This window comes from Arachis stenosperma, chromosome 9 (assembly GCF_014773155.1).
Source record: "Arachis stenosperma cultivar V10309 chromosome 9, arast.V10309.gnm1.PFL2, whole genome shotgun sequence".
NCBI classification, from domain to species: Eukaryota; Viridiplantae; Streptophyta; class Magnoliopsida; order Fabales; family Fabaceae; genus Arachis; species Arachis stenosperma.
The window spans coordinates 96496557-96640735 of NC_080385.1; the positions used below are offsets into that span (position 1 = coordinate 96496557).

At 39.0% G+C, this 144179-nt stretch overlaps 2 protein-coding genes and 2 non-coding genes across 4 annotated transcripts; 3 read left to right on the plus strand and 1 right to left on the minus strand.

The window, feature by feature from the left end:
- The first annotated feature begins 15031 nt into the window (after positions 1 to 15031).
- On the plus strand, positions 15032 to 15139 carry LOC130952398 (small nucleolar RNA R71). The gene has a single exon (XR_009074579.1). It is a non-coding gene; the product is annotated as a small nucleolar RNA R71 (small nucleolar RNA).
- A 14757-nt stretch (positions 15140 to 29896) lies between these two features.
- On the minus strand, positions 29897 to 32800 carry LOC130948823 (putative F-box protein PP2-B12). The gene is made up of 3 exons (XM_057877696.1): positions 32187 to 32800; positions 31193 to 31311; positions 29897 to 30679 (listed from the first exon to the last, which is right to left on the minus strand). Exons 1-3 carry the CDS (start codon positions 32469 to 32471, stop codon positions 30157 to 30159), a joined length of 927 nt encoding a protein of 308 aa, XP_057733679.1. The 5' UTR covers positions 32472 to 32800; the 3' UTR covers positions 29897 to 30156.
- An 11128-nt stretch (positions 32801 to 43928) lies between these two features.
- LOC130949758 (uncharacterized) lies at positions 43929 to 44783 on the plus strand. Its single transcript, XM_057878397.1, has one exon. It carries the CDS (start codon positions 43929 to 43931, stop codon positions 44781 to 44783), a length of 855 nt encoding a protein of 284 aa, XP_057734380.1.
- A 23960-nt stretch (positions 44784 to 68743) lies between these two features.
- Positions 68744 to 68851, plus strand: LOC130953444 (small nucleolar RNA R71). Its single transcript, XR_009075613.1, has one exon. It is a non-coding gene; the product is annotated as a small nucleolar RNA R71 (small nucleolar RNA).
- Positions 68852 to 144179: the final 75328 nt, after the last annotated feature.

Consider the following 144179-nt stretch of genomic DNA (forward strand, 5'->3'; position numbering starts at 1 on the left):
GGCTTCTATTCTCCGCAGTTTTTCTTCTAATTCTCTGCGCTTGCGAGCCTCCCTTCTCAGATCTTGTTCAGTTTCCTTCTGCTTTTTATGTCCTCTTCGAGTCGTTTCAGCCGGTCTTGTTGTGCCCGAACTGTTTCCAGAATCTCCGAACTCTTTTCTTTTTCGGGATTTTGTGGATCTTTGTCTAGGAGTGATGCCTTTGGGCGATTCTGTTTGTTTCCCCCTGGAGTGCGTGGTGATAGAGGGCTGTCCGGCCGTTCTCCGGTGTCAACTTCCTCTTCTTGTTCTGATGTAGCGTGGTTATTGTTGGGAGGGTCGTCCGCCATGGATGACTTCCAGGTTCCCCGGCAACGGCGCCAATGTTCCGAGGGTTACCTGAAACGTGCAGCTCGGTCGTCTGGCAAGGCCCGAGGTGGGGGTCTGTGACCCGAGCTTGGTGTGCTGAACGGCGGGGGGTTGTACCTGCAATGACACTCCGATGCTTAAGTTAGCATGGGTCCAAGCAGATATCAAGTAGAATTAGAGTATGAGTTATACCTGGGTGCTCCAGTGTATTTATAGTAGTTGGCTGTGATCATCCCTGGATAAGATATTCTTATCTTATCTTATCTTTTGGGAGTTTTATCTTTATCTCTGTGGAACCGCCTTTCCTAGGCCTTTTCGGCCTTTAGGTTTTGGGCTTCGCTCCTCTTGATGGGCCTTTTCCCTCTATTTGGTCCGAGGTCCGACCTTAGGTGTGGGCCTTTAGGACGAGGTCGGACCTTTGGTGGGGTGGCCGAGTTTAGGAGAGCTCGGTCAGGGTATGAACACTTTTCTTTTGGTCAAAAATTTAATAATACCTCTTTAAGCCTCATGCTCATAAGGAATCATCCTTCATTTTCATACAAGAACATCAACCCTTTTAGCTCAATCAATGATCATTACACTTAATGCACCACCATTTATCATCAGAGGACTTTTATTTTGTTAAATCTAACTTTGCTTCATCTAAGCAACTCTTTTTCATGTGATTAAAGTGCTTAGAGGACTTCACAAGTAGTAAGTTCAGCAAGCATGACAAGATAAGAAAGCATGAAAAATGGAACAACAAGATAGGAAGCAAATAAAGGAATTGAAAGCTAGAAACTTAAAGGAAATGATACCACCTTAATCATCATTGTTTCCTTCATCTTCTCTAAGGCTATGTAGAGCATAGACTCCAACACCAAACTTAGAATGGTTACTGGTCCTCAAGCAACAAAGAAAAAAATAGTGATGATGGAAATAGGGATAAACATGATGATCAAGTGAAGACAATCAAGTAATGTAAAAGCTTAATCAAATAAAATAAACCAAATTAAAATAACACTAAATGAAAGCTAAAGCAAAGTAAAATAACTAGGTTGCTAATGTGCTTGCATGGGGAGGCGGACCTTGCATAGGTGAAGTGTGGTAACACCAAACTTAGTGTGACACAATCAATATGAAACTAGGCCAAGTACCCAGTGAAATGGAAACATCCTGTTGGTGTGGCACACCAAACTTAATCCATGAAACACATAGCAACCTTAAATAAAGCAAAAAGACGAATGAAAAGAAAATACCAAACATTGTGTTACCTCCCAACAAGCACTTCTTTAACATCACTAGCTTGACGGTTGGTTCTTGAATTTTCTTCCTTTTCTTCCAGTTGGTTAAGAGAAAATGACTTTAAGGCAGAAAAGGAGAACATTGGAGTCCCTAGATTTGATTTTCTCCTAACAAGCTTTCTTTTATTGTTATTAGCTTGATTCACCTTGCTTGTTGGGGTAAGGGTTAGATTGCTTTTTGTTGACCTTCTCTTTTTCATGGATATTGTCTTTTGTTTATTGGTCACAATCCTTCCTTGAGTGCTTTCCTTGCTTTCCTTCACCTCCTTAGTTTCAGGACTTGGGTATTGTGTAATGGTTAGAGTGTCCCCTTCATCAAGAACTTCTTGCATTGATGGTTCAATTAAATCAATCACCCTACACTTCCTTGATTCATTGGAGTGTGGGCTCATTTGGTTGCTTTTCTCCTTTTCTTTTGCATGATTTTCCATTGCCTCTTTTTGGAGGGATTTTTCCTGTTCTTTTGCCACTTCTTGTGGCCTTTGTGGATATGCAATTCTAGGTTCGTATGCCTCCACAACCTCCTTCTTCATTGGAATTTCACTTGGTACAGGGGCCTCTTTGTCTAGTTTTTGTTCTTCTAACTCCTCCTTTGTAGCCTCTATTTGATCATCATTCTCTTTTCTAAGCACTGCTCCACTCTTCAAGCTTATGGCCTTACATTCTTCCCTTAGCCTAGGAAAGACATTGATATGTTTCTTAACAAGATGTTGGACCATTTGTCACATTTGCACGTCTAAGTTCCTTTTTGAGCCTTCTTGTTTTTTTCTATTTGCTCTAGACTATTAAATGAAGCTATCGGTGCCTTGGGCAAGTTATTCTAAAGCAAGCTCTAGAGAAGATTTTAGGAGATTTTGTGGGTTTTGAAAGGATTTTTATGCCGAGACATATTCAAGTGGTGAAGGATTTTAATTTAAAAAATTAGGAGGTGAGGTTGAACAATTTTGCATAAATGCATCAACTGTTTGTTGTAGGTTGTCCAAGGTACTATCAAAAGATGATGGCTCTTGATGAATGGGATATAGAGTATTAAATTGTCTATGATTTTGACCTTCCCAACCATAATTTGAATAGTTGCTTAACTTATAGGAATGTGAATCATGTTGTGGCCCTGGATAGTATCCTATATGGTTTACTTGCTCATACTCCCTCACTTTTTGTTCTGAACATTTCCAACCACAATTAGGATAGTAACATGAATCATTTTTTGGTGGTGGGAAGTATCCCATACAATTTGCTTGACCAAAGGGTGATGTAAACTCCATTCTTCTTTAAAAAAACTCTGTAGAAACACAATCATCAAGAAAAAAAATGAGAATTCCTCTTGTCACAATTGAGGAAATTTCTATGAGGTGGTAACACAAGCAGTTAACTAACAAAAGGAAATAAAGAACTAAAAGCAATTAAATAAATATAACAAAAGGAAAAAGTGTCTAATCTAGGTAATCAACTAACCGGTAGTTTGTTAATCAGAATTAATCCCTGGCAATACCGCCAAAAGCTTGATATGAATTATACACCTGAATACTACCGGCAAGTGCACCAGTTCGTATCAAGTAATAAACTCACAGTGAGTAAGTGTCGACCCCACCCCACGAGGATTAACGGATTAAGAAACCAAAGGACAATCAATTAATCTAGTCAAACAATCAAAATTAGGTTTTTGAAAAGCTTGAACATAACCAGCAATGTAACAAAAGCAAATAGTGAGTGTTGAAAGGTAATGTGATTAAAAGAGCTAAAGTTTTAGAGATGTTGAGACGTCCAGATTAATAATTTTTACTTTCCACCTTGATCATGTAAAGATATTTCCATGGTAAATCATTAGTAATTAAATCCCAATTCCTTGGTAATTCGATTTCTCTTTAACCTAATTAATCGCTAATTTATTAGTCAATTACTTAAGAAAAGAGTTAAGTACATTCACTGATTCATAAGCTATACAATTCATAATAATCTCCCATAGTTGATTCAATGTCACTTATCAAGCCTAGTTTCAAAACTTAAGAGTTGTGAGAATTGGTTTTCAAGCTTAATTCAATTAATCAACTTTTTCAAGAAGTTAAAAGAATTCATGTTAGAGAAGAATTATTCCCCAACACATTCAAATCCTTTAGAATGAGGAACGAACACCTTTTCTTAAGAAAGTATCAATGCATTAATCAAAGGTATGAAAAGTTAGAATATTAGTCCATAGGAATCAACAGAGCTCCTAACCTTAACCAACAGAGCTCCAAGAATTATGAAAATTAAAATGCCGAAGAACAGAAGAGCCAATTAATGTTTTCCTCCAACCAAGCTTTCAATCTTTTCCTCTTGTAAATCCTCAATTAATGCTGTGATTAGTGGGCTTAAGTTGAGCCTTTGATTGACCACATGAATGATGAAGAATTGAAGACTTAGTAGCTTAGTTTGAGTCCCCTGGAGAGTGTCCATAATCCTACGTCTCACGTGAAGGATTTATGTCCAACGTGAAACTAAATCTTGATTCAAATTGTTCTCTGTCTCCTCCACATCGCACGTGAACAAACCCACATTGAACGTGACCTTTATTTCCTTCAATTGTTGCCTCTGTTTGCTCCATTGCGTTGTACATGAGAAAACTCACGTCCCATGTGAAAGTGTAATCGTGCGAACGCATGATAACTCAAAATCTTCTTGTTATGCGTACACTTGGGTTATGCATACACACTATAGCCAATGTCTCACGTGAAGGCACGTCCCATGTCTTTTCTGTTACGTACGACGCTGAAATGAGGGTCATGGGTATATATAAGTCATGCGTACGCATGAATGAGCATATTCTGCCACTTGTGCGTACGCATGGGTCATTGGTGTGCGAAATTGTGATCACTACTTTTCACAACTCAAATAATCCCTAGTAATGGCCCCAAGAACTTGGTGCTCAATACCATGGCATAAACACAACTTTGCACAACTAACCAGCAAGTGCACTGGGTCATCCAAGTAATAAACCTTACGCGAGTAAGGGTCGATCCCACGGAGATTGTTGGTATGAAGCAAGCTATGGTCACCTTGTAAATCTTAGTCAGGCAGACTCAAATGGGTATAGTGATATACGAATAAAGCATAAAGATAAAGATAGAGGTACTTATGTAATTCATTGGTAGGAACTTCAGATAAGCGTATGAAGATGCCTTCCCTTCCGTCTCTCTGCTTTCCTACTGTCTTCATCCAATCCTTCTTACTCCTTTCCATGGCAAGCTGTATGTAGGGTTTCACCGTTGTCAGTGGCTACCTCCCATCCTCTCAGTGAAAACGTTCCTATGCTCTGTCACAGCATAGGCTAATCATCTGTCGGTTCTCGGTCAGGCCAGAATAGAATCCATTGATTCTTTTGCGTCTGTCACTAACGCCCCGCCTGCTAGGAGTTTGAAGCACGTCACAGTCATTCAATCATTGAATCCTACTCAGAATACCACAGACAAGGTTTAGACCTTCCGGATTCTCTTGAATGCCGCCATCAGTTCTAGCTTATACCACGAAGATTCCAGTTAAAGAATCCAAGAGATAGACATTAGAGCCTCGTTTGCTTGTAGAACAAGAGTGGTTGTCAGTCACTTTGTTCATAAGTGAGAATGATGATGAGCGTCACATAATCATCACATTCATCATGTTCTTGGGTGTAAATGAATATCTTGGACAAAGAACAAGCGGAATTGAATAGAAGAACAATAGTAATTGCATTAATACTCGAGGTACAGCAGAGCTCCACACCTTAATCTATGGTGTGTAGAAACTCCACCGTTGAAAATACATAAGAACAAGAGTGATCATTGGTTTCGGCCCCAGAGAGGGAACCAGAAGAACCAAGATGAAAATACAATAGTAAAAGGTCCTATATATAGAGAACTAGTAGCCTAGGGTGTACAGAGATGAGTAAATGACATAAAAATCCACTTCCGGGCCCACTTGATGTGTGCTTGGGCTGAGCAATGAAGCATTTTCGTGTAGAGACTCTTCTTGGAGTTAAACGCCAGCTTTTATGCCAGTTTGGGCGTTTAACTCCCATTTTGGTGCCAGTTCCGGCGTTTAACGCTGGGAATTCTGAGGGTGACTTTGAACGCCGGTTTGGGCCATCAAAACTTGGGCAAAGTATGGACTATCATATATTGCTGGAAAGCCCAGGATGTCTACTTTCCAACGCCGTTGAGAGCGCGCCAATTGGGCTTCTGTAGCTCCAGAAAATCCACTTCGAGTGCAGGGAGGTCAGAATCCAACAGCATCTGCAGTCCTTTTCAGTCTCTGGATCAGATTTTTGCTCAGGTCCCTCAATTTCAGCCAGAAAATACCTGAAATCACAGAAAAACACACAAACTCATAGTAAAGTCTAGAAAAGTGAATTTTAACTAAAAAATAATAAAAATATACTAAAAACTAAACCAAATATACTAAAAACATACTAAAAACAATGCCAAAAAGCGTACAAATTATCCGCTCATCAGTCATGCATACGCACGGCTTCCGTTTTGGCATTGGATGCCAATGCTCCTACGTTGCACATTGAGGAGGTTAGTGCCCCTGGGAGGGTATAATTGATTGGCGTGGCACGCTGCTCTCTCCCACGTTGCACATGAAGCTTGATTTCCATACAAGAAACTCTTTGTTTTGTCTAGAAAGCTTTCGGTTTGCTTCTCGCTTCTTACTCTTTCTTGCTCAAAGTGATTTCTGGCCTCTTTTTCTTTTTAATCTTTGCCAATTCTCTTTCAAATTCTTTGAAATCAATGAATGCACACTAATTCAAAGTATTGCTCAATTTGCCATGAAATAATTCTTTAACTTGCAATAATTCTTAGTTTATTGAATTGAAATTCTAAGAGAAAAATACTAAAAATGTGAAAGTATCACTTAGATAAGCGGGATTTAACCACCGTCCATACCTATAGGTTCCATAAACAAGCGGGATTACACCGCCATCCTTGCTCAGAACACGCAAGCGGGATGCATGCACCGTCCTTTAATGCATGAGCATCTTAACCACTTTTCATTAGCATTTCTTATAGAAAAGTTGTGGCTTTTGGTTAATAATTATATGATTTTCAAGGCTATTCTATTAGTACTTTGATTTTCTTGGTTTTATGATTCTTGTAGGAAATGTTAGGAAAAGAGAAGCAAAAGAACAAGGAGGAACCAAGAATTGAAGACAAGTGCAAAGAGAATTCGTGGATGTTGTCAACTCTGACCTCTTCACACTCCAACAAGCATAACTTGAGTTATAAAGGTCCAATTGATGCGGTTCTAGTGGCATTAGAAAACCAATTCTAGAGCTTTGCAGCGATATATTATTGTATACTTTTTCTCTGGATTCCCAATGCTAAATGGTACTCCTCCACCATTTAACGCCAGACAAGCAGCAAGGAATTGTAGAATTGCGTAAAAAGCAGCACCAAATGCCACCAAAGTGGCGCCGAATGCCTACAACAACTCCGGACCCGAGAAATCTTTGTAATTAATGAAGATTTGAAGAAACCAAGCTTAAATTACGAGGAAGATCATTAGTTAGTCAAAAAGTCATTAAGAAAAGATTTGATTTGATTAAATTTTATTTTGTTTTGATTTAGTTTGAATTTGAATTCTAGGAGTTTTTAAGGAGTCTTAGTCCACGGACATCAAAGGGGGAGAACTCATTCTCTCTTCTGTCTTTCATTCTTCATTAGTTTTAGGTTTTACATTAGATTAGGATTTGAAATTTTCTACAATATGGGCAACTAATCCTCTATTGTTAAGGTTAGGAGCTCTATTTACTTTGATGGATTAATAATGATTTGTTCTTCTAATCTTGATTAATGCAATGATTTATGTTTAAGAATTAGTTTCGTTCTTCATCCTACATATTAGTGATTATTGGAAAATAACTCTAATTCAACTTGAATTCTATTTGAGTCTTGAAAAAGATATATCATTAGAATTATAGTTTGAAACCAATCTCTCATAATTCCCAATTATCTGGACTTAATGTGGTACGTGACATATAACTGCAATATGCTTTTGGGTTCTTAGGAATTAACGGTTGGTTGTATTAGAGGAGATTGGATTGCCTAGGAATAGAAATTTAATCAGTTGGGATTTTCCATAAACATAATCTTTGCATGATCAAGGTAGTTGACATTGAATGTTAAATCCAAAAATTTAAATATCTCTAACACCTTAACTATCTTTATCATATTATTTTTCGAACCAATTTTAGTTTGCTTTTATTTAATTCTTTGTTTTTATGTTATGTGCTATTGAAACTCTAAATTTTGATTGTCTAACTAGAATAATCAATTGACTATTTTTTGCTTAATCCCTTAATCCTTGTGGGATCGATACTCACTCACCTGAGTTTATTACTTGGTACGACTCAGTGCACTTGCCGGTAAGTTGTGGATTGTAAATTCTGCACCAAGTTTTTGGCCACTGTAAGTGGGATTTAACTACTGTCCTTACCGGGTACCTCAAACAAGCGGGATTACACTGCTATCCTTGTTCGGATTTCAGTCAAAAGTCAACCTACAAGTGGGATTATACCACTTTCCTTGCTAAACATAATCCAATATGCAAGTGGGATTACACCACTATCCTTGCTACACAATACTTGAGAAGGATAAAACCTCCATCCTCACTGCAGACAGGATAAAACCACCATCCCTGCATAATGATTTTTGCACTAAGCAAGTGAGACGATACCACTGCTCTTGCCATGCATGAATTCAATCCCATATTCCAAACCAAATTTATGATTTCACTTAAATTCCTCCTCAATCTTACTTCACTTCATTCCTAGTCATAATCATCATCAACCAGTATCATCTCTCTCAATGTCATGGTTATCCTCATCATACTTAAATCATAAACAATCATCATCATTTTTCATCATCCTAATACCCTCATCATATCTCAAGTCATAGTCAATCATCATTATTTCTTAATATCATAGTAACCTTCATCCTACTCCAATCATAATTGTTTGTCATCATACATCTCATTACATTTAATCCATCTTTGTTCGATTCAATGTCTCAACACATTAGTTCTCATTCCTAACTCCTCTACCCTCTATTACACTGGCTCTAGACTCATAACAGAAATTACCCCCTTTTAGTTCTCCTAAAGCATTCTCGCTCGTCCCAAAGCCTAAACACTAGCTAGGGGATCTTAAAAAAGCATTACTAAGGATAAGAAAGCTAGAGGAACATTTAAATACACAAAAAATACAATTCCTGTAAAATAGGGTGAACATGCGTATAAATGCCTTCCACGTACGCATGATCTTCAAAATTGCCAGGCTCGCGTACACGAGCCACCTTCTGCATACACGGACATATTCAACATAGTGGGAAGCTCGCCTCGCGTGCCACCTACCGCGTACCCGAGAGTCCAAAATTTTCTATTTTTGCGTACGCATGCCCTCTGCGTACGCGTGAGTATTGGACAGAGCCATTTTCTCACGTACGCATTGCCTTTCCGTACGCATGAATGTGGATTTTTCCAAAAAGCTGCTAACTGCAGAAAATTTAGTTTTTTACACAAACCTTTAGCACATAACCTTTTCTTTAGAAATCATTTTCCGTCCATTCTTCAGACGTCATAAACTATACAGATCCAACTCTTTTAAGACAAGTTTCACAAAATTTGAGGGTCCGAATATCAAGTTATGACCCGTCGAAGTTTGTTAAAAATTAGATTTTACCAAAATCCTCTAGTTTCAAAATTATCTTTTCAAACCAAACCAACCACACCCAATTTAAAACCAAATATTCCGACACATTATCAAATACTCCTCAATTACTTCTCAATCATCCCAACACCTAAATTATTCAATTTCCATTTCAATCAAAACAAAATCACTCACTCCAAACCATCTAAATTCAAAGGTTCAAATCCAACAACATTCCCCATCTCGACCACCCATTCCAATATTACCATCAAAATTACACTCATACCAAATATTCCATTTCATCAACTTACCCGGTCATGGCCTCCGGCCCAACCTTTCCCATCAATAATCAATTTCAATATCAAACATTATCAAAAACCAATAATTATCATTCATTCCATAGCATCACAACATAGCTCATTCATATAACTCATACAAATCTTCATCCAATTACCCACATATCAAAAACCTTAAAATCAACAACATATACAATTTAAACCTATCTTAAGGCAACTAGCCCTAAGTTTCACAAAACATTATATATTACCTAGCAGAAACCAAAACCATACTTTGGCTGATTTTCTCCAAGCACAAAACACCACAAAACCTTCTTTTCCACAAGCTTCTCAAGTCTCCAACCAATTCCAACAAGCTCCAGCCACCAATGCTTAAACCCAAGTACTCTGGTGCGCGAAATTGTGATCACTACAACTTCGCACAACTAACCAGCAAGTGCACTGGGTCGTCCAAGTAATAAACCTTACACGAGTAAGGGTCGATCCCACGGAGATTGTTGGTATGAAGCAAGCTATGGTCACCTTGTAAATCTTAGTCAGGCAAACTCAAATGGGTATGGTGATGAACGAATAAAACATAAAGATAAAGATAGAGATACTTATGTAATTCATTGGTAGGAACTTCAGACAAGCGTATGAAGATGCCTTCCCTTCCGTCTCTCTGCTTTCCTACTGTCTTCATCCAATCCTTCCTACTCCTTTCCATGGCAAGCTTATGCAAGGGTTTCACCGTTGTCAGTGGCTACCTCCCATCCTCTCAGTGGAAATGTTCAACGCACCCTGTCACGGCACGGCTATCCATCTGTCGGTTCTCGGTCAGGCCGGAATAGAATCCATTGATTCTTTTGCGTCTGTCACTAACGCCCCGCCTGCTAGGAGTTTGAAGCACGTCACAGTCATCCAATCATTGAATCCTACTCAGAATACCACAGACAAGGTTAGACCTTCCGGATTCTCTTGAATGCCGCCATCAGTTCTTGCCTATACCACGAAGATTCCGGTTAAAGAATCCAAGAGATATTCACCCAATCTAAGGTAGAACGGAGGTGGTTGTCAGTCACACGTTCATAGGTGAGAATGATGATGAGTGTCACGGATTATCACATTCATCAAGTTGAAGAACAAGTGATATCTTGGACAAAGAACAAGCGGAATTGAATAGAAGAACAATAGTAATTGCATTAATACTCGAGGTACAGCAGAGCTCCACACCTTAATCTATGGTGTGTAGAAACTCCACCGTTGAAAATACATAAGAACAAAAGTGATCATTGGTTTTGGCCCCAGAGAGGGAACCAGAAGAACCAAGATGAAAATACAATAGTAAAAGGTCCTATATATAGAGAACTAGTAGCCTAGGGTGTACAGAGATGAGTAAATGACATAAAAATCCACTTCTGGGCCCACTTGGTGTGTGCTTGGGCTGAGCAATGAAGCATTTTCATGTAGAGACTCTTCTTGGAGTTAAACGCTGGCTTTTGTGCCAGTTTGGGCGTTTAACTCCCACTTTGGTGCCAGTTCCGGCGTTTAACGCTGGAATTCCTGAGGGTGACTTTGTACGCCGGTTTGGGCCATCAAATCTTGGGCAAAGTATGGACTATCATATATTTCTGGAAAGCCCAGGATGTCTACTTTCCAACGCCGTTGAGAGCGCGCCATTTGGGCTTCTGTAGCTCCTGAAAATCTACTTCGAGTGCAGGGAGGTCAGAATCCAACAGCATCTGCAGTCCTTTTCAGTCTCTGAATCAGATTTTTGCTCAGGTCCCTCAATTTCAGCCAGAAAATACCTGAAATCACAGAAAAACACAAAACTCATAGTAAAGTCCAGAAAAGTGAATTTTAACTAAAAACTAATAAAAAGTATACTAAAAACTAACTAAATCCTACTAAAAACATACTAAAAACAATGCCAAAAAGCGTATAAATTATCCGCTCATCACAACACCAAACTTAAATTGTTGCTTGTCCCCAAGCAACTGAAAATCAAATAAGATAAAAAGAAGAGAATATACTATAGACTCCAAATTATCAATGAAACTTAGCTCCAAATTAGATGAGCGGGACTAGTAGCTTTTTGCCTCCGAACAGTTTTAGCATCTCACTTTATCCTTTGAAATTCAGAATGATTGGCTTCTTTAGGAACTCAGAATCCAGATAGTGTTATTGATTCTCCTAGTTAAGTATGATGATTCTTGAACACAGCTACTTATTGAGTCTTGGCCGTGGCCCAAAGCACTCTGTCTTCCAGTATTACCACCGGATACATACATGCCACAGACACATAATTGGGTGAACCTTTTCGGATTGTGACTCAGCTTTGCTAGAGTCCCCAATTAGAGGTGTCCAGGGTTCTTAAGCACACTCTTTTTGCCTTGGATCATAACTTTATTTCTTTCTTTTTCTTTCTTTTTCTCTTTTTTTTTCGTTTTTCTCCTTCTCTCTTTTTTTTTTGTATTCACTGCTTTTTCTTGCTTCAAGAATCATTTTTATGATTTTTCAGATCCTCAGTAACATGTCTCCTTTTTCATCATTCTTTCAAGAGCCAACAATTTTAACATTCATGAACCACAAATTCAAAAGACATATGCACTGTTCACGCATACATTCAGAAAACAAAAAGTATTGTCACCACATCAAACTAATTAAGCTAGTTTTAAAGATGAATTTGAAATCCTGTACTTCTTGTTCTTTTGTGATTAAAAACAGTTTTCATTTAAGAAAGGTGATGGATTCATAGGACATTCATAGCTTTAAGGCATAGACACTAAGACACTAATGATCATAAGACACAAACATAGTCAAACATAAGCATGAAAATTTCGAAAAACAGGAAAATAAAGAACAAGGAGATTAAAGAACGGGTCCACCTCAGTGATGGCGGCTTGTTCTTCCTCTTGAAGGTCTTATGGAGTGCTTGAGCTCCTCAATGTCTCTTCCTTGCCTTTGTTGCTCCTCTCTCATGATTCTTTGATCTTCTCTAATTTCATGGAGAAAGATGGAATGTTCTTGGTGCTCCACCCTTAGTTGTCCCATGTTGGAACTCAATTCTCCTAGGGAGGTGTTGATTTGCTCCCAATAGTTTTGTGGAGGAAAGTGCATCCCTTGAGGTATCTCAGGGATTTCATGATGAGTGGGATCTCTTGTTTGCTCCATCCTTTTCTTAGTGATGGGCTTGAGGTCATGCCTTCTCAGTTGAACCGGCTTTCCTCTTGAATCTCTCTTCCATTGAGCGCCCTCTTCACAAATGTCTGTGAGGACTTGGTCCAACCTTTGATCAAAGTTGACCCTTCTTCATGGCCACAACTTCATAGAAGTGGTCTTGATGCACCCTTGAGATGAATCTCTCCATCTCTCATGACTCGGAGGTAGAAGCTTTTGCCTTCCCTTTCCTCTTTCTAGAGGTTTCTCCGGCCTTGGATGCCATAAATGGTTATGGAAAAATGAAAAAGCAACGCTTTTACCACACCAAACTTAAAAGGTTTGCTCGTCCTCGAGCAAAAGAAAAAAGAAGAGAGTAGAAGAAGAAGAAATGAGGAAGAAGGGAATGGCTTTTGTGTTCGGCCAAAGAGGGGGAGAAGTGGTGTTTGGGTTGTGTGAAAATGAAGGGGTGAAGAAGGGTATATATAGGGGAGGGGGAAGGGTAAGGTTCGGTCAAGTGAGGGTGGGTTTGGGAGGGAAAGTGGTTTGAATTTGAATGGTGAGGTAGGTGGGGTTTTATGAAGGATGGATGTGAGTGGTGAAGAGGAAGATGAGATTTGATAGGTGAAGGGTTTTTGGGGAAGAGATGTTGAGGTGATTGGTGAATGGGTGAAGAAGAGAGAGAGTGGTGGGGTTGGTGGGGATCCTGTGGGGTCCATAGATCCTGTGGTGTCAAGGAAAAGTCATCCCTGCACCAAATGGCATGTAAAATCACGTTTTGAGCCAATTCTGGCGTTAAACGCCGGGCTGGTGCCCATTTCTGGCGTTTAACGCCAGGTTCTTGCCCTTTTCTGGCGTTTAACGCCAGTCTGGTGCCCCTTTCTGGCGTTAAACGCCCAGAATGGTGCCAGACTGGGCGTTAAACGCCCACCTGCTAGCCTTACTGGCGTTTAAACGCCAGTAAGTTCTTCCTCCAGGGTGTGCTATTTTTCTTCCTGTTTTTCATTCTGTTTTTACTTTTTTAATTGATTTTGTGACTTCTCATGATCATCAACCTACAAAAAACATAAAATAACAAAAGAAAATAGATAAAATATAACATTGGGTTGCCTCCCAACAAGCGCTTCTTTAATGTCATTAGCTTGACAGATGGCTCTCATGGAGCCTTACATTTTCTCAGAGCAATGTTGGAACCTCCCAACACCAAACTTAGAGTTTGAATGTGGGGGTTCAACACCAAACTTAGAGTTTGGTTGTGGCCTCCCAACACCAAACTTAGAGTTTGACTGTGGGGGCTCTGTTTGACTCTGATTTGAGAGAAGCTCTTCATGCTTCCTCTCCATGGTGACAGAGGGATATCCTTGAGCCTTAAACACAAAGGATTCTTCATTCATTTGAATGATCAGTTCGCCTCTATCAACATCAATCACAGCCTTTGCTGTGGCTAGGAAGGGTCTGCCAAGGATGATGGTTTCATCCATGCACTTCCCAGTCTCTAGGACTATGAAATCAGCAGGGATGTAATGGTTTTCAATCTTCACCAAAACATCCTCTACAAGTCCATGAGCTTATTTTCTTGAGTTGTCTGCCATCTCTAATGAGATTCTTACAGCTTGCACCTCAAAGATCCCTAGCTTCTCCATTACAGAGAGAGGCATGAGGTTTACACTTGACCCTAAGTCACACAGAGCCTTCTTGAAGGTCATGGTGCCTATGGTACAAGGTATTGAAAACTTCCCAGGATCTTGTCTCTTTTGAGGTAATTTCTGCCTAGACAAGTCATCCAGTTCTTTGGTGAGCAAGGGAGGTTCATTCTCCCAAGTCTCATTTCCAAATAACTTGTCATTTAGCTTCATGATTGCTCCAAGGTATTTAGCAACTTGCTCTTCAGTGACATACTCATCCTTTTCAGAGGAAGAATACTCATCAGAGCTCATGAAAGGCAGAAGTAAGTCCAATAGAATCTCTATGGTCTCATTTTGAGCCTCAGATTCCCATGGTTCCTCTTTAGGGAACTCATTGGAGGTCAGTGCACGCCCATTGACTTGTTGAGTCAATATCTTGTTCTGAGCCAGAATGGCATTCAGAGTATCAATCTCAAGAACTCTTTTCTTCTGATTTGCCCCATTGTTCACAGGATTCCTTTCAGAAGTGTACATGAATTGGTTATTTGCAACCATTTCAATTAGTTCTTGAGCTTCTGTAGGCGTCTTCTTCAGATGAAGAGATCCTCCAGCAGAGCTATCCAAAGACATCTTGGATAGTTCAGAGAGACCATCATAGAAAATACCTATGATGCTCCATTCAGAAAGCATGTCAGAGGGACATTTTCTGATCAATTGTTTGTATCTTTCCCAAGCTTCATAGAGGGATTCTCCATCCTTCTGTCTGAAGGTTTGGACTTCCACTCTAAGCTTACTCAATTTTTGAGGTGGAAAGAACTTTGCCAAGAAGGCATTGACTAGCTTTTCCCATGAGTCCAGGCTTTCTTTAGGTTGAGAGTCCAACCATGTCCTAGCTCTGTCTCTTACAGCAAAAGGGAATAGCATAAGTCTGTAGACCTCAGGGTCAACCCCATTGGTCTTGACAGTGTCACAGATTTGCAAGAACTCAGCCAAAAACTGATGAGGATCTTCCAATGGAAGTCCATGAAACTTGCAATTCTGTTGCATTAGAGAAACTAATTGAGGCTTAAGCTCAAAGTTGTTTGCTCCAATGGCAGGGATAGAGATGCTTCTCCCATAAAAGTCGGGAGTAGGTGCAGTAAAGTCACCCAGCACCTTCCTTGCATTGTTGGCATTGTTGTTGTTTTCGGCTGCCATGTGTTCTTCTTCTTTGAAGATTTCTGTTAGGTCCTCTACAGAGAGTTGTGCTTTGGCTTCTCTTAGCTTTCTCTTCAAGGTCCTTTCAGGTTCAGGATCAGCCTCAACAAGAATACTTTTGTTTTTGCTCCTGCTCATATGAAAGAGAAGAGAACAAGAAAATGTAGAATCCTCTATGTCACAGTATAGAGATTCCTTGAGGTGTCAGAGGAACAGAAAAATAGAAGAAAGAGGTAGAAGAATTCGAACTTAATCAGATAGAGTTTGAATTGTGCATTGAGAAGGAGTGGTACTCCATAAATAGAAGGATGTGGGAAGAGGGGAAGAGAATTTTCGAAAATTAATTAAAAAGTTTTTAAAAACATTTTGAAAAATTGATTGATAATTTTCGAAAACTCAAAGTGGAAAAAGAATCAAGTGATTTTTTGAAAAAATTTTGAAATTAGAATTCAAAAAGATTTGATTGAAAACTATTTTGAAAAAGATGAGGTTAAGAAGATATGATTGGTTTTAAAAACATGTGATTGAGAAGATATGATTTGAAAACAATTTTAAAAAGATTTGATTTTAAAAATTAATGACTTGCCTAACAAGAAAAGATATGATTCAAACATTAAACCTTTCTCAACAGAAAAGGCAACATACTTGAAATGTTGAATCAAATCATTAATTGGTAGCAAGTATCTTTGAAAAAGGAAAGAAATTGATTTTGAAAACATTTGATTGAAAAGATATGATTTGAAAAAGATTTGATTTTGAAAAACTTTGAAAACTTAAAAAAAATTGATTTGAAAACAAAATACTCCCCCTTGTGCCATCCTGGCGTTAAACGCCCAGAATGGTGCACATTCTGGCGTTTAACACCCAATGCACTACCTGTTTGGGCGTTAAACGCCCAACCAGGCACCCTGGCTGGCGTTTAAACGCCAGTCTGTCCTTCTTCACTGGGCGTTTTGAACGCCCAGCTTTTTCTGTGTAATTCCTCTGCTGTATGTTCTGAATCTTTAATTCTCTGTATTATTGACTCGAGAAGACACAAATTAAAAATATTTTTGGATTTTTAATAATCAAAATGCAACTAAAATTAAATAACAATGCATGCAAGACACCAAACTTAGCAGTTTATATACTACTGACACTAATGAAAATGCATATGAGACACATAAACACTCAAGTCAAGAGAATTCAAAGATCAGAGTAAGAAATAATCAAGAATTACTTGAAGATCCTTAAGACACATGAATGAATGCATGCAATTGACACCAAACTTAAAATGAGACACTAGACTCAAACGAGAAATTTTTGGATTTTATGATTTTGTAATTTTTTTTGTGTTTTTTTTTTTTTTTTGAAAATTAAGTGGAAAAAGATATCAAAATTCTTAATGAGAATTCCAGGAATCATGCAATGTTAGTCTAAAGCTTCAGTCTAAAGGAATTAGACATGGCCAGCCAAGCTTCAGTAGGACATTGCATTCAAGAGCTAAATTGATGAAGATCAATCAGCTTTAGTGATGATAAGAACATCACCTTGAAACACTAGAATTCATTCTTAAGAACTCTGAAGAAAAACACCTAATCTAAGCAACAAGATGAACCGTCAGTTGTCCATACTCGAACAATCCCCGGCAACGGCGCCAAAAACTTGGTGCGCGAAATTGTGATCACTACAACTTCGCACAACTAACCAGCAAGTGCACTGGGTCGTCCAAGTAATAAACCTTACGCGAGTAAGGGTCGATCCCACGGAGATTGTTGGTATGAAGCAAGCTATGGTCACCTTGTAAATCTTAGTCAGGCAAACTCAAATGGGTATGGTGATGAACGAATAAAACATAAAGATAAAGATAGAGATACTTATGTAATTCATTGGTAGGAACTTCAGACAAGCGTATGAAGATGCCTTCCCTTCCGTCTCTCTGCTTTCCTACTGTCTTCATCCAATCCTTCCTACTCCTTTCCATGGCAAGCTTATGCAAGGGTTTCACCGTTATCAGTGGCTACCTCCCATTCTCTCAGTGGAAATGTTCAACGCACCCTGTCACGGCACGGCTATCCATCTGTCGGTTCTCGGTCAGGCCGGAATAGAATCCATTGATTCTTTTGCGTCTGTCACTAACGCCCCGCCTGCTAGGAGTTTGAAGCACGTCACAGTCATCCAATCATTGAATCCTACTCAGAATACCACAGACAAGGTTAGACCTTCCGGATTCTCTTGAATGCCGCCATCAGTTCTTGCCTATACCACGAAGATTCCGGTTAAAGAATCCAAGAGATATTCACCCAATCTAAGGTAGAACGGAGGTGGTTGTCAGTCACACGTTCATAGGTGAGAATGATGATGAGTGTCACGGATTATCACATTCATCAAGTTGAAGAACAAGTGATATCTTGGACAAAGAACAAGCGGAATTGAATAGAAGAACAATAGTAATTGCATTAATACTCGAGGTACAGCAGAGCTCCACACCTTAATCTATGGTGTGTAGAAACTCCACCGTTGAAAATACATAAGAACAAAAGTGATCATTGGTTTCGGCCCCAGAGAGGGAACCAGAAGAACCAAGATTAAAATACAATAGTAAAAGGTCCTATATATAGAGAACTAGTAGCCTAGGGTGTACAGAGATGAGTAAATGACATAAAAATCCACTTCTGGGCCCACTTGGTGTGTGCTTGGGCTGAGCAATGAAGCATTTTCGTGTAGAGACTTTTCTTGGAGTTAAACGCCCGCTTTTGTGCCAGTTTGGGCGTTTAACTCCCACTTTGGTGCCAGTTCCGGCGTTTAACGCTGAAATTCCTAAGGGTGACTTTGTACCCCGGTTTGGGCCATCAAATCTTGGGCAAAGTATGGACTATCATATATTGCTGGAAAGCCCAGGATGTCTACTTTCCAACGCCGTTGAGAGCGCGCCAATTGAGCTTCTGTAGCTCCAGAAAATCCACTTCGAGTGCAGGGAGGTCAGAATCCAACAGCATCTGCAGTCCTTTTCAGTCTCTGAATCAGATTTTTGCTCAGGTCCCTTAATTTCAGCCAGAAAATACCTGAAATCACAGAAAAACACACAAACTCATAGTAAAGTCCAGAAAAGTGAATTTTAACTAAAAACTAATAAAAAGTATACTAAAAACTAACTAAATCCTACTAAAAACATACTAAAAACAATGCCAAAAAGCGTATAAATTATCCGCTCATCATACTCCAATGCCAAATTCAAGCTCTAAACAACATCAATTCAATCTAATTCCATGCAATATACCCAAAATTAATACTACGGCTCATAAATTCCATAAACCACAAAGGTTTAGAGAATCTTTACCTTTTTCAATGATATTTGGGACAAAATCTAATAATAATCCAATGCTAGATTATCTCTAAACAATAAAATCATGAAGAATCTCAATTTTCCAAAAGCCAAAACTCGAAATTATGTTGGGGCAGAGAAGTGAAGCATGAATTTCGAATTTCTTACCACTTTGTTTAGATAGAAATAAAGATCTCGACAAAAGTTTTGCGTGGTTACAAACAACACGCCAATCGGAGCTCTAGATCACAAGATATGATAAAAAGAAGAAGATGAATAATGAAACAAGAGGGACGAGATTACTATATGCCCCTTAGCTCTAAAATGACAAAAATACCCTCCTGAATATGCATCGTAAATTTTTAAACAATATATCAACTACACTCTAAATCTTATATTACCTAATACTATAGATACATTATTATGTTTTCGGTAATCAAACGTACAATTCACCTCTTAACAAATTTGACATACCATGGCAAAGTTGTGAAAGATAAAATCTATACCATGGCAAAGTTTTGAAAGATAAAATCCAGGTCCAATCCATAACAAAAGAAGAATCACGATAAATTGCTGAAAAAATTATTCACAAAAAAGGGAGCCTCAAGGCCATACTAACCAATAGACTAAAAATAATTGCTTGCTAAATATGTCATCAAGATTAATTATAGCAGACAATAGAGTCACCAAACTTGACTAGTTGACTCTTCTGCCAAGACACAAAAACTTGTTTTCATGTCACGAATAAGTATCCCACTATAGCTTTAGCCACCTAAGTTCATCACATGAGAAACAAAAAAATATTCACCATAGCAAAGCCTATAAAATATAAATAATAGCTTTGTATGCAAGGATACAAAAATAGATCAACACAAATGCCCTAGTATCTAAAAGTTTTATTAACTTGAAGAGTGAGATTTATTAGCAAATGTAAAAATGATAAAAATTGTAAAATGTTATTTCTTTACTGTGTATCATACTACAAAAAGTAAATAATTCAGCTGATTTATAAATATAGAATCTTACTAGGAATCTAACATATTCCTTCCTTCGCTCGTACTAGTAAATGGTAAAGCATCAGATTGGACCCAAAGAAAAAACACCACCACTTGGAAATGACAACAATTTGGTCATGGTTTTGAAGATGAACAACCATGAAGACTACATAGTTTAGGCTCCTCTTTTATGTTCTTCCATTTATATGGTATAAACCGGTGATTAAACTGGTTAAGTTTCTGGTTTATTAGTTTATAGATTCAACCGATGAGTTATTGGTCCAACCGGTAAAACCGCTTATGTAAATAAAAAATATAAAATAGTAAAAAACTTAACATTAAAATTTAAAATACATATTTTTACTAATATGTTAAGAATTATTAATTCTCAAATTCTATAAATAACTAATAGAAAGATAGATATAAAATTAGTCCATAATACTATAATAGTATCTTAATTGGACACAATAAGAATAACAATTTATAAACTATATCCAAAAAATAATTTTAAAGTCTAAATATCTTTATATAATTAAATAATTATATATAAATTTATTTTTCTTCTTAGAATAAATAGTTCTTATTTTATTATTATGTTAATTATTATTTTTATTTTAAAATTAATTAATTTATACTTTAATTAAAAAAAAATATATATATATATATATATATATATATATATATATTAGTTAGGATATTATATAACATACAATATATATTATAAAAAGCATAAGTTAAATTAAAAGAACAAATTAGTTCAGTGGTAGTTAGCTTGGTCTTCATTTGAGAAGAGCCAAGTTCGACTCCTTCCTTGCATTCCATTTCTAAAAAATTTTCCAACCCCGCACGCTGACATCAGCATAACGTCATCAACCCCGCGGGTTGACCATTGACTGCGCTTGTTAACCAGACTGGTTCGATTTAAATTTGTGCCGATTTTGATCGATTTGTGTCGGTTTAATCAGTCTGTATCGATTTTAACCAGTTTAATTCGTTAAACGGTCAGTATATTAAACTGGACCGCTACATGGTCCGATTTACTGGTTTTTCGGTCGAATCGGCGGTCTAGTCCGATTTTAACAACTATAGACGAGATTACTATCTTCCCCTTAGCTCTAAAATGAGAGAAATACCCTCCTGAACATGCATCATAAATTTTTAGACAATATATCAACTACACTCTAAATCTTATATTACCTAATACTATAGATACTTTATTATGTTTTCGGTAATCAAACGTACAATTCACCTCTTAACAAATTTGACATACCATGGCAAAGTTTTGAAAGTTAAAATCCATACCATGACAAAGTTTTGAAAGATAAAATCCAGGTCCAATCCATAACAAAAGAAGAATCACAATAAATTACTGAAAAAATTATTCACAAAAAAGGGAGCCTCAATGCCATACTAACCGATAGACTAAAAATAATTGCTTGCTAAATATGTCATCAAGATTAATACCAAACTTGAGTAGTTGACTCTTTTGCCAAGACATAAAAACATGTTCCCATGTCACGAATAAGTATCTCACTCTAGCTTCAGCCACCTAAGTTCATCAGATGAGAAACAAAAAATATTCACCAAAGCAAAGACCTATAAAATATAAATAATAGCTTTGTTTTTAAGGACACAGAAATAGATCAACACAACTGCTCTAGTATATAAAAGATTTATTAACTTGAAGAGTGAGATTTATTAGCAAATGTTAAATGATAAAAATTGTAAAATGTTATTTTTTTTTTACAGTGTATCATATTACAAAATGTAAATAATTCGACTGATTTGTAAATACAGAATCTTATTAGGAATCTAACATATTCCTTCCTTCGCTCGTACTAGTAAATGGTAAAGCATCAGATTGGACCCAAAAAAAAGACACCACCACTTGGAAATGACAACAATTTGGTCATGGCTTTAAAGATGAACAACCATGAAGACTACATGGTTTAGGCTCCTCTTCTATATTCTTCCATTTATATGGTATAAACCAGTGATTGAACCGGTCAAATTTCTGGTTTATTAGTTTATAGATTCAACCGATGAGTTATTGGTCAAACCGGTAAAATCGCTTATGTAAATAAAAAATATAAAATAGTAAAAAACTTAACATTAAAATTTAAAATACATATTTTTACTAATATATTAAGAATTATTAAGTCTCAAATTCTATAAATAACTAATAGAAAGATAGATATAAAATTAGTCCATAATACTATAATAGTATCTTAATTGGACGCAATAAGAATAACAATTTATAAACAATATCCAAAAAATAATTTTAAAGTCTAAATATCTTTATATAACTAAATAATTATATATAAATTTATTTTTCTTCTTGGAATAAATAGTTTTTATTTTATTTTTATGTTAATTATTATTTTTATTTTAAAATTAATTAATTTATACTTTAATTAAAAAATATTTAATTTAAAAAATGTTGAATATAAAAATATTGAATTAAGCATGTGTGTGTGTGTCTATATATATATATATATATATATATATATATATATATATATATATATATATATATATATATATATATATATATATATATATATTATAAAAAGCATAAGTTAAATTAAAAGAACAAATTAGTGCAGTGGTAGTTAGCTTGGTCTTCATTTGAGAAGAGGCAAGTTCGACTCCTTCCTTGCATTCCATTTCTAAAAAATGTCCCAACCCCGCACGCTGACCTCAGCATGACGTCATCAATCCTGCGGGTTGACCATTGACTGCGCTTGTTGACCATACCGATTCGGTTCAAATTTGTGCCGATTTTGATCGATTTGTGTCGGTTTAATCAGTCTGTATCGATTTTAACCAGTTTAATTCGTTAAACGATCAGTATATTAAACCGGACCGGTACATGGTCCGATTTACTTGTTTTTTGGTCGAGTCGGCGGTCTAGTCCGATTTTAAGAACTATGGACGAGATTACTATCTTCCCCTTAGCTCTAAAATGAGAGAAATACCCTCCTGAACATGAATCATAAATTTTTAGACAATATATCAACTACACTCTAAATCTTATATTACCTAATACTATAGATACTTTATTATGTTTTCGGTAATCAAACGTACAATTCACTTCTTAACAAATTTGACATACCATGGCAAAGTTTTGAAAGTTAAAATCCATACCATGACAAAGTTGTGAAAGATAAAATCCAGGTCTAATCCATAACAAAAGAAGAATCACGATAAATTACTGAAAAAATTATTCACAAAAAAGGGGGCCTCAAGGCCATACTAACCGATAGACTAAAAATAATTGCTTGCTAAATATATCATCAAGATTAATTATATCAGACAATAGAGTCACCAAACTTGACTAGTTGACTCTTTTGCCAAGACATAAAAACATGTTCCCATGTCACGAATAAGTATCTCACTCTAGCTTCAGCCACCTAAGTTCATCAGAAGAGAAACAAAAAATATTCACCATAGCAAAGGCCTATAAAATATTAATAATAGCTTTGTTTTCAAGGATACAGAAATAGATCAACACAACTGCCCTAGTATCTAAAAGTTTTATTAACTTAAAGAGTGAGATTTATTAGCAAATGTTAAAATGATAAAAATTGTAAAATGTTATTTTTTTACTGTGTATCATATTACAAAAAATAAATAATTCGGCTGATTTGTAAATACAGAATCTTACTAGGAATCTAACATATTCCTTCCTTCGCTCGTACTAGTAAATGGTAAAGCATCAGATTGGACCCAAAGAAAAGACACCACCACTTGGAAATGACAACAATTTGGTCATGGCTTTGAAGATGAACAACCATGAAGACTACATGGTTTAGGCTCCTCTTCTATATTCTTCCATTTATATGGTATAAACTGGTGATTGAACCGGTCAAGTTTCTGGTTTATTAGTTTATAGGTTCAACTGATGAGTTATTGGTCTAACCGGTAAAACTGCTTATGTAAATAAAAAATATAAAATAGTAAAAAACTTAACCTTAAAATTTAAAATACATATTTTTACTAATATGTTAAGAATTATTAAGTCTCAAATTCTATAAATAACTAATAGAATGATAGATATAAAATTAGTCCATAATACTATAATAGTATCTTAATTGGACACAATAAAAATAACAATTTATAAACTATATCCAAAAAAAATTTTAAAGTCTAAATATCTATATATAATTAAATAATTATATATAAATTTATTTTTCTTCTTGGAATAAATAGTTTTTATTTTATTTTTATGTTAATTATTATTTTTATTTTAAAATTAATTAATTTATACTTTAATTAAAAAATATTAATTTAAAAAATGTTGAATATAAAATATTGAATTAAGCATGTGTGTGTGTCTATATATATATATATATATATATATATATATATATATATATATATATATATATATATATATATATTATAAAAAGCATAAGTTAAATTAAAAGAACAAATTAGTGCAGTGGTAGTTAGCTTGGTCTTCATTTAAGAAGAGCCAAGTTCGACTCCTTCCTTGCATTCCATTTCTAAAAAATTTCCCAACCCCGACCCCGCACGCTGACATCAGCATGACGTCATCAATTCCGCGGGTTGACCACTGACTGCGCTTGTTGACCAGACCGATTCGGTTCAAATTTGTGCCGATTTTGATCGATTTGTGTCGGTTTAATCAGTCTGTATCGATTTTAACCAGTTTAATTCATTAAACGGTCAGTATATTAAACCGGACCGGTACATGGTCTGATTTACTTGTTTTTTGGTCGAATCGGCGGTCTAGTCCGATTTTAACAACTATGGACGAGATTACTATCTTTCCCTTAGCTCTAAAATGAGAGAAATACCCTCCTGAACATGAATCAGAAATTTTTAGACAATATATCAACTACACTCTAAATCTTATATTACCTAATACTATAGATACTTTATTATGTTTTCAGTAATCAAACATATAATTCACTTCTTAACAAATTTGACATACCATGGCAAAGTTTTGAAAGTTAAAATCCATATCATGACAAAGTTGTGAAAGATAAAATTCAGGTCCAATCCATAACAAAAGAAGAATCACGATAAATTACTGAAAAAATTATTCACAAAAAAGGGGCCTCAAGGCCATACTAACCGATAGACTAAAAATAATTGCTTGCTAAATATGTCATCAAGATTAATTATATCAGACAATAGAGTCACCAAACTTGACTAGTTGACTCTTTTGCCAAGACATAAAAACATGTTCCCATGTCACGAATAAGTATCTCACTCTAGCTTCAGCCACCTAAGTTCTTCAGAAGAGAAACAAAAAATATTCACCATAGCGAAGCCCTATAAAATATTAATAATAGCTTTGTTTTCAAGGATACAGAAATAGATCAACACAACTGCCCTAGTATCTAAAAGTTTTATTAACTTAAAGAGTGAGATTTATTAGCAAATGTTAAAATGATAAAAATTGTAAAATGTTATTTTTTTACTGTGTATCATATTACAAAATATAAATAATTCGGCTGATTTGTAAATACAGAATCTTACTAGGAATCTAACATATTCCTTCCTTCGCTCGTACTAGTAAATGGTAAAGCATCAGATTGGACCCAAAGAAAAGACACCACCACTTGGAAATGACAACAATTTGGTCATGGCTTTGAAGATGAACAACCATGAAGACTACATGGTTTAGGCTCCTCTTCTATATTCTTCCATTTATATGGTATAAACTGGTGATTGAACCGGTCAAGTTTCTGGTTTATTAGTTTATAGGTTCAACTGATGAGTTATTGGTCTAAGCGGTAAAACTGCTTATGTAAATAAAAAATATAAAATAGTAAAAAACTTAACCTTAAAATTTAAAATACATATTTTTACTAATATGTTAAGAATTATTAAGTCTCAAATTCTATAAATAACTAATAGAATGATAGATATAAAATTAGTCCAAAATACTATAATAGTATCTTAATTGGACACAATAAGAATAACAATTTATAAACTATATCCAAAAAATAATTTTAAAGTCTAAATATCTATATATAATTAAATAATTATATATAAATTTATTTTTCTTCTTAGAATAAATAGTTTTTATTTTATTTTTATGTTAATTATTACTTTTATTTTAAAATTAATTAATTTATACTTTAATTAAAAAATATTTAATTTAAAATATATATATATATATATATATATATATATATATTAGTTAAGATATTATATAACATACAATATATATTATAAAAAGCATAAGTTAAATTAAAAGAACAAATTAGTGCAGTGGTAGTTAGCTTGGTCTTCATTTGAGAAGAGCCAAGTGCGACTCCTTCCTTGCATTCCATTTCTAAAAAATTCCCAACCCCGCACGCTGACATCAGCATGACGTCATCAACCCCGCGGGTTGACCATTGATTGCGCTTGTTGACCAGACCGGTTCGGTTCAAAATTGTGCCGATTTTGATCGATTTGTGTCGGTTTAATTGGTCTGTATCGATTTTAACCAGTTTAATTCGTTAAACGGTCAGTATATTAAATCGGACCGGTACATGGTCCGATTTACAGGTTTTCCGGTCGAATCAGCGGTCTAGTCCAATATTAACAACTATGGACGAGATTACTATCTTCCCCTTAGCTCTAAAATGAGAGAAATACCCTCCTGAACATGCATCATAAATATTTAGACAATATATCAACTACACTCTAAACCTTATATTACCTAATACTATAGATACTTTATTATGTTTTCGGTAATCAAACGTACAATTCACCTCTTAACAAATTGACATACCATGGCAAAGTTGTGAAAGATAAAATCCATACCATGATAAAGTTGTGAAAGATAAAATCTATGTCCAATCCATAACAAAAGAAGAATCACGATAATTACTGAATAAATTATTCACAAAAAAGGGGGCCTCAAGGCCATACTAACCGATAGACTAAAAATAATTGCTTGCTAAATATGTCATCAAGATTAACTATATCAGACAATAGAGTCACCAAACTTGACTAGTTGACTCTTCTGCCAAGACACAGAAACCTGTTCCCATGTCACGAATATGTATCTCACTCTAGCTTCAGCCAGGCAAGTTGATCAGATGAGAAACAAAAAATATTCACCATAGCAAAGGCCTATAAAACATAAATAATTGCTTTGTTTACAGGGATACAGAAATAGATCAACACAACTGCCCTAGTATCTAAAAGTTTTATTAACTTGAAGAGTGAGATTTATTAACAAATGTTAAAATGATAAAAATTGTAAAATGTTATTTCTTTACTGTTTATCATATTACAAAAAGTAAATAATTCGGCTGATTTGTAAATATAGAATCTTATTACAAATCTAACATATTCCTTCCTTCGCTCGTACTAGTAAATGGTAAAGCATCATATTGGACCAAAGAAAAGACACCACCACTTGGAAATGACAACAATTTGGTCATGGCTTTGAAGATGAACAACCATGAAGACTACATGGTTTAGGCTCCTCTTCTATATTCTTCCATTTATATCGTATAAACCGGTGATTGAACTGGTCAAGTTACTAGTTTATTAGTTTATATGTTCAACCGATGAGTTATTGGTCCAACCGGTAAAACCGCTTATGTAAATAAAAAATATAAAATAGTAAAAAACTTAACATTAAAATTTAAAATACATATTTTTACTAATATTTTAAAAATAATTAAGTTTCGAATTCTATAAATAACTAATAGAAAGATAGATATAAAATTAGTCCATAATACTATAATAGTATCTTAATTGGAACAATAAGAATAACAATTTATAAACTATATCCAAAAAATTATTTTAAAATCTAAATATCTTTATATAATTAAAAAATTATATATAAAGTTATTTTTCTTCTTAGAATAAATAGTTTTTCTTTTATTTTTATGTTAATTATTATTTTTTTTTAAATTAATTAATTTATACTTCAATTTAAAAATATTTAATTTAAAAAATGTTGAATATAAAAATATTGATATATATATATATTAGTTAGGATATTATATAACATACAGTATATATTATAAAAAGCATAAGTTAAATTAAAAGAACAAATTAGTGTAATGGTAGTTAGCTTGGTCTTCATTTGAGAAGAGCCAAGTTCGACTCCTTCCTTGCATTCCATTTCTAAAAAATTTTTCAGCTCCGCACGCTGACATCAGCATGACGTCATCAACCCCGCGGGTTGATCATTTACTGCGCTTGTTGACCAGACCGGTTCGGTTCAAATTTGTGTCGGTTTAATCGGTCCGTATCGATTTTAACGAGTTTAATTCGTTAAACGGTCAGCATATTAAACCGGATCGGTACATGGTCCAATTTACTAATTTTTCGGTCGAATCGGCAGTCTAGTCCGATTTTAACAACTATGAACGAGATTACTATCTGCCCCTTAGCTCTAAAATGAGAGAAATACCCTACTGAACATGCATCGTAAATTTTTAGACAATATATCAACTACACTCTAAATCTTATATTACCTAATACTATAGATACTTTGTTAAGTTTTTGGTAATCAAACGTACAATTCACCTCTTAACAAATTTGACATACCATGGCAAAGTTGTGAAAGATAAAATCCATACCATGACAAAGTTGTGAAAGATAAAATCTATGTCCAATCCATAACAAAAGAAGAATCACGATAAATTACTGAAAAAATTATTCACAAAAAAGGGGCCTCAAGGCCATACTAACCGATAGACTAAAAATAATTGCTTGCTAAATATGTCATCAAGATTAATTATATCAGATAATAGAGTCACCAAACTTGACTAGTTGACTCTCTGTCAAGACACCAAAACCTGTTCCCATGTCACGAATAAGTATCTCACTCTAACTTCAGCCAGCTAAGTTCATTAGATGAGAAACAAAAAATATTCACCATAGCAAAGGCCAATAAAATATAAATAATAGCTTTGTTTGCAAGGATACAGAAAAAGATCAACACAACTGCTCTAGTATCTAAAAGTTTTATTAACTTGAAGAGTGAGATTTATTAGCAAATGTTAAAATGATAAAAATTGTAAAATATTTTTTTACTGTGTATCATATTACGAAAGATAAATAATTTGGCTGATTTGTAAATACAGAATCTTATTAGGAATCTAACATATTCCTTCCTTCGCTCGTACTAGTAAATGGTGAAGCATCATATTGGACCCAAAGAAAAGACACCACCATTTGGAAATGACAACAATTTGGTCATGGCTTTGAAGATGAACAACCATGAAGACTACATGGTTTAGGCTCCTCTTCTGTATTCTTCCATTTATATGGTATTATTTGCATGGACGCATTGTTTAGGCCTAACTTCAATTCCTTGAACAAGAAGGCCACCCTTCCAATCACCACCCTTGATCTCATAAACTCCAATCTCCACCTCCTTGTCCTCTCCTCTATCAGTGTTGGTCTGGTCCGATTTTAATAATTATGGACGGGATTACTATCTACCCCTTAGCTAAAAAATGAGAGAAATACCCTCCTGAACATGCATCGTAAATTTTTAGACAATATATCAACTACACTCTAAATCTTATATTACCTAATACTATAGATATTTTATTATGTTTTCGGTAATCAAACGTACAATTCACCTCTTAACAAATTTGACATACCATGACAAAGTTGTGAAAGATAAAATCCATACCATGACAAAATTATGAAAGATAAAATCCAAGTCTAATCCATAACAAAAAAAGAATCACGATAAATTACTAAAAAAATTACTAACAAAAAAGGGGCCTCAAGGCCATACTAACCGATACAATAAATAATTACTTGCTAAATATGTCTTCAAGATTAATTATATCAGACAATAAAGTCACTAAACTTGACTAGTTCACTCTTTTGCCAAGACATAAAACCCATGTCACTAATAAGTATCTCACTCTAGCTTCAGCCACCTAAGTTCATCAAATGACAAACAAAAAATATTCACCATAGCAAAAACCTATAAAATATAAATAATAACTTTATTTGCAAGGATAAAGAAATAGATCAACACAACTGCCCTAGTATCTAAAAGTTATTATTAACTTGAAGAGTGAGATTTATTAGCAAATGTTAAAATGATAAAAATTGTAAAATGTTATTTCTTTACTGTGTATCATGTTACAAAAGGTAAATAATTTGACTGATTTGTAAATACAAAATCTTACTAAGAATCTAACATATTCCTTCCTTCGCTCGTACTAGTAAATGGTAAAGCATCAGATTGGACCCAAAGAAAAGACACCACCACTTGGAAATGACAACAATTTGGTCATGGCTTTGAAGATGAACAACCATGAAGACTACATGGTTTAGGCCCCTCTTCTGTATTCTTCCATTTATATGGTATTATTGGCATGGACGCATTGTTTAGGCCTAACTTCAATTCCTTGAACAAGAAGGCCACCCTTCCAATCACCACCCTTGATCTCATAAACTCCCATCTCCACCTCCTTGTCCTCTCCTCCTTCACAGAAGAACTGTCCCAATTCCATTTCCAACCACCCATCTTTCCGATCCTTTGGATACTGATCATCAAGGTTATCTCTAGGTGGTTGTGGTGGTCCGGCTGCAGCCACCATGCGAGTTCGGTTGAATATCCCTACCCGACGAGGGACGATCTGATACCTTAGCCTCTTTCCCCTTTCCGGATCAAGGAACACGGTTCTCTTGTGGGTTTCGCCTCCAGCAACTGCAATGGAGACCTCAATTGATTGGTACTCGAAACCATAGGCCCCTGTAGAGCTTGGCTTGAACACAAGGTATGCCCCATACAATGTGTCTGGCGATAGCATGTGAGTATTGATCCAACCCCTGATTTCCAACCAGCACACACTCACAAGTTCGGCCACCTCGGAAAACCTGCGATTATGTTGGAATTCAAACTATGATCACAAACTCACCTGCAATAGTGCAATATATGTGGTGCTTTACTACAAATCTTTTAACATAATTAGTTCCAATTACTTTTGTTAAACCATATTAACAACAATGAGGTTATGATGGCTGTTAAAAATAGATATTCCTCAAAAAACAGGAAAACCATCTACTTAATGTAACACTTAAAATACATAATAGATTTCCCTTGATACCTTTGATTTTATAGAAGAATCTTGTATGTCCAGCCTTTATTACATCTCTTTTGTACACCTCCCAGACCTTTTACTTTTGGTATTAAAAGTGATTGATAACAAACAAGATAAAAAAATTTGTCTTGTATACCATATAAAGATTCTGTATAAAAGAGGTGTACACAGAAGATAGTACAAATATCATTTCTTGTCTTTATAGGGGTACAAGTAATCTTTTCTAGTTGAAATTTATCAAGATAGAGACAGGGAAGATAGAATAATTAGTAAGTAGCAAATAAATTACCTTGCCTCCGGAAGAGGAGTCCACTTCCAATACCTGGGAGTGTCTCCCCATACTATAAAGAGCATCCTTGGAGATAGCATGTAGCATTTCTTCCCATAAGCTTTATCCAGTTGAAAGCTCTGAAATATTCATTTGAAAACATAAATTAATAAAGTATATAGTTTTTTTGAATGTATAACGTCTATAGTGTTAAATGGAATAGAGTGAAATAAGATGGGATGTATGGGCATTGGGGAGGGATGCTATATGCATCAACATTTTTTTTTTTTAGCATTAAAAATGAACAACAGAGAATGTAATAAATTTTAGATTTTAATATTAAAAAAGAAAAACGAATCTGTACACTTAAGATATACAAGTAGACATCAATGGAATATAATAATTATGAGAGAATAAGATAGCATTTAAAATTCCATTTCATTCTTCCCAAAACGGAAGGCAAGAAAAAAGATGCTATCAGATACATAGAATATATTCGATCCTTATCCTTATCCATTCCACTACATCTCATTTCTATTCAATCCAAACAATAGAACCGAATAAATTCCCTTTTCTATTCCGTTACATTCCACCTTGTTTCATCAATCCAATCAGTTTTAGATGTACTTCACAATCCACACGCCTCAAAGAAAAAAAAAAAAAAGGCTGCTAATCACATTTCTCTTCAGTTAATTTGAGAGTGTTTTCACATTCCCAATCTTCCATTTTTGAACTCCCAAAATTATGGTTTGTTCAAAATCATGCTATTCCCGTAAGTCACATAACAAGCTTTTCCTCAACAATATTCCTTCAACTATATTGAAATCAACTACCTAAACGAAATTAAGAATGGATCTAATTTGCATGTAATTTCAGTATTAAAAATAAAATAATATAAAAATGGAAGACCGATACAGAATAATTTTATATTAGATTAGATAATAATAGAACTCAGCAAACAAACCAGAACAAACTAGCAGAGATCTCATCAAATCACATTATACAAGGAAATTACCTTTTTGCCATCATCAACGAGAATCGGATTTTCGCAAAGAGAGAGATAGAGCTGCTTCTTGGAACGGCAAGAGGAGGAGGTGGACTGTGAAACAATGTCGTTGTAATCGGAGGGAAGGAAGCGATCCCAAACGGAATCTGATTCAGCGGCGGATCGGAATGTAGACGACACCAGCGCAAGGCTGCACGCGTCCCGAGGAGTCGTCAACGACACAACGTTCGCTATGCAGCCTTCCGGTAGGTCCTGAAACCCCACGCCTTCGCCCACCATCACCATCACCATCATCACAACAACAAATAGTAACTAAATAATTAAACGACGCCAAGAGGATGCTGCGTTTTTGTGTGAATCTGTGCAGAGTAGAGGGTGCTCCAGTTATTATTAACGTTATTGATTTTGGTTGTGGGGTGTGTCCGTATATAGCGGTGGGTAGTGGTTATGGTTACAGATATTATTATTAGATAGGAATTGGGGAAGAGACTAGAGAGAGATATTTATTTATTTATCGAGTTGAATTGAAAGCTGAAAGGGAAAGCTTAGCGGTTAAGTCTGCCTTGGCATCGTTTGTGTGGCAGTGGCACATTTGCCGCAGGAAAGGAAATTTGGTGCCGGATGATGATTGTGTGAGTGAATAAATATCTATGATTTTTCTAATTTATCACTACCCGCACTGGTACACACGTTTTCTCCCAGATATTTCTTTGGGTCATCATAACGTTGCTTATACCACCTTAGTTTGTATTCATTGTTGTGTCGGTCTGTCTTGGTGGGCGCAGTATTTTTTAACGTTTCTGACATAGAAGTTAATTCTAAGGATAATTACAGTGTACAGATTCCATTGTGTAAGGATAATTACAGTGTACAGATTCCATTAATTGAAAGAATTTAGAGATGACAGGTGTCCAAGAGCAATGCAACTGGGAGCAGCGTGGTAGTTTGTGTAGAATGGTACAGAGCCGAGCTACTGAAGCTGGAAGGGTGGATGGCTCCGTTGGGTTTTTTTTTTGTTTTTTTTTTTGGAAATATCGAAATGGATAGTTGGAGCCAAGCATGCTGTTGCAATGATTGGACCGGGAGACCAAAAATATTTCACATAAGGCCTTGGTTATTTTAGGTGCTATTATAGATAGGAAAAATCATGATGTAGGAGGAATATAATGACTCCTGAACCAAAAACGAAAGAGTATATCATCCAAATGAACAATATATCTCTGGGTGTGTGTCTGACTAATATACGTGGATTTAAAAATATAAATACATTAAGATTAAATATTTTAATATTTTTGTATATTATTTTTGTCCAAAAGTCAAAATTTTTCTGGTTGACGCTATAATTACTGGATACTAAACCCCTAATTCGATGTGGAGTGTTTGGGTGACATTTTTTTTGTATTTTAAGTATTATTTTTAATTTTAATTAAAAGAAGGCAATAGAAAATGTTATTTTGATTAGTATAGATGTGAGTAGGTCTCTAATGTGAAAATAGTATTGGTGACGAGTAGAAGTAAAATTAGAAAACAGTTGATAGTTGGTCTTCAGGGTATTTTGGGTGAAAGTTATGAAATAGTAAAAGGAGTGACAATGACACAAAATGAAGGTTAGATTCATGAATAATGCACTTGACTTGTTTGTTTGTTGTGGTGAAAGTAAACCGTCACACTAAACCATAACAGTAAACCCTAAATAGTAAATCCAAAACCCAAAAAACCGACTAATTTGTAAATTTCTTGTTGGGAAGGTACAGTGTAGCACTAATTCCGGAACATCATACCTGAATCTAGTACCCGAAAACTCGAAACCAAAAAAATCTGAACCATAGTCCTGAAACCCAAAAACCGAGAACAATAAAGCCTATTATACCCTTAAAGCCTAAATTGCAGTTAATTTGTCTATTTCTTTAGGCGAGACCGTGAGAGGACACTGTAACACTAATTCATGAACCGTGAATCATAAACCATGTAAGTTGAACCGTAAACTATAAATCCTAAATTTTAAACCGTAATTCATGATCAATAGTCCTTAAACGATAAACTGCAATCCAATAAACCGGTCAGTAGAGTGGACTAAATCATAGTTGTAAGAACTAACGCAATGATTGAATCGGTCAGATAACTGGTTTACTAGTTTGTTGGTTTAATAGATAAGTTATTAGTTGAACCGATAGAATCAGTCCTACGCAAGTAAAGAAATTAAAATAGTCACAGGTCTAAAATAACAATTTAAAATAGATATCATCACCAATATTTTAAAAATAATCAAGTTTTAACAAATTATAATAAGTTATTATTTAGGGATCATGGCATAAGTATATAAAATTGTAGTACATTTTTATAATAAAGAATTTATAATTTTATTTTAATGCTAAAGTAACAATTTTTTATTCCAATATTATTAAAAAGTGCTTAACCAAAACCAAATTTTAAAAATCAGTTTTTAACCGATTTTTAAATTTTTTTAATCGGTTAATAACTAATTTTATCATATAAAATTAATTTGGTTAATTAACTAAATAATGAACAGCCCTATAAATAATAAAAAAGTATGATTAATTTAAATATAAGTGAGTATGAAATAAAAATAATTTTTAACAAAATTATCGTATGTTTTAACTGTATAAGTAATAATTAGCATATATAATAACAAAAAATAACAGCTTAGTGGTAATTTAGGAAGCATCCAATAATAAAGAGGACTTGTTTCAGATCACGTCTTCAGTAATTTTGGAATTCTCCTTGAAATGGTTTGGTTGGACTAATTTTCTACCAATTTTAAAAATAACATTTTGTAAGTATTGTATCGAGTTGAATATTTTTGTTTGTAATTTAAATTTTGCGTATTTTTCAGGGTATTAGCTGGAGGATGATTTAATTTTCTTACGGATACTTGGAGATATACATTGGAAAAGAATTTTAAAAGCAGTTAATAAGAGGAAAAAAAAAATTAAGAGTTCTATTTACAAAACAGATATAAAGAATATGAAGTTATTAGTTAGTTATTAAAGCTTGGCATGAGATAGTGTATCGAAACTGTTTTAACATAGAATTCATCAAGGAAAATGTTGTAAGTGACAAAAAAAACTTATTATAATTAAAAAATACATTATATCACTGGTCAACTTATAATTAACATATTAACACTCATTATATCATTAGTGAATTCATCGGCACTTTCGCAAGGAATAAAAAAAATATTTTCTCCACTTAACTAAACCATCAACAGCTATTCTGCTATCTCGTCCTCTACTTAACTGACTAAACTTAATTCACCTGTTTCTTCCTTGAGTGAAAACAAAGGTTGTCCAATGTATTTCTTTTCTTAACAAAACTCACCAATTTTAATTTTTCTTCACTAAATTAAAAACAGAAACTAACAACCTATACACCATATTAGGCACAACAAAATTCTCAGCACAATCGTTAACATGAGAGTAAAAACCCTTTCCAGATTTTAATCACAAGAATTAAAAAAGAAAAAAATTGTCTATTATAATATCAACAACAAATTAATATCTAATTATAACTCATTCACAAGCTTCATTATAATTTATATATATGGCCTGTCCCCTATGAAACAAAATTTTGGAATTACCATGTCCATGTGTCTACTGTCTTTGAAGTTACCCATGCTTAGTAGAGTGCAACAAGTCTTTAACTCTACAACTACTCTAATATTCAGAGGCAATCAAGCATAGAACATTCTTTTTTGAATTAACCAAGCAATTTATAATACAACACATGGAACTAACAGCTTATATCAATTTTCATGGAGAACATGTGAACCATCAAAGTGCATACTAAAAGATGGCAAAAACCTACATGGGCAATACCAGGAAGTGCCATCTCAACAACTATATATTCATTATCATGCCTACCTTACTAGCAGTACCCATAGCAATAAAACCTTTCAAAACCCAGCATCATCATCCAAAATTAAATTCTCTATAGTTGTCCATATTGTAATTACAGTGCTTATTCATTCAATTCTTTGCCTTTTCACTCATATTTTTTCTGCAAAAAAAAATTACTCCTACAGTTTGATCCTACAATTAACGACTTCAACAGTAAAAGATTGGTTATCTTAAGTTCTTAACTAATCTTACATCAACTATTTATTCACACATAAACAATGACATAACCAAGAACAAGATATCAATTATGTTGAAAAAATACTATGGTTATTATAAATTTCTACTCTAGCAAACCTAGAATGACATAAGCAAAAAGATTATTTTGATCTCATAAAGATGCGTCTGCTAATAATTTATGGAGAATAACTGAACATAAATGACAAGCAACGGCGGGGATAACGCCACTGACCAGAGTGAAGGGCTGGGGGACAACGACTCCACCGTTGCAACGAAGCAACTAGCGATTTGCGAACTAGGAAGCGAGCTTCACCACGACGAACACACGCAGATCCCAAGTGCCACCAGCAGCGACAAAGAGCAGACTAGCAGCGGCGACCCTCGTAGACGGAGCTTGATTTTGCTCTGCTAAGAGGAGAGGCGTGACGTGAAGACCCAAGTTGCCTTTTTTTTCATCCATTGTTTTTTTTTGCGTCCGCTTAGGCCCAAAACTCAAACGTCTCATCAACAGAACCGACGCACACAAACCCCGTTCCATTTCACGCAACTACCTCGGCTCACTCGGCCCACCCGTGAGCGCCCACACGGCCACACCTAGCTGAAAGCCTGCCCCAGCCGCACAAGGGAGAAAACACGTGTTGGCAGCAGACATAAGGAGATGGTATATGTGTAAATCTGTACAGAATTGCATCTGTACAGTAGAGCGACCCTAATTCTAAATGTGATCCTATATTGACTCCTGAAGAAATCGGTTGCGATAAATTTTTTCCATCTTATACAGGTGTGAGAAATGGGTGTTTATAAATCACCGTTGATCTTTGACAGTTTTTTGAATGCAGAAGAGGCTTACGTCTTTAACATGAATAACTTACTGCAGTTGTTCTGCAGTATATGAAGGTGGGACGAGTCGGAGAGAAGTAAAACTTGAAGGATGTGGTTAGAGTACTTTGGGGTGCCTTTACATGCATGGTTTGCGGATACTTTCGGGCTAATAGACAGCCAATATGGTGAGATGGTTGGCTGTGATAACGCAACAAAATCGTGCAGCTCTTTTAGTGTCGACTGTGTACAAATTGATACATGTGTAATGGACGTGATCAAAGAATAGGTCCATATTACAATAGACACTAGTGGCTTTGACATATTGATTAAAGAGGTAGGTTGTGAAACATATGAGGCTAGAATGGTAAATTCAGAAACAATTTTGAATGAGTGGAATTATGACAATTTAAGGACAATCAATCGAAGTTCTTATCAATCTAATAAAAGTGTTAATAAAAGCATGGCAGATTTGGTGGGATATGATGAAGTGGATTCTGAAATGACTATTTTTTGGGATTACGGTCGTAAATATTTTGGCCAGGAAAGGGAGAAATAATGCGCAATGTAGTTGTACATACAAGGAAGCCCCTCAATAGTTATAGATGCTATAATAACGCATTGGGCCTTGAAAGACTATGGCCAGAAGGAGATAAGAACACGGGAGAAGCGGACGGTGTACATGGGCCTGTTGGGGAGAGCCCGGGTCGGATCTATACCGGGTCGGTTTAGCAGATATCAGGTTGGAGATCTGTACGTAGGTTAGGTTTCGGCCAACCAACCAATGATGCCTATGCGCCTGGGCATCTCCGAGAATTGGGGGCTGCGATACCTAAGGCTGGGGAAGCACGAATCTGCCCTGATGAAGGTTTGCTGGCGACCGCTTGTTCAAATCCTGTGTGCCCGGCAGTTAACAATATGGGGGACGATTGTTGAAAGAACGGGGTTGGAGCTAACCGGGGAGAAGGAGGCCGAGTTGGCCAGGGTAGCGGACGAGGTCGACAACGCATGAATGCCAGCCGAGGACATCCCAATCTCCCGCTGTGACGTGCTGGTCCTGACACGGGCTGCTAGACATAACGAGACTTGACCAAGGACACGCACGGTGGAGGAGGGAGGAGGCAGAGTGGCTGATCATGGAAGAGGGGCTGATGGGTGTCTAGAAGCTGCGGGCTCAAAAGGCAATGCCAAAACACGTCACGGTAAGGATGTCGAACACAATGGTGAACATGATTCTGGAAAACCTGGGCCGGGTATGAAAGCTTCTATGGAGCCTAATAAAGAAGATGGATGTGATGAAGACGAGGGCGAATTGGAGGATGAATCTCAGACCAGTTATGCTGAAGCCAGTGACAATGAGTGTCTATCATTCGAGGAGCAGCTGTTAGAAAACAAGAAAGCTTGGGACTTAGCAACGGAGTCAGGAGCAGTGTTGTATGACGAAGAAGAAGACATCATAGTGATCCTTCTGCAACAGAACAAAGAAATAGCTTTGAAAAAAAGGTTGGTGAAACAAAAGGCAAAAGCGAGGCGGAGCAGACCCAGAACTTATAAAAAGGTGTGCAATAATTTGTTGAAATGATTTTTAGCTGTTGGAATATTAGGGGGTTGAGGGGGGATGGGAAGCTAAGGATGATAAAGGACTTGAAAAGAAATTTTAGATTAAATATGTTAGGCCTGGTAGAGACTAAAAGACAGGTAGTGACTAAATTTAATATACAAAAAATTTGGGGAATTAGTTGTGCGGAATGGGATTTTGTTGAATCTAATGGTTCATCTCGTGGGTTGATGTTAATATGGGATGATATTTTTTTTAAAATAAGAAATAGCCACAAAGGGGAGAGATAGATGTGTGTTGAAGGGGAGCTATTGAAGTATAATTTTAATTGTGCTTTTATATTGGTGTATGGGTCGCATACTAGAAATGATAAACTTGTTGTATAGGAGGAGCTAAGCTACATAGCTGGTCTATGCTAGGTCCCCTGTTGCTTCATGGGAGACTTTAATGAGATTGTACAGGTAGAAGAAAGACGGGGCACAGATAGCTTACCCTTGTCAGCCGAAGACTTCAAGAATTGGATACATGACATGGGTGTGGTTGACTTGCCGATTACATACCGCAAGTTTACATGGTTCAGAGGTCGATCCTACAGCCGTATTGATAAGATTTTGGTTAGCCTGGAATGGCTTGAAAATTTTCCAGACTCGGATGCGAGGTGGTCCTAGGGGGTTTGTCCGACCATTGCCCTATTATAGTGGAAGGTAGAAGGCAGAGAGATGGGCCGAGGCTGTTCAGAAGTCTTGATTCGTGGTTTACACATGAAGGTTTTTTGAGAATGGTCAAGGAGGAATGTAGAGGTCTACGTGAGGCACAGTTCATAGATAAATTGAAGGCTATGACAGTTCCTCTGGAAAGATGGCATAAAGATAACTTTGGGGACATGGACAAGAAAATCATGAAGTTTGAGGAAGAGATCAAGAAGATTGATGACATGGTAGGTGATGGTGTTTATGATGGAGCAATGGAGGCAAGAAGAAAGGCGCTAGTGACTTGATGTGAGAAATGGTATGTAAGGAAGGAGATACATTGGAAGCAGATGACGCGCTCTAGACATGCGCAGGACATTGATAAGAATACAAGGTACTTCCACAATATAGCCTCTGCGAGAAGGAGAAACAACAGGATTGATGCGTTGCTCATTAATGGAAGATTGGTAAGGAATAGAGCTCGGATTAAGATTGCGATTAGAGACTTTTACAAGAATTTATATCATCAGGAAGCGTCTCCTTTGGTGGGGTTCAGGGACGTCTTGGTGGAAATGATTGGTGAAGATGATGCTTTGGTTTAAGAGGTGCAACCGACTCCTGAGAAAATTAAAGAAGCGGTGTGAGATTGTGAATCATGCAAGGCGCCAGGAAGTGATGGGTACAATATGAACTTTATAAAGAGGTGTTGGACTGAAATTGGCTCTGTTTTTACGGCGGCAGTGATGAATTTTTTCTTGACTTCCAAGCTACCAGCGGATGCAAATCTCACTTGGGTGGCGTTGTCCCCTAAGTTCACCGGTGCAAAGTAAATTGAAGACCTAAGACCGATCAATATGGTAGGTTGTGTGTATGAAGTCATCTCGAAAATGATGGTTAGGAGGATACGCGCAATTTTGCCATGACTGGTTGTAAAACCCAGTTAATTAACGGCTAATTAACCCATAAATGAGAATTTATTCTATAAAGCCTAAAATGTGATTTTTATGGCTTAATATGATAGAGGAGATTGAGACGAGAATTTTGGTACCAATTTTATAGAATTCGGACCAAAATTGGACCGAACGGGCCAAACCGGGCCAACCGGACCCAAAGTGGGCCTTTGGCCCAACTAAACTAAACCAAAACCCTAGTTTTCAGCATTCTCTCTCCTCACTAAACACACTCACATGCTGAAATTGGAGGCACAAGAGGGAAGAACACTCTCTCAAGTTCTCTCCCTTGGTTGATCTTCAAACCACCATAACTTTTGATCTAGAGCTCTGATTGCCGCTCTGTTTGCGGCCACGCGTTCACCACGGAGAGCTCTACAAAACCCATACAATCAATCTTGAGGTAAGCCACGTTTTGCTCTTCGAATTTCTAGCCTTAATTTCGAGTTTTATGAGCAAAAATATTGAGATTTTGGGCTCTTTGATGTTATAGGACCTAACTCTCTTGAAGGAAAAGTTAATCTTGTCTCCTTGGACCTTGGGTGTGGTAAGATTCTCAAACCTAGTGTAATTTGTGGTTCTATGATGTTTGGATTTTGAGATGTTGTGTATGGGTGTGATGATTGTGGCTTAGGTTGTGTATGTGTGAATATTGGAGCTTGATTGGTGATATTGAAAAGCTTGAAAAGGGTTTGGTGGTGAAAAATCTGTTCTTGGAGGTGTTGAGGCCTTGAGAGCTTGAGGAAAAGTGGTTTGGAAGTGCTCCGGTGGAGCTTGGGAAATCGGCTAAGGTATGGTTTCGGTTTTTCGTATCTAATATGTAATGTGGTAGGAAATACTTAGGCTAGAGGCCCTAAGATAGGCATTGAATTGTTATTGTTGTTGAATGGTTGATATATATGATGTGGTCATATATGTGATGACGAGTATTGATGCCTTAATGGTATGATGTATGAGAAATATGCATGTTGAGATATATGCTTGATGATTGGTTATGGTTGAATTGTGGGTTGAACCATGTTGATGGTGAGTATGATATTGATTGTGTACAATGATGATTTAGTGGAATTGGTGTTGTTGAAAATTGGCATGAGGAAGAGTATATGATATGTCAATGTGTTTGGGTTTGATCCACTTGGGTGAAGTGGGTTAAAATGATGGGATAGTGATTTTGTAAATTGTGGTAAAGTGTCAATGTGTGAGTTGAGGAGGCTTGATGTTGAATTTGATATATTTTAATTTATTTCAAAGAAAAGGGATGAAATTGGCATGTTTTGATTGGTTTTGAAAATGGTTGAAAATGGCACTTTGTGGTTTTTATGAAAAACATGATTTTTGGGCATACTTTGACGGGACATAAATTGGACTACGGATCTCTTTTTTGTGCCAAATCTATTTAGAAATAAAATTGGATCCGGGATGTCCATGTCGTTCGAAGAACGGGTGAAAAACGATTTAAAATGAGGAAGTTATGTCCGTCGGAAGATTGGGGGTTGAATCTGTGAATTCTACAGTTTTTAACTTAGAAAATTTTTAGCAGAATGACCCCCTCCGCGCGTAGGTGCACTTGGTGCGTACGCGCCGTTCTTCTCAAAAATGCGATCCACGCGTGCGCGTGGTGTGCGCGGGCGCGCCGACGTGCTGCACCCAATGCCCAGCCATTTTCCAGAGAGTTGTGCCAGAACTGTGCCAGTTTTGTGCCTGGGGCACGAGAGCACCCACGCGTGCGCGTCGATTTGCTAGTTTTCAATCCACGCGTTAGCGTGCATGACGTTTACGCGTCGATGAGTTTTGTGGCCATCTACGCGTGCGCGTACGCGTGGCCCTGTTTTCATCCTAAAATTGATTTTTGAGTTTTAAAAGCAAAATCTCATACTTCTAAGCCTCCGATCTCACCACTAATGTCTTAAATCATTATGATATGCCTAGCTATTGGAAAAGGATCTAGGGGGTGTGGTAACTTGCGAGTGAAGCAAGGAAAAAATGAATGATCAATGAGGATCAAAGATGATTATGTGAGATGCGGAGGATGGTGGTGGAAGTGCTTGTTATGCCATGGGCCGAAGGGCCATAATTGTTAATGAAAAAGCTGGTTATGGATTTAACCGTGAGCCGAATGGCTGGTTATGGATTTAACCGTGAGTCGGATGGCTAGATTATTTCCGTGTTACGGCGGAGCCATGATTATGGCTAGTATAAATGCATATATACTGTTGAATGAATTGTGAATGTTGCACTTCCACTGTTGGAGATGAGAGTTTCCCTGGGAGGAAGCAGTGGCTAGCCACCACGTGCTCCAGGTTGAGACTCGAAGCTCTTTTGACCCTATGTCATAAGTGTGGCCGGGCACTGTGAAAGACCCGGATGAGCTCGCCCCCGCAAATATTCACCAGTGAAGGTGATGGATATAGATCATGATTATGATCAAGCTTATGATGAGTATAACTCGAGTTGGGGATGCGTGACAGAGGGACAGTCCAATGGTTAGCTACCAGGACTTGTCAGGTTGGCTCTATAACCGACAGATGATATCATCAGCCACTAGGGACAGGCATTCATCATATGCATACTATATGAATTGTTTGAGATTGCCTATTTGACTGCATACTACTTGCTAATTGTCTAAATGCCTTAATTGCTCCTATTTGTATATTTCTGGTTTGATATAACTGTGTTTGCTACATTATACCCCTAATGGTGGTTGGGAGGTTTGAAGGAATTGGAAAGGGAAGTATTAGTTAGACTGAAGTATCTTTAGTCAGATGCCCTTTATGGTTTAGCTTGTTTATAAGCTTTGATATTATTCTGGAGGAAGTTCTAGGATTGCCTTCGGCTTTCCTCTATTATTATGTATTATATATGTGGAAGCTGTTACCATGCTGGGGACCTCTGGTTCTCACCCATGCAGATTTTGTGGTTTTCAGATGCAGGACGTGAGCTTTCTCGCTGAGGCCTGCTGGAGACTTCTGGTTTAGCGAAGATCCTTTGTTCTTGGGAGCTCTGTTTAGTTTATATGTTTTGCTTAGATACTTTTACCTGCATTAAATAATACAAACTGTGATGACTCCTCTTATGGGAGATTTTGGAGAATAGGTTTCTGTATTTGTGTCCCTTTGGGTTTCCTTTGGGGTTTTCCTTATTTTTATCATATGTATATATTGCTATATGCTCGGACCGGTTATCTTCGCAGCCGGATTTTGAGTCTTGATATTCCTGTTTTTGACACTCCTTTGTATATATATAATCTCGCGATGGTTATCCCTATTCGTTACGTTATTGATCAGAGTGTTGCGCTTTTGAGTTGCGATTTTTGTTTACCCCTTTTTCTACAAAGGCTCCTAGTTATAATCAATCATTCTTACTACTATACGTACTAAATTTTTATTTTAGAGGTCGTAATACCTTGCCATCTCTGAATTATGACTTAAGCATAAGACTCTGTATGGTAGGGTGTTACACTGGTAGGTGAGACTCAGAGTGCTTTTGTCAAAGGATGAAAGATTCATGACAGGGCTCTTATTACTTGCGAAACTGTTAAATGGATGAAAACGACGAAGAAGGAAGGGGTAATAATAAAGTTAGATTTTCAAAAAGCTTATGATAGAGTCAGGTGGAGTTTTGTAGACCTTGTGCTACAAAAGATGGGCTTTGGACAAAGATGGAGGAATTGGGTTACGGAGTGTGTAAGTACGAGTTCTATGTTTGTGTTGATAAACGGATCGCCTTCTAAGCCATTTAAGATGGAAAGAGGTTTGTGGCAGGGGGATCCATTGTCTCCATTTCTATTTGTACTTGTCGCTGACGTTCTACATAGGATGTTTGGGGAGGCGGTGAGAAATGGGCAAATTTTGCCGTTACTGGTGGGTAGAGATCATGTCGAGTTGTCACATCTTCAGTTTGCGGATGATACTGTTCTGTTCTGCCCCCTGGAGGAAAAAACCATAAAGAATTACAGGAGGATCCTGCGTTGTTTTGAGCTTATGTCGGGGCTAACTATTAACTTTGATAAGTCTAGCTTGATTCCTATTAATTGTGATGTTCAGTGGGTACAGTGTATGTCTAGAGTGATAGGCTGTAAGGTAGCCTCACTTTCGGTGAAATACTTGGGGATCCAGTTAGGAACAAACCCGAGGTTGGTGAAGACTTGGAAGCCCATTATAGAAAAAGTGGAGGAGAAGCTGAGCATTTGGAAGGCCAAGGTTCTCAACAAATCCGGTAAGTTGGTGCTTATTAAATCTGTTTTAAACAGCCTGCCAGTCTATTATTTGAGTTTGTATAAAATGCCAAAGGCTGTTGCAGAGAAACTGATTTTCCTATATAGAAGGTTTCTATGGGACAAGGAGGATGGTCGGTTTGGTATGGCAATGGTCAGGTGGGAGGTGGTGCAGGCTCCCAGAAAGCTAGGGGGATTAGGTGTCGGGGATGCCATGGTTCGTAACACAGCCCTCCTCTTTAAGTGGTGGTGGTGCTTTTCGAAGGAAGATTGCCCTTTATAGAAGAAGGTGGTATGCTCTTGTAACAATCTCAACCCCAAAGTGATGTTGTCATCCCAGGGGCTACCTGCCCGGGGGGCCATGGAAGGATATATGCCAACTACAGTTCAAGAATCAACAAGTAAGACAGAAGATGATTAATGGGCTGTCTATGGAGATTGGCGATGGGAGAGGAACTCGGTTCTAGGAGGATGTATGGTTGCGTGGTGGGACCTTGAAAGTTCTTTTTACGAGGCTCTTCTCAATTTCAAACCAAAAGGGATCCGTCATAGGGGATTGTGGGTTCTGGGACGGGTTAGAGTGGAGATGGAACTTCCAATGGAGGCGAGAGCTTTTCCAATGGGAGTTGGACTTAGTGAACCAGTTGCATGAAACATTAAGACAGGTTAATCTTGTATATGGCAAAAAGGATAGAGTTGTGTGAAAATTTGATGAACAGAGTGTATTTTCAACTAACTCCTTTGTGCAACTGGAAATGCTTTCGGAGGATATAGCGAGTTACAACTTTACTAGGACAGTTTGGAAGGGTGTAGTCCCACCTAGAGTTGAATTGTTCATCTGGTTTGTCTTGACTGGAAGGGTCAATATGAAGGAGAGGCTGAGTCGGCTGGCAGTGGTTAACCAGGAAGATATTGCCTATGTGTTGTGTAATGAAGGTGTTGAATCTAGTTACCACTTGTTTCTTGGTTGTGGATTTTCTTGGCAGGTTTGGTGTGCATTGCTGTCTTTTGTTGGAAGGCAATAGTCATGCCCAGGAACGCTAAAGGAACATTTCTCAAGTTGGACTGAGTTATTAACTAGTAAGGAGGAGTGCAAGAGGTGGATGGTATGTTTCTGTACGATTATCTGTAATATTTGGCTAGAAAGGAATAGGCGGATTTTTTAGAATGAAGGAAAAAAGGTTGACAAAATAATCTACAAGTCCTCCATGAACTATAAGGAGTGGATTGGTGTAGATCCCTTTTGTTGTCGATAGCAATGCGAAAGATGACAGGAAATATCAATTAGTATTTTTTGTATAGCTTACTTCTTCTGATTGATGATTTTCTATTTGTTACTTTCTGTGCTCTACTTGTTGTGTTGAGCTTTCCCTTTCCAAAAAATATTGGTTCTAAATTCATTTCTAAAAATTTTATATATGTCACGTTTTTTAAAAATTTACTACGTCTCAGTTTTGAAAAATCTAAGGAAAGTCAGCTATAATGTTATTCTTAGGATTGTAGTTACTAGTTAACACGACACATGATATAGCATTGACTAATCCACTTGTTATAAAGCAGTATGTGAAGTATTATATCATGTCCCTATTTGCAGGGACGAACCCAAACTCAATAAAAAGGAGATATTTGCCTCCACAATATTTTTTTTTTGAAAAAACTAATACATATATATATATATATATATATATATATCATTTGTTATATTATGTTTATTTTAAAATAAAATATAAATAATTTTTTTGTATTTTATGTTAAAAAAATATTTTATTAAACTTAATATATAATAATAATTATATTATTAAATTTGATTTAGTATAAAAAATAAATAAATAAATAAACTCAAAAAGATAATGATAATTAACTTCATTATATTAGTTAATTAAATTGAAACTTAATCTTTTAATTAAATACAACTTAAATTATTTGTGCTTTTTTAAAAATGATTTAAGATAAAAAATATATTATTTATATATTAATATATTGTAATTATTTTAGTTAAAAAATTTATTTATACCTTAAAGACTATAATAAATAGATTTGACAATTAAATATGAGATAATAAAAAGTAAAATAATTATTTAAGAATATATATAAAAAAATAATATTTAGTCATGTTAAAAATAAAAAAAAAGTTATTATAAATTATTTTTTTTGTTATTTTGAATATTACACTGTGTGTATGTAGTGTACGAAATTGTGATTCATTCTTTTCACAACTCAAAGAGTCTCCGGTAATGGCTCCAAAAACTTGGTGCTCAATACCATGGTCTAAACATATTTCATAACTTCGCACAACTAACCAACAAGTGCACTGGGTTGTCCAAGTAATAAACCTTACGCGAGTAAGGGTCGATCCCACGGAGATTGTTGGTATGAAGCAAGCTATGGTCACCTTGTAAATCTTAGTCAGGCAGATTCAAATGGTTATGGATGATATACGAATAAAACATAAAATAAGGATAGAGATACTTATGTACTTCATTGGTGAGAATTTCAGATAAGCGTATGGAGATGCTTTGTCCCTTCCGTCTCTCTGCTTTCCTACTGTCTTCATCCAATCCTTCTTACTCCTTTCCATGGCAAGCTGTATGTTGGACATCACCGTTGTCAGTGGCTACAATCCCGTCCTCTCAGTGAAAATGTTCAATGCACCTTGTCACGGCACGGCTAATCATCTGTCAATCCATTGATTCTTTTGCATTTGTCACTAACGCCCAGCCTTCAGGAGTTTGAAGCTCGTCACAGTTATTCAATCATTGAATCCTACTCAGAATACCACAGACAAGGTTTAGACCTTTCGGATTCTCTTGAATGCTGATGAGCGGATAATTTATACGCTTTTCGGCATTATTTTTAGGTAGTTTTTAGTAAGTTCAAGCTACTTTTAGGAATGTTTTCATTAGTTTTTATGTTAAATTCACATTTCTGGAATTTGCTATGAGTTTGTGTATTTTTCTATGATTTCAGGTAATTTCTGGCTGAAATTGAGGGACTTGAGTAAAACTCTGAAAAAGGTTGACAAAAGGACTGCTGATGCTGTTGGAATCTGACCTCCCTGCACTCAAAATAGATTTTCTGGAGCTATAGAACTCCAAATGGCCCGCTCTCAACGGCGTTGGAAAGTACACATCCAGAGCTTTCCAGCAATATATAATAGTCTATACTTTATTTGGGAATTGACAACGTAAAGTGGCGCTCAACGCCAAGTACATGCTGCTGTCTGGAGTAAAACGCCAGAAACACGTCACGACCCGGAGTTGAACGCCCGAAACACATTATAACTTGGCGTTCAACTCCAAGAGAAGTCTCAGATCGTGGATAGATCAAGCTCAGCCCAAACACACACCAAGTGGGCCCCGGAAGTGGATTTATGCATCAATTACTTACTCATGTAAACCCTAGTAGCTAGATTAGTATAAATAGAACATTTTACTATTGTATTCAGTATCTTTTGACCACGTTTCATCTTTGGGCTCAGTTTTGTTTTATTCTTCATCTTAGGGGGCCATTGATCATGTTTTAGGGGCTGGCCATTCGGCCATGCCTGAACCTTTCACTTATGTATTTTCAACGATGGAGTTTCTACACACCACAGATTAAGGGTGTGGAGCTCTGCTGTACCTCAAGTTTCAATACAATTACTATTATTTTCTATTCAATTCTCCTTATTCTTATTCCAAGATATACGTTACACTTCAACTTGATGAATGTGATGATCCGTGACACTCATCATCATTCTCACCTATGAACGCGCGTGACTGACAACCACTTCCGTTCTACCTTAGGCTGGGCGCATATCTCTTAGATTCCCCAACAGAATCTTCGTGGTATAAGCTAGATAGATGGCGGCATTCATGAGAATCCGGAAAGTCTAACCTTGTCTGTGGTATTCCGAGTAGATTCTGGGATTGAATGACTGTGACGAGCTTCAAACTTTTGAAGGCTGGGCGTTAGTGACAGACGCAAAAGAATCAAGGGATTCTATTCCAACCTGATTGAGAACCGACAGATGATTAGCCGTGCTGTGACAGAGCATAGGACCATTTTCACTGAGAGGATGGGATGTAGCCATTGACAACGGTGATGCCCTACATACAGCTTGCCATGGAAAGGAGTAAGAAGGATTGGATGAACGTAATAAGAAAGTAGAGATTCGAGAGGAGCACAGCATCTACATATGCCTATCTGAAATTCCCACCATGGAATTATATGAGTAACTATTTACTATTTTATTTTCTGTTTATTATTTATTTTGAACTTATCCATAATCAAATATTATCTACCTGACTGGGATTTACAAGATGACCATAGCTTGCTTCATACCAACAATCTCTGTGGGATCGACCCTTACTCACGTAAGGTTTATTACTTGGACGACCCAGTACACTTGCTGGTTAGTTGAACGGAGTTGTGTCCACACATAGTTGTGAACCATGGTATTGGCATCATGTTTTTTTGGCGCCATTACCTGGGAAAGAAAGAGCAATGAATTTTACATAAACATATGAATCACAATTTCGTCCACCAAGTTTTTGGCGCCGTTGCCGGGGATTGTTCGAGTATGAACAACTGACGGTTCATCTTGTTGCTCAGATTAGGTAATTTTCTTTTCAAAATCTTTCAAAAATCTTTTTCAAAATTTTCTTTTCTTTTTCGTTTTTTCCAAAAATACTTTCGAAAAAAAAAGAATAATAAAAGTACAAAAAAATTATAAAAGCATAAAAAAATCAAAAAAATATTTTGTGTTTCTTGTTTGAGTTTTGAGTCAATTTTTAAGTTTGCCGTCAATTGCATGCTTTAAATTTTTTTTCTTACATTTTTTGAAAATTCATATATTCATGGTGTTCTTCATGATCTTCAAGTTGTTCTTGACAAGTCTTCTTGTTTGATCTTGATGTTTTCTTATTTTGTGTTGTTTGTTGTTTTTCATATGCATTTTTTGTTTGTTAGAGTCCATGCATTAAAGATTTCTAAGTTTGATATCTTGCATGTTTTCTTTGCATAAAAAATTTTTCAAAAATATGTTATTGATGTTCATCATGATCTTCAAAGTGTTCTTGGTGTTCATCTTGACATTCATAGTGTTCTTGCATGCATTAAGTGTTTTGATCCAAAATTTTCATGTTTTGGATCATATTTGTGTTTTTCTCTCTCATCATTAAAAATTCAAAAATCAAAAAATAATATCTTTTCCTTTTTTCTCTCAAATTTTCGAAAATTTGAGTTGACTTAGTCAAAATTTTTCAAAATTAGTTGTTTCGTATAAGTCAAGTCAAATTTTCAAAAATTTAAAAATCTTATCTTTTCAAAATCTTTTTCAAAAATCGTATCCTTTCCAATTTTTCCTCTTTTTCGAAAATTTCAAAAATTCTTTTTCAAATTATTTTCAAAATCTTTTTCTTATCTTTATATCAAATTTTCGAAAACTCACTAACAATTAATGTGATTGATTCAAAAATTTGAAGTTTGTTACTTTCTTGTTAAGAAAGGTTCAATCTTTAAGTTCTAAAATCTTATCTTGTAGTTTCTTGTTAGTGAAGTAAGTAATTTTAAATTTAAAAATTAAATCTTTTTCAAACACACCTTTTCTACCTTATTTTCTTATCTTATCTTTCTATCATATCTTTTTTTTTTCAAAATTTTATCTTTTTCAAAAATTTGATTTCAAAATATCTTATCTAACTTCTTATCTTCTTATCTTTTCAAATTTGATTTTAATATCTTTTTCAACTAACTCTTTGACTTTGTGTTTGTTTCTTATCTTTTTCAAAACCACCTAACTACTTTTTCCTCTCTAATTTTTGAAAATATCTCATCTCTTTTTCAAAAACTCTTTTTGTTTTAAATTTTAATTTTAATCTTATCTTATCTTTAATTTTCGAAAATACTAACCTCTTTTTCAAAATTATTTTCGAAATTCTCCCTCTCTTTTCTTATTCTATTTAATTATTTATTTACTAACACTTCTCTTCACCTCTCATCTAAAAATCCGAACCCATTCTTCTTCACTCTTCCCCCCTTTCTTCTTCTACTAACATAAAGGAATCTCTATACTGTGACATAGAGGATTCCTCTTCTTTTCTTGTTTTCTTCTCTTTCATATGAGCAGGAACAAGGAAAAAGGCACTCTTATTGAAATTGATCCCGAACCTGAAAGGACTCTGAAGAGAAAATTAAGAGAAGCTAAATTACAACAATCTAAAGGTAACCTTTCAGAAATATTAGAACAAGAGAAGGAGATGGCAGCCGAACCCAACAACAATAATGCAAGGAGAATGCTTGGTGACTTCACAAAACCAACGTCCAAATTTGATGGAAGAAGCATCTCCATTTCTGCCATTGGAGCCAATAATTCTGAGCTTAAGCCTCAACTAGTTGCTTTAATGCAACAGAACTGCAAGTTTTATGGACTTCCATCTGAAGATCCTTACCAGTTTTTAACTGAGTTCTTGCAGATTTGTGAGACTGTTAAGACGAATGGAGTTGATCCTGAAGTCTACAGACTCATGTTTTTCTCTTTTGCTGTAAGAGACAGAGCTAGAATATGGTTGGATTCACAACCTAAGGATAGCCTGGACTCCTGGGATAAGCTGGTCACGGCCTTCTTGGATAAATTCTTTCCTCCTCAAAAGCTGAGCAAGCTTAGAGTGGATGTTCAGACCTTCAAACAAAAGATGGTGAATCCCTCTATGAAGCTTGGGAAAGATACAAGCAGTTGACCAAAAGGTGTCCATCTGACATGTTTTCAGAATGGACCATATTAGATATATTCTATTATGGTTTATCTGAGTTTTCGAAAATGTCATTGGACCATTCTGCAGGTGGATCCATCCACCTAAAGAAAACACCTGCAGAAGCTCAAGAACTAATTGACATGGTTGCAAATAACCAATTCATGTACACTTCTGAGAGGAATTCCGTGAATAATGGGACACCTCAGAGGAAAGGAGTTCTTGAAATTGATGCTCTGAATACCATATTGGCTCAGAACAAAGTGTTGACTCAGCAAGTCAACATGATCTCTCAAAGTCTGAATGGATGGAAAAATGCATCCAACAGTACTAAAGAGGCAGCTTCTGAAGAAGCTTATGATCCTGAGAACCCTGCAATGGCAGAGGTTAATTATATGGGTGAACATTATGGAAACACCTATAATTCATCATGGAGAAATCATCCAAATTTCTCATGGAAGGATCAACAAAATCCTCAACAAGGCTTTAACAATGGTGGACGCAATAGGCTGAGCAATAGCAAGCCTTTTCCATCATCTTCTCAGCAACAGACAGAGAATTCTGAACAAAACACTTCTAATTTAGCCAATATAGTTTCTGATCTGTCAAAAGCCACTTTTCAGTTTCATGAGTGAAACAAGATCCTCCATCAGAAATCTGGAGGCACAAGTGGGCCAGCTGAGTAAGAAAGTCATTGAAGCTCCTCCTAGTATTCTCCCAAGCAATACAGAAGAGAATCCAAAAGGAGAGTGCAAGGCCATTGATGTGATCAATATGGCCGAATGCACAAGGGAGGAGAAGGACGAAAATCCTAGTGAGGAAGACCTCCTGGGACGTCTCTCAAGCAAAAAGGAGTTTCCTATTAAGGATTCAAAGGAATCTGAGGCTCATATAGAGACCATAGAGATTCCATTAAATCTCCTTCTGCCATTCATGAGCTCTGAAGACTATTCTTCCTCTGAGGAGGATGAAGATGTGACTGGAGAGCAAGTTGCTCAATATTTAGGAGCTATCATGAAGCTGAATGACAAGTTATTTGGTAATGAGACTTGGGAAAGTGAACCTCCCTTGCTCATTAATGAACTAGATACCTGGATTCAGCAAATTTTACCTCAAAAGAGACAAGATCCTGGCAAGTTCTTAATACCTTGTACCATAGGCACCATGACCTTTGAAAAAGCTCTATGTGATCTGGGGTCAGGGATAAATCTTATGCCACTCTCTGTAATGGAGAAGCTGGGGATCATTGAGGTACAACCTGCCTTGTTCTCATTACAATTGGCAGACAAGTCATTGAGACAAGCTTATTGATGTACGGAAAACGATCCGACACAAAACTCACCGGCAAGTGTACCGGGTCGCATCAAGTAATAATAACTCACATGAGTGAGGTCGATCCCACAGGGATTGAAGGATTGAGCAATTTTAGTTTAGTGGTTGAATTAGTCAAGAAAACAAGTGTTGATTGTGTGAAATTATGTTGACAGAAATTAAATTGCATAGAATGTAAAGGGAAGTGGGTGATTTGCAGGAAATTAAAGGGAGCAAAAAGAAAAAGAGCTGAATCTTAAAGTGCAAGTAATGTAAATTGCAGAAACTTAAATAGCAAGAAATGTAAATTGCAGAAACTTAAATGGGTTAGGGATATGGGATTGCAGAAATTAAACAAGAAAAGTAAGCAGAAGAGTAGATGATGGATTCAATTCAACCAGATTTCAGATTAAAAGGAAAAATAAGCTTGATGTATCAATTAAACAAGGAAATTAAAATGGAAATCAATAGATCTCAGGACCCAAGAGACTAGATAGCCAAGTCTAGATCTCACTGCCTTCCTAGATCCAAATCCAAAGAGCAATTGCAAAATTAAAGAAGAGAACAGTGTAGACAAGTAAATCTGAGTTCAATATCCAGAAACTTCAATAAGAAAACAGAAAGATCTCAGGGTGAGATTGAAACAGAATTCCTTCAATTCTCAACACCCAAGACTCAAATAAAGCTTTGCAGGAAAGTAAACAAGAAAACCCAGAGGAAGAGAATTCAATTCTCCTCCCAGAAACTCTCTAAAATGCCAAGTAAGCTCTCCAAAAACTCCTCAGCAAAAATCACAATTCAAAAGCTCCCCTGAAAAACTTAAATTCTAATCGATTTATACACTCTCTTCTAATGATCTTCAAGCCTTGAATTAGGCCTTGGCTTTGATGGAATTGGGTTGATAGTAGCCTCCGTTGATTGCTCTTGGTGTTGGGAAGAAATCCACTTGTGAACCGGGCCATGTAGCTTTCACATTTGAGCCAACGTTTGAGGCAAACAATGACTCAAACGTTGCTTGTGAAAAATTATGCAGCCAAACCCATTTGCTCTCATCGACGTTTGGCTCAACGTTTGAGGTCAAACGTGAGCTCAAACGTGGATCCTTCCAAGCTTCCTTTTTGGCCAACGTTTGGCCTAACGTTTGAGGCAAACGTTGGCGCAAACGTGGCTCAACAATCATCATCAATCAGGGGTCTCTTCCTTGCTAAGATATAGCCAACGTTTGACCTCACGTTTGAGGCAAACGTTGGCGCAAACGTTGCATGCTTCCAGGATGCCATTTTCCTTCATTTTGGCGCCAACATTTGACCTCACGTTTGAGGCAACGTTGGCGCAAACGTTGCCTCCTTCCCCTGCTTCTTTTCTTAGCCAACGTTTGCCTCAACGTTTGAGGTAAACGTTGGCGCAAACGTTGCCTTGGCTTTGGCTTTGCATGTTTTTATGCCTTTGGCAAAGAAAACTTAATAATGCATGCATCATTGGCTTTGTTAATTAATTGTTAATGCATTGGCCAATTTGTTTTAACGGCATTAAAATAAAATGCATGCTTTCATTAGCTTTACTAATTAAATATTTCAAGCATGCATTCATTATGTTTTAATTAATAAAGCCAATTGCATTAACGTTGACAAATCCTTAAATGCATGCTTCATTCGGCCATAGTTAAATGCATGCATGCATAAGCATTAATGCATGTCAGTTCATGATGCCAAGGAACAAATGGTCATGGGCCACGCTTTTTCCTTCCTTAGGCTACGCTTCCCTTGTTTCTTTCTTTTCTTCACCTACAAGTAATCAAAACAACCAATCAAAGTATCACAAAATTCACAAAGCTTAAAATTCATTTAAAAACCAATTAATTTTAGCTTAAACCTCATGATTTTGTGTCAATTAAAGGGTGGTTGATTGAATCCAAGTACACATGAAATTCTACCCAAATGGCTTACTTATGGCTCAAGAAAGTGCATAAAACCTATTGAAAACAAAGGAAAAAGACTAGTGAAACTAGGCTTAGATGACCTGTCATCACAACACCAAACTTAAAACTTGCTTGTCCCCAAGCAAGAAAAGAATTTAAGCTCAAGAGTACTGTCAGAATAGAATATAGTGAAGAATGACAGAATGACATGTAATGCTCTGTGAGTGAAGTGATTAATTGACAGTGGAGTGAACTCTGAATCATATGTTTATGCAAGGGCTTCAGTGTTTATTAGTCCCTACATCTTGGAAGTCTTAGGTCTTAGGAATTTCACCCAAATGATATTGTGGAGATCTCTTTATAGATAATCACCTTGAAGCAGCTTATGATTTCTGTGTTTTGGCCTCGACTCTAAGTGTCATGTCTCAAAGCGGCTTTTTAGATAAGTTTTCAATCAATACTCCTAAACCAGTTGGTTTTAAGGTATTAGGTGTTAAAGCACCCCTGAGGATTTACTTGCTCAAGCCTCTCTCTTTGACACATCTCGACCACAAGCATTTACTAGGATACTAACTCTTTGAGTTTTCTTCTTTTCTGCCTAGTAATTAATGCTCAGAGCCTTGGGCCATAAGGGAGTGCTTTTGCACTTGAGCCTAGCCTTGACTTCTAAGTGTTTTATTTTCAAGCATTTGGCTCGATACATAAACACCACAAGCACTTAGCAAATAAATTGCCATTGGTACTCAGAGCCTTCAGCTTTCTCATTCTTTCCCTTTTTATTTTATTCAAAATTATGTTTTTTTTTTTTTTTTTTTTTTTTTGCTTCTTGGATCAAAAGATGTCTGAGAATCTCCACAATACTTCTTTGAATTCTATTTCCTGCCTATGAGCTCCCATGCAGGTTTTCACAAACATGCAACCTCAATACACCTTCTTACAACCAGAACCACCACTTCCCTTAATCTTTTGCTTACCTCACGATAAATTTTTGATTCCTCAATCCTTCTTTTCAAAGAAATGCTCTCTATTCGTGTTTTTCCAAACCATGGGTGCAAGCAAAATTTTAAGTATATGGTGCTATGATATACCAATCATCTTAGTTATTGACTACAAGGAAATTATACTAAACAGGGATACAATATCACTTTCAATCATAACAATTTTGAATATAAGACAGTCACTTAACAATACAACCTGTTGTTGGAGTTCACTTGCTTCACTCCTTCTCAGCACCATTGTTGATCTTTGCATCCCTCTTTGTCTCTTTGGTTGATGGTGCTTAATCCTTCATTAGATTCAAGTGACTGCCTACAATAAACTTTGAAAGTTGCTTGTTCCCCAAGCACTTGAAAGATGGTCAACAAGCATGAATTATTTGTGGGCTTTTGAACTTATTTTGGTGTGAGAACACCAAACTTAGTACCTTGCCAATAGTTCTTATGCATCAAATTGACCATATGTGGAACTCATTTTCTTTGCTAAAGGCAATAAGACTAAAAACTAAAAAAATAGACATTGGTTAAGTAGTTTCTCTGATTACTTGGAGTTAGCAACCCTTTATGCAGAAGGTGAGAATGTGTTTTTAAATGAGATTTTTGGTGGAACACCAAACTTAGCATTCTTCATTCTCCCTTTGTTTTGGTGTGCAACACCAAACTTAGCTCCTTGCAATATAGATAAAACTACTTAGCCTCTTTATTGAAATAGCTACGGAAAGAAAACTACCTCAGGTTGGGTTGCCTCCCAACAAGCGCTTTTTTATTGTCACTAGCTTGACATCTTGTTCTTTGATCATGGAGGATGAAAATCATAGTGCCTTAGCTTTTCTCCTCTTACTGTGAACTTCCTTCCAGTCTCCTCCATTTTTTGGTGTTCTTCTTCAGAAATTCCAGAGGTAGAGAACTCTCTCCTGGTTTATGCCAGACAACCAAAACAGCAAAGATACACAGAACACTCTGTAGTTTGAGTGCAGTGAGAGTTAGTAGAGACAAAGTCTCAAACAGTTAGTGTGCAAGTTAGAAATAAAAGAAACAGAAAAGAAAAAGTGCTTGATCTAAATCACCACCTCACTTAATCATTGTCAACCTAATCAATCCCCGGCAACGTCGCCAAAAACTTGATGTGCAGAAAACGATCCGACACAAAACTCACCGGCAAGTGTACCGGGTCGCATCAAGTAATAATAACTCACATGAGTGAGGTCCATCCCACAGGGATTGAAGGATTGAGCAATTTTAGTTTAGTGGTTGAATTAGTCAAGCAAACAAGTGTTGATTGTGTGAAATTGTGTTGACAGAAATTAAATTGCATAGAATGTAAAAGGAAGTGGGTGATTTGCAGGAAATTAAAGGGAGCAAAAAGAAAAAGAGCTGAATCTTAAAGTGCAAGTAATGTAAATTGCAGAAACTTAAATAGCAAGAAATATAAATTGCAGAAACTTAAATGGGTTAGGGATATGGGATTGCAGAAATTAAACAAGGAAAGTAAGCAGAAGAGTAGATGATGGATTCAATTCAACCAGATTTCAGATTAAAAGGAAAAATAAGCTTGATGTATCAATTAAACAAGGAAATTAAAATGGAAATCAATAGATCTCAGGACCCAAGAGACTAGATAGCCAAGTCTAGATCTCACTGCCTTCCTAGATCCAAATCCAAAGAGCAATTGCAAAATTAAAGAAGAGAACAGTGTAGACAAGTAAATCTGAGTTCAATATCCAGAAACTTCAATAAGAAAACAGAAAGATCTCAGGGTGAGATTGAAACAGAATTCCTTCAATTCTCAACACCCAAGACTCAAATAAAGCTTTGCAAGAAAGTAAACAAGAAAACCCAGAGGAAGAGAATTCAATTCTCCTCCCAGAAACTCTCTAAAATGCCAAGTAAGCTCTCCAAAAACTCCTCAGCAAAAATCACAATTCAAAAGCTCCCCAGAAAAACTTAAATTCTAATCTATTTATACACTCTCTTCTAATGATCTTCAAGCCTTGAATTGGGCCTTGGCCTTGATGGAATTGGGTTGATAGTAGCCTCCGTTGATTGCTCTTGGTGTTGGGAAGAAATCCACTTGTGAACCGGGCCATGTAGCTTTCACGTTTGAGCCAACGTTTGAGGCAAACGTTGACTCAAACGTTGCTTGTGAAAAATTATGCTGCCAAGTCCATTTGCTGTCATCCACATTTGGCTCAACGTTTGAAGTCAAACGTGAGCTCAAACGTGGATCCTCCCAAGCTTCCTTTTTGGCCAACGTTTGGCCTAACGTTTGAGGCAAACGTTGGCGCAAACGTGGCTCAACAATCATCATCAATCATGGGTCTCTTCCTTGCTAAGATATAGCCAACGTTTGACCTCACGTTTGAGGCAAACGTTGGTGCAAACGTTGCATGCTTCCAGGATGCCATTTTCCTTCATTTTGGCGCCAACGTTTGACCTCACGTTTGAGGCAAACGTTGGCGCAAACGTTGCCTCCCACCCCTGCTTCTTTTCTTAGCCAACGTTTGCCTCAACGTTTGAGGTAAACGTTGGCACAAACTTTGCCTTGGCTTTGGCTTTGCATGTTTTTATGCCTTTGGTAAAGAAAACTTAATAATGCATGCATCATTGGCTTTGTTAATTAATTGTTAATGCATTGGCCAATTTGTTTTAACGGCATTAAAATGAAATGCATGCTTTCATTAGCTTTACTAATTAAATATTTCAAGCATGCATTCATTATGTTTTAATTAATAAAGCCAATTGCATTAACGTTGAAAAATCATTAAATGCATGCTTTCATTCGGCCATAGTTAAATGCATGCATGCATAAGCATTAATGCATGTCAGTTCATGATGCCAAGGAACAAATGGTCATGGGCCACGCTTTTTCCTTCCTTAGGCTACGCTTCCCTTGTTTCTTTCTTTTCTTCACCTACAAGTAATCAAAACAACCAATCAAAGTATCACAAAATTCACAAAGCTTAAAATTCATTTAAAAACCAATTAATTTTAGCTTAAACCTCATGATTTTGTGTCAATTAAAGGGTGGTTGATTGAATCCAAGTACACATGAAATTCTACCCAAATGGCTTACTTATGGCTCAAGAAAGTGCATAAAACCTATTGAAAACAAAGGAAAAAGACTAGTGAAACTAGGCTAAGATGACCTGTCATCACTTATGGAATAGTAGAGGACATGTTAGTAAAGGTTGAAGGCCTTTACATCCCTACTGATTTCATAATCTTAGACACTAAAAAGGAAGAGGATGAATGCATCATCCTTGGAAGACCTTTCCTAGCTACAACAGGAGCTGTGATAGATTTCAACAGAGGTGAATTAGTCCTTCAATTGAATGGGGACTACTTTGTGTTTAAGGCACATGGCCATCCCTCTGTGACAAAAGAGAGTGAGCACAAAGAGCTTCTCTCAGTTCAGAGTCAAGAAGAGCCCCCACAGTCAAACTCTAAGTTTGGTGTTGGGAGGCCACAACCAAACACTAAGTTTGGTGTTAAGACCACATATCCAAACTCTAAGTTTGGTGTTGGGACTATACAACATTGACCTGATCACCTTGTGGCTCCATGAGAGCCCACTGTCAAGCTATTGACATTAAAGAAGCACTTGTTGGGAGGCAACCCAATTTTATTTATCTAATTTTTATTTTATTTTATTTTATTGTTATTTTGTGTTTTATTAGGTACATAATCATGTGGACTCATGAAAAAAAATATAAAAATTAAAAACAGAATAAAAAACAGCAGAAGAAAAATCACACCCTAGAGGAAGGACAGACTGGCGTTCAACGCCAGTAAGGAGCATCTGGCTGGCGTTCAACGCCAGAATAGAGCATGAATCTGGCACTGAATGCCAGAAACAAGCAACATTCTGGTGTTTGAATGCCAGGAATGTGCCTTGAGAAAAGCTGGCACTGAACGCCAGTAACAAGCATGGAACTGGCGTTCAACGCCAGAAACATGCTACATATGGGCGTTGAACGCCCAGAACATGCTTCATATGGGCGTTGAACGCCCAGAACATGCTTCACATGGGCATTGAACGCCCAGAACGTGCATCACCTCGGCGTTTAAACGCCAGAATGGTATGCAAAGGAATTTTACATGCATATTTGGTGCAGGGATGTAATTCCTTGACACCTCAGGATCTGTGGACCCCACAAGATCACCTCAGAATCTGTGGACCCCACAGGATCACCTTAGGATCTGTGGACCCCACAAGATCACCTTAGGATCTGTGGACCCCACAGGATCCCCACCTACCTTGCCCTCTCTCTCTCCATTCATGGTCATCCCTTCTGTTTTCCATTCACCACTCACATCCATCCACTCTTCCCCATACACCCCACCTACCTTCAAAATTCAAAATCTCTTTCCCACCCAATCCCACCCATATAGCCGAATACACACATCCCTCCATCTCCTCCATATCTTCTTCTTATTCTTTATCTTTTCTTTCTTCTCTTGCTCGAGGGCGAGCAATTTTCTAAGTTTGGTGTGGTAAAAGTATAGCTTTTTGTTTTTCCATAACCATTGATGGCACCTAAGGCCAGAGAAACATCAAAAAAAAAAAGAGAAAGAGAAGAGAAAAGGGAAGACAAAAGCTTCCACCTCTGAGTCATGGGAGATGGAAAGACTCATCTAAAGGGTTTATAGCTCAGTGGTAGAACATTTGACTGCAAATCAAGAGATCCCTAAGATACCTCAGGGGATACATGTTCCTCCACATAATCATTGGAAGCAACTAAGGATAGGAACACCAAAATTACTAGGGATCATCCAACAGAAGCAAGGAAGAGACATAAAGGAGCTCAAAGAGCACCATTGGTTCTTCAAGAAGGCGCCACCCTCACTAAGGTGGACTCATTCCTTGTTCTTATTTCTCTGTTTTTCGATTTTTATGCTTCATGTTTATCTATGTTTTGTGTTTCTACTTCATGATCATTAGTGTTTAGTAACTATGTCTTAAAGTTATGAATAATTCCATAAATCCTTCACCTCTCTTAAATGAAAAATGTTCCTAATTCAAAAGAACAAGAAGTACATGAATTTTGAAATTATCCTTGAGTTTAGTTTAATTATAATGATGTGGTGACAATACTCTTTGTTTTCTGAATGAATGCTTAAACAGTGCATATTTTTTATATTGTTGTTTATGAATGTTAAAATTATTGGCTCTTGAAAGAATGATGAACAAAGAGAAATATTATTGATGATCTGAAAAATCATAAAATTGATTCTTGAAGCAAGAAAAAGCAGTGAAAAAGCAAAAAGCTTGCGAAAAAAAAAGGTGGCGAAAAAAATTTATAGAAAGAAAAAAGAAAAAGCAAGCAGAAAAAGCCAATGGCCCTTAAAACCAAAAGGCAAGGGTAAAAAGGATCCAAGGCTTTGAGCATCAATGGATAGGAGGGCCCAAGGAAATAAAATCCAGGCCTAAGCGGCTAATTCAAGCTGTCCCTAACCATGTGCTTGTGGCATGCAGGTCCAAGTGAAAAGCTTGAGACTAAGTGGTTAAAGTCGTGATCCAAAGCAAAAGAGTGTGCTTAAGAGCTCTGGACACCTCTAACTGGGGACTCTAGCAAGGCTGAGTCACAATCTGAAAAGGTTCACCCAGTCATGTGTCTGTGGCATTTATGTATCCGGTGGTAATACTGGAAAACAAAGTGCTTAGGGCCATGGCCAAGACTCATAAGTAGCTGTGTTCAAGAATCAACATACTTAACTTGGAAAGTCAATAACACTATCTGAAATTCTAAGTTCCTAGAGAAGCCAATCATTCTGAACTTCAAAGGAAAAAGTGAGATGCCAAAACTGTTCAGAAGCAAAAAGTTACAAGTCCCGCTCATCTAATTAGAATTAATATTCATTGATATTTTGGAATTTATAGTATATTCTCTTCTTTTTTATCCTATTTGATTTTCAGTTGCTTGGGGACAAGCAACAATTTAAGTTTGGTGTTGTGATGAGCGGATAATTTATACGCTTTTCAGCATTATTTTTAGGTAGTTTTTAGTAAGTTCAAGCTACTTTTAGGGATGTTTTCATTAGTTTTTATGTTAAATTCACATTTCCGGACTTTGCTATGAGTTTGTGTATTTTTCTGTGATTTCAGATAATTTCTGGCTGAAATTGAGGGACTTGAGTAAAACTCTGAAAAAGGCTGACAAAAGGACTGCTGATGTTGTTGGAATCTGACCTCCCTGCACTCAAAATAGATTTTCTAGAGCTACAGAACTTTAAATGGCGCGCTCTCAACGGCGTTGGAAAGTAGACATCCAGAGCTTTCCAGCAATATATAATAGTCCATACTTTATTCGGGAATTGATGACGTAAAGTGGCGCTCAACGCCAAGTACTTGCTGCTGTCTGGAGTAAAACGCCAGAAACACGTCACGACCCGGAGTTGAACGCCCAAAACACGTTATAACTTGGCGTTCAACTCCAAGAGAAGCCTCAGCTCGTGGATAGATCAAGCTCAGCCCAAACACACACCAAGTGGGCCCCGGAAGTGGATTTATGCATCAATTACTTACTCATGTAAACCTTAGTAGCTAGTTTAGTATAAATAGAACATTTTACTATTGTATTCAGTGTCTTTTGACCACGTTTCATCTTTGGTCTCAGTTTTGTTTTATTCTTCATCTTAGGGGGCCATTGATCACGTTTTGGGGGCTGGCCATTCGGCCATGCCTGAACCTTTCACTTTTGTATTTTCAACGGTGGAGTTTCTACACACCATAGATTAAGGGTGTGGAGCTCTGCTGTACCTCAAGTTTCAATACAATTACTATTATTTTCTATTCAATTCTCCTTATTCTTATTCCAAGATATACATTACACTTCAACTTGATGAATGTGATGATCCGTGATACTCATCATCATTCTCACCTATGAACGCGCGTGACTGACAACCACTTCCGTTCTACCTTAGACCGGGCGCATATCTCTTAGATTCCCCAACAGAATCTTCGTGGTATAAGCTAGATAGATGGCGGCATTCATGGGAATCCGAAAAGTCTAACCTTGTCTGTGGTATTCCGAGTAGGATTCTGGGATTGAATGACTATGACGAGCTTCAAACTCCTGAAGGCTGGGCGTTAGTGACAGACGCAAAAGAATCAAGGGATTCTATTCCAACCTGATTGAGAACCGACAGATGATTAGCCGTGCTGTGACAGAGCATAGGACCATTTTTACTGAGAGGATGGGATGTAGCCATTGACAACGGTGATGCCCTACATACAGCTTGCCATGGAAAGGAGTAAGAAGGATTGGATGAATGTAATAAGAAAGTAGAGATTCGAGAGGAGCACAGCATCTACAAATGCCTATCTGAAATTCCCACCATGGAATTATATGAGTAACTATTTACTATTTTATTTTCTGTTTATTATTTATTTTCGAACTTATCCATAATCAATTATTATCTACCTGACTGGGATTTACAAGATGACCATAGCTTGCTTCATACCAACAATCTCTGTGGGATCGACCCTTACTCACGTAAGGTTTATTACTTGGACGACCCAGTACACTTGCTGGTTAGTTGAACGGAGTTGTGTCCACACATAGTTGTGAACCATGGTATTGGCATCATGTTTTTTTGGCGCCATTACCTGGGAAAGAAAGAGCAATGAATTTTACATAAACATATGAATCACAATTTCGTCCACCAAATGCCGCCATCAATTCTAGCTTATACCACGAAGATTCCGATTAAGGGATCCAAGAGATATCCACTCAATCTAAGGTAGAAGGGAGGTGGTTGTTAGGCACACGTTCATAGGTGAGAATGATGATGAGTGTCACGGATCATCACATTCATCAAGTTGAGGAACAAGTGATATCTTAGAACAAGAACAAGCTAAATTGAATAGAAGAACAATAGTAATTGCATTAATACTTGAGGTATAGCAGAGCTCCACACCTTAATCTATAGTGTGTAGAAACTCCACCGTTGAAAATACATAATAACAAGGTCTAGGCATGGCCGAATGACCAGCCTCCCAATGATCTAAGAACTAGGCATCCAAAGATGATCCTAAGATCGAAAAATGATCAAAAGATTAGATTACAATAGTAAAAGGTCCTATTTGTAGAGAACTAGTAGCCTAGGGTTTACAAAGATGAGTAAATGACATAAAAATGCACTTCCGGGCCCACTTGGTGTGTGCTTGGGCTGAGCATTGAAGCTTTCATGTGTAGAGACTTTTCTTGGAGTTAAACGCCAGCTTTTGTGCCAGTTTGGGCGTTTAACTCCCATTCTTGTGCCAGTTCCGGCGTTTAACGCCGGGCAGTTTTGAGCTGATTTGAAACGCCGGTTTGGGCCATCAAATCTCGGGCAAAGTATGGACTATTATATATTGCTAGAAAGCCCAAGATGTCTACTTTCCAACGCAATTAAGAGCGCGCCAATTGAGCTTCTGTAGCTCTAGAAAATCCGCTTCGAGTGCAGGGAGGTCAGAATCCAACAGCATCTGTAGTCCTTTTTAGCCTCTGAATCAGATTTTTGCTCAGGTCCCTCAATTTCAGCCAGAAAATACCTGAAATCACAGAAAAACACACAAACTCATAGTAAAGTCCAGAAAAGTGAATTTTAACTAAAAACTAATAAAAATATAACAAAAACTAACTAAAACATACTAAAAACATACTAAAAACAATGCCAAAATGCGTATAAATTATCCGCTCATCACAACACCAAACTTAAATTGTTGCTTGTCCCCAAGCAACTGAAAATCAAATAAGATAAAAAGAAGAGAATATGCAATGAATTCCAAAAATATCTATGAAGATCAGTATTAATTAGATGAGCGGGGCTTTTAGCTTTTTGCCTCTGAATAGTTTTGGCATCTCACTCTATCCTTTGAAATTCAGAATGATTGGCTTCTATAGGAACTCAGAATCCAGATAGTGTTATTGATTCTCCTAGTTAAGTATGATGATTCTTGAACACAGCTACTTTATGAGTCTTGGCCGTGGCCCAAAGCACTCTGTCTTCCAGTATTACCACCAGATACATACATGCCACAGACACATAATTGGGTGAACCTTTTCAGATTGTGACTCAGCTTTGCTAGAGTCCCCAATTAGATGTGTCCAGGGTTCTTAAGCACACTCTTTTTGCCTTGGATCACAACTTCATTATTTTTTTCCTTTTTTCTTTTTTTTTTCATTTTCTCTTTTCTCTCTTTTTTTTGAATATTCACTGCTTTTTCTTGCTTCAAGAACTATTTTTATGATTTTTCAGATCCTCAGTAACATGTCTCCTTTTTCATCATTCTTTCAAGAGCCAACATTCATGAACAACAAATTCAAAAAACATATGCACTGTTTAAGCATACATTTAGAAAACAAAAGCATTGCCACCACATCAAAATAATTAGTCTGTTATAAAATTCAGAATTCATGCAATTCTTCTCTTTTTCAATTAAGAACATTTTTTTATTTAAGAAAGGTGATGGATTCATAGGACATTCATAACTTTAAGGCATAGACGCTAAGACACTAATGATCATAAGACACAAACATAGATAAACATAAGCATGAAAATTCGAAAAACAAGGAAATAAAGAACAAGGAAATTAAAGAACGGGTCCACTTTAGTGATGGCGGCTTGTTCTTCCTCTTGAAGATCTTATGGAGTGCTTCAGCTCCTCAATGTCTCTTCCTTGCCTTTTTTGTTCCTCTTTCATGATTCTTTGATATTCTCTAATTTCATGGAGGAGGATGGAATGTTCTTGGTGCTCCACCCTTAGTTGTCCCATGTTGGAACTCAATTCTCCTAGGGAGGTGTTGATTTGCTCCGAATAGTTTTGTGGAGGAAAGTGCATCCCTTGAGGCATCTCAGGAATTTCATGATGAGTGGGATCTCTTGTTTGCTCCATCCTTTTCTTAGTGATGGGCTTGTCCTCATCAATGAGGATGTCTCCCTCTATGTCAACTCCAACCGAATAACAGAGGTGACAAATGAGATGAGGGAAAGCTAACCTTGCTAAGGTAGAAGACTTGTCCGCCACCTTATAAAGTTCTTGGGATATGACCTCATGAACTTCTACTTCCTCTCCAATCATGATGCTATGAAGCATGATAGCCCGGTCTATAGTAACTTCGGACCGGTTGCTAGTGGGAATGGTTGAGCGTTGGATAAACTCCAACCATCCCCTAGCCACGGGCTTGAGGTCATGCCTTCTCAGTTGAACTGGCTTCCCTCTTGAATCTCTCTTCCATTGAGCGCCCTCTTCACAAATGTCTATGAGGACTTGGTCCAACCTTTGATCAAAGTTGACCCTTCTAGTGTAAGGGTGTTCATCTCCTTGCATCATGGGCAAGTTGAATGCCAACCTTACATTTTGCGGACTAAAATCTAAGTATTTCCCCCGAACCATTGTAAGCCAATTCTTTGGGTCCGGGTTCACACTTTGATCATGATTCTTGGTGATCCATGCATTGGCATAGAACTCTTGAACCATTAAGATTCCGACTTGTTGAATGGGGTTGGTAAGAACTTCCCAACCTCTTCTTTGAATATCATGTCGGATCTCCAGATATTCACTCTTTTTGAGTTTGAAAGGGACCTCGGGGATCACCTTCTTCATGGCCACAACTTCATAGAAGTGGTCTTGATGCACCCTTGAGATGAATCTCTCCATCTCCCATGACTCAGAGGTGGAAGCTTTTGCCTTCCCTTTCCTCTTTCTAGAGGTTTCTCCAGCCTTGGATGCCATAAATGGTTATGGAAAAACAAAAAGCAATGGTTTTACGACACCAAACTTAAAAGTTTGCTCGTCCTCGAGCAAAAGAAAAAAGAAGAGAGTAGAAGAAGAAGAAATAGAGGAGATGGAGATGGCTTTGTGGTTCAGCCAAAGGGGGAGAAGTAGTGTTTAGGTTGTGTGAAAATGAAGGAGTAAAGATGGGTTTATATAGGGGTGGAGAGAGGGGTAGGGTTCGGCCATTATGGGTGAGTTTGAGAGGGAAAGTGGTTTGAATTTGAATGGTGAGGTAGGTGGGGTTTTATGAAGGATGGATGTGAGTGGTGAAGAGAATAGTGGGTTTTTATAGGTAAGGGGGTTTTTGGGGAAGAGTGGTTGAGGTGATTGGTGAATGGATGAAGAAGAAGAGAGAGGGTGGTGGGGTAGGTGGGGATCCTGTGGGGTCCACAGATCCTGAGGTGTCAAGGAAAATTCATCCCTGCACCAAGTGGCGAGCAAAAGTGCTCTTTATGCCAATTCTGGCGTTAAACGCCGGGCTGGTGCCCATTTCTGGCGTTTAACGCCAGCTTCCTGCCCTTTCCTGGTGTTTAACGCCAGTCTGGTGCCCCTTTCTGGCGTTAAACGCCCAGAATGGTGCCAGACTGGGCGTTAAACGCCCATTTGCTGCCCTTACTGGCGTTTAAACGCCAGCAATGTCTTCCTCTAGGCTGTGCTATTTTTCTTTCTATTTTTCATTTTGTTTTTGCTTTTTCAATTGATTTTTTGATTTCCCATGATCATCAACCTACAGAAAACATGAAATAACAAAGGAAAATAGATTAAATATAACATTGGGTTGCCTCCCAACAAGCGCTTCTTTAATGTCAGTAGCTTGACAGAGGGCTCTCATGGAGCCTCACAGATACTCAGAGCAACGTTGGAACCTTCCAACACCAAACTTAGAGTTTGAATGTGGGGGTTCAACACCAAACTTAGAATTTGGTTATGGCCTCCCAACACCAAACTTAGAGTTTGACTGTGGGGGCTCTGTTTGACTCTGTTTTGAGAGAAGCTCTTCATGCTTCCTCTCCATGGTGACAGAGGGATATCCTTGAGCCTTAAACACAAAGGATTCTTTATTCACTTGAATGATCAATTCTCCTCTGTCCACATCAATCACAGCCTTTGCTGTGGCTAGGAAGGGTCTGCCAAGGATGATAGATTCATCCATGCACTTTCCATTCTCTAGGACCATGAAATCAGCAGGGATGTAATGGTCTTCAATCTTTACCAGAACATCCTCTACAAGTCCATAAGCTTGTTTTCTTGAATTGTTTGCCATCTCTAGTGAGATTCTTGTAGCTTGCACCTCAAAGATCCCTAGCTTCTCCATTACAGAGAGAGGCATGATGTTTATGCTTGACCCTAGGTCACACAGAGCCTTCTTAAAGGTCAAGGTGCCTATGGTACAGGGTATTGAAAACTTCCCAGGATCTTGTCTCTTTTGAGGTAGTTTCTGCCTAGTCAAGTCATCCAGTTCTTTGGTGAGCAAAGGGGGTTCATCCTCCCAAGTCTCATTACCAAATAACTTGTCATTTAGCTTCATGATTGCTCCAAGGTACTTAGCAACTTGCTCTTCAGTGACATATTCATCCTCTTCAGAGGAAGAATACTCATCAGAGCTCATGAATGGCAGAAGTAAATCCAATGGAATCTCTATGGTCTCAGTGTGAGCCTCAGATTCCCATGGTTCCTCATTAGGGAACTCATTGGAGGCCAGTGGACGTCCATCGAGGTCTTCCTCAGTGGCGCTCACTGCCTCTTTCTCCTCTCCAAATTCGGCCATGTTGATGACCTTGCACTCTCCTTTTAGATTCTCTTCTGTATTGCTTGGAAGAGTACTAGGGGGAGTTCAGTAACTTTCTTACTCAGCTGACCCACTTGTGCCTCCAAGTTCCTAATGGAGGACCTTGTTTCAGTCATGAAACTTTGAGTGGTTTTGATTAGATTAGAGACCATGGTTGCTAAGTCAGAGTCGCTTTGCTTAGAATTCTCTGTCTGTTGCTGAGAAGATGATGGAAAAGGCTTGCCATTGCTAAACCTGTTTCTTCCACCATTATTGTTGTTGAAACCTTGTTGAGGTCTCTGTTGATCCTTCCATGAGAGATTTGGATGATTTCTCCATGAAGGATTATAGGTGTTTCCATAGGGTTCTCCCATGTAATTCACCTCTTCCATTGAAGGGTTCTCAGGATCATAAGCTTCTTCTTCAGATGAAGCGTCCTTAGTACTGCCTGGTGTAGCTTGCATTCCAGATAGACTTTGAGAGATCATATTGACTTGCTGAGTCAATATTTTGTTCTGAGCCAATATGGCATTTAGAGTATCAATCTCAAGAACTCCTTTCTTCTGATTCGTCCCATTGTTCACAGGATTCCTTTCAGAAGTGTACATGAATTGATTATTTGAAACCATTTCAATGAGTTCTTGAGCTTCTGCAGGCGTCTTCTTCAGATGAAGAGATCCTCCAGCAGAGCTGTCCAATGACATCTTGGACAGTTCAGACAGACCATCATAGAAGATACCTATGATGCTCCATTCAGAAAGCATGTCAGAAGGACACTTTCTGATCAATTGTTTGTATCTTTCCCAAGCTTCATAGAGGGACTCACCTTCCTTCTATCTGAAGGTTTAGACTTCCACTCTAAGCTTACTCAATTTTTGAGGTGGAAAGAACTTTGCCAAGAAGGCATTGACTAGCTTTTCCCAAGAGCTCAGGCTTTCTTTAGGTTGTGAGTCCAACCATATCCTAGCTCTGTCTCTTACAGCAAAAGGGAATAGCATAAGTCTGTAGACCTCAGGGTCTACCCCATTGGTCTTGACAGTGTCACAGATTTGTAAGAATTCAGCTAAAAACTGATGAGGATTTTCCAATGGAAGTCCATGGAACTTGCAATTCTGTTGCATTAGAGAAACTAATTGAGGCTTAAGCTCAAAGTTGTTTGCTCCAATGGCAGGGATAGAGATGCTTCTCCCATAGAAGTCGGGAGTAGGTGCAGTAAAGTCACCCAGCACCTTCCTTGCATTGTTAGCATTGTTGTTGTTTTCGGCCGCCATGGGTTCTTCTTCTTTGAAGATTTCTGTTAGGTCCTCTACAGAGAGTTGTGCCTTAGCTTCTCTTAGCTTTTGCTTCAAGGTCCTTTCAGGTTCAGGGTCAGCCTCAACAAGAATGCTTTTGTCTTTGCTCCTACTCATATAAAAGAGAAGAGAACAAGAAAATATGGAATCCTCTATGTCATAGTATAGAGATTCCATGAGGTGTCAGAGGAAAAGAAAAATAGAAGGAGAGGTAGAAGAATTCGAACTTATCAAAAGAGATGGAGTTCGAATTGTTCATTGAGGATTAGTCCATAAATAGAAGGATGAGAGAAGAGGGGAAGTAATTTTTGAAAATAAGTAACAGATTTTAAAATCATTTTGAAAAAATACTGATTGATTTTCGAAAACTAAGAGTGGAAAAGAAATCAAGTGATTTTTGAAAAAGATTTTGAAATTAGAAATTAAAAAGATATGATTAAAAAAAACTATTTAAAAAGATTTGATTCTGAAAATTAATGACTTGGCTAACAAGAAAAGATATGATTCAAACATTTAAACCTTTCTCAACAGAAAAGGCAACATACTTGAAATGTTGAATCAAATCATTAATTGATTGCAAGTATTTTTGAAAATGGAAAGAAATTAATTTTGAAAACATATGATTGAGAAGATTTGATTTGAAAAAGATTTGATTTTGAAAACTTTTGAAAACTTGAAAAAATTTGAATTAAAAAACAGAATCTTCCCTCTTTTGCCATCCTGGCGTTAAACGCCCAAAACTCACCCCTTTTGGGCGTTAAACGCCCAGCCATGCACCCTGGCTGGCGTTTAAACGCCAGTTTTCCTTCTTCACTGGGCGTTTCGAACGCCCAGCTTTTTCTGTGTAATTCCTCTGCTGTATGTTCTGAATATTCAATTCTCTATATTATTGACTTGAAAAGACACAAATTAAAAATATTTTTGAATTTTTAATGATGAGGAATAATCAAAATGCAACTAAAATCAAATAGCAATGCATGCAAGACACCAAACTTAGAAGTTTGTATACTATTGACACTAACAAAATGAGAATGCATATGAGAAACAATAAAACACTCAAGACAAGAGAATTTAAAGATCAAAACAAGAAAATCATCAAGAACAACTTGAAGATCAATGAAGACACATGAATGAATGCAAGAAGAATAGAAACATGCAATTGACACCAAACTTAAAATGAGACACTAGACTTAACAAGAAACATAAAAAATATTTTTGGTTTTTATGATTTTGTAATTTTTTTTATTTTTCGAAAATTAAGTGGAAAAGAAAATAAAGATATCAAAATTCTTAATGAGAATTCCAGGAATCATGCAATGCTAGTCTAAAGCTTCAGTCTAAAGGAATTAGACATGGCTAGCCAAGCTTCAGCAGGACATTGCATTCAAGAGCTAAATTGATGAGGATCAATCAGCTTTGGTGATGATAAGAACATCACCTTGAAACACTTGAATTCATTCTTAAGAACTCTGAAGAAAAATACCTAATCTAAGCAACAAGATGAACCGTCAGTTGTCCAAACTCGACAATCCCCGGCAACGGCGCCAAAAACTTAGTGTACGAAATTGTGATTCATTCTTTTCACAACACAAACAGTCCCCGGTAATGGCTCCAAAAACTTGGTGCTCAATACCATGGTCTAAACATAATTTCACAACTTCGCACAACTAACCAGCAAGTGCACTGGGTCGTCCAAGTAATAAACCTTACGCGAGTAAGGGTCGATCCCACGGAGATTGTTGGTATGAAGCAAGCTATGGTCACCTTGTAAATCTTAGTCAGGCAGATTCAAATGGTTATGGATGATATATGAATAAAACATAAAATAAGGATAGAGATACTTATGTACTTCATTGGTGAGAATTTCAGATACGCGTATGGAGATGCTTTGTCCCTTCCGTCTCTCTGCTTTCCTACTGTCTTCATCCAATCCTTCTTACTCCTTTCCATGGCAAGCTGTATGTTGGGCATCACCGTTGTCAGTGGCTACAATCCCGTCCTCTCAGTGAAAATGTTCAACGCACCCTGTCACGGCACGGCTAATCATCTGTCGGTTCTCAATCAGGTTGGAATAGAATCCATTGATTCTTTTGCGTCTGTCACCAACGCCCAGCCTTCAGGAGTTTAAAGCTTGTCACAGTTATTCAATCATTGAATCCTACTCAGAATACCACAGACAAGGTTTAGACCTTCCGGATTCTCTTGAATGCTGCCAACAATTCTAGCTTATACCACGAAGATTCCGATTAAGGGATCCAAGAGATATCCACTCAATCTAAGGTAGAACGGAGGTGGTTGTCAGGCACACATTCATAGGTGAGAATGATGATGAGTGTCACGGATCATCACATTCATCAAGTTAAGGAACAAGTGATATCTTAGAACAAGAACAAGCTGAATTGAATAGAAGAACAATAGTAATTGCATTAATACTCGAGGTACAGCAGAGCTCCACACCTTAATCTATGGTGTGTAGAAACTCCACCGTTGAAAATACAAAAGAACAAGGTCTAGGCATGGCCAAATGGCCAGCCTCCCAATGATCTAAAAACTAGGCGTCCAAGGATGATCCTATGATCGAAAAATGATCAAAAGATTAGATTACAATAGTAAAAGGTCCTATTTGTAGAGAACTAGTAGCCTAGGGTTTACAAAGATGAGTAAATGACATAAAAATGCACTTCCGGGCCCACTTGGTGTGTGCTTGGGCTGAGCATTGAAGCTTTCATGTGTAGAGACTTTTCTTGGAGTTAAACGCCAGCTTTTGTGCCAGTTTGGGCGTTTAACTCCCATTCTTGTGCCAGTTCCGGCGTTTAACGCCGGACAGTTTTGAGCTGATTTGGAACACCGATTTGGGCCATCAAATCTCGAGCAAAGTATAGACTATTATATATTGCTGGAAAGCCCAGGATGTCTACTTTCCAACGCAGTTGAGAGCGCGCCAATTGAGCTTCTGTAGCTCCAGAAAATCCACTTCGAGTGCAGGGAGGTCAGAATCCTATAGCATCTGCAGTCCTTTTCAGCCTCTGAATCAGATTTTTGCTCAGGTGCCTCAATTTCAGCCAGAAAATACCTGAAATCACAGAAAAACACACAAACTCATAGTAAAGTCCAGAAAAGTGAATTTTAACTAAAAACTAATAAAAATATAACAAAAACTAACTAAAAGATACTAAAAATATACTAAAAATAATGCCAAAAAGCGTATAAATTATCCGCTCATCAGTATGAAATTATATTTTTATTATTTTAAATATTATAATAAGTGATTGTGTGTATATTTCTAGTTCTTATTAATATGTATAGTTTTAATTTGATACATCTAAACCAATTTGGATTGGTTAAGTGATCACTTAGTCATCCGCTTAAGTAAGTATTGGGGTTCGAATTCTGTGTGGTATGTATAGCAACTCATTGCCGGCCAATTGCAGACTTTAAAATAGAATTCAAATTCATGACGAATTAGTGCTTAACTTGTTGGGTAGGGGAATCGAATTCCCTAGCCTCCCAAGACCAATGGGTCCCATAGAATCTCCACTACCCCACCTTCTTTTCTCTCTTACTTTTACTCTTCTCCACACACTCTTCCCTATAAACCTTCAAGCAATCACATCCATATCTCTTTACAAAACAATCATCACTCCTACCAACACCTACCCACTTCAAATTCAAAATTTTCCACCCAATTCCCACCCATTCATTCGAACCCTACCCTATCCTGCCCCTATAAATAACCCCTCATACCACCTCTCCAACACACACTTCATACACTAAAGCCTCACTTGGTCGAATTCTCCTTTCCCCCTTTTCTCTACTACCACTTCTGTTCTTCCTCTACTCTTTTCTTCATATTTTGCTCGAGGACGAGCAAAGCTTTTAAGTTTGGTGTTGGAAAAGCTTTGCTTTTTTCTCTCTATTCATACTTATGGCACCCAAAGTCGAAGAGTCCTCTAGAAAGAGGAAAGAAAAAGTTGTTGCTTCCACCTCCGAGGCTCCGAACCTTGGGAGACGGAGAGATTCGTCACCAAAGCTCATCAAGACCACTTCTATGACGTAGTGACAAAGAAAATGGTGATTCCTGAAATCCTTTTTAGGCTAAAAAAGAATGAGTACCCGAAGATCTGAAGAGAAATCTAGAGGAGAGCTTGGGAAGTCCTAACCAATGCTATCCTAGAAGTTGAAATCTTGATGGTGCAAGAGTTCTACACTAATGCATGGGTCACTAAAAACCATGAAACTAGTGTGAACCCACATCCCAAAAATTGGAGCACCATGGTCCGAGGGCGACCCTTGAATTTCAGCCCAGAAAGTGTGAGGTTGGCACTCTATTTGCCAATGATGCAACGAGACCCACATCCTTACACTAGAATAATCAATTTTGATCAAAGGCTGGACCAAGTCCTTTCAGACATTTGAGTGAAAGGAGCTCAGTAGAAGAGGGATGCTCAAGGCAAGCCTGTCCAACTAAGAAGGCTTGACCTCAAGTCTGTAGCTAAAGGATGGTTGGAATTCATCCAATGCTCTATCATCCCTACTAGCAATCGGTCAGAAGTGACCATTGATAGAGCCACCATGATTCATTACATCATGATTGGAAGTGAGGTGGAGGTACATGAGGTAATACCTTAAGAGTTGTGCAAGAAAGCTGAAAAGCCTTCCACCTTAGCAAGGTTGGCTTTTCCCTACCTTATCTGTCACCTATGAAATTTAGTTGGAATTATCATAGAAGGAGACATCCCCATTGAGGAGAACAAGCCCATCACTAAAAGAAGGATGGAGCAAACAAGAGAGCCTACACATGCACCTCAACAAGAGCGTGAGGAGCTGCCTCAACAAGAAATCTCTGAGATGCCTTGAAGAGCGAAATTCTTGCGCGATCTAAAATTTTCACAAATAAATTCCTTGTTGTAAGTATAGCTTCTAGATCGACAAGAATTCCTGTCTTACAAAAATTTTGGTTGTCACAAGTAACAAACCCAATAAAATTTATAAACCAAAGTATTCAAACCTCGGGTTGTCTTCTCAAGGAATTGCAGGAAAGTGTGTTTTACTACTGGTTATGGAAAATAGTGTTTTCGGATTTTGAAAAGGTTTTGAACAAGAGAAATGAATTGCAGAAATTAATAAATTAATAACTAAGAAATCTCTTGGCAAGGTATGAAAACTGGAAGTCCTATCCTAGTTATCCTTATCAATGGTGATGAGAATTATATTTTTGCTACCACTAAGTCAACCTCTAACTATGAAGGTCAGTTAAGTGGACAAATTAATTTAACACCTAAAGTCCTAGTCAACTCGTCAAGAAAAGACTAGAGTTATAGGAATCTAAATTAATCAGCAAAGATAACAATTATCAATCACGAAGAGTTTGAAAACTCAGGAGTTACCAATTAATCAACCAAAATCAAAAGGGAAAAATCTAAATTATTTATATAATAAATAGAAGAAAGCAATCATGGGTCTGAAATACCTCAAATTATATTAAATGAAGATATAAATTCTAACATGGACAAGTTTCATAAATTAGATTGAAAAGAGAAATAAAAGGAACATTGAACCTGTAATTGAAGAAGATGAAAATATTCCTAAGTCCTTTAAGAGGAGTCCTAATCCTAATCCTAAGAGAGAAGAGAGAACCTCTCTCTCTCTAAAAACTACATCTAAATCCTAAAACTATGTATGAATGTATGTTGTGTGTTGTATCCAGTCTCTAGTGTATATTGATGAATGCATGGATTCCTCCATTTATAGCCCTTTAATTTGTGCTCTTTAGGCTTGGATCTGGACCAAAAAGGGCCTAGAAGTCGCTGGGGCCGACTTCTGCAAATTCTACAGATTGCACACGTCACGCGTCCGCGTGGGTCACGCGGTCGCGTCATCCGAAGTTTTGCTCTTCCACGCGGTCGCGTCAGTCATGCATCCGCGTTAGTTGTGTTTCGCAGGTCATGCGTTCGTATCATCCATGCACTCGCGTCGATTCTCTTTTGAGCTAAGCACGCGTTCGCGTCGTCCATGCGGACGCGTCGCTGCCAGTCTCTCCAAAAACTTCAATTTGTACTTTCCTTCCATTTCTGTATGTTTTCTTTCCATCCTTTAAGTCATTTCTGCTCTAAAAAACTTGAAAGTACTCAACACACAAATCACGGCATCGAATGGTAATAAAAGATAATTAAATTTGATTATTTTAAAGCATAGAAAACATGTTTTCTCATATGTCATTTCCTAAGGAAGGAATTGTAAAACCATGAAAATTCATATGAATAAGTAGGTGAAGAGTTGATAAAATCATTCAATTTAAGCACAAGATATATCATAAAATAGTGGTTTATCAACCTCCTCATACTTAAACAATAGCATGTCCTCATGCTAAATCCAAGAGAAAAGAGTAAAGGCAAAATGGTGGAATCATATGCAATGCAATCTATTCTAAATGCAACTACCTAAATGAGTCATGCAATTCTAGTTATTATTCACCTATGTATAAAGCATACATGTAGTTAAATTAATTCATATCTTCAAAGAATCATGTATGTATAATTAGGGCCAAACCATATTAAAGCACAATTACAATTGAGTTGAGTTTAGATAGTTCACAACTTGCAAGACAATTAATAATTAAACATGGACATATGAGAATGAGCTATTGAACCCTCACTGGATTGTGTGTTTACTCTCTAGTCACTCAGTGTTTGGGGTTAATCACTCTCCTCTTTTCTAGTCATACTTTCTAAAACTTTGTTTTTCCTCTAATCAATCAACAATTATTGAATATAGACAAACAAAAATCATGAGGTCTTTTCCTAGGTTGTAATGGGGCTGAGGTAAGGGTAAGGATGTATATATAAGGCTAAGTGAGCTAACAAGGTGAATCCTTGACTAGTCTAAGATCTCACCTAACATATACATATATAATTTCATAATTCTTCACCTAGCTACCCAAATCTTTCCATTTTTGTGTTACATGCTCATGCATATTATTTTTGACTTTTGTCCCATGTGCATTAATTTTTTTTTGTAATTGCATTCGGGATCATTTTTGTATTTCCTTATTTAAATACTAAAATTTTTTTTTCATGCACATGGTAATTTAATTATTCTGATTTCACATAAGCATGCTTCCCAAATTTTTTGAAACATCTTGTTTAGTGTAAATCCCTACTTTTTTTTCTATCATCCCATATTCCCATAAAGTTTCCCCACACTTAAATTATACACAATATCTATCTTAAGCTAACCAAGGATTCAACTTGGGATTTTTAAATTGTTTTTCTACTTAAGGCTCGTAATGTGGTTATAAAATGAAGGGGGATTAAAAAGCTCAAGGGGGCTAACAAGGATGGCATAAAAGGTAGGTTTATTTGGGACAAGTGGGCACAAATACAAATAATGGCCTCAATCATCTCTTGGTATGCATCTATATTCTATAATTGGACATATAGATTAAAACAAAATAAAGATTGCAAGCATAGAAAAGAAGTGCAAAACACACAGGAATGAAATTTATGGTTCGATGTAACCATACAATTAAGCTCAAAACTCACGGGCTGTGTGTTCTTAAGATCATAAATCACATATCAGTTATGTATGTCATGCAAGTAGAAATTAAGAGTTTCCATTCAACTCAATGTAAATCTTTAAGGTGCCCCTTAAAATCTTAGTGTTTCTCCTTGAAGAAATATTGTTAACTAACTAACATGTAATGCTATATATACAAGGTGTGTGGATTGTTTTAATATACTACAGTTCCTAGCTTACTCTTTTTATTTTTTTCAATTAAACCAAACTATCATATGCTAAAAAGGGTAAACTATACTAATTAATCCACTTAATATATAATCTAGTAAACTAAGGTGCAAATTAAGCTAAAATATCCAAGATATATACAGCCCAAAGTGCAGAATGCAAAAGTACAACAAAAGTAAAAAAAGAGAAAAAAATGTGCAAATAAAATACAGAAAATGAACAAAATAAGATAAGAGTCTGTAGTGGTTCACCAAAAAATATGTCAGAGATGGCAACCTCCCCACACTTAAATAATAGCATCGTCCTTGATGCTCACTCAAACTGGGTGTGAAGAAGTATCATCTCCGAAAGGATGGGATACTGGTGTCTCAGTGGTAGGCTGAAGGTCTGCAGTCTCTGTGAGTGTAGAAGGAGCTATCTACTGAAGCGGAGGCTCTGTCCGTAGAGAAATCTCTGGATCAACAGTCTGTAGTTAGTGGTGCTCCTCATGATGTGGGACAGTGTGCTCGGGTACTCCCTGCTCAGCCTGGGTAGGTACCTCCTCCTCATGATCGCTCGCCTCCTCCTCAGATGTGTCTGATGGTGTGTCTGGCTCGGAGGGGATGTCACCACCGGATCGGATCATTAGCTTGAGGTGCTCAGAGCGTTGCTTGTGGCGACGCTCGGCCCTCTCATAACGTCGCCTGTTGCGACATTCGGATCTCTCAAATTGCTGCTGGTGGCGGCACTCCATCTGGTCTAAGCAGTCAAAGAGTCGGTGCACCAGAAGATAGACGAGCTCAGGAGCAAGTGGGTATGCAGTGGGTGGTGTTGGGGTAGTAGAAGCAGAAGGAGCAACTGAAGATGTAGCTGCCTCAGTGGAGTCAGTGAGAAACGGAGGTCGGTAGCCCAAAGCCTGAAACTTCCGACTGTGAGGGATGATTTTCCGGCAGTCTGCGGCAAATGGCTTTTCATCAGCAACCTCCCAAGGTACCTCAGCTCGGTGACCCAACTGAGTAATCTGGAATAGAAAGGGGAGGGTGCCTCTAACATAAACCCTAGCCATGTAATGCCGGATGAAGCAGGGTAGATATAGGTCCTTACCCATCATCACACACCAGATGAGGGTAATCATGGCAGCTGGCACCTCCGTCTCGTGAGTGCTCGGCATCACGTAGTTACTCAGAATCTGTTGCCATAGCCGAGCCTCATCATTAAGATAAATTAGCCTGATTCCCTTGGGTACCACTGTGCTCTTTCCCATGACCCATGGGACAGTAGGATCAAGAGTGATAGCCTGTTTCACTGCATCCTAGTCAAACCTCATGAGTCTCATATCCTCCTTAGCTCTCTGATAACCGTCTGGCTGATCTGATTTAGGTGGGAGCTGGAGGATGTCTTCAATTGCTTCCTCAGTAACTAGAACTTGCTTGCCTCTGAGCTGTACTACATCCAGGGATGATAAAAGTAGTTACAGTAGAATTCTCTGACCCAGGATTAGTTGATCTCAGTCAAGTTTCTCTCCAGGAAGAACCAGCCTCTCTATTTAATTTGGTCTGAAGTGTACTGCTTGAGTTCTTCTGGAATTTTGAGTGTCTTTTCCAGGTATAGGTTCCTGGATGTGGCAAAAATTGGGTACTTCAGCTCACAGTATTTGTTTGCAAATTTAGTTAGGTCAGTTGCAGGTACCAACTGATCAGCATTTTCCTGCAGAGTAAAGTTCTTCTCTCGCTAGGAATCATCATGTAAGATGCCAAGGTTGGATATAGAGGATTCACCTCTTTTCCTTTTGCCAGTGGTTACTTTGCCCTTACCTCTGCTTTGAGAGTCAGACATCCTGAAAAGTAGAAAGTCCAGGATATAATTGAAGAATAGAAACAGGAAAACAAGTAGGTAGATAGGATAATAGCAATATAAGCACAGAGTGGCAAAAGAGCAAGAGAAGCATGAGTTGAGTCAAATAAAGTGCATTCGGGATTGTGTTCAAATGAAAAAGTCAAAAAAGAAAAATGACAATCCAAAATACATGATAAGTGGAATGCATGTTAATAAGGAAAAACAGTGATCATGCCCTGCATTAAAAGTGAAAGTAGGCAGGTAAAAAGAGAAGGTAGAAGGTTAAAATGGTTAATAAGTGAAAAAGGAAGTTAGAAAGTGAAAGCATTGAGTTAGTAAAAAGAGGGTTAGAGTAAGTGGCATGATGATTGGTTTCCTAGTTAACAAGAAATCCACAAATTGAAAGAATAAGCAACTCATATTCAAGCAAGGGTTGCAGTTAATTGATGATAATTCATATAGATTGAGGAAGTGGAAAAGGAGAATTTGGAATCATCAATGATGCAAAGTATTAACCAGGGAATCAAATGGAATAAGAATGCCAGCCCGTGCATTCATGAATTGGTTTGGTTGTAGCCAAGTAGTGGAAAATTCAAGTTTGCCAAAACCAATACATGAATGGAAAAAAGGAAATAATTTGCAGAAAATTGGGCAGCATTCCGGCTAAAATTGGATGTTCCCGGGAAATACATAGCAGGATAAATCAGTTCATATAAAAGTTAAATAATTCTGCAAAGAGACACAATTAACATAAACAAGAAAGAACAGTGTAACAGCAGCATGAAGCATAGAAGAACAGCATATGAATAGGATGAGCATTACAACCAGATTAAAATTGCGGAATAGATAAATAGTTAACAAGAACGGCGCAATTATCAGGCCTAAATCCACTAATCACATCTTAGCTACCTAACCACCTAGAATCCACTACGAACATGCATCTCTAACTATCCTAAATTGAACAAATTCTGATAAATACACAACTAACGAGGAATGAGAAAGAAATCGGTGTACGGCGGAACCTGGTATGTATAAGAACAAGGGATAGGGCAGAGGGAAGGTAGTGGTGATGCGGCGGCGCTGGGGGGAGCACGGCGGTGTGGCGGTGGAGCAGGAGCGGGCTAGGGTAACGGAGGGGAGGGAGGGGGAAAGGGGGCGAGTGTTTGGGGCTGTTGTGGGTGGCAGTGCTGGAAGGGGTGTTCGGCTGTGGAGGTGGCGGCGCGGTGGTTGGTGGTCGCGGGTAGGGGCAGTGGTAGAGGAGGTGGTTGAGAGGGAAGGGAGGGGAAGAAGAAAAGGGGGTGTTGCGGTCTGGGTGGTGGCGGCGGTTCTTGGTGGTGCCGACAGTTCTGGATGGTGCGGTGGAGGGAGGTAGTGGAGGGGGGAGAAGAAGGAGGGGAGGGGAAGAGGGGATGGGAGCATAGAGGGGGGGTTGGGTGGCGCGAAGGGGTAGGGTTTCGCGTAGGTGGGTTAAGTGATTTCAAATCCACGCAAACGCGTGGAGTAGGCGATCGCGCGGGTAGGGCAAGAAGGGGTACGATGCGGTCGCGTGATTGACGCGATCGCGTAAGTTGGGAAAAGATGAGTGACGCGGATGCGTGAGGCACGCAAGCGCGTCAGGGTGAGTTGTGCTAGACGCATGGTTCCAGCATCGTTTTCGCGCAACTCTCTGTTTAATTTAGGGGGCCATAATATCCATGCGACGTGAACGCGTCGCTCACGCTTTCGCGTGGGATGGGTGTTGTGCAAGTGAGGCATTCACGTCAGGGACGCGAATGCGTGGGCCGTTTTGTGCCAAGCGCACAGTAGCCGCACGATTCCAGCCCAACTTTCTGGGCGTTGGATCTTTACACCGATGTCCATTCCACGCCCACGCGTGGCCTGCATGCTCGCGTGGTGTGAAAATTTTTTTTTGCAATGAATGTCATGTAAAAATTTCAGGTTCAATCAAAATTCATAAATAGAGTAAAATGGAGAAGGAACGATCATACCATGGTGGGTTGTCTCCCACCTAGCACTTTTAGTTAAAGTCCTTAAGTTGGATATTTGATGAGCTTCCTGTTATGGTGGCTTGTGTTTGAATTCGTCCAGAAATCTCCACCAATGTTTGGAATGCCAACAGCCTCCGGGGTCCCAAACAAGGTACGTAAAGCCCTTAGGTGAGTTCAAACAGGCTTCAAGGCTCCCGAGATGTTGAAAGTCAGAATAGATTCCAGGATCCCAAACTCTACTTTTACACCCGTGTTTGTCTTGATCTACATTTTTTCAACTGGGTGATAAGTAATCTGAATTCTCACTGTAGTGACCAAATAGCTTCCGAGATCCTTTCAATTGAGCTTGACACCAATCCTTGCACCTCAAATTGAATTGTGAAACCTCATTGAATCTTGTATACCAGCTCTGAGTGCGAGTCATTTTCCTTTTTCTCTTAAAGCCGCAAAGAGCTCTAAGCTGACCATCTGTCTCAAGTAAACCATATTCAAGTGGAAAAGTAAAGATGAAAGTTAAGGATTTTACCCACTTAAAGTTTGTATTGGGCGGTAATGGCCTTGGGATAGGTGTTTTCAGTGGTTCTGCAAGCGCTACTCCCTTGTGATCTTCTGTGAATTCCTCCACTTCTTTGCAAAATTCTTCAAATTCAGCCATGTCTTGATCAAAATCTTCGATATCTTCCTCATCACTCGAGTCATAATTAGGAGGTTGAGAAAAGTCTACCTCTGCATCATCTTCGTATTCACTTGGGGAAGATTCTTTTATCTCACAGAATTCACTTGCGGATGCAAGTCCATTACTAGGAGAACTTGACTTGTTATTTTCGTCCTCAAGGAAACTTGTGTCTTGGGTTATTCCGTCCAGTTCTTTATAAGATACTTGCATTGGAGGCTGTGCAAAATCCTCCTTAGCGTCAATTGTAACATCCTTGATGGAATTCTCTACAACTCTGGATTCCTGCGGACGTTCGGCATCTCCTAAATCTTCAACCAACTCTTCTTCTTCTATAATGACAGCTTCCTCTGCTTGTTCTAGTATGAAGTTATGCTCTATACTGTCCACTGGAGTTTCTAGTGTCTCCTTAATGCTACGTTCTTCATTAGATTCTCCATGTGAAGCCATGGGAGTTTGTTGAGTGTCCGAACATCTGGAAGATAATTGATTTATTGCTTGCTCCAGTTGATGAAGGGTTGCATGAAATTGGTCTACTGATTCTTCAAAGCGAACCTGTGATTCTTGGATTGATGGATATGGACATGGTGCATAGGGGAGTGGTGGTTCTTGGGAGTAATTGGATTGGTGTTGGGGCGGATAAGGATCATACGGTGGTGTTCCGAGGGTTACCTGAAACTGGAGGTCGATCTCGGACGAGATCTTCTGTACTGGTCGGTGCTAACGTGTCCGGCTGGTGGGAGACGGCCGGAGCTGTTGTGTCCGACTTGTTGGACTTGGTGGTGGTGCTGATTCCTTTGTCCCCGAAGGGTGGGAGGTACCTGCAAGGGACTCCGATGCTTAAGTTAGCAAGGGTATTAAGCAGGTATTGAGTAGAATCAGAGTATGAGTTATACCTGGGTGTTCCAGTGTATTTATAATGGTGAGATGTGACCTTTTGGATAAGATAAGTTAGTTATCTTATCTTATCTTTTATCTTTGAGTTGAGGTTAGCGTATCTTCAACGGAACTGCCTTTATCTCTATAGGCTTGGGCTGCCTTAGGATTTGAGTCGTGTTCCTCTACCTGGGCCTTTTATTGGGCTCTCTTTGTTGACTCGGCCGAGTTCTTTATGAAGAAGTCGGTCTGCTTGACCTGAAGAGGTCGGTCGCTTTGTCGTGGATCATCCCAGGTCGGATAGCTCGGACCCAGGGTATGAACAGTGCCCCTGCTTGAGCTCGGTCTTCTTTGTCGAGGTCGAGTCCTTGACTTCGATCCTTCTCTAGTGAAACTGAACTCAAGCATTTTTTCGATTCCTTTTTGTAGCAACTTTTGAATGTAAAACGTTTTTCTCTAAAAGCGCGCGCTTTTATATCAGCGCCTTTTTGGGAACGCAAGCGGTTTTAATATCCGCATTTAATTGGCATTAATTGCCCTCATTTTTTCTTGGTTTTTATTTTGAATTTCTCGATCAGAAACGGTTTCTCTTCTTCACTTCTTCTTCGTAACTTCTCCCTTTACTTTCTCACTTTCAACTTTTTCCTTTTGACTTTTCTAAAGCCTCCGCCTGTAGTTTTCGCGTTTCAGCCTAGTGACGTTGCTTTGTGACTTCGCTTTTTCATGGTAGAAGGGGTGATTTCTAGATTTTGCCTTCCGCTCCTCTGCTTTTCTTCGCAGCTTTCTCTCATTTTCCCAGGTTTGGTTCTTCTTTCTTCCTCCCTCTACGCCATTTTTGTGTCTATTTTGAGAAAGTTTTTATCTTGGATGGGAAAAGTTTGGATCTTTTCTGCTTTTTGCTATGCCTGATCACTGTGCGTCTCGTAATTTCTTCGTCTTTTGCATGGTCTTTTTCGCTTTTCCCGTTGCTTGATACCTTTAGGGCTTTTGCATGTTGTGAAATGCTTTTGATTTTGAAGCTTTGGAATGATAATTTTGTTTGATTCTGAAAAAAGGTTGCATCTTTGACTCTTTTTGCCTGGTATGTTTGTTTCCTGCTGATAGACTATAGGAATATGACTTTCAATTTTGTTTGTGTTTTGTCTTTCTCATTGCTTTGTTACTGCCTCCAAAGGATGTCCCAGGACTTTTAGTTTGAGTCTTGGGGTTTTTCCTTTTCTGTGTATTCGCCCGTCGAGATGTTTTGCCCCTTGTCCGAGATGTTTTTGTGTAATCCTTTCTTCTTTTCTTTTTGTAGGATTTAGTTGGCCTCATGTCTTCCTGAAATAACGTTGTAGAGATGCCTTCCCAGGTTCCTGAGGGTATAGCCGATTGGGTGGACTCGATGGTTCTTATGTGTGTCTCTCTGGTTGATTCTGAGTTTTGTGCGCAGCTTAGGCAGTTTTATAGTGTTTGTAGTAAATCCAGTGATGAGAAGAACTACGAGCTTATTCCTCCCTCTTCTGATGAGAGAGTCTGCTTTTCTACTCGGGTTGTTGATGATCGCCCTTTCCTTTATGTTTATGATTTTTTCTTCGGTCCGCTGGTATTACCCTTCCTTTTACTCAATTTGAAACCGACTTGTTATGGTCCTGTAATGTTGCACCCTCTCAACTTTACCCCAATTCCTAGGCTTTCATAAAAATTTTCCAATTGTTGTGCAATGGTTTTGGTATTCCTGCTTTTCAATCTCTCTTTTTCTATCTGTTTGTCTTGACTAAGCCTGGTGTGGTAAAAAAGAAGTCGGCTTGGGTCTCCTTTCGTTCTACCCAAGGAAAGAAGGTCTTTTCCATGTTTGACGAGTCATTCTGTGATTTTAAAAACTACTTTTTCAAGGTCCGAGCTGTTGAAGGAGCTCGGCCCTTTTTCCTGAATGAAAATGACGAACCTGCTTTTCATTTGGAATGGCAAAAAGATGTGAGGGTCTCCAGATATTCGTGGGAAATGTTATATGAGGCTGAGCGAGCTTTTGTGAATGTCTTGGAAGAACGCTGGGGTCAACCTCCCCATCTTGACACAAAGAAATTTCTAACCAATCCTGCTCTTCTTCAAATTGAACTGGGTATCTTGTGTTTCCTATATTATCTGTTTATGTTGCTTGTAGCTGTCTTTCCGACTTGTCCGACTTGTAGCTTGATTTCTGTTTTATTTGCAGAGGCAATGAAGAACAAATGAATCCATGAAAGCTTTTAAGAGGGCGCAGAGGGCGACCGCTGCCAAAAATATTGTGGCCAAGGCGGCTGGGGAGGGGTCCTCCCAAGCGCGCAAGAAGCCATCTGTGCCGAGTTCCCCTGGGGTGAAGAAGGTGATCCCTATACCCTGAGTCCGATTGGTGGATCCTCATCCTACTTCTGCCGCTCTATCTGTTGCTCCTCCCAATAAAAAACAAAAAACAGCTGAGCCCTTCGACCTCGATGCTCCTGATTTTAATGCCATTGAATTTGTGGATCAGCAGATCGGTCCCTATGGTGCCCTTTCCATGGACGACGTGTCCATCCTCTGTCACTTGGAATTTATGGCCCGAAATCATGTAAAGATGGCGTATATGGCAGCTGCCATATATCGGACTGCTCAGAATCTCCCTCTCCACGCTACTAAAGCGTTCATGGAGGAGGCAAAGCAAGAGTTTGATCGGATGAGGGATTTAAAGGAGGAACTTGAAATAAAGGTAGCCAAGCTGGAGAAGGATTTAGAGAACGAGAAGGCGAGTTCTCAATCTCTGGCAGCTTCTTTGAGGTTGGCTGAGGACACAGCCATGATGCATAAGGAGAGTTATGTTACATCTTATCAGGAGGTGATGCGCCTGAGGGGGGAGCTCGACAATGTCCGGGAAGATTATTCTGAGCTCCAAAGTCATCTCGTTGGCAGCGTGACTGCTGCTTACGAGAACTTGAAGGAGCAAGTTCGAGTCATTGCTCCCGAGGCCGATCTCACCTCCTTTAACCTGGATAACATTGTCAGGGATGGCAAGATTGTCCCTGATGATGAGGATGATGATGATGAGGTTGCTCCTCCCCTTGTGTCCTCTGCCAAAGTGTTGACTTTTTCTGCTCCTCCGGTTGCGCCTGACTCGGATTGCCAGATTCTGAACCGAGAGGATGGGACTGTGGACAATGTGCCGATTCAGACTCGTCCTCCTTCTTCTTGCCCTGATGCTACCAAGAAGGCTCCTGATGTTTGCTTATCTCTTTCTGGATATGTAGTTGGCCCGGCTTCTGGGATTTTTTAAAACTTTTTATTTAACTGCTTGTTTAGCAACTTTTTATTTTGAAAAATAAAAGGTAGCTCGCTATCCCTTCACGGTAGGTTTTGGTGGCCTTCCGGGCCTTATAACTTTTGTAGAGTAACAGAGGTAGTTTTTTGACTTGATATCTTTTCAGTTTTCTACTGATGTTTGAAATCTTGTATCTCGACCTCCTCGGATTGCTTTATTTTATTGTTTGTAGCTTGGATCCTTTGAGGTTGTGACTTATGGGTCCAACTTATTTCTTGGTGGTTCTTTTGCGCTGGTCCCCCTTTAAGTTATTTCAGTAATCCTCTTTTTTGGACCTTTGTCAGGTCTCTTTCGGGGGTTACTTTTATAACTTATTTGTAGGAGATCGATTTCGTTAGGTCGATCTCTTTCTAGGTTATTTCTGTAATCCTCTTTTTTGGACCTTTGTCAGGTCTCTTTCAGGGATTACTTTTATAATCTTTTCATTCTGTAGGAGATTGACTTCGTTAGGTCGATCTCTTTAAGTTATTTTTGTAATCCTTTTTCTTGGATCTTTGTCAGATCTCTTTCAGGGATTACTTTGATAACTTTTTAGTGGTAGGAGTCCGACTTGGTTATGTCGGTCTCCTTTAAGTTATTTTTTGTAGTCCTCTTTCTTGGATCTTTGTCAGTTCTCTTTCAGGGACTACTTGTATAACTTTTTAGTGGTAGGAGTCCGACTTGGTTATGTCGGTCTCCTTTAAGTTATTTTTTGTAGTCCTCTTTCTTGGATCTTTGTCAGATCTCTTTCAGGGAGTACTTGTATAACTTTTTGTTTTGGGCTGACTTTGTTATGTCAGGCCCTTCTAAGTTAAAGTAATCCTCTTTAATAGGGTTGGCCAGACCTCTTTCCAGGGTTTACTTATAACTTGGGTTGACTTGGTTCGACTTCTTAACGTTTGACCAGTCCTTAAGTTATTATTTTAGCGATCCGTAAGACCTCGTCAGGTTCTTTTTTAGATCACTTTCGATAACTTCTTACATTATTCTGTGTTCATCTTTGCCGATTTGTAGAAAGTGGTTGTCATCTCTAGATCATCCTTTGGGTGAATCGCGTTTTCACCTTTATCGGACGGTTGTCTTTATCGTGATCGTGCAGTGAAATTGTTCTTCACTTTCTGCCGATCTGTTGCTTTATAATCGAACGATGAATGCTTCAGATTAATGCGTCTTGAAATCTTTGTAGAATATCTAAAATATATTTTATTTAAAGGAAAAAGTGCGAATATATACATATGGGATTGTCTGAATCTCAACTTGGTGCCTCACTAAAAAACCTTTTCAGGAAAAAGAGTGCATCAAGTGATGAGATCCTTTGTCTTTTCTAACTGTAGTACCTTCTTAGGTTGCAGGCGTGCCATGACCTGGGAAGCTCTCGTCCATCGAGTTCAGACAGTCTGTAGTAGCCCTTTCCAAGTACTTTTACAACTCGGTAGGATCCTTTCCAGTTTGCTGCCAGCTTTCCTTCTCCTGGTCGAGTTGTTCCAATATCATTTCGGATTAGGATGAGATCATTCTCTGCAAAACTTCTCGGCACTACCTTTTGATTATATTTGGAAGCCATTCGGCGTTTTAGAGCTTCTTCCCTGATCCGAGCTCTTTCTTGGATTTCGGGTAACAAGTCGAGCTCTTCTCTCTGAAGTTGGGAGTTTGCTCCCTCATTGTAGTGAACTACTCTAGGCGACCCTTCCTCAATCTCTACTGGAATCATCATCTCTATTCCGTATGCTAATCGGAAAGGGGATTCCTTCGTGGTGGAATGTGGCATTGTTCGATATGCCCATAGGACTTGTGGAAGCTCCTCCGCCCAGGCTCCCTTTGCGTCTTGTAATCTCCGTTTTAATCCGGCCAATACGACTTTGTTAGCAGCTTCAGCCTGTCCATTGGCTTGTGGATGTTCAACGGAGGTGTACTGGTGCTTTATATTGAAGTCAGCTACTAGTTTTATGAAGCCTGCATCTGTGAATTGAGTGCCATTGTCTGTGGTTATTGAATATAGAACCCCGAACCTTGTGACAATGTTTCTATATAAGAATTTCCGGCTTCTCTGAGCGGTGGCATTGGCTAGGGGCTCTGCCTCAATCCACTTTGTAAAGTAATCTACCCCTACTATGAGGAATTTAACTTGTCCTGATCCCTGTGGGAAGGGGCCGAGAAGATCGAGTCCCCATTTTGCAAACGGCCAAGGCGAGGTCACGCTAATGAGCTCTTCTGGCGGGGCGATGTGAAAGTTGGCATGTTTCTGACATGGTGGAAATGTCTTTACAAATTCTGTAGCTTCTTTCTATAGAGTTGGCCAATAAAATCCCGCCTGGAGTACTTTTTGGGCGAGAGCTCGTGCTCCGAGATGATTGCCACAAATGCCGCCGTATATTTCTTCTAGCACTTCCCTTGTGTTGGAGGTCGGCACGCATTTTAGTAAAGGTGTTGAGATTCCTCTTTTGTACAGGATGTTGTTTATGATGGTATAGTACTGTGCCTCCCTTTTTAACCTCTTTGCCTCCTTTTCTTCTGTGGGGAGCGTTCCTGTTTTGAGGTAGTTGATTATGGGGGTCATCCATCCTTGGTCCTGACTTGTTATAGTCAGGAATTTTTCTTCTTCCGAGATTGACGGGTTTTGCAACATTTCCTAGATGAGGCTCCTATTATTGCCCCCTAGTTTGGTGCTGGCTAGTTTTGAGAGTGCATCAGCTCGGGCATTTTGTTCGCGGGGTATGTGGCAGATTTTATACTTCCCGATTTGTCCGAGCTGTTCCTTGGTTTTATCCAAATATTTTTTCATGGTGGGATCTTTGGCTTGGTAGCTCCCTGTTATTTGTGATGTGACCACTTGTGAATCGCTGTAAATGTTAAGTTTTTGAGCTCCGACCTCTTTAGCCAGCTTCAAACCAGCTAATAATGCTTCATATTCTGCCTGGTTATTTGAGGCCAGGAACCCGAACTTGAGGGAGAGCTCAACTTGGGTTCCTTGGTCGCTTTCTATTATCACGCTTGTGCTGCTTTCAATTTTATTTGAAGAACCGTCCACGTAAAGATTCCATTCTGTGGGAGTTTCTAGGGCATCTGTGAATTCTGCGATAAAGTCGGCCAGATACTGTGATTTGATGGCCGTCCGAGCTTCATATTGGAGGTCAAACTCTGACAACTCGACTGCCCATTGTAGAATTCTGCCTGCCAGATCTGTTTTCTGTAATATTCCTTTTATGGGCTGGTTAGTTCGAACCTTAATGGTGTGAGCCTGGAAATACGGGCGGAGTCATCGAGATGTTAGAATGAGGGTATAGGCAAATTTTTCTATTTTCTGGTAGTTCAGCTCGGATCCCTGTAGCGCTTTGCTAATGAAGTAGACGGGTTGTTGCCCATTTTTGTCTTCTCTAACTAGTGCTGAGGCTATTGCCCGGCTCCCTACTGCGAGATATAACATGAGCGGTTCTCCTTCTCGTGGTCGAGATAGGATAGGTGGCCGTCCTAAGAACTCCTTGAAGTCTTGGAAGGCTTGCTCACATTCTGTCGTCCATTCGAACTATTTTTCCTTTCTTAAAGTAGCATAGAAGGGGAGAGATCTTATTGCAACTCCTGCTAAGAATCGGGACAGGGCGGCCAACCTTCCGTTGAGTTGTTGTACTTCTTTGGCACAGGTTGGGCTCTTCATGTTGAGTATGGCTTGACATTTGTCTGGATTTGCTTCAATTCCCCTTTGTGTGAGCATGAAGCCTAAGAATTTGCCTGCTTCTACTGCGAAGGTGCATTTTGCGGGATTGAGCCGCATGTTGTGCTTCCTTATAGTGTAAAACACTTGAGTCAGGTCGGATAATAATGTATCTTCGCTTTGTGTCTTTATCAACATGTCGTCCACATAAACTTCCATGATTTTTCCGATGTGATCTAAGAAGACTTTATTCATTAGCCTTTGATAAGTAGCTCCTGCGTTATTGAGACTGAAAGGCATCACGATGTAGCAGTAGTTTGCTTTCGGTGTTAGGAACGAGGTTTTTTCTTGATATGGTGGATACATGGGGATTTGATTGTACCCCGAGTATGCGTCCATAAACGAGAGATATTTGTATCCAGAGGAAGCATCTACTAGAGCGTCAATACTTGGAAGTGGGTATGGATCTTTTGGACAAGCCTTGTTGAGATCGGTGTAATTGGTGCATATTTGCCACTTCCCATTTGATTTTTCCACCAAGACAACGTTGGCTAGCCATAGCGGGTATTTGACTTCTCTTATGAATCCGGCTTCCAGTAGTGGCTGTACTTGCTCGTCCACAGCTTGGGATTGCTCTGGCCCAAGTTTTCTTTGTCTCTGCTGCACCGGTCGAGATCCTGGATAAACTGCCAACTTATGACACATTAACTTAGGGTCTATGCCTGGCATGTCTGCGACTTTCCACGCGAAGAGATCGACGTTATCTCGCAAGAATTGTATTAGTAATTCTTTTAAATCTCCTTTTAGGATTGTGCCAATATTGGTTGTTTTTTCCGAGGTGTCCCCGATCTGAATCTTTTCTATCTCGCCTTCTGGCTGGGGACAAAGTTCTTCTCGTCGGTGAACTCCGCCCAGCTCGATTGTGTAGAACTCTTCTCCTTTGCCTCTGAGGTTTAGGCTTTCGTTATAACAGCGACGTGCCGTCTTCTGGTCTGCTTTTATCATGGCTATCCCTTTTAGGGTTGGGAACTTCATACATAAGTGTGGGGTCGAGACTATTGCGCCGAGTTGGTTGAGTGTTGTCCGTCCTATGAGAGCGTTGTAAGCTAAACTTACATCGACTACGATGTAGTCTATTTTGAGGGTCCTGGATTGATCCCCTTTTCCGAAGGTTGTATGTAGTGGTATGTAGTGGTCGAACTGGGGTATCTCCTAGCCCAAACAGGCTGTTTGGATATGCTTTAAGTTCTTTTTCTTCCAAGCCGAGTTTACCAAAGACTGTTTTGAATAAGATGTTGGTAGAACTCCCTTGGTCTATTAAGGTGTGGTGTAGGTTGGCGTTTGCCAATTTGATGGTGATAACCATGGGATCATCGTGTCCTATGATGATGCCGGATGCGTCCTCTTTAGTGAATATAATTACCGAAATGTTGAGTGCTTTCTCCTCTCCTTCGACATGATATACTTCTTTGAGATATCTTTTGCGAGAGGATTTGGAGATCCCTCCTACTGTGAATCCGCCGTGTATCATGTGGACATGTCTTTCTGGTGTCCGAGGTGATCATTCTGTTCGTTCGGTATCTTCATCCCTTCGTCTCTTTCTTTGATTATCATCTCGGGTGGCCAGGAATCGATCTAATTTTCTTTCTCTCACCAATTTTTCTATGATATTTTTTAAGTCGAAGCATTCGTTTGTGGAGTGTCCTCGGACTCGATGGTATTCACAATATTCCTTCTGGTTTCCTCCTCCCCTTTTGCCTTTGAGTGGCCGTGCTAGGGGGATTTTTTCTGTATGGCAGACTTCTTTGTATATCTTGACCAGGGATGCCCTGAGAGCAGTGAAATTATGGTATTTTTTGACTTTCTCCCCTTGTCGATCTTCTTTTCTCTTGGATTCCTTGTCTCTGTCTCGGTAGGAGGCCCCTGATTTTGAGGTCCCTCCTAACCGAGCATTTTCTTCCATGTTGATGTATTTTTTTGCTCGTTCCTGTACTTCGTCTAAGGAGGTCGGTTACTTTTTTGAGATAGATTGGCTGAAAGGTCCCTCTCGTAGGCCATTGTTGAGTCCTATAATGGCGGCCTCCATTGGTAAACTTTGTATGTCCATGCATGTTTTGTTGAATCTCTCCATGTAGTTGCGGAGGCTCTCCCGATCTCCTTGTTTGATCCCTAGTAAACTGGGGGCGTGCTTGGCTTTATCTTTCTGAATGGAGAATCTGGCTAGGAATTTTTTAGCTAAGTCATCAAAGCTTGAGATGGACTTTGGGGGTAGGTTGTCGAACCATCGGATCGCTGTCTTTGTGAGAGTTGTTGGAAAAGCTTTGCAGCGAACAGCATCTGGGGCGTCAGTGAGGTACATTCTACTTCTGAAGTTGCTGAGGTGGTGGTTGGGATCCGTGGTGCCATCATACAGGGTCATATCCGGGAGCTTGAAGTCTTTTGGAATTTTGGTTTTCATGATTTCCCTGGTGAACGGGTCTTGCTCTTTGCGTGAATTTTCCTCAAGATTAGCCCGGGGTGCTTTTGATTTGAGATCGGCTTCCAATTGCTGTAGTTTTTCTTCCAACTCCCGACGTCGCCGCACCTCTCTTTGGAGATCTCTTCCAATTTCCTGTTGTAGTTGGGTTTCTTTTCCAGTTGTTTTAGACGATCCAGGAGTGCTTCTATTGCCCCTGAATTTGGTGAGTCTTTGTCTTTGTTGGTTTCCGGAGTGTTTTGTAGCGTGACATCCGCGTTTTTGCCCGGTGTTCGATCCTCCAGACCTGAATTGTGGTCGTTGCATGGTCGTCTGCCATGGTGATGGGATGACTTCCAGGATCCCCGGCAACGGCGCCAATGTTCCGAGGGTTACCTGAAATCGGAGGTCGATCTCGGACGAGATCTTCTGTACTGGTCGGTGCTAACATGTCCGGCTGGTGGGAGATAGCCGGAGCTGTTGTGTCCGACTTGTTGGACTTGGTGGTGGTACTGATTCCTTTGTTCCCGGAGGGTGGGGGGTACCTGCAAGGGACTCCGATGCTTAAGTTAGCAAGGGTATTAAGCAGGTATTGAGTAGAATCAGAGTATGAGTTATACCTGGGTGCTCTAGTGTATTTATAATGGTGAGATGTGACCTTTTGGATAAAATAAGTTAGTTATCTTATCTTATCTTTTATCTTTGAGTTGAGGTCAGCGTATCTTCAACGGAACCGCCTTTATTTCTATAGGCTTGGGCTGCCTTAGGATTTGAGTCGTGTTCCTCTACCCGGGCCCTTTATTGGGCTCTCTTTGTTGACTCGGCCGATTTCTTTATGAAGAAGTCGGTCCGCTTGATCTGAAGAGGTCGGTCGCTTTGTCGTCGATCATCCCAGGCCGGATAGCTCGGACCCAGGGTATGAACAGGTGGCGAATAGCGAAAAAAAGCTTGTGAGTGTAATGGTTCGAAGCTATGTTGAGATGATGGTCTCTGAGCATAGGGTGGGACTTGTTGGTAGCTACAAGGGGGTCCACCATATCTATCAGCTTGGTATGCATTGTAGAATGGTTCTTGTCCATGATATCTAGCAGGGTGTGGTTGCCTGATGAGCGGATATTTTATACGCTTTTTGGGGGTAATTTCATGTAGATTTTAGTATGTTTTAATTGGTTTTTAGTAGATTTTTATTAGTTTTTAGGCAAAAATCATATTTTTCGACTTTACTATGAGTTTGTGTTTTTTTCTGTGATTTGAGGTAATTTTCTGGCTGAAATTGAGGGACCTGGGCAAAAATCTGATTTAGGCTGAAAAAGGACTGCTGATGCTGTTGGATTCTGACCTCCCTGCACTCGGAATGGATTTTTTGGAGCTACAGGAGTCCAATTAGCGGGCTCTCAATTGGGTTAGAAAGTAGACATCCAGAGCTTTCCAGCAATATGTAATAGTTTATACTTTGCGCGAAGATAGATGACATAAACTGGCATTCAACTCCAGTTCCATGTTGCAGTCTGGCGTTCAGCGCCAGAAACAGGTTGCAAGTTGGAGTTCAACGCCAGAAACAGGTTACAACCTGGCGTTCAACTCCAGAAACAGCCCAGGCACTTGAGAAGCTTAAGTCTCAGCCCCAGCACACACCAAGTGGGCCCCAAAAGTGGATTTCTGCACTATCCATCTTAGTTTACTCATTTTCTGTAAACATAGGTTACTAGTTTAGTATTTAAACAACTTTTAGAGACTTATTTTGTATCTCATGACATTTTTAGATCTGAATTATATACCTTTTGACGGCATGAGTCTCTAAACTCCATTGTTGGGGGTGAGGAGCTCTGCAGCGTCTCGATGAATTAATGCAATTATTTCTGTTTTCCATTCAAACATGCTTGTTCCTATCTAAGATATTCATTCGCGCTTCACTATAAAGAAGGTAATGATCCGTGGCACTCATCACCTTCCTCAATCCACGAACGTGTGCCTGACAACCACCTCCGTTCTACATTAGATTGAATGAGTATCTCTTAGATTCCTTAATCAGAATCTTCGTGGTATAAGCTAGAATTGTTGGCGGCATTCATGAGGATCCGGAAAGTCTAAACCTTGTTTGTGGTATTTTGAGTAGGATTCAGGGATTGAATGACTGTGACGAGCTTCAAACTCGCGATTGTTGGGCGTGATGACAAACGCAAAAGAATCAATGGATTCTATTCCGGCATGATCGAGAACCAACAGATGATTAGCCGTGCTGTGACAGAGCATTTGGACCATTTTCACTGAGAGGATGGGAAGTAGCCATTGACAATGGTGACATCCTACATACAGCTTGCCATGGAAGGAGCCTTGCATTTATGAAAGTGAGGAAGCATTATGTTACAGAAATTCAGAAGACAAAGCATCTCCAAAACTCCAACATATTCTCCATTATTGAGTAACAATTATTTATTTTATGCCCTTTCACTTTTTACAATTGAACTTGAAAAACACTGTTGTTGGTATCCTGACTAAGAATAATAAGATAACCATAGCTTGCTTCAAACCAACAATCTCCATGGGATTCGACCCTTACTCACGTAAGGTATTACTTGGACGACCCAGTGCACTTGCTGGTTAGTTGTGCAGATTGCAAAAGTGTGATTACAATTTCGTGCACCAAGTTTTTGGCACCGTTGTCGGGGATTGTTCGAGTTTGAACAACTAAAGGTTTATTTTGTTGCTTAGATTAGGAATAATTTATTTTTGTTGTTATAGAGTCATTAAATCTGAATCCTTTAATTTCTTTTCAAAAATTTTTCAAAAATATTATTTTTCCTTATTAATTTTTAATTTTTATGTGAGTTTAGTTTTATATTTTAAATTTGGTGTCAATTGCATATTTTATATTTTCCTTTAAATTTTTGAATTGCGTGTTCTTTATTTTTCCTTGATCTTCAAATTATTCTTGTCAAATTTTCTTGTTTGATCTTTGGGTTTTCTTATTTTGTGTATTTTTTGTGTTTTCCTTGTGCTTTTTCAAAATATTAGTTTTCTAAAATATATTTTTTATATACAATATTAAAACACGTTATATTTATAGCTCAGTTGGCTAGAGCGTTGGGTTATGTTCTTGGCAATTGGGTATCTTCCTTTTAAATTTTTTTTTTCAAAAATAATTTTTCTTTGATTAAATCTTGTGCCAAACTTTAAGTTTGGTATTTTCTTGTTAATCTTTCTTTAATTTTCGAAAATTTTATTGTGGTTTTCTAAAAATTTTAAGTTTGGTGTTCTTTCTTTTGTTTTTGGTGTTCTTGTAAATCTTCAAGGTGTTCTTGAGTCTTTCTTGTGTTTTGATCTTAAAATTTTTAAGTTTGGTGTTCCTTGGTGTTTTCCCTCCAAAATTTTCGAAAACAAGGAGCATTAGATCTAAAAAATTTTAAATCTTATGTCTTTTGTGTGTTTTTTTCTTTCATCATAAAATTCAAAATTCAAAAAATTATCTTTTCTAACTAATTTTAAGCCATATTTTCGAATTTTTTTTATATAAAAATTCAAATTTCAATTTCAAAATTTTTCAAATCTTATCCTTTTAAGATTTTTTTTAAAAAAATTTATCTTTTTCAAAAATATCCTAATCACTTTCTCTCTCCTCACTTTTTCAAAAATCTTCATAAAATATTTTTAAATTCTTTTTTTTATTTTTTATTTTATTTTTATTTTTATTTATTTTTAATTTTATTGTCGTCTTTAGTTTATTTTATTTTATTTTATTATTTTAAAATTTTTATATATAATAAAATAAATAAAAATAAATTCACATCATCTCCCTTTCTCCATTATGGACTTCAGTGGAAATGAACAGTCCAGAAGGACTCTGGGGTCATATGCTAACCCCATTACTGCTTTATACGGGAGTAGTATCTGTATACCCTCCATCGGAGTTAGTAGCTTTGAGTTGAACCCTCAGCTCATTATCATGGTACAGCAAAGTTGCTAGTATTCCAGTCTTCCACAGGAAGAACCTACAGAGTTTTTGGCACAGTTTTTACAAATTGCTGACACAGTACATGATAAGGAAGTAGATCAGGATGTCTACAGATTGTTACTGTTTCCATTTGCTGTAAAAGACCAAGCTAAGAGGTGGTTAAATAACCAACCTAAGGACAGCATAAAGACATGGAAGCAGCTATAAGAAAAATTTCTGAATCACTATTTTCCTCCAAAACGGATGACACAGCTAAGGCTGAGCATTCAAGGCTTTAAACAAGGAGATAATGAATCCCTTTATGATGCCTAGGAGAGATACAGAGAGATGCTAAGAAAATCCCCCTCTGAAATATTTTCAGAGTGGGTGCAGTTAGACATCTTCTATTATGGGCTTACAGAGAGAGCTCAGATTTCTCTAGACCACTCAGCTGGTGGATCTATACACATGAGAAAGACAATAGAAGAAGCTCAAGAGCTTATTGATATAGTTGCCAGAAATCAGCATCTGTATCTAAGCAGTGAACCTTCCATCAATGAAGAGGCTAAAACAGTAACTGCTGAACTCAGTCCTGCAGAACAAGTTACTGAATTCAATTAGCAACTGGATTTTCTAACAAAACAGCTAGCCGAATTCAAGGAGATACTACAAGAAACAAGAATGGCTAATATGAATATGGAAGTACAGCTGAAGCAAACAGAATAGCAGTTATCAAAACAAATAACAGAAGAGTGCCAAGCAATTCAATTAAGAAGTGGAAAAATATTAAATACCTCACTTCAAGGTAGCAGGAAGCCAAGAAATGAACAAACTATCCAAAATCCATCTGAGGACAATAAGAGCCCATAGAGGAATAATTCTGGCGCTCAAACGCCAGAAAATGGGTGGAAGCTGGCGTTGAACGCCCAAACCATGCTCAGTCCTGGCGTTCAACGCCAAAAACAAGCAAGGAATTGGCATTGAACGCCCAAAGGAAGCACAGTTCTGGCGTTCAGACGCCAGAAACAGGTGAGGAGTTGGCATCTAACGCCACTCCAGCTTCCACCCTTGGCATTCAAACGCCAATGGAAAATCAGACACGTACAAGTGCTAATAGCAACCCCTCTAAAAAGGCTTCTCAACCCACATCTGTAGGCAATAAACCTACAGCAACTAAGGTTGATGAATACAAAGCCAAAATGCCTTATCCTCAATAACTCCGTCAAGCGGAACAGGATAAGCAATTTGCTCGCTTTGCAGACTATCTCAGGACTCTTGAAATAAAGATTCTGTTTGCAGAAGCACTTGAGCAAATACCCTCTTATGCTAAGTTCATGAAAGAGATCTTAAGTCATAAGAAGGATTGAAGGAAAACTGAAAAAGTTTACCTCACTGAAGAATACAGTGCAGTCATTCTGAAAAGTTTACCTGAGAAGCTTAAAGATTCCGAAAGCTTTATGATACCATGCACATTAGAAGGTACTTGTACCAAGCAAGCTCTATGTGATCTTGGGGCAAGTATCAACCTAATACCTGCATCTACTATCAAAAAGCTTGGGTTGACTGATGAAGTCAAACCAACCCGGATATGTCTCCAACTTGCTGATGGTTCCATTAAACACCCATCAGGCGTGATTGAAGACATGATTGTCAAGGTTGGGCCATTTGCCTTTCCCACCGACTTTGTGGTGCTGGAAATGGAGGAGCACAAGAGTGTAACTCTCATTCTAGGAAGACCTTTCCTAACAACTGGACGAACCAAAATTGATGTAAAAAAAAGGGGAAGTAACCCTGAGAGTCAATGAGGACGAGTTTAAGTTGAATGTTGTCAAAGCCATGCAACATCCAGACACCCAAAATGACTGCATGAGCATTTATATCATTGACTATCTGGTAAAAGAGGTCAATATGACTGAGAGTTTTGAATCAGAGCTAGAGGATATCTTTAAAGATGCCCAGCCTGATCTGGAGGAACTAGAGAGAATAATAGAACCTCTGAAAATCCCTCAGGAAGAGGAGAAACCTTCCAAACCCGAGCTCAAACCATTACCACCATCCCTGAAATATGCATTTCTGGGAAAAGGTGATACCTTTCCTGTAATCATAAGCTCTACCTTAGAACCACAGGAAGAGGAAGCACTAATACAAGTGCTAAGGACACACAAGATAGCTCTTGGGTGATCCATCAATGATCTTAAGGGCATTAGCCCAGCCAGATGCATGCACAAGATCCTATTAGAGGGTGACGCTAAGCCAGTGGTTCAACCACAGAGGCGGCTAAATCCAGCCATGAAGGAGGTAGTGTAGAAGGAGGTCACTAAATTACTAGAGGCTGGGATTATTTATCCTATTTCTAATAGCCCCTGGGTAAGCCCTGTCCAAGTCGTCCCTAAGAAGGGTGGCATGACAGTGGTTCATAATGAAAAAAATGAATTGGTTCCTACAAGAACAGTTACAGGGTGACGTATGTGTATTGATTACAGAAGGCTCAATACAGCTACCAGAAAGGATCATTTTCCTTTACCATTCATAGACCAGATGCTATAAAGACTAGTAGGTCATGAATACTACAGCTTCCTGGATGGATATTCAGGTTATAATCAAATTGCAGTAGATCCCCAGGATCAAGAAAAAATAGCATTCACATGTCCATCTGGAGTATTTGCATACAGAAGGATGCCATTTGCTCTGTGCAATGCACCTGCAACCTTTCAAAGGTGCATGCTCTCAATTTTCTCTGATATGGTGGAAAACTTTCTGGAAGTCTTCATGTATGTCTTTTCAGTATTTGGAAACTCATTCAGCTCCTGTCTTGACCATCTAGCACTTGTTCTAAAGAGGTGCCAAGAGACTAACCTGGTTTTAAACTGGGAGAAATATCACTTTATGGTGACTGAAGGAATTGTCCTTGGGCACAAAATTTCGAACAAGGGAATAGAAGTGGATTAAGCTAAGGTAGAGGTAATTGAAAAATTACCACCACCTGCCAATGTTAAGGCAATCAGAAGCTTTCTGGGGCATGCAGGATTTTATAGGAGGTTTATAAAGGATTTTTCAAAAATCGCCAAACCTCTGAGTATTCTGCTAGCTGCTGACACGCCATTTATCTTTGATAAAGAGTGTCTGCAGGAATTTGAAACTCTGAAAGCTATGCTGATCACAGCACCAGTCATCTCTGCACCAGACTGGACATTACCATTTGAATTAATGTGTGATGCCAGTGACCATGCCATTGGTGCAGTTTTGGGACAAAGGCATGACAAGCTTCTGCACGTTATTTATTATGCCAGTTGTGTTCTAAATGATGCACAGAAGAACTACACAACCACAGAAAAAGAGTTACTTGCAGTGGTTTACGCCATTGACAAGTTCAGATCTTATTTAGTAGGATCAAAAGTGATTGTGTACACTGACCATGCTGCTCTTAAATATCTACTCACAAAGTAGGATTCAAAACCCAGACTCATCAGATGGGTGTTGCTTCTGCAAGAGTTTGATATAGAAATAAGAGACAGAAAAGGGACAGAGAACCAAGTAGTAGATCACCTGTCCTGAATAGAACCAGTAGAAGGGGCGTCCCTCCCTCTTACTGAGATCTCTAAAAACTTTCTGAATGAGCAACTCTTTGCCATCCAGGAAGTGCCATGGTCTGAAGACATTGCAAACTACAAGGCAGTAAGATTCATACCCAAAGAGTACAGTAGGCAGCAAACAAAGAAATTAATCACGGATGCAAAGTACTATCTTTGGGATGAACCATATCTCTTCAAGAGATGTGTAGACGGAGTAATCCGTAGATGTGTGCCTAAAGAAGAAGCACTGAAGATCCTTTGGCACCGCCATGGATCACAGTATGGAGGACATTTTGGAAGTAAGCGAACAGCCACAAGATTCCTCCAATGTGGCTTCTACTGGCCTACTTTCTATAAAGACTCCCGAGTGTTTGTACTTAATTGTGACAGTTGCCAAAGATCTGGCAATCTGCCTCACAGTTATGCCATGCCTCAACAAGGGATCTTGGAGATTGAGTTGTTTGATGTATGGTGTATTGACTTCATGGGGCCATTCCCACCATCATACTCAAACACTTATATTCTACTAGCAGTGGATTATGTATCCAAATGGGTAGAAGCTATAGCAACACCCACTAATGATACTAAGACAGTGCTGAAATTCCTCTAGAAATACATCTTCAGCAGATTTGGTATCCCTAGAGTACTAATCAGTGATGGGGGCACTCATTTCTGCAATAAATAGCTTTACTCTACTTTGGTTCGATATGGAGTTAGCCACAGGGTGGCCACTCCATATCATCCACAGACAAATGGGCAAGCTGAAGTCTCTAATAGAGAACTTAAAAGAATTCTGGAACGGACTGTGATTAACCGTAGAAGGGATTGGGCAAGAAGCTTGGATGATGCTCTGTGGGCATACAAAACAGCATTCAAGACACCTATAGGAACTTCTCCATACCAGCTGGTGTATGGAAAAGCCTGTCACTTGCCAGTGGAATTGGAACACAAGGCCTATTGGGCAACCAGATTCTTAAACCTTGATGCCAAGTTAGCTGGAGAAAAACGATTGCTCCAGTTAAATGAGCTAGAGGAATTCAGACTCAATGCTTTCGAAAATGCAAAAATTTACAAAGAGAAAGAAAATAGATGGCATGATAAGAAACTATCATCCAGAGTCTTTGAGTCAGGGTAGAAAGTTCTGCTATTTAATTCTAGGCTCAGATTATTCCCCAGGAAATTGAAATCTCGGTGGAGAGGTCCATATGTGATTACAAGTGTGTCACCATATAGATACGTGGAGCTTCAGGATAATGATTCTAACAAAAAGTTCATTGTTAATGGACAGAGAGTTAAACATTATCTTGAAAGCAATTTTGAGCAAGAATTCTCAAAACTGAGACTTGATTAAAGCTCAGTAATAGTCCAGCTAAAGACAATAAAGAAGCGCTTGCTGTGAGGCAACCCAGCCATTTACAAGGCTTATTTGTTAATTAATTGATTTTTACATGTTTATGTCAATTATCTTCAAGGTAAAATAGCAATTGCTTGAGTTCACAGAGTTACAGAAGGATTCAGAGGATAAAACAGCAAAAAGAAGCTCACTAGTGCGAAAAAAGCCAGTAAGAGCTGTTTTGGGCGCTGAATGCCCAAAAAAGCACTCACTGGGCGTTCAACGCCAGTAAGGATAGCCATCTGGGCGTTGAATGCCAGAAAGAAGCACCTTCTGGGCGTTCAACGCCAGATTTATAGCGTCCTGGGCGTTCAAAAAATCGCCCAGTGACAAAGGAGTTCCTGGCGTTCAACGCCAGCTAGAAGCAACAGCTAGGCGTTAAACGCCCAGGAGAAGCTGCAAACAGGCGTTAAACGCCCAAACGCTGCATGTTTTGGGCGTTTAATGCCAGGATTGTGGGGAGGAGATAAATTCGTTTTCACTTCAAATTTTTTCCAATTTTCATGTTTCAATTCATGATTTCTTGCATAAACATATTACAAACTCTCATCTTTCAACTTCAATTCCAAAATTTTTTTATCCTAAACATGTTTCTTAATTTTTCTTCAATATCTTTTCAAACCTTTTTCAAAACTCAATTATCTTTTTGAATTCTTTTCAAATCTTTTTAATTTCTTCTGAATTCTTTTTCAAACTCATCATATTATCTTTTTGAATTCAAAGTTATCCTTTTTAAAATCTCATCATATCTTTTGAATTTTCGAAATTGCCCCTCCTTCTATTCCTCTCCTTTTCTTTCTTTTGCTTGAGGACAAGCAAACCTCTAAGTTTGGTGTGTTTTTCCGTGATCACTGAGCTAAAACTCATCAAGATCATTGCACCTAAGGGAAAACAAACTACTTCAAGAGGCAAGAAAGAGAATATTCCAAAACCACTGTGGAATTAAGAGAATTTCTTAACCAAAGAACATGCAGACCATTACCACAAAATAATGGGTCTGAGATCAGTGATCCCGGAAGTTAAATTCGATCTGAAAGAAGACGAATATCCGGAGATATAGGAGCTGAAGCGCCAGAAGCTGTCTCTTGAAGGACCAGACACCCCACAAGTTGAAAGAGCACCCATCATCTCCCAAACCAAAGGTTGTTGAGTCCTAATATTAAACTTAACTCTGTGATAATTGTTCTTATTAGGAATTTACCTTAGAAGTTATATATTAGTAGTAGTAATTAGTATCTCTATTTTGATTTTATCTCCAATTAAGCTATAATTTATTTTTTCTCATCATCATGAAACATGAATAAAATAGTAGATTTTTAGAATAAAGAGGAAATATTTTTCGAGTTTTTAATAAGGAAAATTCTAATTATTTAGATGTGGTGGCAATACTTTTTATCTTCTGAATGAATGCTTGAACAGTGCATATTTTTTATATTGAATTTCATGAATGTTAAAATTGTTGACTCTTGAAAGAATGATGAACAAGAGAAATATTATTGATGAACTAAAAAATCATGAAATTGATTCTTGAAGCAAGAAAAAGCAGTGAAAGAAAAAAAAGTGGCAAAAAAGGGAATCATTGGATAAAGAAAAAAAAAGCGAATAACCCTTAAAACCAAAAGGCAAGGGTGAAAAGGATCCAAGGCTTTGAGCATTAATGGATAGGAGGGGCCAAGGAAATAAATCCAGGCCTAAGCGGCTAAATCAAGCTGTCCCTAACCAGGTGCTTGTGGCATGCAGGTCCAAGTGAAAAGCTTGAGACTGAATGGTTAAAGTCGTGATCCAAAGCAAAAGAGTATGCTTAAGAACTTTGGACACCTCTAATTGGGGACTTTAGCAAAGCTAAGTCACAATCTGAAAAGGTTCACCCAGTTATGTATCTGTGGCATTTATGTATCCGGTGGTAATATTGGAAAACAAAGTGCTTAGGGCCACGGCCAAGACTCATCAAGTAACTGTGTTCAAGAATCAACATACTAAACTAGGAGAATCAATAATACTATCTGAATTCTAAGTTCCTATGGATGCCAATCATTCTAGATTTCAAAGGATAAAGTGAGATGCCAAAACTATTCGGAAGCAAAAAGCTACTAGTCCCACTCATCTAATTAGAATCTGAGCTTCACTTGAAACTCTGAGATATTATTGCTTCTTAATTTCTTTTAATCCTATTTTATTTATCTAGTTGCTTGAGGACAAGCAACAGTTTAAGTTTGGTGTTGTGATGAGCGGATATTTTATATGCTTTTTAGGGGTAATTTCATGTAGATTTTAGTATGTTTTAGTTAGTTTTTAGTAGATTTTTATTAGTTTTTAGGCAAAACTCATATTTCTGGATTTTAGTATGAGTTTGTGTGTTTTTCTGTGATTTCAGGTAATTTTCTGGCTGAAATTTAGGGAGCTGAGCAAAAATCTGATTTAGGCTGAAAAAGGACTGATGATGCTGTTGGATTCTGACCTCCCTACACTCGGAATGGATTTTTTGGAGCTACAGGAGTCCAATTGGCGTTCTCTCAATTGGGTTGGAAATTAGACATCCAGGTATTTCCAGTAATATATAATAGTTCATACTTTGCGCGAAGATAGACGACGTAAACTGGCGTTCAATGCCAGTTCCATGTTGTAGTCTGGCGTTCAGCGCCAGAAACAGGTTGCAAGTTGGAGTTCAACGCCAGAAATAGGTTACAACCTGGCTTCAACTCCAGAAACAGCCCAAGTACGTGAGAAGCTTAAGTCTCAGCCCCACCACACACCAAGTGGGCCCCAGAAGTGGATTTCTGCACTATCCATCTTAGTTTACTCATTTTCTGTAAACCTAGGTTACTAGTTTAGTATTTAAACAACTTTTAGAGACTTATTTTGTATCTCATGACATTTTTAGATCTAAATTATATACCTTTTGATGGCATGAGTCTCTAAACTCCATTGTTGGGGGTGAAGAGCTCTGCAGCGTCTCGATGAATTAATGCAATTATTTCTGTTTTCCATTCAAACATGCTTGTTCCTATCTAAGATGTTCATTCATGCTTCACTATGAAGAAGGTGATGATCCGTGACACTCATCACCTTCCTCAATCCACAAACGTGTGCCTGACAACCACCTCTATTCTACATTAGATTGAATGAGTATCTCTTAGATTCCTTAATCAGAATCTTCGTGGTATAAGCTTGAATTGTTGGTAGCATTCATGAGGATCCGGAAAGTATAAACCTTGTCTGTGGTATTCCGAGTAGGATTCAGGGATTGAATGACTGTGACGAGCTTCAAACTCGCGATTGTTGGGCGTGATGACAAAAGCAAAAGAATCAATGGATTCTATTCCGGCATGATTGAGAACCGACAGATGATTAGCCGTGCTGTGACAGAGCATTTGGACCATTTTCACTGAGAAGATGGGAAGTAGCCATTGACAACGGTGACACCCTACATACAGCTTGCCATGGAAGGAGCCTTGCATTTATGAAAGTGAGAAAGCATTATGTTACAGAAATTCAAAAGACAAAGCATCTCCAAAACTCCAACATATTCTCCATTATTGAGTAACAATTATTTATTTTATGCCGTTTCACTTTTTACAATTGAACTTGAAAAACACTGTTTTTGGTATCCTGACTAAGAATAATAAGATAACCATAGCTTGCTTCAAACCAACAATCTCCGTGGGATTCGACCCTTACTCACGTAAGGTATTACTTGGACGACCCAGTGCACTTGCTGGTTAGTTGTGCGGATTGCAAAAGTGTGATTGCAATTTCATGCACCATTGCCTAAAGGGGTGATCAGATCCTCTTGGCTCCATCCATCTTTGATTGCTTAGACCTTGATGCATAGTCCTGTTATAGCTTCCATTCCTTTCAACAAAATTAGAACCAAACTCAAAGCGAGAGGGGTGAGAATTCATAGTAGCTATCAGAGACAAGAAGGGAAAATGAAAACAAATAAAAAAAGTGAAAGAAAAATATTTACAATAACCAATAATAAGGCACACGTTTGCAATTCCCCGGCAATGGCGCCATTTTGAAGAGCAAAATTCTCGCGCGATCTAGAATTTGCACAAATAAATTCCCCGTTGTAAGTATAGCTTCTAGACTGACAAGAATTTCTGTCTTACAAAAATTTTGGTTGTCACAAGTAACAAACCCAATAAAATTTATAAACCGAAGTATTCAAACCTCGGGTCGTCTTCTCAAGGAATTGCAGGGAAGTGTGTTTTACTACTGGTTATGGAAAACAATGTTTTTGGATTTTGAAAAGGTTTTGAACAAGAGAAATGAATTGCAAGAATTAATAAATTAATAACTAAGAAATCTCTTGGCAAGGTATGAAAACTGGAAGTCATATCTTAGTTATCCTTATCAATGGTGATGAGAATTATATTTCTGCTACCACTAAGTCAACCTCTAACTATAAAGGTCAGTTAAGTGGACAAATTAATTTAACACCTAAAGTCCTAGTCAACTCCTCAAGGAAAGACTGGAGTTATAGGAATCTAAATTAATCAGCAAAGATAACAATTATCAATCACGATGAGTTTGACAACTCGCGCCATCTGGAGTTTTGCTCTTCCACGCGGTTGCGTCAGTCATGCATCCGCGTTAGTTGTGTTTCGCAGGTCACGCGTTCGCATCATCCATGTGCTCGTATCGATTCTCTTTTGTGCTAAGCACGCGTTCGCGTCGTCCATGTGGACGCGTCGCTGCCAGTCTCTCCAAAAACTCCAATTTGTGCTTTCCTTCCATTTTTGTATGTTTTCTTTCCATCCTTTAAGTCATTCCTGCCCTAAAAAACCTGAAAGTACTCAACACACAAATCACGGCATCGAATGGTAATAAAAGATAATTAAATTTGATTATTTTAAAGCATAGGAAACATGTTTTCTCATATGTCATATCCTAAGGAAGGAATTGTAAAACCATGCAAATTCATATGAATAAGTAGGTGAAGAGTTGATAAAATCATTCAATTTAAGAACAAGATATATCATAAAATTGTGGTTTATCATGCCTCAAGGGATGTATTTTTCTCCCCAAGGCTACTGGGACCAATTGCACACTTCTTTGGGAGAATTAATCTCCAACATGGACCAACTGAGGATGGGGCATCAAGAGCACTCTACCATCCTCTATGAAATAAGAGAAGATCAAAGGGCCATGAGAGAAGATCAAAGAGCCATGAGAGAAGTGCAACAAAGGCAGGGGCGTGACATAGAAGAAATCAAGCACTCCATTGGATCCTCCAGAAGGAGTAGTAGCTGCCGTCACTAAGGTGGATTTGTTCCCTTAATCCCCTGTTGCCTATGTTATTTTTTTGTTTTCCATGTATTTTGTCTTATTGTCTGTTTCTAGTGCATGATCATCTTTATGTCTTAAAGCTATAAAATATTCCATATATCTCTCACCTTGCTTAAAAGAAAATTTTATTTGAAAAAGAGAAGTAAGATGTATGAATTTCGAGTTATATATTAAGAATAGTTCAATTATGTTGATGTTGTGGCATTGCTTTTATTTTCTAAATGCATGAATGAGCAGTGCATGTTTGATATTGCAGTTAAGAATGTTGGCTCTTGGAAGAATGATGATAAAAGTGAAGTATTATTGGTAATCTGAAAAATCCAAAAATTGATTCTTGAAGCAAGAAAAAGTAGCAAAAAGCAAAAAAAGGAAATATATATAATTAACAATTTGCTTGTGGTGTGAAGGTGTCAAGTGAAAAGCTTGAGACTGAGCAGTTAAAGTCGTAATTCAAACCAAAAGAGTGTGCTTAAGAACTCTGGACACCACTGGCTGGGGATTCTAGCAAAGCTGAATCACAATCCTAAAGGGTTCACCTAGTTAAGTGTTTGTGGCGTTTATATATCTGGTGGTAATACTGGAAAACAAAGCGCTTAGGGTCACGACCAAGACTCTAAAGAAGCTGTGTTCAAGAATAAAAAAGAACTAAACTAGGAAAGTCAATAAAATCATCTGGATTCTAAGTTCCTAAAGATGCCAATTATTCTGAGCTTCAATAGAAAGTGAGATGCCAAAACTATTCAGAAGCAAAAAGCTACTAGTCCTGCTCATCTAATTGAAACTGAGCTTCATTGAGAACTCTGAGATTTATTGTATCCTTCTCTTCCTTTTATCCTACTTTGTTTTTGGTTGATTGGGGACAAGCAACAGTTTAATTTTGGTGTTCTAATGAGCGGATATTTTATACGCTTTTTGGCATCATTTTTATATAGTTTTTATTATATTTTGTTTAAGTATTATTCTATTTTCATAGGTTTTAATGATAAATTCACATTTTTGGATTCTACTTTGAGTTTGTGTGTTTTATAATGATTTCAAGTATTTTCTGGCTAAAATTAAGGAGTTTTGGGCAAGGTCTGATTCAGAGACAGAGAAAGGACTACAGATGCTGTCGGATTCTGCCCTCCGTGCACTCAAAGGAACATTTTTGGAGCTACAGAAGTCCAAATGGCGTGCTCTCAATGGCTATGGAAAGATAACATCCAGGGCTTTCCAAAAATATGTAATAGTCTATATGTTGCTTTGGAAATAAAGACCCAAAACTTAATTCAACGCCAATCACCGGCCCCATTCCAGGCGTCCAATGCCCAAAGGGGAGTAGCTGGGGTCCAATGCCCATTTAGGAGTCCAAAGCTGGCGTTGGACACTCAAAAGGGAGCATCAGCTCGTGGCTTCCCTCAAGCTCAGCCCAAACACTCACCAAGTGGGCCCGGAAAGTGGATTCTCGCACTACAAGACTAGTTTATCTTATTTCTGTAATCCTTAGTTATTAGAATAGAATATATAGGAGGAGATCACCCTTGTTTAAGAGGATCCTCTCGAATCTTTGTCCATTCGAACATTACCTTTTTTACAATATGAGTCACTAACCTCCTAAGGTTAAGGTTAGGAACTCTGTTGATTCTTATGAATTAATAACATCACTATTCTACTTCAATCTATGCTTGATTCTATTCTAAGATGTATCTTCGTTCTTCATCCTAATGACTTGGGAGTGTAACTTGATCGTCATCTCTAATCACATCAGTTCTTGCAAGTCCTTGACGGGATAGTATTGAACTACAAGCTTGATTATACATCTCTTAAACGGCTAATCCACAACTTCGTTAGGGACTTCTCGGGACATCAGTTCAGCCGAGGTGCGAGGTGATTAAGGCCTTTGAGGTATAGGCTAGAACCAAAGAAGCAGCATTCTCTGATTCGGAAGATCTGACCTTGTCTGTGGCGTTTTGAGTAGGATCACCAAGGGAATGGACTACTAGAGCTTCACCCTCATTCAGGTTGGATGACTGCTGACCCGACGTTTGATTTGATGCAGAGGAGATTAATGACCGCTGACCCGGCATTAATCATATATAGCCTGTCATGGCATGAATCAATCAGAAGTTAGAGTAGATGGTGAGAAAAGTTGATATAGAAGGAAGAAGCATCTCCGAAGCCTCAACCCTTCTCATACCATTGATTTCACACCTATATAGTAACATTTTATTTATTTATCTATTTTATGCATTTTCTCGTGACAACTATATTTTTATATCTGCCTGACTTAAAATCTGCAAGATAACCACTACTTGCTCAAATCAACAATCTCCGTGGGATCGACCCTCACTCACCTGAGGTATTACTTGGACGACCCGGTATACTTGCCGGTCTATCTGTGCGAAACGTGTGGAGCCAGTTTCATGCACCAAAAGCAAAGGATAACAAAGTACCACGATAGTTCTAAAGCTTATAATATATAATATATATCCAAGAATTTATATAACTAGAAGCCTAATGAAGGAATAAAAGCTCAAAGTCGCAAAAAGCAGAATTACGAAACGTGAAGCATTCACACACGGTAACTAAACGCATAAGTACGAATAGAACAAGACATAATATATATAAAACCCCTCATAGATAGCTCCAAGATACACAAGGTAATAATTAACTTAAACAGTATATATATATATATATATATATATATATATATATATATATATATATATATATATATACCAAAAAGAGTTTATATACACAATGAGTTTAGGCCGACCAGTCAAACTGAGATACAAAAGAGTTTTGGAAGTTTAAAATAACTTATACAACTTATCTCTCAAATCAAGCCTCTAAGGCCATGAAGTCTAAAATAAAAAGGGTGAGAGAAAGTACTACAACAAATAATCAAAATACAAAAGAGAGCATAAGATCCTCTGCTCCATCACCATCTCGCAACTCACGGTGGTGGGTTATGACCTACATCTGAAAAATAACAACAACGTATGGTATGAGAATTGGAGGTTCTTAGTATGGTAACAGTGCCAAATATTTAAGATGTAAGGTTTCGGGACGCCAAAGTCAATCCTAGAACTTCACACCGATACAGATATTCAAGTTTAACAAAATAAATAACTTACACATTTTATGCAAGCAAGTAAAACACAAGTAATATACATATACAGCAGGTAATTCAACTAGCATTTAGACATGATATTCAAATAGGCATAACTCAAGTAATCAAAGCAAGCAAGCATATAGAAGATGTGATGACATGTCATCATATACCTATTTTTCTATGTTTTTTCATATAAGAAATTGATGATTTGTGCTTAAGTATTGAATGCTTTTGTGCTTAAATGATATATTTTCTTGATCTTTTAATTTTATAAATCTTGTAGGAAATAAGAAGAAAATGAAGCAAAGAAGCCCAAAATAAGCTAAAAAGGAGAAAAAAAAAGCTTTGGGGCACACTTTGAAGTTGGAGCACACTTTGGAGTCTTAGGCCACGCTTTTAAAAGCGTAGCCCATGACCAAATCAAAGAAGAAAGCAACCAGCACGCACACTGCTTTGCCCTTGCCAAGAACAGGGCAATATCGTGATGCAAAGTGAGGTTGGAAGCAAATTTTCGCTAAGTTAAAATCTGGGCGTTCACAGCATGACCATGCCTACTTCAAAGGGCTATAACTTGAGCTACAGATGTCCAATTGATGTGCTTCCAGTTGCGTTGGAAAGCTGACATTCAGAGTTTTCCAAGGATATATAGCAATTCATATTTGGCATACAATTGAGGCATGAGTGAAAGGCATCTTTATGGGCCAAAAATAAGCGAAAATAAACCAAAGTGCTTCCACCAAGGTTCGAAGCTGGAGCCTCACTCCAAAGCAAAGTAGCACTCATTATTCTGCTCTGCCCTCTTGGAGAGCGGGGCAATGTCGTGCTCTCTTCATGAAAAATCAAGGAAAATTGCTCCCCCAAATGCTTTCACCAAGGTTCAAACTTGGGACTTCACCCAAGAACAAGGAAAGCTTTGCGCTGCCCACAAGGAGAGCAGAGCAACATTCCTTGGCGCACACAAAAGAGCTTAGTCACGCACAATTTGGCACGGTCAAGGGGCTTGGTGCGTACAACACACACGAGCAGGATCCCCACACAAGGCTTCACTGCTCTGCTCTCCACAAGAGCAGAGCAGCCTCCTGGGAGCATCATGGGCCAAAATTCAACCAAAATCTCATTTAAATTCAATTCCTCTCCAAATTGAATCAAGGCCAACTAAACCCATTTCTCCTCAAATCCAAAGCAAGCAAAGCCCACATCATGACTCAAAGGCACACAGAGAAGCTAGATTAGGAATTTCATTTTATGAATTTATTTTTAATTTCAATTTCATTTTATTTTCATTTTGTAAAAAGCCTATATAAAGGCATCACTCTCATTTCAAAAAAGGAAGGAGGCACGATTAGGAGAGCGTTAGCTCCACTAGGGAGCATTAGGATTTGAGAGCTCTCTGGTGCATGAAATTGTGATCACTACTTTTCACAACTCAAATAATCCCCGGTAATGAATCCAAAAGCTTGGTGCTCAGTACCATGGCATAAACACAACTTCGCACAACTAACCAGCAAGTGCACTGGGTCGTCCAAGTAATAAACCTTATGCGAGTAAGGGTCGATCCCACGGAGATTGTTGGTATGAAGCAAGCTATGGTCACCTTGTAAATCTTAGTCAGGCAGATTCAAATGGTTATAGATGATATATGAATAAAACATAAAGATAAAGATAGAGATACTTATGTAATTCATTGGTGAGAACTTCAGATAAGCGAATGGAGATGCTTTATCCCTTCCGTCTTTCTGCTTTCCTACTGTCTTCATCCAATCCTTCTTACTCCTTTCCATGGCAAGCTGTATGTAGGGTTTCACCGTTGTCAGTGGCTACCTCCCATCCTCTCAGTGAAAATGTTCAACGCACCCTGTCACAGCACGGCTAATCATCTGTCGGTTCTCAATCAGGTTGGAATAGAATCCATTGATTCTTTTGTGTCTGTCACTAACGCCCAGCCTTCAGGAGTTTGAAGCTCGTCACAGTCATTCAATCATTGAATCCTACTCAAAATACCACAGACAAGGTTTAGACCTTCCAGATTCTCTTGAATGCTGCCATCAATTCTAACTTATACCACGAAGATTTCGATTAAAGAATCCAAGAGATAAACATTCAAGCTTTGTTTGCTTGTAGAACGGAGGTGGTTGTCAGGCACGCGTTCATAAGTGAGAATGATGATGAGCGTCACATAATCATCACATTCATCATGTTCTTGGGTACAAATGAATATCTTGGAATAAGAACAAGCTGAATTGAATAGAAGAACAATAATAATTGCATTAATACTCGAGGTACAGCAGAGCTCCACACCTTAATCTTTGGTGTGTAGAAACTCCACCGTTGAAAATACATAAGAACAAGGTCTAGGCATGGCTGAATGGCCAGCCTCCCAATACATGATCAAAGGACTCAAAATGATCAAAAGATGATCTAAGATCCCAAGATTCAAAGATCTAAAGATGAAAATACACTAGTAAAAGGTCCTACTTATAGAAAACTAGTAGCCTAGGGTTTACAAAGATGAGTAAATGACATAAAAATCCACTTCCGGGCCCACTTGGTGTGTGTTTGGGCTGAGCATTGAAGCATTTTCGTGTAGAGACTTTTCTTGGAGTTAAACGCCAGCTTTTGTGCCAGTTTGGGCATTTAACTCCCATTCTTGTGCCAGTTCCGGCGTTTAACGCCGGGCATTCTTGAGCTGATTTGGAACGCCAGTTTGGGCCATCAAATCTTAGGCAAAGTATGAACTATTATACATTTCTGGAAAGCCCAGGATGTCTACTTTCCAACGCCATTGAGAGCGGGCCAATTGGGCTTCTGTAGCTCCAGAAAATCCACTTCAAGTGCAGGGAGGTCAGAATCCAACAGCATCTGTAGTCCTTTTCGGTCTCTGAATCAGATTTTTGCTCAGGTCCCTCAATTTCAGCCAGAAAATACTTGAAATCACAGAAAAACACACAAACTCATAGTAAAGTCCAGAAAAGTGAATTTTAACTAAAAACTAATAAAAAATATAATAAAAACTAACTAAAACATACTAAAAACATACTAAAAACAATGCCAAAAAGCGTACAAATTATCCGCTCATCACTCTCTCTCTTAGTTTTCATTTCTGTTTTGAATCTTGGATTGAGATTGGAAGGAATTCTGTTTTCATTCTCTATCTACAACCTCTCTTGTTCTTCTTCTGCAAACTTTCAAGTGAATTGTGATTTGAATCAAAGTTTTCTTCATTGCTTTCATATTTAATTTTCCTGCATCTTGTTTGCTGTTGGATCAAGAAAGGGATTGCGATCTAGACTTGTTTTCTAGTCTCCTCCACCCCTGAGATCTTCAACTTTCCTTTAGCTATTGAAATTGAGCTGCATTTTACTTTCTGTTTCATTCCTCTTCAATTTCCATTCTGTTTTGATCTTGAGAGCAAGTGAGCTCCTGGCTTCCTTTTTGTTTTTACTATTTCATTGAAATTGTTAGTTTCACTTTGAGATTTGAGAAATGATTTATGTTTCTTTGTTGCATCTCATTGCTCCCAATTTAATTTCATGCACTTGTGTTCTTCTGCAATTTACACTTAAGCTACTGTGACCTTGAATTTACTTTTCCTGCAATTTAATTTCCTTGCAATTGTTCTAAGCTTTGATCTACTGCTTTCATTTAATTTTCCTGCACCCACTCCCTTTTACATTTCATGCAATTTACTTTTCTTGCAATTTAAGTTTCAGTTATTTTACTTTCTTGTTATTTAAGTTACTCGCAATTTTACTTTCTGCAACTTTAAATTTCCTGTCATTTACAATTCTGTTGGCTACATTTCATCCAATATCCCTTCAATGTTAGCTTGACTAAACTAATCACCCACTAAAGTTGCTTGATCCATCAATCCCTATGGGATTGACCTCACTCTAAGTGAGTTATTACTACTTGATGCGACCCGGTACACTTGCCGGTTGGATTTGTGTGTTGGAAATTTGTTTTTCCACAAAAACACCATCAAGTTTTTGGCGTCGTTGCCGGGGATTGATTAGATCAACAATGATTAAGTGGGTGAGAAGTCTAGATCAAGCATTTTCTTTTTTTTGTTCTCCGTTTTAAAGTTGAAACCAAGGTGTTTGTGTTTTTGCCTCACTAAGCAAAACTCATCTCTGATATGAGTAATTTCAATTTTCATTGGTGTTGTGTTTTACAAAATTCAAATGGAGTTCACCTCATCTTTTAATCAAACAAACTTCATAGGATATTGCCTACCATCACAATATGATTCAAGTCACTATTCTAATGGTGGTTGGGAATATCACCAAGAAGATACAAATTCTGAACACTCCAATCCATGGAGATTTGCTTCAGAACCCCAAGATGAGCAAGAAAATCATGAAGGATACCAACCACCACCACAAAATGATTCATAGCATTATCCTCATGGTGGATGGGAGTATCACCAAGGAATGAAAGAGCATGAATACCTCCCAGAGCCACAAAGTGACTCCCACTGTGATGATAGTTACACAAACCGTGGCTGGGAAGGGAATCTCAAGGATTCATGCTCCATTCATCAAGAAACATCTTCCCTGGAGTATACTTTCAATAAAGTCATGAAAAATTATCCATCCTCACTTCCCAGTTTCTCATTTGAAAGTTCTTCATCACTTGATTATACCTCAACACAAAGTTTCCTCCAAAATCCATAGAAGTCATCCTACCAACTACAAAATTCATCCCACAACTCACAAAACTCATTCCACACCCCTCAACACAACTTCACCACAACAAGCCAATGTCAAGCCATTGAAATACACAGACAACTCGTGAAAAGACACACACAATCCCAATCTTGGAAAGAAATCCTCTTCAAGAAGATGAATAAGCCCTCAGAGCAAACAAGGAGGAACTTAGAACATTCAAACAGAGAGGATGAAGACCAATTTGTGGGTGAGAAAGTGGAAAAACAAGATGAGGAAGCCTTTGTGTCAAGTGAAATTTCAATGAAAAATGAGGTGGTGGAGGTATTTGAACCTGAACTTGCATATTCACAGAAGCCACTTGAGATGATAAAGGAACATGAAAGCTCACAACCCCCACAAACCTCCCTGAACCAAAGATGCTCAACACTGATTGAAAGATATGAAGAGGAGATGAAGAAATCATGGAAAGAACAACAAACCTCTTCTATGAAAGTGCTATTAAAACAAATGTTGAGTGTAAAAGAGGAAGTGGAAGAACAAGAAAGTGAGGAGGACAATCAAGGACATCCAAACTTAAGTGAAGCAGAGAAGTGCAAAGAGGAACAACTCATGGAACCACCAATGCAAGAGGCTCTTGATGAAGAAATTACTCCAAAAATCACACAGCAACCATGTCTTGACATCCAAAAAGTGAAGGCAATTACCAAAAGCACTGATGAGCGGATAATTTGTACGCTTTTTGGCATTGTTTTTAGTATGTTTTTAGTAGATTTAGTTAAGTTTTTAGTATATTTTTATTAGTTTTTAGTTAAAATTCACTTTTCTGGACTTTACTATGAGTTTGTGTGTTTTTCTATGATTTCAGGTATTTTCTGGCTGAAATTGAGGGATCTGAGCAAAAATCTGATTCAGAGACTAAAAGGACTGCAGATGCTGTTGGATTCTGACCTCCCTGCACTCAAAGTGGATTTTTTGGAGCTACAGAAGCTCAATTGGCGCGCTCTCAACGGCGTTAGAAAGTAGACATCCTGGGCTTTCCAGAAATGTATAATAGTCCATACTTTGCCCAAGATTTGATGGCCCAAACTGGCGTTCCAAATCAGCTCAAAACTGCCCGGCGCTTAACGCCGGAACTGGCACAAGAAGGGGAGTTAAACGCCCAAACTGGCACAAAAGCTAGCGTTTAACTCCAAGAAGAGTCTCTACACGAAAATGCTTCAATGCTCAGCCCAAGCACACACCAAGTGGGTCCGAAAGTGGATTTTTATGTCATTTACTCATCGTTGTAATTCTTAAGCTACTAGTTCCCTATAGGTAGGACCTTTTACTATTGTATTTTACATCTTGAGATCTTTGAATCTTTTGATCACTGGGGGCTGGCCTCACGGCCATGCCTAGACTTTATTCTTATGTATTTTCAACGGTGGAGTTTCTACACACCATAGATTAAGGTGTGGAGCTCTGCTGTACCTCGAGTATTAATGCAATTACTATTGTTCTTCTATTCAATTCAGCTTGTTCTTGTTCTAAGATATTCATTTGCACCCAAGAACTTGATGAATGTGATGATTATGTGACGCTCATCATCATTCTCACTTATGAACGCGTGACTGACAATCACTTCCGTTCTACAAGCAAACAAGGCTCTAATGTTTATCTCTTGGGTTCTTTAACCGGAATCTTCGTGGTATAAGCTAGAATTGATGGCGGCATTCAAGAGAATCCGAAAGGTCTAAACCTTGTCTATGGTATTCTGAGTAGGATTCAATGATTGAATGACTGTGACGAGCTTCAAACTCGCGATTGTGGGGCATTAGTGACAGACGCAAAAGAATCACTGGATTCTATTCCGACATGATCGAGAACCGACAGCTGAATAGCCGTGCCGTGACAGGGTACGTTGAACATTTTCACTGAGAGGACGGGACTGTAGCCATTGACAACGGTGATGCCCAACATACAGCTTGCCATGGAAAGGGGTAAGAAGGATTGGATGAAGACAGTAGGAAAGCAGAGAGACGGAAGGGACAAAGCATCTTCATACGCTTATCTGAAGTTCTCACCAATGAATTGCATAAGTATCTCTATCCTTATCTTTATGTTTTATTCATATATCATCCATAACCATTTGAGTCTTCCTGACTGAGATTTACAAGGTGACCATAGCTTGCTTCATACCAACAATCTCCGTGGGATCCACCCTTACTCGCGTAAGGTTTATTACTTGGACGACCCAGTGCACTTGCTGGTTAGTTGTGCGAAGTTGTGATGCCATGGTATTGAGCACCAAGTCTTTGGGGCCATTACTAGGGATTATTTGAGTTGTGAAAAGAAGAGATCACAATTTCGTGCACCAAGTTTTTGGCGCCGTTGCCGGGGATTGTTGAGTTTGGACAACTGACGGTTCATCTTGTTGCTTAGATTAGGTATTTTTCAGAGTTCTTAAGAATGAATTCTAGTGTTTCATGGTGATGTTCTTATCATCACCAAAGCTGATTGATCATCATCAATTTAGCTCTTGAATACAATGTCCTGCTGAAGCTTGGCTATCCATGTCTAATTTCTTTAGACTAAAGCTTTAGACTAACATTGCATGATTCCTGGAATTCTCATTAAGAATTTTGATATCTTTATTTTCTTTTTCCACATAATTTTTGAAAAAAAAAACCAAAAAAAATTACAAAATCATAAAAACCGAAAATATTGCATGTTTCTTGTTAAGTCTAGTGTCTCATTTTAAGTTTGGTGTCAATTGCATGTTTCTGTTCTTCTTACATTCATGCATGTGTCTTAAATGATCTTCAAGTTGTTCTTGATGATTTCCTTGCTCTGATCTTTGAATTCTCTTGACTTGAGTGTTTTGTTATTTCTCATATGCATTCTCATTTTGTTAGTGTTAGTAGTATACAAACTGCTAAGTTTGGTGTCTTGCATGCATTATTATTTAATTTTAGTTGCATTTTGATTATTCCTCATTATTAAAAATCCAAAAATATTTTTAATTTGTGTCTCTTCAAGTCAATAATACAGAGAATTGAAGATTCAGAGCATACAGCAGAGGAATTACACAGAAAAAGCTGGACGTTCAAAACGCCCAGTGAAGAAGGAAAACTGGCGTTTAAACGCCACCCAGGATACCTGGCTGGGCGTTTAACGCCCAAAATGGTAGTGCTTTGGGTGTTAAACGCCAGAATGTACACCATTCTGGGCGTTTAACGCCAGGATGGCACAAGAGGGAAGATTTTGTTTTTAATTCAAATTTTTTTTCAAAATCAAATCTTTTTCAAATCATATCTTTTCAATCAAATCTTTTTCAAAATCAATTTCTTTCCATTTTCAAAAATACTTGCTATCAATTAATGATTTGATTCAACATTTCAAGTATGTTGCCTTTTCTGTTGAGAAAGGTTTAATGTCTGAATCATATCTTTTCTTGTTAGCCAAGTCATTAATTTTTAAAATCAAATCTTTTTAAATTTTTTTTCAAATCATATCTTCTTAATCATCTCTTTTTAAAATCATAACTTTTCAATCATATCTTTTTAATCACATCTTTTTCAAAAAAGTTTTCAATCATATCTTCTTCAAAATCTTTTTCAAAATGTTTTTTTTAAATCTTTTTAATTTACTTTTGAAAATTTCTTCCCCTCTTCTCACATCCTTCTATTTATGGACTAACACTATTCCTTAATGCACAATTTGAACTCCATCTTTCTTGATAAGTTCAAATTCTCTACTTCTTTCTTCTATTTTTCTTTTCCTATGACACCTCAAGGAATCTCTATACTGTGACATAGAGGATTCCATATTTTCTTGTTCTCTTCTCTTTCATATGAGCAGGAGCAAAGACAAAAGCATTCTTGTTGAGGCTGACCCTGAACCTGAAAGGACCTTGAAGCGAAAGCTAAGAGAAGCTAAAGCACAACTCTCTGTAGAGGACCTAACAGATTTCTTCAAAGAAGAAGAACCTATGGCAGCCGAAAACAACAACAATGCCAACAATGCAAGGAAGGTGCTGGGTGACTTTACTGCACCTACTCCCGACTTCTATGGGAGAAGCATCTCTATCCTTGCCATTGGAGCAAACAACTTTGAGCTTAAGCCTCAATTAGTTTCTTTAATGCAACAGAATTGCAAGTTCCATGGACTTCCACTGGAAGATCCTCATCAGTTTTTAGCTGAATTCTTGCAAATCTGTGACACTGTCAAGACCAATGGGGTCAACCCTGAGGTCTACAGACTTATGCTATTCCCTTTTGTTGTAAGAGACAGAGCTAGGATATGATTAGACTCACAACCTAAAGAAAGCCTGAACTCTTGGAAAAAGCTAGTCAATGCCTTCTTGGCAAAGTTCTTTCCACCTCAAAAATTGAGTAAGCTTAGAGTGGAAGTCCAAACCTTCAGACAGAAGGAAGGTGAATCCCTCTATAAATCTTGGGAAAGATACAAACAATTGATTAGAAAATGTCCTTCTGACATGCTTTCTGAATGGAGCATCATAGGTATTTTTTATGATGGTCTGTTTGAACTATCCAAGATGTCTTTGGATAGCTCTGCTGGAGGATCTCTTCATCTGAAGAAGACGCCTACAGAAGCTCAAGAACTAATTGAAATGGTTGCAAATAACCAATTCATGTACACTTCTGAAAGGAATCCTGTGAACAATGGGACAAATAAGAAGAAAGGAGTTCTTGAGATTGACACTCTGAATGCCATACTGGCTCAGAACAAGATATTGACTCAGCAAGTCAATTTGATTTCTCAAAGTCTGTCTGGAATGCAAAATGCACCAAGCAGTACTAAGGATGCTTCATCTGAAGAAGAAGCTTATGATCCTGAGAATCCTTCAATGGAAGAGGTGAACTACATGGGAGAACCCTATGGAAACACCTATAATTCTTCATGAAGAAATCATCCAAATCTCTCATGGAAGGATCAACAGAGACCTCAACAAGGTTTCAACAACAATAATGGTGGAAGAAACAGGTTTAGCAATGGCAAGCCTTTTCCATCATCTTCTCAGCAACAGACAGAGAATTCTAAGCAGAACCACTTTGACTTAGCAACCATGGTCTCTGATCTAATCAAAACCACTCAAAGTTTCATGACTGAAACAAGGTCCTCCATTAGAAATTTGGAGGCACAAGTGGGATAGCTGAGCAAGAAAATTACTGAACTCCCTCCTAGTACTCTTCCAAGCAATACGGAAGAGAATCCAAAAGGAGAATGTAAGGCCATCAACATGGCCGAACTTAGAGAGGAGGGAGAGGTAGTGAACGCCACTGAGGAAGACCTCAATGGACGTCCACTGGCCTCCAATGAGTTCCCTAATGAGGAACCATGGGAATTTGAGGCTCACACTGAGACCATAGAGATTCCATTGGATTTACTTTTGCCATTCATGAGCTCTGATGAGTATTCTTCCTCTGAAGAGGATGAGTATGTCACTGAAGAGCAAGTAGCTAAATACCTTGGAGCAATCATGAAGCTAAATGACAAGTTATTTGGTAATGAGACTTAGGAGAATGAACCTCCTTTGCTCACCAAAGAACTGGGTGACTTGTCTAGGCAAAAATTACCTCAAAAGAGACAAGATCCTGGGAAGTTTTCAATACCTTGTACCATAGGCACCATGACCTTCAAGAAGGCTCTGTGTGACTTAGGGTCAAGCATAAACCTCATGCCTCTCTTTGTAATGGAGAAGCTAGGGATCTTTGAGGTGCAAGCTGCAAGAATCTCACTAGAGATGGCAGACAACTCAAGGAAACAAGCTTATGGACTTGTAGAGAATGTTCTAGTAAAAGTTGAAGACCATTACATCCCTGCTGATTTTATAGTCCTAGAGACTGGAAAGTGCATGGATGAATCCATCATCCTTGGCAGACTCTTCCTAGCCACAACAAAGGCTGTGATTGATGTTGACAGAGGAGAATTGATCATTCAAGTGAATGAAGAATCCTTTGTGTTTAAGGCTCAAGGATATCCCTCTGTAAACATGGAGAGGAAGCATGAAGAGCTTCTCTCAAAACAGAGTCAAACAGAGCCCCCACAGTCAAACTCTAAGTTTGGTGTTGGGAGGCCACAACCAACTTCTAAGTTTGGTGTTGAACCCCCACATTCAAACTCTAAGTTTGGTGTTGGGAGGTTCCAACATTGCTTTGAGTATCTTTGAGGCTCCATGAGAGCCCACTGTCAAGCTACTGACATTAAAGAAGCGCTTGTTGGGAGGCAACCCAATGCTATATTTTATCTATTTTCCTTTGTTATTTTATGTTTTCTGTAGGTTGATGATCATGAGAAGTCACAAAATCAATTGAAAAAGCAAAAATAGAATGAAAAACAGAAAAAAAAACAGCACACCCTGGAGGAGAACTTGCTGGCGTTTAAACGCCAGTGAAGCTAGCAAATGGGCGTTTAACGCCCAGTCTGGCACCATTCTGGGCGTTTAACGCCAGAAAGAGGCACCAGACTGGCATTAAATGCCAGGAAAGGGTAAGAAGCTGGCGTTAAATGCCAGAAATGGGCACCAGCCCGGCGTTTAACGACCAGAATTGGCATAGGGTGCATTTTTGCACGCCACTTGGTGCAGGGTTGAATTTTCCTTGACACCTCAGGATCTGTGGACCCCACAGGATCCCCATCTACCCCACCACCCTCTCTCTTCTTCTTCACCCATTCACCAATCACCTCAACCACTCTTTCCCAAAAACCCCTCACCTATCAAATCCCACTATTCTCTTCACCACTCACATCCATCCTTCATAAAACCCCACCTACCTTACCATTCAAAATTCAAACCACTTTCCCTCCCAAACCCACCCTTACATGACCGAACCCTACCCCATTACTGCTCAATGTAGCAAAAAGCCAACAAAGGAACAATTGATAAAGGATAGCCAAACCACTATCCAAAATCCCTCTGAGGACAGTAAGAGCCCAGAGAGGAATACTCTTGGCGTTCAAATGCCAGAAAAAGGGGGAAAGCTGGCGTTAAACGCCCATTCCCTTCCCAGTTCTGGCGTTTAAACGCCAGAAAAGGGGGAAAAGTTGGCGTTAAACACCTATTTTCCACCCAATCCTGGCGTTCAAACGCCAATGGGGAATTAGACACCTGAGAGTGCTGAAAGTAACCCCTCTAAAATGGCTTCTCCAACCAGTTCTATAAGGAATAAACCTGCAGCAACCAAGGTTGAAGAATACAAAGCCAAGATGCCTTATCCTCAGAAACTCCGCCAAGCGGAGCAGGATAAGCAATTTGCCCGCTTTGCAGACTACCTAAGGACTCTTGAAATAAAGATTCTGTTTGCAGAGGCACTTGAGCAAATACCTTCTTATGCTAAGTTCATGAAAGAGATCTTAAGTCATAAGAAGGATTGGAGAGAAACTGAAAAAGTATTTCTCACTGAAGAATGCAGTGCAGTCATTCTGAAAAGCTTACCCAAAAAGCTTCAAGATCCAGGAAGCTTTATGATACCATGCACATTAGAAGGTGCTTGCACCAAGACAGCCCTGTGTGACCTTGGAGCAAGCATCAATCTAATACCTGCATCCACTATCAGAAAGCTTGGGCTGACTGAAGAAGTCAAACCAACCCGGATATGCCTCCAACTTGCTGATGGCTCCATTAAATATCCATCAGGCATAATTGAGGACATGATTGTCAAGGTTGGGCCATTTGCCTTTCCAACTGACTTTGTAGTACTGGAAATGGAGGAGCACAAGAGTGCAACTCTCATTCTAGGAAAACCTTTCCTAGCAACTGGACGAACTCTCATTGATGTACAAAAAGGGGAAGTAACCCTGAGAGTCAATGAGGATGAGTTCAAGTTGAATGCTGTAAAAGCTGTGCAGCATCCAGACACATCAAATGACTGCATGGGCGCTGACATTATTGACTCTTTGGTGGAAGAGATCAATATGACTGAAAGTCTAGAATCAGAACTTGAGGACATCTTCAAGGATGCTCAGCCTGATTAGGAAGAACCAGAGGAAACAAAAGAATTTTTGAAAATTCCTCAGGAGGAGGATAAGCCTCCCAAACCTGAACTCAAACCACTACCACCATCCCTGAAGTATGCATTTCTGGGAGAGGGTGACACTTTTCCAGTGATTATAAGCTCTGTTTTAAATCCACAGGAAGAGGAAGCACTAATTCAAGTGCTAAGGACACGCAAGACAGCTCTTGGGTGGTCCATAAGTGATCCTAAGGGCATTAGCCCAGCAAGATGCATGCACAAGATCCTATTGGAGGATAATTCCAAACCAGTGGTCCAACCACAAAGGCGGCTAAATCCAGCCATGAAGGAGGTAGTGCAGAAGGAGGTCACTAAATTACTAGAGGCTGGGATTATTTATCCTATTTCTGATAGCCCCTGGGTGAGCCCTGTCCAAGTTGTCCCCAAGAAGGGAGGCATGACAGTAGTTCATAATGAAAAAAAATGAACTGGTTCCTACAAGAACAGTCACAGGGTGGCGCATGTGTATTGACTACAGAAGGCTCAATACAGCCACCAGAAAGGATCATTTTCCTTTGCCATTCATAGACCAAATGCTAGAAAGACTAGTGACAAATGAATTTTTGTTGGTATAGAATTTATCAAGTGATCAATCGTAGTACAGTCTAAACCAACGCGAAATCCATCATCAAACAAAACTACAATCTATATCCGAGAGTATTAATCTCCCGAGTCGTTCTCCCTTGGAATTGCCAAAGTATGCATCTTATTGATTTAGTAAGCTTTGTTGAGTTCTTTGAAGATTTTAGCAAGTAATGAGAAACAAACAATCAATTATCACAGGGACTTGACTTAGGGTTGGCATTGGAAATTCTATCCTCATACCTCATTCAATGTTGACACCTATTAGGCCTTGCTTCATTTAGTTATCCCCTAAGTATAGAGAAAAATCAAATGAAAACAATCAACTTGAGTCACAAGTCCTAGCTTCACCTTATGGGAATCTAGCTTTAGTGCACTCCAAGTCAATTGGCAATCCCTAACTCTCAATCACTATTGAGATGACTATTCAATTCCTCCCAATATCCAAACCCTATGCCAAGTACAACACTTCTACTCCATAGCTAGTATTGACATTTTGTCAAACATGTAATGAGCAAAAAGGAAAGTCATGGTGAAATGAATAGAAAAGTGAAATGAAATTAGAAATATAACAACACAAGAAATTAGCAACAAGTATCAAGGAGCAACAATGAGAATCAAAACCTCAAAATATCAATGGAATCCAAAAATCATAGAAGTGAATCCTAGATCCAAGGAATGTCAACAATTACAACTACAACTTGAAATTGGAAGGGAAAACCTATTACATGAACAAAGTGAAATGAAAATTGCAATGGATCTCACCAAGGAATGGGTGAAAATTCAGAATTTTGATGAGGAAGAGCCCTAGTAAGAGCTTGAGAGAAGTTGATGAATCCTAGAGAGAAGTTGGAGTTTCTCTCTCTAACAAAGTAACTAACTCCCCAAAAATATCTCCTAAAACTAGAAAAATGAACTAACTCCCCTAACTCTTGCTCCTCTGGTCTTCTTAAGTTTTCCCTTCAAGGCATTTCCCCAAAAATGGGATTCCCAACTACCTCCACGCCTAAGTCACGTGACTTCTTAAAAAAATCATATTCGCAAATCGGCGCGCACGCGCAAGGTCGCGCACGCGCCGTTGAGGCGTCTTGCGAAGTGCGCGGAGGCGTGATGTACGCGTGCGCGTCCATGAAGGTCCTAGCTTAGCCGCTACTCAAGCCGGCTCGTGGCTTGGCTCTTAGTCTCGGCTTCACGTTGCTCTCATCTGCGCGCGCGCCAGGTGCGCACACGCGCCCATGCAGAAGTTCCCAAGGCTTCAACTCTCATGCTTCTTTCCTTTGCACCCGTCTTCCTTCTCTCTTCTGGTCCATTCCTATCTATATCCTGAAACTACTTAGCACACGAGTCACGGCATCGAATGGCATCAAGAGAAGATTAGAATTGTATCTATTTTAGTACAAGATGAGCATGTTTTCATTCATGAGGCAAAATTAGGAAAAGAATGCAAAATCTTGTATTTTCATATAGAAAGTGTGTGGAATCATTGACAAAACCTTTAAAATCAGCACAAGATAAACCCTCAAAATGGGGTTTGTCAACCTCCCCACACTTAGATTCTAGCATGTCCTCATGCTTAGAGAAATGCAAAGAAACACAGAAGACCGAGGGATCGCAAAAGTATAAAGCTCATGAGATGCAACCTACTTATATGCATGCAACTATAACTAGTACTACTGTCCACTTGGTTGGGGACAAATTAGCTTTCTTAGGACATATGTGAGCATACGGGACACGATGGTGGTCAAAGCGTAGGACTTGCCACTAAGCATCAAATGCGTTATGTGTAACCGTGCATGAGGAATGCTTGTGAGAGCCGGGAATCATAGGGTTGAGCATCGAACCCTCACCGGAAATGTTTGCACTCTAGTCACTCGGTGTTTGGGAGTTTATTCTCTCAATTCTCCCCTAATCATGCTTTCCAAGATTTGTTTTTCATCTAACAATCAATAATTACCCAATGCATGCATACAATTATCATGAGGTCTTTTCCTTAGGTTGTAATGGGGTTAGGGTCAAGGTAGGGTCATATATGGCTAGTGGGCTTAAGTTTTGAATCCTTGATTGACTTAGACTCTCCCACCTAACCTACATAATGACCTATACAATTAAACGCTAACCTAACTACCCATCCCTCACTTTTTCTTACATACTCATGCAAAATTTCTCCGTTTCACAACACTTATGCATTGATCTTATTTGAGCTTCACTTTGGGGCATTTTATCCCCTTTTGTTATTTTTCTTCTTTTTTTTTTCTTTTCAGCTTTTATTTCTCTTCTCTTTTTTTTTTCAAACCATATTCAAGAACATCAATGCATAAGGTCTATACATTTAATCAATACATGAGCATGTACCCAATTTCCAAATGTAAAAAAAAAAAACTTCAAAACACAAACGCCCTTTTTATCCCAACCAACATCCTAAAACCCACTCTCGGATGGCACTCGTACTCACTAGCCAAAGCCAATTAAAGATCCAAATAAAGGACATTCATTGTTTTCCGCTTTAAGGCTTGTAATGTGCTAAAATAAGAATAAGTGGGTTAAGCGTAGGCTCAAAGTTGGCTAACAAAGGGATATAAAAGGGTTGGCTGTTTGGATATGTGGGCTAATGAAATGATGGCCTCAATCATCTAAATGCATGTATACACAGATTAATGGACACAAAGAATCAAACAAATCACGGATTACAATCATAGAAAGAGAATGTTGCACACAAGAATGGAGAATAAATGGTTATAAGGTGTAACCACGCAATTAGGCTCAAAACTCACTAGAAAGAATTTCATTGTTCCAACCAAGTCAACTTATCATGCAAATGGTGCTACTAAAACCTAGTCATGCAACCTATCCTACTTTATTCAGATGTTACCTACGGAGATCGGTCGGTCGACCTCCCCACACTTAAAACTTAGCACGGTCCTCCGTGCTATAGGTTAGGCGCAGTGGGTGGTTGAGCTCCGAGTGTCCCGCATCTCCAATGTCATCGCTATCCCCGCTTGAAGTTGCGGTGGATGTGGAGATATCGGGTTCCTCCATAGGTGGAGTGACTATGCTTAGAAGCCTCTTCACATGAGCATAGCGGCGTTGGTTGCGCCTCTCATAGCGGTCCAATTTCTTGTGAAGGTCCTCAAGGCGTTGGGCGGCCGATTGTTGTGATGTAGATGGAGTGGTAGGGTTGCAAGGTGGTGTGGGTAGTCCCATGTCCTTGGTGGCTTCCGGAGGCTTGAGGCATCTCTTGGTCGGAATTATATCACCATCGACCGGAATTGAGGTTCTCCTATCTTTAGCCTCTCGGTTGACGCCGGCTTTTGCAACTAATGCCGTCACTAGAGCGGAGAATGGCAGATTTCCCTTGGCATGAATGCGCCCCATGGATTGGCGGATGGCAAGCGAGACGTCGACCGGTTTATCGGTCAAGATGCACCATATCAATAAGGCCAGCTCGGCGGTGATGGATGATCCATGTGTGCTTGGGAGCACAAAGTGAGCTAAAATTTGGGCCCATGCCATGGCTTCTTTGAGTGAGGTGGCGGACATCTAAACCCTTGGGTCTTTGCTTGATAGTCCCCCGAATCCAATAGGCGTCGGGTAGAGCAATGACACGGAGGATTGCGCTCCAATCGAATGCACGGTCATCGCATGTAGCCAAAGCTTCCTCATAGGCGTCATATGCATCCGTTGATTGTTCGATCCAAGGACTTCTCGGATGGTTTCCACTGTGACCGATACTTGCTTTCGGCGCACAAATACTGATGTGAGACGGGGTGCGTGGAAGTTGGAGTAGAATTCCACTACCCATGAGAGATTGGCCTCCTTTGGTTGCCTCAAGAGGAACTTCCATTGCCTCCGGTCAATGCGTGGCATCACAATCGAATGGAGGTGAGCCGGTAAGACTAGGAGGGGTTCCGGATGGTAATTCCTTTCAATCATCCTTGAGTAAACAAGTTCGCAGTAACGGTTGGGAAACTTGTTGGAATCCTTGGGAGGGTTGTCCTTCTCTAGAACATCAACAGGGCCCTTGGACTTCTTTAGGAGGAGCTTGGCCGTTAGTTCCTGGCGCACTTTATCTGAGGCTTGCTTCTTGGGGCCTTTCCCTTTGTTCTTTTTGATGACCATCCTGTGGAAGCAAGAAGGGAAAAAAAATCAAGCCCAAAGAAGTGGAAGTAAATAAGCCTTATGCAATGAAGGTTATGCCATAGAATATGGGTATCTTTGTTACATGACAGCTGCAACATGTAACTAGGAAAATGGTTGAAGAGCAAGGCAAATCATTGTCATGTGGTGCAAAGGTAGTATAAGCATGCAAGGAAGAAGCATGAGAAGCACACACCCTTAGGGACCAAAAATGGAAAGCAAGCTAAGTAAATGTGAGTGAATGGATTGTGAAAAGTTGGGGTGCACCCACAAGTGATTGATTGAGAGGCAATGTAGTCACAATGAGTCCAAAATTTCAAGTGTGCCTTTCATCGAACACTTGGCGTGCAACCTTGAAGTAGTGTATGATTAAGTGAAAGTGAAAGCAATGTAACATTCCACAATCCGTTATTAATGATTATGATGCATATTGATTGCAAGAGAAGTAAGCAACATCATCCATCTACTTATGTAAGTGAAGTTGAGACCTCACTGCCCATGAAGAGTTAGTTTGAGGGAGAGGGAAAGGGAAAAGAAAACAAGAACAAAAACCAAAGAAGTAACTAAAATAACAGAAGAAAGAAGCTAACTAAATGAATGTGAAACTAAGGAAATGAGAACACAGGGGATGGTAGCTAAGTATAGTACCTTGTGAGATGAGGAGAATAGGAGAGGAGGTTGTGGTGTGGGTTGAGGAGGAGTGGTAGTGAAGGTAGTGAGTGGTAAAAAGTGGTGTAGAAGAGGGAAGGTGAAAGAAAGAGTGTGCCCCTCTTTGAAGTTGGGTGTGTAGTAGAAGGTGTGGGAGGGGGGGGGGGAAATGTGAAGTGAAAGTGAAGGGGTGAGTGTGCCCCTTTTTCCTTGGCACCGATCGTCCGCGCGTGCGCGCGCAATGCGCGCTCGCGCAGCGAGGCGAGGTGGAGGAGGGCGCGCGCGCGCACGTTGCGCGTGCGCGTCCCCGTGCTTGGGCTGGGGGCACAAGGGCGGCATAGGGGCAGCACAACTCTCTGGACGCAGTACCAGAAGTTGCTGCAGGACCTTCGGCGCGCGCACGCAACGTGCGCGCGCGCGTCGACGCGGTTGTGCCCCAGGCATGAAAGGGGCCTAGAGGGGGCATAACTCTCTGGCCAAAGTACCAGAGATTGCTTCAGGGTGTTTGGCGCGCGCGCGCACAGTACGCGCGCGCGTCAATGCGGTTGTGCCCCAGGCATGAAAGGGGCCTGGAGGGGGCTCAACTCTCTGTGAAGTGGCTCAGAGAGGAGTGCAGAATCAAGGGGCGCGTGCGCGGCTGAGGCGCGCGCGCGCAATTCGTGCTCGCAGTGTATGGACCTGGCGCGCACGCGGCAAAGGTGTTGGGCCTGTGGCTTAGCGTAGGCCTAGGAATAGCCTAACTCTCGGTAAGATGTATTGGGGGTGCAGTAAGGCAATCGGCGCGGACGCGCATAGTACGCTTGCGTGTCGATTGGCAGATTTCCCCCATGTGCGCGCTTCCTGTGCTTCAGGCATGGTCTTGGCATGGTGTGGGCGCAACTCTCGGGTGAATGTATGGAGGGCGGTTATTCGCTATCTACGCGTCCGCGCACGGTGCGCGTTCGCGTAGATGACCGTCGAGTGCCAAAAGGGCGCGTACGCGCCAGGTGCGCGCACGCGGCAAAGGGGTGCTTTTTCTAATTTTACAAGTATTTATATTAAAATCTAGCTAACAAACATGAAGTCAAGTGTCTATGTACAAAGCTAAAGGAAGATCTTACCATGGTGGGGGTGTCTCCCACCTAGCACTTTTGTTTAACGTCCTTAAGTTGGACTTTCTGTAGCTCATAATGGTTGTTCAAGAGTTGCATCCCTCAAGAGGAACACTTCAAATTCCTTGGAGTTCTTTCTTTGCTCACCATGATACAATTTGAGACGGTGCCCATTTACCTTGAAGATGTCCGGGTTTGTTGGGTGGCGCAAGTGGTAGACCCCATAAGGTTCTACTTTCTCCACTTGGTAGGGTCCATCCCACCTTGATCTTAGCTTTCCTGGTAGTAATCTCAACCTTGAATTGTAGAGAAGGACTAGGTCACCGGGTCGGAACTCTCTTCTCCTTATGTTCTTGTCATGGATGGCTTTCAACTTTTCCTTGTAAAGCCTAGAGTTGTCGTAGGCTTCTAATCTCAAACATTCCAATTCCGCCAATTGAAGCTTTCTCTCTATTCCGGCCCCACTCAAGTTCATATTACACTCCTTTACGGCCCAATAAGCTTTGTGTTCAATCTCCACCGGTAAGTGACATGCTTTACCATATACAAGCCGGAAGGGGCTCATGCCAATGGGTGTTTTGTAAGCCGTTCGATAGGCCCACAGTGCATCGGAGAGTTTGGTGCTCCAATCTTTCCTATTCGGCTTTACAATTCTTTCCAACACATGCTTGATTTCCCAGTTAGAGACTTCGGCTTGGCCGTTTGTCTGAGGATGATAAGCCGTGGCGATTTTGTGGATGATGCCATATTTTCTCATGAGGCCATCTATTCTTTTGTTGCAAAAGTGAGATCCTTGGTCACTTATGATTGCTCTTGGGGCGCCAAAGTGACAAATGATATTATTCCTCACAAAAGAATACACAACATTAGCGTCATCCGTTCGGGTGGGGGTTGCCTCCACCCATTTTGATACATAGTCGACGGCTAGCAAGATGTAGAGAAAGCCATTGGAATTTGGAAATGGTCCCATGAAGTCGATTCCCCACACGTCAAAAATTTCACAAAAGAGCATATTTTGTTGGGGAATTTCGTCCTTCTTAGAAATATCTCCAAACCTAATACATTGGGGACAAGATTTGCAGTAGAGAGAAGCATCCTTAAGAAGAGTTGGCCACCAAAATCCACAATCAAGGACCTTTCTTGCCGTTCTTTGGGGTCCGTAGTGACCACCTCCTTCGGAAGCATGGCAAGCGTCCAAGATTGCTTGAAATTCGGTTTGAGGTACGCACCGTCGCACTATTTGGTCCGCTCCACACCTCCACAAAGAGGGATCATCCCAAATGTAGTATTTGGATTCGCTTTTCAGCTTATCCTTTTTGTTTTTGTCTAGATTGGGAGGGAGAGTGTGTGAAACCAAATAGTTTGCTATTGTGGCGTACCAAGGAACCACTTCCGAGATTGCATGCAAGGCATCTAAAGGAAAGGAATCATTGATAGGAGTGGTGTCGCCTTTTGTGTGTTCGAGGCGACTTAAATGGTCCGCCACTAGGTTTTGGGAACCGCTCCTATCTTTGATTTCCAAGTCAAATTCTTGTAGCAAAAGCACCCAACGAATTAATCTCGGTTTTGATTCCTTTTTGGCCAACAAGTACTTTAGTGCCGCGTGATCCGAGTACACTACTACCTTGGAACCAAGAAGATAGGCTCGGAACTTGTCCAAAGCAAAAACAATAGCTAGAAGTTCCTTTTCGGTCGTAGTGTAATTGGATTGGGCTCCGTCTAATGTTTTGGAAGCATAAGCTATGACATAGGGAATCTTACCCTCGCGTTGTGCTAACGCGGCTCCTATTGCATAATTCGAAGCATCACACATGATTTCAAAGGGTTGAGTCCAATTGGGTCCTCTCACAATAGGGGCTTGTGTCAATGCTACCTTGAGTTTGTCATATGCTTCCATACATTCCTTGCTCATCTCAAATTCGGTGTCTTTTTGTAGTAATCGAGAGAGAGGTAGGGCCACCCTACTAAAGTCCTTGATGAATCTCCGGTAGAATCCTGCATGTCCAAGAAAAGAACGGACTTCCCTCTCGGAGGAGGGGTAAGGTAAACTAGATATGACATTTATTTTTGCCGGATCCACGGAGATACCTTCTTTTGAGACTATGTGTCCCAAAACAATACCTTGTTTGACCATGAAATGACATTTTTCAAAATTTAAGACAAGGTTTGTTTTGGTGCATCTCTCTAGGACTTTTTCAAGGTTATCTAAGCAATGCTCAAATGAATCACCATACACACTAAAATCATCCATGAAAACTTCCATTGATTGCTCTAGAAAGTCCGCGAATAGGCTCATCATGCATCTTTGGAACGTTGCCGGTGCATTGCATAGGCCAAATGGCATACGCTTGTAAGCATATGTTCCAAAGGGGCAAGTAAATGTGGTTTTTTCTTGGTCCTCTAGAGCAATATGGATTTGGAAGTAGCCGGAGTATCCATCAAGAAAACAATAATATGATTTACCGGCTAATCGATCAAGCATTTGATCGATGAATGGTAGTGGAAAATGATCTTTTCTTGTGGCCTCATTCAATCTTCGGTAGTCTATGCATACTCTCCAAGAATTTTGCACTCTTGTTGCTATAAGTTCGCCACTTTCACTTTTGATTGTTGTTACTCCGGACTTCTTTGGCACTACTTGGACCGGGCTTACCCATTCGCTATCCGAGATAGGATAGATGATGTCTGCTTCAAGTAGTTTAGTGACCTCTTTCTTCACTACCTCAAGAATGGTTGGGTTAAGTCTCCTTTGAGGTTGTCGGACCGGTCTTGCTCCTTCTTCAAGGAATATGCGGTGCTCGCATACTTTGGGGCTTATTCCCACTAGATCCGCCAAACTCCACCCAATTGCCTTTTTGTTTTTTCTCAATACATTTAGCAATTTTTCTTCTTGTTGAGGGGTTAACTCTTGTGCAATTATTACGGGTAGCTTTTGGGCTTCATCGAGGTATGAAATACCTTAAGTGAGGTGGTAGTGGCTTCAATTCCATCTTCTTTTCATTCTTTGGAGTATGAGTTTCCGGATGGTTTGTATGATGTGTGGTGTTTAGTTCGCTTGAACTTCCAATTGCTTCTTCAACCATGTACTTCTCATTTAACTTTGCAAGGTGTACTTCGGCAACCATGCTATCAATTGGGTCACACCGGAATAGAAAGTGATTCTCCGGTGGATGCCTCATTGCTTCTTCTAGGCTAAAACTCACAACTCTCCCATCTATTTCAAAAGAGTAGGTCCCCGAGTAGGCATCTAATTTGAATCTAGAAGTTCTCAAAAATGGTCTTCCAAGGAGAATAGATGATGCTCTCTCGGTTTCACTTGATGGCATTTCAAGGACATAAAAGTCAATCGGAAACACCAATCCTTTTATGTTCACCAATACGTCTTCCGCAACACCCATCACAGTTATTATGCTTTTATCCGCTAGAACAAATCTTGTCGTCGACCTTTTTAGTGGTGGCAACTTCAATACCCGGTAGACGGAGAGCGGCATGATGCTAACACATGCTCCTAGGTCATACATGCAATCTATAGATTGAACTCCATTAACGGTGCAAGTGACCATACAAGGGCCCAGATCATCACACTTCTCAGGTAGTGCTCCCATTAATGCGGAAATAGAACTTCCCAATGGGATGGTTTCTAGTTCAAGAATCTTATCCTTATTTATGCATAGGTCTTTGAGGAATTTGGCATATTTAGGAACTTGATGGATAGCATCAAAGAGGGGGATGGTTACCTCAACTTTCTTGAACATTTCTACCATTTTGGGGTCAAGTTCCATGCGCTTCCTAGCTTTCTTTGCAAGTGTTGGAAATGGGAGTGGTTGAGCAATGTCCTCTTCCAATGTTCTCTTGGCCTTGGTTGTTTCTTTTGTTGATTGGGCTTCACCCTCAACTATAACTTGTGGTAGTTCCTCTTCCACTACCTCTTCTATGTCCATTCTCTCTTCCTCTTGGTCGGGTGTGATAGGGCTTGAGTCCCTTGCTTCCTTCTCTTTTAGTTGCGTACCGGACCTAAGGGTGATGGCATTGATGCCCCCCTTCGGGTTTGGTTGAGGTTGAGAGGGAATGACACTTTGGATTGGGGGTTGAGGAGTGAGAGTTGATGGTGTATCCATACGTGCAAGAAGAGCTTGTAGTGTAGAGGTAAGGCCGGTGAGGCCGGAAGCAAGTGTGTTTTGTAATTCTTTTTGGCCTTGGATAATGGTCCGGAGTGTTTCGTCTTGGTTAGAGGGGGTGGTTGCATATGTGAGTTGGGGAGGTTGTGATTGGTTGGGTGGTGGTCTTTGATGTGGTGGTTGGTATGTTTGGTAGTTTCTTTGTGGATTTTGTTGGTTGTATGGTTGATTTTGTGAGTTGTATGGTCGGTTTTGTGGGAAGTTTTGTGAGTTGTTGCCCCATCTTTGACCTCCTCCATTGTTGTTGTTGTCCCTATTCCCTTGTTGATGGTTGTCTCTCCAATTTTGATTATTGTGTCCACTTCCTTGGTTGTAGCTTCCTCCTTGATATGGGTGCCCCTGGTTAGAATTGCCTCCTTGGTAGTACCCTTGATTGGGTCGATCATAGAAATTATGGGTAGCCGCCAAGGTGTTATCTTCTTGAAGGCTTGGGCACTCATCCGTGTAGTGAGAGTAGCAAGAGCAAATACCACATACTCTTTGAGGGACCAATTGTTGGTTGTGTTGTTGAAGTGGTGGAGGGTGTTGTTGATATGATTGAAGTTCTTGTGGTTGTTGTTGGTTCAATTGGAGTTGCTTCAAAATAGATGTCATCTCATTCAAGGATTGAGTTAGAGCGGTGGCTTCACTACTAGTTGATATCTCATTCACGGTCCTTGGACGGTTGACTCTTCGCCTCATATGTTGATTGGATTCGGCTAAGTCAATGATAAGTTGCCATGCCTCCTCCGCGGTTTTATATTTGGACAAAGAACCATTGCTAGAAGTGTCCAAGAGGGTTCTATCTTGCTCTCGCATCCCTTGACATATGTATCCAAGCAATACTTGAGTATCGATCATGTGATTAGGGCATGCATCTAGTAGTTTGCGAAACCGTTCCCAATACTCATAGAGTGGTTCCGTCTCACCTTGCACAATACAAGACATTTCCTTTCTTAGCCTATCCATCTTCTCCGGGGGCAAGAATTTATCCAAGAATCCTCTTCTAAGTAGGTCCCAATCGGAGGTGACTTCACTAGAGAGAGTGTAGAACCATTCTTTAGCCTTGTCCTCAAGAGAGAAAGGGAAAGCAAACAACCATATAGCAACTTCATCGGACCCTTCCCGTCTAGTAGTTGAACATATGCGATGGAAGTCCTTGAGATGTCGAATAGGGTCTTGTGCGGGAAGCCCGTGAAACTTGGGTAAGAGGTTGATCAAAGCGGTCTTCAATTCAAAGTTTGCATTCAAGTTAGGATGAGTTACATGAAGGGGTTGAAGGACATAATCCGGTGCACCCGCTTCCTTGATGGTAACTCTCCTTGGAGCATCCATGGTATTAGTACCTAAAACAAAAGAAGAATTGTTAATGAGATTGATGAAAGTATGATTAGTGCCTTCCTTGAGTGACGGTTCAATGTTCACTTCTAGTAAGGTGGTTGAGGTGGTGAAAACCTCTTCACCTTTTTCAAACCTTAGCCGCCTCCGAGCTTGTCTAATATGAAACAAAGTTCGTTCTATTTCCGGATCAAAAGGGACTAAGCTCGAATTTGGTTGTGAACGCGTCATGCAATGAAGAGGAAATGGGATTCATTGTAACGATGGGAGGGGTTAGTCAATTGAGCAATTTACAATGAAGGCAACTATGTACATATACACATGCTTAATCCAAAACAATAACATGGCACACTAAGCAAATTCCCCGGCAACGGTGCCATTTTGACAAATGAATTTTTGTTGGTATAGAATTTATCAAGTGATCAATCGCAGTACAGTCTAAACCAACGCGAAATCCATCATCAAACAAAACTACAATCTATATCCGAGAGTATTAATCTCCCGAGTCGTTCTCCTTTGGAATTGCCAAAGTATGCATCTTATTGATTTAGTAAGCTTTGTTGAGTTCTTTGAAGATTTTAGCAAGTAATGAGAAACAAACAATCAATTATCACAGGGACTTGACTTAGGGTTGGCATTGGAAATTCTATCCTCATAGCTCATTCAATGTTGACACCTATTAGGCCTTGCTTTATTTAGTTATCCCCTAAGTATAGAGAAAAATCAAATGAAAACAATCAACTTGAGTCACAAGTCCTAGCTTCACCTTATGGGAATCTAGCTTTAGTGCACTCCAAGTCAATTGGCAATCCCTAACTCTCAATCACTATTGAGATGACTATTCAATTCCTCCCAATATCCAAACCCTATGCCAAGTACAACACTTCTACTCCATAGCTAGTATTGACATTTTGTCAAACATGTAATGAGCAAAAAGGAAAGTCATGGTGAAATGAATAGAAAAGTGAAATGAAATTAGAAATATAACAACACAAGAAATTAGCAACAAGTATCAAGGAGCAACAATGAGAATCAAAACCTCATAATATCAATGGAATCCAAAAATCATAGAAGTGAATCCTAGATCCAAGGAATGTCAACAATTACAACTACAACTTGAAATTGGAAGGGAAAACCTATTACATGAACAAAGTGAAATGAAAATTGCAATGGATCTCACCAAGGAATGGGTGAAAATTCAGAATTTTGATGAGGAAGAGCCCTAGTAAGAGCTTGAGAGAAGTTGATGAATCCTAGAGAGAAGTTGGAGTTTCTCTCTCTAACAAAGTAACTAACTCCCCAAAAATATCTCCTAAAACTAGAAAAATGAACTAACTCCCCTAACTCTTGCTCCTCTGGTCTTCTTAAGTTTTCCCTTCAAGGCATTTCCCCAAAAATGGGATTCCCAACTACCTCCACGCCTAAGTCACGTGACTTCTTAAAAAAATCATATTCGCAAATCGGCGCGCACGCGCAAGGTACGCGCACGCGCCGTTGAGGCGTCTTGCGAAGTGCGCGGAGGCGTGATGTACGCGTGCGCGTCCATGAAGGTCCTAGCTTAGCCGCTACTCAAGCCGGCTCGTGGCTTGGCTCTTAGTCTCGGCTTCACGTTGCTCTCATCTGCGCGCACGCGCCAGGTGCGCGCACGCGCCCATGCAGAAGTTCCCAAGGCTTCAACTCTCATGATTCTTTCCTTTGCACCCGTCTTCCTTCTCTCTTCCGGTCCATTCCTATCTATATCCTGAAACTACTTAGCACACGAGTCATGGCATCGAATGGCATCAAGAGAAGATTAGAATTGTATCTATTTTAGTACAAGATGAGCATGTTTTCATTCATGAGGCAAAACTAGGAAAAGAATGCAAAATCTTGTATTTTCATATAGAAAGTGTGTGGAATCATTGACAAAACCTTTAAAATCAGCACAAGATAAACCCTCAAAATGGGGTTTGTCAACTAGCTGGTCATGATTATTATTGCTTTTTGGATGGCTATTTAGGCTACAACCAAATTGCAGTAGATCCTCAGGACCAAGAGAAAACAGCATTCACTTGCCCTTCTGGCGTGTTTGCCTACAGGAGAATGCCTTTTGGTCTGTGTAATGCTCCTGCAACTTTTCAGAGATGCATGTTATCCATCTTCTCTGATATGGTGGAGAAATTCCTGGAAGTCTTCATGGATGACTTCTCAGTATATGGAGACTCATTCAGCTCCTGTCTTAATCACCTAGCACTTGTCCTGAAAAGGTGCCAAGAGACTAACCTGGTTTTAAACTGGGAGAAATGTCACTTTATGGTGACTGAAGGAATTGTCCTTGGGCACAAAATTTCAAGCAAGGGAATAGAGGTGGATAAAGCAAAGGTAGAGGTAATTGAAAAATTACCACCACCTGCCAATGTTAAGGCAATCAGAAGCTTTCTGGGGCATGCAAGATTCTACATAAGGTTTATAAAGGATTTTTCGAAAATTGAAAAACCTCTGAGCAACCTGCTAGCTGCTAACACACCATTTGTGTTTGACACACAGTGTCTGCAGGCATTTGAGACCCTGAAAGCTAAGCTGGTCACAGCACCAGTCATCTCTGCACCAGACTGGACATTGCCATTCGAACTAATGTGTGATGCCAGTGACCATGCCATTGGTGCAGTGTTGGGACAAAGGCATAACAAGCTTCTGCATGTCATTTATTATGCCAGCCGTGTTCTAAATGATGCACAGAAGAATTACACAACCACAGAAAAAGAGTTACTTGCAGTGGTCTATGCCATTGACAAGTTTAGATCCTATCTAGTAGGATCAAAGGTGATTGTGTACACTGACCATGCTGCTCTTAAGTACTTACTCACAAAGCAGGATTCAAAACCCAGGCTCATAAGATAGGTATTGCTTCTGCAAGAGTTTGATATAGAAATAAGAGATATAAAAGGGACAGAGAACCAAGTAACTGATCATCTGTCCCGAATAGAACCAGTAGTTGGGGCGTCCCTCCCTCCTACTGAGATCTCTGAGACATTTTCAGATGAGCAACTTTTCGCCATTCAGGAAGCTCCATGGTTTGCAGATATTGCAAATTACAAAGCTGTGAGGTTCATACCCCAGGAATACAGCAGGGTGCAAAGAAAGAAATTGATTTCAGATGCCAGGTACTACCTGTGGGATGAGCCATACCTCTTTAAGAGATGTGCAGACGGAATAATCCGCAGATGTGTACCCAGAGAGGAAGCACAAAGAATCCTGTGGCATTGCCATGGATCACAATATGGAGGACACTTTGGAGGTGAGCGAACAGCAACCAAGGTCCTCCAATGCAAATTCTACTGGCCTACTATCTATAGAGATGCCCGAGAGTTTGTGCGTAACTGTGACAATTGCCAAAGAGCTGGTAACTTGCCTCATGGTTACGCCATGCCTCAGCAAGGGATCTTAGAGATTGAATTGTTTGATGTATGGGGAATTGACTTCATGGGCCCCTTCCCACCATCATACTCAAACACTTATATTCTAGTGGCAGTAGACTATGTATCTAAATGGGTAGAAGCAATTGCCACACCCAATAATGATACCAAGACCGTGCTGAAATTCCTCTAGAAATACATCTTCAGCAGGTTTGGTGTTTCCAGAGTACTGATCAGTGATGGAGGCACCCATTTCTGCAATAAACAACTGTACTCTGCTATGGTTAGATATGGAATTAGCCACAAAGTAGCAACTCCATATCACCCATAGACAAATGGGCAAGCTGAGGTCTCTAACAGAGAGCTCAAAAGAATCCTGGAATGGACTATTATTGCCCGTAGAAAGGATTGGACAAAGAGCTTGGATGATGCTCTGTGGGCATACAGAACAGCATACAAGACTCCTATAGGAACCTCTCCATACCAACTGGTGTATGGGAAGGCCTGTCATCTACCCGTGGAACTGGAACATAAAGCCTACTGGGCAACCAGATTCCTAAACATGGATGCTAAGTTAGCTGGTGAAAAAGGATTGCTCCAGCTAAATGAGCTAGAGGAGTTCAGACTCAATGCCTTTGAAAATGCAAAAATTTATAAGGAAAAGGCAAAGAAGTGGCATGACAAGAAGTTGTCATCCAGAGTCTTTGAGCCAGGACAAAAAGTCCTGCTCTTCAACTCTTGGCTCAGATTGTTCCCAGGAAAACTTAAATCCCGCTGGAGGGGTCCGTATGTGATTACAAGAGTATCACCATATGGATATGTTGAGCTTCAGGATACTGATTCTGACAAGAAGTTCATTGTTAATGGACAGAGGATTAAGCATTATCTTGAAAGCAATTTTGAGCAAGAATGCTCAAAACTGAGACTTGAGTGATTCTCAGTGAAGGTCCAGCTAAAGACAATAAAGAAGCGCTTGCTGGAAGGCAACCCAGTGATTAGCAGGGTATCTGTTCTATTTAATCAAGGTTTGATACATATTCTTAAAGGGCAATTATCAAAATTGAAGGAATTCACAGAGTTACAGAAGGATTCAGTGCAAAAAGCAGAGAAAAAGAGCTTGCTGGCAAAAAAACGCCAGTAAGGGGTACTTTGGGCGTTAAACGCCAGAATGGGCACCATTCTGGGCGTTTAACGCCAGTAAAGGTGCCATTTTGGGCGTTAAACGCCAGAATGGGCACCATTCTAGGCGTTTAACGCCAGGTGTGTAGCATCCTGGGCGTTTAGCAAAACGCCTAGTGACAAAGGGATTTCTGGCGTTTAACGCCAGTCAGGATACCTGGCTGGGCGTTAAACGCCCAAATTGGCCAACAAATGGGCGTTAAACGCCAGAATGGATACCATTCTGGGCGTTTAACGCCAGAAAGGCAGGGGGAGGAGATTTTGTTTCCCACTTCAAAATTTTTTTTTTCAAACTTTCTTGTTTTGATCCATATTTTTCTGCATAAACACATTACAAACTTTCATCATTCACCTTCCAATTTCAAAAATTAAAATCTTCTTCAAATCTATTTCAAATCCTTTCCTAGGCTCTTTCAAAAACTCAATTATCTCCTCAAATCTTTTCCATATCTTCTCAAATCTCCCTCAAATTTTCAAAAATCTCTCCTCCTCTCCTATTTAAACACGTTCGGCCACCCTCTTTCCCCACACCATTCGAATTTGCTCTCCTCCTCTCTCCCCTCTTTGCCTTCTTTTCCTTGAGGACAAGCAAACCTCTAAGTTTGGTGTGCTTTCCGTGATCACTAGGCCAAGATTTACCAAGATCATGGCTCCTAGAGGAAAATAAACCAATTCAAGAGGAAAGAAAGAGAATAATCCAAAGGATGTCTGGAGTCAAGAGAAGTTCTTAACCAATGAACATGCAGACCATTACCACAAAATAATGGGTCTGAGGTCAGTGATCCCGGAAGTCAAATTCAATCTGAAAGAAGATGAATATCCGGAGATCTAAGAACAAATTCGAAACAGAGGATGGGAAGTTCTAACCAACCCTGAGACAAAGGTTGGAAGGAACATGGTTCAGAAATTCTACTCAAATCTGTGGCTGACAGATAATCAGAGAATGACTGGAACTGCTTTTCATACCTACAGAACCATGGTCAGAGGGAGAATTATTTACTTCTATCTGGACAAAATAAAAGAGGTCTTCAAATTGCCTCAACTGCAAGATGATCCTGAATCCTTTAATAGGAGGATGGTGAGAGCAGATAAAGGGTTGGATCAAGTTCTAGAGGACATATGCCTCCCTGGAACTAAATGGATAACCAATTCAAAAGGTGTCCCAAACCAACTCAAGAGGGGAGACCTCAAACCAATTGCAAGAGGTTGGCTAGACTTTATTGGGCGTTCCATATTGCCCACTAGCAACCGTTCTGAGGTCACTATCAAGAGAGCAGTGATGATTCATTGCATTATGTTGGGAAAAGAAGTGGAGGTTCATCATCTGATTGCTTGTGAGATCTACACAATTGCAAACAAGAATTCCACTGAAGCCAAACTAGCGTACCCAAGCTTGATCTCCTTACTCTGCAAAGAGGCTGGGGTGAAGATGGGAGTAGATGAATTCATCCCAATTGAACATCCAATCACCAAAAAGTCAATGGAAGGACAAATGCAAGACAACTCTATCAAAAAGAGGGCGCAGGAGTTCCTCCCTGAATTTCCTGAAATTGACTACTGGCCAGCCTAGAAGCATCTATCACCAAGTTGCAAGAAACTATGGAGCAACTTAAGGAAGAACAGCAGAATCAGAACTGCATGCTCTGCAAATTGCTGAAGGAACAAGAGAAGCAGGGGCGTGAACTTCAAGAGATGAAACGCCAAAAGCTCTCCCCTCAAGTTGAGGGAGCATCCACTTCTCATAATCAAGGTTGTTGAGTCCTAACTCTGTGATAACCTCTATCATTAGGAGCCTATTTAAATTTTTTGTTTTCTATTACTTTTAGTCTTATCTTATATCTATTTTTGAGTCTTGCTCTTAATTCATGCTTAATAAAATTTAAAGTTCATGTCTTAAAGCTATGAATGTCCTATGAATCCATCACCTCTCTTAAATGAAAAATGCTTTAATCACAAAAGAACAAGAAATACAGGATTTCAAATTCATCTTTGAAACTAGTTGAATTAGTTTGATGTGGTGACAATGCTTTTTATTTTCTGAATGAATGCTTGAACAGTGCATATGTCTTTTGAATTTGTTGTTTTAAGAATGTTAAAATTGTTGGCTCTTGAAAGAATGATGGAAAAGGAGAACTGTTATTGAGGATCTGAAAAATCATCAAATTGATTCTTGAAGCAAGAAAAAGCAGTGAATTAAAAAAAAAGAGAAGAAAGAGAAAGAAAAAAAAGAAAGAAATAAAGTTGTGATCCAAGGCAAAAAGAGTGTGCTTAAGAACCCTGGACACCTCTAATTGGGGACTCTAGCAAAGCTGAGTCACAATCTGAAAAGGTTCACCCAAGTATGTGTCTGTGGCATGTATGTTTTTATTCTATTTTGATTTTCAGTTGCTTGGGGACAAGCAACAATTTAAGTTTGGTGTTGTGATGAGCGGATAATTTATATGCTTTTTGGCATTGTTTTTAGTATGTTTTAATTAGTTTTTATTATATTTTTATTAGTTTTTAGTTAAAATTCACTTTTCTGGACTTTACTATGAGTTTTTGTGTTTTTCTGTGATTTCAGGTATTTTCTGGCTGAAATTGAGAGTCCTGAGCAAAAATCTGATTCAGAGGCTGAAACGGACTGCAGATGCTGTTGGATTCTAACCTCCCTGCACTCAAAGTGGATTTTCTAAAGCTACAGAAGCCCAATTGGCGCGCTCTCAACGGCGTTGAAAAGTAGACATCCTAGGATTTCCAGCAATGGATAATAGTCCATACTTTGCCCAAGATTTGATGGCCCAAACCGGCGTTCCAAATAAGCTCAAAACTGCCCGGCGTTTAACGCTGGAACTGGCATAAAAATTGGAGTTAAACGCCCAAACTGGCACAAAAGCTAGCGTTTAACTCCAAGAAGAGTCTCTACACAAAAATGCTTCAATGCTCAGCCAAGCACACACCAAGTGGGCCCGGAAGTGGATTTTTATGTCATTTACTCATCGTTGTAATTCTTAAGCTACTAGTTCCCTATAAGTAGGACCTTTTACTATTGTATTTGACATCTTGAGATCTTTGAATCTTTTGATCACTGGGGGCTGGCCTCACGGCCATGCCTAGACCTTGTTCTTATGTATTTCAATGGTGGAGTTTCTACACACCATAGATTAAGGTGTGGAGCTCTGCTGTACCTCGAGTATTAATGCAATTACTATTGTTCTTCTATTCAATTCAGCTTGTTCTTGTTCCAAGATATCACTTGTTCTTCAACTTGATGAATGTGATGATCCGTGACACTCATCATCATTCTCACCTATGAACGTGTGACTGTCAATCACCTTTGTTCTACCTTAGATTGGGTGGATATCTCTTGGATTCTTTAACCGGAATCTTCGTGGTATAAGCTAGAATTGATGGCGGCATTCAAGAGAATCCGGAAGGTCTAAACCTTGTCTGTGGTATTCTGAGTAGGATTCAATTATTGAATGACTGTGACGAGCTTCAAACTCGCGATTGTGGGGCGTTAGTGACAGACGCAAAAGAATCACTGGATTCTATTCCGACATGATCGAGAACCGACAGCTGAATAGCCGTGCCGTGACAGGGTGCGTTGAACATTTTCACTGAGAGGACGGGACTGTAGCCATTGACAACAGTGATGCCCAACATACAGCTTGCCATGGAAAGGAGTAAGAAGGATTGGATGAAGACAGTAGGAAAGCAGAGAGACGGAAGGGACAAAGCATCTTCATACACTTATCTGAAGTTCTCACCAATGAATTGCATAAGTATTTCTATCCTTATCTTTATGTTTTATTCATATATCATCCATAACCATTTGAGTCTGCCTGACTGAGATTTACAAGGTGACCATAGCTTGCTTCATACCAACAATCTCCGTGGGATCGACCCTTACTCGCGTAAGGTTTATTACTTGGACGACCCAGTGCACTTGCTGGTTAGTTGTGCGAAGTTGTGATGCCATGGTATTGAGCACCAAGTCTTTAGGGCCATTACTAGGGATTATTTGAGTTGTGAAAAGAAGAGATCACAATTTCATGCACCAAGTTTTTAGCGCCGTTGCCGGGGATTGTTCGAGTTTTCGGCAAGCTTTTGGTCCGGTAACATCAGTGCCAAATTTTCGATCCGGCAACAACACCAAGTTTTTAGCGCCGTTGCCGGGGATTGTTGAGTATGGACAACTGACGATTCATCTTGTTGCTTAGATTAGGTATTTTTCAGAGTTCTTAAGAATAAATTCTAGTGTTTCAAGGTAATGTTCTTATCATCACCAAAGCTGATTGATCATCATCAATTTAGCTCTTGAATACAATGTCCTGCTGAAGCTTGGCTATCCATGTCTAATTTCTTCAGACTAAAGCTTTAGACTAACATTGCATAATTCCTGGAATTCTCATTAAGAATTTTGATATCTTTATTTTCTTTTTCCACTTAATTTTCGAAAAAAACCAAAAAAAATTACAAAATCATAAAAACCAAAAATATTGCATGTTTCTTGTTAAGTCTAGTGTCTCATTTTAAGTTTGGTGTCAATTGCATGTTTCTGTTCTTCTTTCATTCATGCATGTGTCTTAATTGATCTTCAAGTTGTTCTTGATGATTTCCTTGCTCTGATCTTTGAATTCTCTTGACTTGAGTGTTTTGTTGTTTCTCATATGCATTCTCATTTTGTTAGTGTCAGTAGTATACAAACTGCTAAGTTTGGTGTCTTGCATGCATTATTATTTGATTTTAGTTGCATTTTGATTATTCCTCATTATTAAAAATCCAAAAATATTTTTAATTTGTGTCTCTTCAAGTCAATAATACAGAGAATTGAAGATTCAGAACATACAGCAGAGGAATTACACAGAAAAAGCTGGACGTTCAAAACGCCCAGTGAAGAAGAAAAACTGGCATTTAAACGCCAGCCAGGATACCTGGCTGGGCGTTTAACGCCCAAAAGGGTAGTTCTTTGGGTGTTAAACGCCAGAATGTGCACCATTCTGGGCGTTTAACGCCAGGATGGCACAAGAGGGAAGATTTTGTTTTTAACTCAAATTTTTTTTCAAGTTTTCAAAATTTTTCAAAATCAAATCTTTTTCAAATCATATCTTTTCAATCAAATCTTTTTCAAAATCAATTTCTTTCCTTTTTCAAAAATACTTGCTATCAATTAATGATTTGATTCAAAATTTCAAGTATGTTGCCTTTTCTGTTGAGAAAGGTTTAATGATTGAATCATATCTTTTCTTGTTAGCCAAGTCATTAATTTTTAAAATCAAATCTTTTTAAATTGTTTTTCAAATCATATCTTCTCAATCATATCTTTTTAAAATCATAACTTTTCAATCATATCTTTTTAATCACATCTTTTTCAAAAAAGTTTTCAATCATATCTTCTTCAAAATCTTTTTCAAAAAGATTTTTAAAATCTTTTTAATTAACTTTCGAAAAACTCTTCCTGTCTTCTCACATCCTTGTATTTATGGACTAACACTATTCCTCAAGGAACAATTCGAACTCTATCTCACTAAGTTCGAATTCTTCTCCCTCTTCCTTCTATTTTTCTGTTCCTCTGACACCTCAAGGAATCTCTATATTGTGACATAGAGGATTCCACATTTTCTTGTTCTCTTCTCTTTCATATGAGCAGGAGCAAAGACAAAGGCATTCTTGTTGAAGCTGACCCTGAACCTGAAAGGACTTTGAAGCGAAAGCTAAGAGAAGCTAAAGCACAATTCTCTGTAGAGGACCTAACAGAAATCTTCAAACAAGAAGAACCTATGGCAGCCGAAAATAACAACAATGCCAACAATGCAAGGAAGGTGCTGGGTGACTTTACTGCACCTACTCCCGACTTCTATGGGAGAAGCATCTCTATCCCTGCCATTGGAGCAAACAACTTTGAGCTTAAGCCTCAATTAGTTTCTCTGATGCAACAGAA

Coding starts and splice junctions, on each gene's coding strand:
- LOC130948823 (XM_057877696.1), bottom strand. CDS start 32,471: ATGATGGTGATGGTGATGGTGGGCGAAGGCGTGGGGTTTCAGGACCTA. Junction 31,312..32,186: donor TCGTTGATGATGGCAAAAAG/GTAATTTCCTTG, acceptor TGAATATTTCAG/AGCTTTCAACTGGATAAAGC. Junction 30,680..31,192: donor ACTCCTCTTCCGGAGGCAAG/GTAATTTATTTG, acceptor ACATAATCGCAG/GTTTTCCGAGGTGGCCGAAC.
- LOC130949758 (XM_057878397.1), top strand. CDS start 43,929: ATGGGCTTTGGACAAAGATGGAGGAATTGGGTTACGGAGTGTGTAAGT.